Raw genomic sequence first — 121,813 nt, 5'->3', positions numbered from 1 at the left:
GAGTTTTGATCAGCAAATGAAGTTTTTTCAGCTGTCAGAGATGTCTCAAATTTTGTATGATTTATTTTGGTGTTACCTCAAACACATCAAGTTACCTTGAATACATCACACAATGTCAACTGAACTTTTTGTACAGTTGCATGCTTTTATCAGTTCATGTTTAAAAAATGCAGCATAATTATGGTGAAATTAAGTCTTTTAATAAAACTCTGTATTGATTCCTTTCCCAGATTGTTCCCAGATTTGCAATTGCTTTTCATTGTTCATTTATAGGCACATGTGAGTGTTAACTATACCAGAGTCACATGAGACAAAGTAAAAAGAGTCTGTTAACAATATGTTTGGAAATCAATTGCCTGGAAAATAACTTAACACAAATGTGAAAGCTCTATTCTTCTGACCTTAAAATGCCATTTTCAAATGCTGGAAGTGATTTCATGTAACAGTGTGTGTTATGTTGACAGGCAACAGACATACTGAAATTTATTCAGCAAAATAATCTCGAGATGGGACATCATCTTAACAAACACAGGGAGCAACAGCAGTAATACACAACAAAGGTGACACATTTAATAGTTAGAAACAAGAACTTTGAGGAATTTATTGGTATCGACGTAAAAAGGAGTTGATAAGATATTGAGCTGTTCAAAAAACTCTGTGTTTGTATATCATCTATATTTTAGTCTCTCTCTCTCTAGTCTATATTTAGTCTTTAAAACATTAGACATCAAAAAAATGCCCATCACAATATCCTAGAGGCTGAGCTTACTTCACTAAATGTCTTGTTTTATCCAACAACAGTCCAAAGCAAAAAAGTGATATTCCAGTTATTACAATGTAAGACTAGAAAAACTACAAACTCCGAAATTTGAGAAACTGGAACTATCAAATTATTTGGGGTATTTTCTTGAAAAATTACCTAAACAATTAAATAGTTATCAAATTAGTTGCAGATTTAATTTCTGACATTTGATTAATATATTAATGGACTGTCACTGCTGCTCTAAAATGATCATTTCACATACTGACCCTAATTTGAGCCCATACATTAGCTTGAAAACCGGTGGGCTGACACCAGCAAACTTGAAGTTATTGCACTGAGAGCAGATAGAGAGGAAACTGTGTCATCTTCTGTTTGACTTTAATGCCCCTTAGTGGTAGTATCCAAAAAAGACACTTATAATTCAGGCAGCTACAGCCCCATTCCCTCTTTGGATTTGGAAAACCTTTTTAAAATCCTATAAGTAGAGGCATTTGGACCTTGATTCACCACTTTTTGTGCCTCCTTGGATGCTTTTTCACTCTAAATAAATAAATCTTGTCTCTGACACAACATCAAGTTCCAAATATGTCAAGGAAAGGTGAAGAAAATGATGCACAAGACATCTAAATTATTTTCATTTAATATGATGTGCAGCCATACAAAACATAGAGTTTGGATTTAAATATTACATGTCAGTTAAGTGTTGGAACAAGAAGATACAGAACATACAATTATATATTTTATATATTATATCATTAAATATATTATTAAAAAGGTGATCATAAAGGAAGGGTTTAAAAACTTTGTGCATGCTATTGCCTTATGACAGTACTTGACTTTTTCTGCATGTGTGTGTGTTTCTTGGATGAATCCTCCTTCCTCTTTCTGCTGCCATGAGTACTCTGCTGCAGCCTGTAGGTTTTTCTAGCTTGGACTCTCTCCTTCTCCAGGACCTCAGTGTCATCCAGAATCTCCAGCCCCGGGAGCTGACTGATGACATACTGTCTATAGGGCAAATGGGAAACAATGTTAGCAAGACATGTAGTATATAGATTGATTTAGGGCAACATTACAAGTATTACAAGTGCGATTCAAAACAGCAGCTCTGCCACAAATTCAACCTTTATGCAGCTGAATGAAGAGTTTTTTCTAGGAGTCCTTTCTCATGTATGTAGATGGGGTGGACAAAACATTAAAAACACTTCTCAATATAATGCAGTCCAGTACAACACTATCACTGACTATGACCTCAGTAATATACACGTAGTTGAATTAATTAGCTTTAACAAGAACCTGAATATTATGAGCTTCATAAAGGCAAAATTTATGGCAGAGCTGTTGTATTAGATTGTTTGGGTGTTCCTAATAAAGTGGCTAAATATAGTACATAGATTTGTACAAGCCATTTAGATAAAATCAAATTTTCAGCATTGAACGGATCCCAAAAATCTTTCCAAAATCAGACTTTGAAAGAGGTTGCTGTGCCTTGCCCCTGTTCACTGCAACTCCAGTACATAAACGAATCAACACGACATGGGTGCACACATTTGCACAACACAATGGGATACAGCAGTTAATACCACAGACCTATCAAATTGCATTGCAAAGATAATATTCGGGGCTTATATTACACAGTACACATTGACTGATTGTACAGAATCATGATGTGGAGGGCACAGTGATGCACCTGCTGTAGCATTGTCCACTGGTGAAGAGACTGAAACCCTTTCATCCATTTCATCTGTTGGTGTTGTATGTTGGTTTTTGTATTGGTGGTACTGTATAATGTTATGTTTAAGTTATTATATCAGTGCTGTGTTCTCCTTTGATATGATTGCTATTCTTCTTTTTGCCTCCTTAAATTATACATTTAAAAACCTAAAACAGATTTTGGCACCACATTCTTAGACCAATGAGCCAGATGTGGGGGGCCCTGTGGTCTGATTTTGACAGTGTGTGAGATTTAGGGGGATCTATTGGCAGAAATGGAATATAATATTCATAAGTATGTTTTAATTAGTGTACAATCACCTGAAAATAAGAATTGTTGTGTCTTCGTTACGTTAGAATGAGTCCTTTATATCTACATGATAGTGAGTGGGTTCTCTTCCACGGAAGTGTTTCTACAGTAGCCCAGAACAGACAAACCAAACATTGGCTCTAGAGAGGGTCTTTGGCGTTTTTCTGTAAATTCTCCTACATGCTTGAAAGGGAGGGGTGGAGGGGAGGGGTATTCAATTGGTCGCAATCTGCAACCTCACTGCTAGATGCCACTAAATCCAACACACTGGTCCTTTAAGTAAAAGTAGCAATTCTACTAAAATAGAAGTAGCTAAGTATCAAAAACATAAAAATACTTATTATGCAGCAGAATGACTCTTGTTAGTGTTGCATTGTCATATATTATATTACTGATGCTGTAAGCAGCATATTAAATGTTTTGGTTTGGTCTGGGGGGAGCTGACTTAACTAATCTATATACTGTTGATAAGGACTGACAACCAGGCAAATCAGGCAACTGCCTCCAAAAGGCCCTAAATTAGCTCTTTAGCAATTAGTTTGTGGTAATTTCATTGATTGCACATTCATTTGGGGATATACACCACTAAGGCACAAACTAAAATTATTAGGACCTTAAAGCTATTAACTGATCCTTATTAGCTTTAATATTTCAGCTGACATTATGCTTACATTGCATAAAATGTTGTTTTAGTGTGAAAATGACTTGTATCCACAGTAGCATTTCCATATTGTTTTTATAGAGACCAAACCTTTGTTTTTGCATGTAAATTCTTAATTTGCAAAGTAAATAGTTAATTTACCTTTCAAAAATGTAGTGCAGTAGAGGTAGCCTATAAAGTTCCAGAAAATGAAAGTACACAAATAAAGTACAAGTAAAAATTTGTACCTTACAGTACAGTAATAGAATACAGCACTCTACTTAGTTACATTCAAACCACTGCGGATGGTACATTTTGTTTTTGCAATGCTCAACTTTTGAACTTAAATGCAAAATATATACTTTTCATACCTTAGAAATCTAATGATCAGGTTGTGTGTATGTCTAGTTATAAGAATAAAAAGTTATAATTCTGCTAAAAGGCATGTGACACAGCATTTTGAGAGAATATTCCGTGCAGTTAGTGAAATGTAGTGGCAAAAGTACACATTGATTTTTGATTTTGGTTCATGAGACTTCATTTTTACAGAAATGCGCAGGTAGTGATAAATAGGACCTTGTTGCTCACCTGTAGTCTTTGTACTGAGTCAGACTTCCTCCATTGAAATAGCTTGGTGCTGCCTCATTGTTCATCATACTGAGGATCCTAAATTTGAAATGTATATAGAACCGTGAGGAAGAATGAATAAAAACTAGTTATATGCATTCTACAAACAGCAACACTAACTACTCGGTGAAAAACACTCCCAGGCTCACTTTATGCTGGGGAACTTTCGTCGGATTTCTTCCACAAAGACAGGCAGATTGTTGATCTTGTTCTTGTTGATGCATACTGTGGTGACGCTGGGCATGTAGGGGAACTTGACGTGAGACGTGTAGTTGTTGCAGTCCAGGATCAGAGTGCTGAGCCTCTCCAGCTGACCCAGCAGAGCCGGGTTCCAATAAAGACTGAATGAAGGAGAACACACTGAGCTACAACTGCTGAGATTTGTCAGTTACAGCAACTCTGGTGACTCTGCAGTTCTCCTCAGTTCTACTGAACTTTCAGTGTCTTTTAGCTCATTGTTTTGGTTCTCACTGCTCTCATCAGCGTCATTTACAGCAGCTGCATGCAGCTGTTTTCAATAAATAAAGCTCTGATGAACTCACTTTACACTACCTGCCCAGCACAAAACAGCTGACGGACAAAAGAGACAAATATTTTTCTCAGGAGTTGGTGGAGACAAAAACAGAGCTAGAAGGAGAGTGAATATTGAACTTAAATCATATAGAAAGCTCTCATAGTGATAATGAAGACATATTCTGTCTCTCATGCCACTGCATTTCTATGGAACTTTACAGACCTACATGCACACCTGTCCCTTATTTCCACTAATCAACCACCCAGTATTTATACCTGCCTACTTTCACCAGTACTCTGCCAGATTGTCAGTGTTGCCAATGCCTTCCAGTTATTCAAGCCTCCCTGTTCCACATTATTCTAGCCAGCTTGTCTCCTCCTGCCTGTGACCTGATTCCTGCCTTTATCCTATTGGACTTGTTTGTCTCCTTCTTTGGACTGCCTTGTGTGTCTGAGCCTGTTTATTTGACCAACGATTTAGTGAAGTCCATTTTATTGTACCTGCTCACAACAAGCTGAAAACAAATCTGACATTATGGCCTTAGTAAGCTTAAAGATTAAGATTTTTGTTTAATGAATCTTACACAGCGCAGCAACTTTTTTGTCCACTTGAGTGCAGTGAAACATACTGTAAATACAATAATAACATATTATCACCTCATAAAGTTGTTGTGGCTGACGTTAGCAAACCATCACCTATTTACACTCTGTTTTAGCTCTGTTTTGGTCTCCAACAACTCCTGGGAAAAATATGTCTCTTTAGCTGCTAAATGCTCCACTATGTTCTGCAGCTAGTTGCTAACCTTGTCTGTCTGCTGTTTGGTGTTGTGTAGGTCCTGTACTGTGGGTTTAATCAGAGCTTTTTCACTGAAAATGGTTGCCTGCTGCTGTTGCTGTTGCTGGAAACTAGGTTGATGAGAGTGGTAGTTTGTAGGTTGGACAAACCAAAACAATGAACTAAAAGAGGCTAAAAAGCTCCATATAGCTGAGGTCAAGTGCAGAGTCGGTGATAATTCTCCGTGGGTTTGTCACCACAAGCAATATCTTTCACATTACACTCAGTTATTTCATCCATTGTTTATATAAACTATTGAATAATGCAGCTTAACTTTTTACTTCTCTTTTATGTAACCCAAGCTTTAGGAGAAGGCACAGGCTATATGTGGCATACAGCTGTTGTAGTTGCTTCTTCTGGTAGCTTCTGGTTATTTAGAAAAGGATACTCATTCAGCACATTGTAACTCAGGTCCAGCACCTCCAGGGTATCTGTCTGTGTTAGAATGGTTTCATAGGGGATTTCTGTCAGGCCCTGGTAGGCAAACGAAAGCCACTGAAAGCTTGAGGCGTGGCTGGGCTGACTGTGCTGGCCAGAGGTATGATGATCCATGACAAAAACTCCAGCACTAAAACCTCTTGAGTTTCTCCCCACTCCTAACCGTGAAGATTTGGAGGGAAGTCAGATGATTATGTCATGACCAAACCTTGAATAAACAAAAAAGCAGAAAAAGAGTAAGAGATAGTATGATGCAGAAAAGCTGATTTGAAAATGAACAAACAAGACATATTATTTTAGTTAAAGTACATACTACCTTGCTTATCTGTTTACAAGGGACACAGCAACATGGAATCTCATGTAATACTTCTGCAATACAGCACATAGTTATTTTGTCAAACTATTAAGTGCAACATCAGGAGAGATTGGTGCAGAAATGGTGGATTGCCTTTCAGTTAATCTACACTTTGCTGTGAGTAATATTAGATGTGTGCCATCAGAGATTGGAGGATTGGATTTTTTTGCAAATAATGTCCATATGTAACCACATGGAGAAAAAACTCTTTGAAATACAGTTTTATTGATGTAGATTGGTTCAGTGATTTAAGTGTAAATGTTCCAATTGGGTAAATTTCTAAATTGTTTCCCCTTTAAGGTTGTTAAAATCATCTCACTCCATACTCTCTACATCATACATATTTGTGTATCAGTTTATTCCAACTTATTGAAGCTATTTTAGATGTACACTGAAAAAATATTGAAAGCCAAGACTCTATTGTTGTTAAGGCTGCACAATGACATCAAGTGGAAATATTCTAGATGTCTTGGGGATCATTTTATACACATCTCTCCACAATTCAGACACGCCTGATATATTTGGTGTCTTTGAATAATTATAGGATCTTCACCAGACTTTAAAATATACTGCCATGGGTTTGAATGATGTTTGGCTGATCCACTGTTGGTCAGTGAGGTTTAAGGGGAACTGTACATGAAACAGAAGTTAAATGAAATGATTCAGAAATAAAGTGACAGTTTTGAGGTGCTTATACTTTACTAAAGTATTTCCATTTTATGCTACTTTATACTCCCACTCCACAACATTACAGAGAGAAATATTTTACTTTTTACTCCTCTACATTTATTTCACAGCTATAGTTACTAGTTAATTTTGGATTTTAGGAGTAAAACATATGATATTTTATAAAATATTTGTAATTAATTGAGATCACTTTGTAGATATTTGTTTTCACTTTCACATATAAGGGTCTTTTCCTGTTGACCATCATCCAAAATAAGCCACATTAAATCTCCTTTGACTTCATGTTGTAAAAAAATAAAACTTGAAAAATTCCAAGAGGGTGAATCCTTTAAACAGGCACTGTATATCTGTATACAGTACATGTAATAAATATAACACTGACTGGGGCAATTTTGCACAAGTACTTTTTACACTTTTTTGCAAATAATACTCATTAATTTACTTGAGGAAGACTTTGAATACAAGACTTTTACTTGTAAAAGTATATTTTAATACTGTTGTGATGCAACTTTTACTTAAGTAAAAGGTCTCAGTACTTCCTCCATCACTGATAATACTCAAAATACAGTTGACCTTTGTATTACAAATACAGTAAATATGTAAAATGGAAATTTAGGGTGAATTTTAGTCAGTCCGTTTCACTGTCCACGCCTGCAGATGATGCACCATTACAAGAGAGCAGCTGTTAGGTCAGTTATATTACCTACTGCTAAAGAGTACATTCCATTCAACACTGGTGGTGAATTATTAGTGAAAATCTAACCTCTTCATTTAAATAACTTGAAGGAATTTCAACCTTACTGACTGATGATGATACATTCATTCTGCTATTCTGTTAAACAGCTAAGGCATCTGCATCAATTTTTCATTTTCATTCATCCACTTTTACTGAATATATCAACTATAACAGCATGTTGGCACTGATCTTAAATGCAACAAATATTTCAAGATGTTCTGCTACACCAATATAAATCTAGATTCACCATAAACATGTGTAAGTATTGAGTTTTAGCTGAACTCACCAAGCTGACAAGGATCTGCTGTAGCTTCTCAGTGCATGAAAACCTCTGACGATTGCTTCCAGCTCAAATAAAAGGCCCTCTTTCATACCCCGGCTGTAGATCACATGATGGGGATAATCACATTGCAGCTGAACCTTGTGGTTCGCAGGACCTACTGGACCAGATCTGAATAACAGCAATAGTGTTGCATTCTCTAAAAAGAGACAACAACAACTTGACAGGGGCTTATAACCAATAAAGAAATGTCAACATTATGTCAAGTTTTCCTATACTCAAGAACAATACTACCAAATTCAGACAAAGGACATTAATTCATTGAGAACATTACTTCTATAATATGAGCTAATTTTATTGTAAATGTTTACACAGACACACAATTGGTTACAGGGCAGCTGCATCTTGATGACCACAGATTAGAGTCTTGCATGTCTGATATCAAGCTCTAAGGAATAGTTTGACATTTTGGGAATTTGATACCTCTCATGTGGTTTTACAGTGAGTTATATGCTGGACTTTTTCTTGGCAGTGAATTCCTTGAGTCTTGTTGTCACTGTGGGGTTGCCGGGTGACCAGAGGAGACTCCTTGAGGTCACTGCCCCTGGCAAGGAAGTAGTGACTTTGAATGGACAAATAAGAAAGTGGTATTGATCTTCTCATCTAACTATCAGTAAGAAGATGAATGCACATATTTTCCAATGTCAAACCATTCCTTTTAGAATATTCACAAATACTGCTTTGAGTCTTCTTGCAAATGCTATACAGATATATAAAAATGATTCCATTAGAACCTGTTGTAACCAACCCTGAATATAACTTCAGTAGCTGCACAAATAAATAACTGATCATGCAAAATATTCCATTAGAGTTTAATTTACAAATAATATAAGAGTTCATCAAATGTTCTTTAATGGCATTAATACAGTTTGAAGATGTGTTTGAAGCAATGAAGAGCTCAGACTTTGGTGAATAATTTGATAAATTGGAAATACAGTACATAGTCCATAAGTGGATTAACCTTTTATGTGGCCTGGGCAAAGATTTGCTGTTGGGCCCCCATTGGCCCCCCTCCACACTAACACCATCTCTGTCTGTGCTTTGTATATATACCCTTTCACCTCTTAATTCCCTTAAGTTCAGTGCACACAGACATAGCATTTTCATTATATTTCAGCCTGTAGACACGGAAACCAAACAGTATGCTGCTCCTCTGCTGGAAGTATTGCTGGACTCAGGTTTGCTTTGTGTCACTAGTTTGTGGGAATTCAATTAAACAACAAATTTGTTTAAGAGTATGTACAATTTTAAGCACAGTATAAATTAAAACAAAAAGGGCTTAAAACTAGATTAGACCTCAAGATATTTGCAACACTAAGGTACAATATCAGATACCATATTTGCAATTAAATTACAATTACAACCAAATGACACAGGGCTTCTGGGGGCCTTGATGGTCTGGGGCCCCAGGTCAGTTTTGCCCAGCTGGTATTGCAGTCTTGGTTCTGTCTGAAATAAGGAAGATACTAAATACTTTACATGTGTAACAATACTTTCAGTGGTTAAGCAGAATAAATGATGTGTAAACAATGTAACATTTCACGTTACTTTTTTGACACAATAATGGTCACAAAGTTCATTAAAAATGAAATGACCGATTTAACACAGTTCCCACTTATCCTTATTGGAAAGTTACTTGTTATTGTAGTTTAAATGTCCTGAGTATCAGTTCTTCCTCCCGACTCTTCTGAAACAACACAATGGTACAAAATTCAAGTTTTGACAGAACACATGTAGCGATGGCCTCTGCCGGTCTTGCAGTCCCTGATCTGCCACTTTGCCCTCTTCCACACCAGAACGCACTTTTTGCTTCCTTTCATTTTGGACCGAGGGGGTGTCTTCCTCCAGTTAGTGTAGCTGACCGGCTCACCTCCCGCCCACTCCCAACTTCCTCTGCCCTCTCTGTCATTCAGGCCTTACACAATAAGAAAAAAACAGCTTGTTTGACTGGAGTAGAGAAATTTCACTCTGCAATAGAGAAAATATATTTTCAGGCCAATAAGTGCAAAAAGTGTTCTTAATTATCAATGATGAGCCAATTGTTAATTTAAGTTGCACAGAAATGAATTTAAAAAATGAGCTTCTTTCACCCATGACATGATGATGCAATGCATTAACTGATTATTACTATGTGAATAAAGAATATGCACAGAGTTGATATTTTGCATCTAGGCTCTGACCTTGTCAATCCTACAAGAAATATACCAACCTTTGCACAGCAGGGATTGGGGAGTAATGATAATAACTTCTTCCTTAAGGGAAGGTACACCAGCCTACAGGTGGATGGTGAGCTTATGAAATACTATATCAACAGCAGCAGATATGGCAACAGCAGTAACAGCAAGTGACAGCATAGCTTTCAGGTGAATGGTGTGATAGCAGGCACGGATCCAATCCATCAGATTGATGACTCAGATACTGACCTAATTAAGCAAAGCAGGTATTGGCCAGGCATGACCAATTCACATTGAATCCTTACATATTACCGGCTCTGCTCCATTGATTTGCTGTAGTGAACTCCTGTAATTTTGATGTGTTAAGCTTCTAACTGTTCTAACTCACCTCTTCCTGCATGTGCTTCACAATAAATGCATTTCATTGTAGTCCTTTACTGTGAAAACTTCAATTGTTGACAATAACTTGGGAGTCAGCTAATGTTACCAAACATTTACTCACTGCATTGAGTAAATCTTGCAATGCAATGGACATTTGCGTGGAAGAAGTAACATTCAATTTAATTACATGTTTAACAAAGCGTGATAAAGGAAAGTGGCTAAGAAAACAAAGACTGATATTACATCTTTTTAGGCATGAACTAGGAGCTGACATAAAATTGGTGGAGTGCATCTTTAATACAACCTCTGACACTGTAACATTACACATAAAAATTACTTAGAGGTGTTTTAAATCATCTTTAAACCAGAATGTAACAAGTAATTTAAAGATACACACCTATCCAAAATGGTTTCCTTCCACTGAAGTCCCACAGCCAGTCCATATCAACTTTAGAGAAAACGCTTGCTAGACTGCCTTTATATCTGAAATCAAATCAAAAAGAAGGAAAGTAGTGTATTCATGTTAGAGGGATAATTTATGGACCATATAATTCAGATTACATAGTTTTTGTGTGTGACAGACAACTACTCAGAATCATGTATTGTTTGCCCATGTCTGCTCCCTTACAATTTCTCTCCCAAGTCTGTTTATCCTTTAAATGAGAATGAGTGAAATGTAAGAGAAATTAGTGTCTAGGAGATTACTCTTAAAGTGTACCTCTCTCTGCATGCTCTGTTAGCTGTGCTCCATGTGGCTTTGTGCTCTGTGCTGAGGATGTAGCAATGGCCACTGTGAAAGGTCCAGCCTTGAGGACATAGTTGAGTGCTCACCATCTGTGTTTTAAGAGGAAAGGGGCAGAAATGTTGACATAGGTGAACATGAATGATTTCAGATGAATACTTAGAGGTAGGATGTTTATCAACATTTTGTCAAGGGAAGAGAAAGATTACCTTCAAAGCTATTATCTACAAACATTCCATATGGGGTACCACAAGGGTCTATCCTGGGTCAACTTTTAAGTCTTAATATGTTACCAGTAAGGATCATAATGGCAGTGCTGACTTTCATTACTATGCAGATGACACCCAACTCTATATAGCAGTTTATTCCTGATGACCTGACTCCCTTAACTCAGGATAACTTAGAAGTATTTTTTATTTATTTTATGTAGTCAAAGTGAAGCTATGTTGCAAAGCTGGACGAGGACCTGGTCAGTTGGTGCCCAGGGTTTCCAGGAGACACCATTGCAGTGAAAGAGCTGATTGGTCGTCTGGTTGAAATGCAAGAGACCCATCAGTTCTGGCACACACGGCTTGGGGATGGAGTTATCAGCTGCAACCTATGGGCGATACATATTCACAGAGAAATGAACTTAGTTCTGCTTCAAATGGAATGTGATATGTTCCCTAGCATTGTATAAAGCACCTCACATTGGTATAGATGCATTTAGAGAGAGAAATTCTATGTTGATGTCACTTGAGTGGCATGGCAAGGGCCAGGACCCTGTTTTTGGTCCTAAAATTCTCAGAATGCACTCACATGTCCTTTGACCAGTCCACTTTTTCCAGGGTTTGGGAGCTTTCTCTGGGGGCCAGGCTTTGACTTAGTTAGCACTGCTGATGCCTGCAGCTGTGCCCCCCTGCTAACCACACGGATGTTTGCCTTTCTTCCCTTCCTTGACGGGGAGGTGTCATCTTCTACTTGCATTTGCATGATGCCGTGATACTGTAATTAAACAAACAACAAAAATTAAGACTTTTCCGACGTTTAGGAACACCATATAGTTAGTATTAGCTGCTGCTTACCGTGTAAACTATGTCTGTCCCATTGTGAAAAACTGATGAAGGTGCAATCTGAAAGATCAAATACAGTTTCTAAACTAACTGTTCATAGAATAAGCTGATGAAATAAAGCCACAACAAAAAGGAGAATGGCAGTTATTTAGGATGAAGTCAAATCTGTTGGTGATCTTAAAGAGCAGGTACTTACAGACTTTGGATTGCCTATAGCTCTGAGTTTCTTTTTTCGGAGGCCTACTCCAGGCCTGGAGATGCTGTCTCCACGAGTCCAAATAACTGATTCTGTGCCAAGGGGCAGTTTCTCTAGTTTAATGGATCCATGCTGGGGGTACGTCTCTGATCGAATCTCTTTTCCTCCGAGAACTGGAGCCTCCTGATCCTGGTTTAGCCTGCATTGTCCTGTGGTTTTTAAGTTTTAACTGTTAAATTGGTGGTTTGAATCAATCACGTGGAGGCAGACATACACCATCATCCATAGATGATGGTTAATAAAATGATAATGAATGAAGTGTACAGTAGGGATTAAATGTGTATATATTTATAACAAAGTTTGTAGAATATTGAGTTCTGATTTGCGCATGAAGCCTTAGGTATCTGAAACATTTTCGAGTTCTTGATCCGAATGCCATCTTGTGGCAAAAGACATTACTGCAACAGAAATACATTACAGTGATGGAAAACTTTGTTTTTTGTAAGTAAATGTGTAAAAAAGGGATAATGTACATTATTGCAAAAAAGTCTCTGGGATCCAAAAATACACAGCTGGGGCTTAATTTTACCTCTTCCTGAGTCTCTGATGGTGATTTGAGCTTTGTTGATGCTCCCAATTACTGTGCCTTCCGGAGAGACCAGCAGAACCTCAAATAGCTCCTCAGCCTCCTCAAGGTGATCCTGAATTATCTCAGTTTGCCAGCTCCTCTTTGATACTCCTACATGGACAAAAATATCACAACATTTTACACAAGCTGATGCAGGTCTGATATAATTCTTTGTGACTCTGTCTGTCTTTATTTAGCAGCACACTGTAAATTACGAAAATTAATTTTGGTTGTTTTAGCTGTAAGGCCACTCACAATAGCATTTTTACAATGTTACAGTAAATGCCAGAGTAAGCTTGAAATGAACTAGTTCGTACAACATGTTGCCTGACCACATCTCAAAACAAAAGTGTTTATTGTTGTTCTAAATGGTCACACTCAAAGGTGTAATGAAGCCTGCTGTAATAGAGAGAAGGAAGACACAAATATTGTCCAAATTTGGACAATGTCGTGGTGTCACTCTCATTTGTTCATAAAAAACAGAGGTAGTGGAATGAAGACTAAAAAAGAGGCTTGTGGGAGACAAATCTTGCCTACTTTCTCACCTTCACACACCTGGCTAATCACTGCACAAAGTGGGTGTGATGGTTTCAAAAAATTTGAAAAATAATTGGATGCAAACACCCAATTCCAACATAGGAAAGATGAGGGAGGGTTTCAGATGCAGAAATTTGGCAAGAAATTTTATTTGAAGCATACTGACAACTTTAAAGATGATGTTAACTTTCTCAGAACGTCAATGAAGCATCATGGGTGTAATAGACAATTTTTCTTGTGGTTTACTCAGTGGGGTACTCCAGTATTTTACTATGCACATCAAAGAATGAACTAAATCAGTGATATCAGAGATATCCAGATTTTTAGTCAATAGTATGGGTCAAACTCCAAAACTCCAAAAGCAATGGATCCTACACTTCCCATAACTTTCCCATAACTTTCCTGTAACTTTCTGTTACAAATTTGTCTGTCTCAAATTTGTCTGCAAAATTGGTCGAGTGTCCCTTTAATTTAAAAAGCATACGCAAAGTGTCTATACTAATGAGCATATACCTGGATCAAATTGGATAAGGGAAGAAGGGCTTATGAGGAAATCTTTTCCAGCAGTTGCAGTCAGCTCCTTTACCTATGACAAAGACACATCATGGAGAGACAGGTCTTGAAATAAAAAATAAATTATAAAAACACAGCTGAGCTATGATGACTCTGTCAAAAGTGCAGTTCAGGGCCTGTATAAATCTTACTTGAAGTATTTTATTGCACTTCTCCAGACAGATTTACATATAAACTGAATTCGTAATGACTCTTCAGTTTAAACAACAACATGGTTTGCAGACCTTGACAGTGATATATGAAGACTCTGCCATATTTCCCTTCCGAATGATGTCCATTGAGACAGTTCTCTGCTCCTCACACACAGAGTACTCAGGCTGAGACAGCTCTACGCTGGACCAGCTCAGTTCAAGTCTGCAACAACAAGGTCAACAGCGGTGAAATCCTAACTGTTAAATCAAGATGCCAAAACAATCAGTGTATCGTTGTTTTTTCTTACATGTGAGAGGGCCCAGTGTTCCCTAGAGGATCAGACACTCTGAACTCCAGGCTATCTGACAGAGACTCCCTGTCTGGATTTATGATATAGACAATAGTTCTCTTGTTCAGCTCCATCTGAGAGAAGCGCTGTGGTACAAAACCACCTGCAAGAGCAAAAATAAAGACTTATTTTTTCATTCTAAGTTAAGCTGTTATCAACAAAAAACAACATTCAATTCCTGACCTGTCGTGATGTTTTCTAGGTAACCAAAGTAGGGCTGGCGAATGATGCAGAATATCAGCTCTTCTTCTCTGCTATCGCTGTCTTGGGCTCTCAGCTCCCGAGATGACAGAAAAATCCCGTATCGTCCATCAGCTAAAAGCTCTGCCTTCCAAAGAGGGAGCAGCTTCACAACCTCAGGAGATGACTTATCCAAAGGCTTGATCTGAAATTACACACAGCTTGTAAAGGTTAACATGAATATCATAGAAAAGAGGTATTTTAGACTTGTGAAATGATGTGACATAGCCCATATGACAAATACAAATGTAACTATCTAGATTTTAAATATTCTGCATCTATTTCCTATAGAACAGTGATGCAACAGAGCACCAAGATGCTTTTTGTGTCTGCCCAACACTTAGCGGTAGCGTAGAGAGAGTCATTTCTTTTGCCACCATTTGCTGTTTTATTTAAGAAGATGTAATTGGTTGGAACTTTCAGGGGACATAACACATCCTATATTAGCAATAAATGATGGCTGTGAACAGCAAATGTTGCTAAGGAGTTGTGAAACAAAGCCAAAGTACACCGTTTATCACTTACCTGAATAGTGAAGAACACAGGTTCAGTATGTAACCGCCCATCAAGCAGGAAGCCTCGATTGGTGCTGTCAGAGGCAGTAAAAGCAAATCGGTCGATCTGCGATGGTCCCCCATCATGTTTATATGTTACCTCTAGTTCCTGTATGTCTCTCTGGGTGAAGTTTGAGCCAGTAGTCAGTGTGGTTCCACTTAAAACCAGCCTGCCATACTGTGGAGGCTGCAGAAGGACAAAGGTCAGAGCGTTGGCTGGAGTGTCTGGGTCAGACATGGCCAGGCAGTCAGGACCCAGCATCATGGAGGATCCTTGGGGAACTGTAAGGCCTTTGTTGGAGGACAAAGATGGCAGGATGCGATCCACCATTTCCACTGCAACCTCAAAACTTCCATTTCGGCTAGTCTTACCATTACTAACAACAAACCTGCCAAAACATACAAAGATTAGATTGGATAATGGAAAACCATGGCACCAGTTCATCTAAAAATGTGTGGAAGCATTTTGGATTCAAGACCATAAATGGAAAAATCATGGATAAAGTTGAGGCTGTTTGTCCCTTTTAAAAATGCAACTGCAAGAGTCTGTTGCAGCTGCCGCTTTTTCTGCCCAGATTTCATCGCTAACAATTCAGTGACCTCCTTGAGTGTCATCATGTTTATGTCGTGCAAAATCAGATCTTCTCAAGGAAGATATTCAGCCCTGTTCTGGTAGCGGTACTTTTTAGTCCTTACAGGTACATACAAACTACGCAGGCCATGCAACTAGCATGGTAGCTGCTGTCTATGCATACTCACTGGGAAAAAGTAAGTATATCACAAGCCTTGGACAAGCTCTTGAGCAAGCAAGAAAGGCCTCTAGACTCACTGAAAGGTTTCTGTGGGTGTGCTGGCTCGGTTGTCGTGCACATAAGCCACGATGTTTGCTGCTATGTCCATTTGGCTGAAGGTGGAGATGGTCAGTCCAGGATGTTTGATGTATTCTATGTGTCCGTGAGCAGGCGGGTTGGTGATGACATACAGAAGCTCCTCAGGTTTGTCTGTGCCATCTGTGGCTAACAGCACATCTGTGGTGAGAACCACACGATCGCCACGGTTGACGTTCACTGGCTTTACAAAGATGGCAATATTTCCTGAAAAAGGTGGTGGAGACATTAAAAATTGAACCATAAAACTTGGCAGAGTGAAGAGAAACACATTGGACACATGAGCTTGTGACTGACATGGAGGCAGTCACAAGGACATCACAAGAAGCCAATTTTATTCAAACCTATGTCTAATGAAGAATTTAGGACTGAATTCCAGTACCTTTTTCTAGATCTTTAACAGAGATGTAGAAGTGCTGTGGGGGTGATTGATTCTTTCCATCCAGCAAGTAGAAGACAAAGAAGTCTTGTGTTTTAGCACCGTGCTGGCCTTTGTGCATGTAGCGCAGAAGGTTCATATCAACCATTTCCTGGGTGCAGTTTGTCCCAGCTGTCAGTGTCACCCAGTCCTGACCTTCCTAAGACAGGATCAGTCACAGTTAGCAGCATTTATAACCCTTTGGGATGGAGTACAGATGTGCTGGTATACTGGTTTTACTACATACCTCAGTGAAATATTCCGATGGTAACAATTAGACAACAATTTCTATTACCGTCATTACCGTAATTATCACAGTTTTCAGAGAGCACCATGAACACAGAGTAGTGCTCCTGCCTTTACCAGTGTTTACAGTGACACCTTACTATAAAGTAGCATATCTCAAATGATGGGAATTAGGACTGTTTCTATAAACAATGGATGTTGGTTTTGTATGTTAGGATGCTAACATTTGCTAATTAGCACTAAACATAAGATACAGCTGATGGGGATCTACTGTATGGTTTGGCAGGTATTTGGTCATTAAGAATTGGCCAAAGGAAAATTTTGACCAGATGATAACTCTAGATGAAAAGTTTTTAAAATTCATCCTCTAGGGACCATAAATATCCATACCAAATTTCATGGCAATCCATCTAATAGCTGTCAAGATATTTCTATAAAAACAAAAACAGCAACCTCATGGTGGCACTAAAGGAAAAGTCAGGAATCACCAAAATCATCAGAATACATGATTTGTACAGAATTTGGTGCTGATCCATCAAGTAGATTTCACTGAAAGAGTAAAAAATCTGATCTATTGGTGGCGCAAAAGGAAAAGTCAGAGGATCATCCTCTGGGGACCAGACAGACAGACCAACATTGCCATCCCTACAGCTGCCAGCATGGTTAAAAATGTACAGCACTACACCAACCTTCAGCTGCAGTAGCCCTTGGGTAGGAACACTCTCAAATATGTACATGACCTCTGCAGAAGGAGAATCACTGTCCTGTGCAAAGAGTGTAACACTGGATATAAGCCTGGCCTCTCCTGGCTCCACCTCAAGTCCATTGTTCCTGAAGGACAGAACAATGAGACAAGTCTCACTTACTTTGCCACGATCATGTGTTGACTCAACAGGAAGTGTAATGAAGATTTTAGTCTCACCTTATGACATTAGGCTCCTCGTCATTGACTGGCAGGACTTTAACCATCACTTGTCTGTGGAGTTGGTGCCTGCCATCGGTTAACTGGATAGTAAAACTGTCGTCCATATTCTCTGAGTCATCATGCATATACATCAAAGTGTTACCTGCAAGCCAATGAAGATACAGAAAGGAATTTGTAATCTTTCTCACAGGGCACGAATGCAGCATTAGCCCTAAGAAGACCTACTCTGACCATAAACCAGTCATTTTCAGTGCTATGTGAAGTTTTAACATGCATAAAGTACCGCTTATAAGATCTGTCATTGTAAAATCGACCACTGTGGATTGAGGACTGGCCTCCCGATGCTTGTAGGCTGGCTGTCCACTGCTGTGGTGGATGATACTCCCATGCTGAGGGGGTTTAACCACACTGAAGAGCAGGACGTTCTTGGGTACATCCAGATCCATTGCATGTAACACCGACGAGTCCAGCTCCTTCATTTCTCCTTCTTGTACCTCATCACACAGGAAACTTAGTCAATAAATTTTGTGGACAAAATCTCTTGGGAATGTTTGGTCTTTAGTTGTGAGACTGAACATAACTTACTGTGATATTTCGAGCCATGAACTCTGGGATCTCGTCGTTTGTTGGGTTGATTATAATGTAGAAGGGCACATTGGCTGAGCTGTGTTTGCCGTCTGATATGCAGAGCATTAACTGGTCAGTTGTTGGCTCCATCCTCTGGTGTCTGGACTGTACGTAGTTCACATGACCATCAATGATGTCTTTGTATGAAAATGAAGCTGGAAAAAAAGAAGGTGAGAAAGAAAAACATTTAACTTTTTTTTGGTTTCATCTGTCTGATGATAAAATATATCATAATGCTTACCTATGCTTATGCCCATGTTGCTTTTCTCAAAGCCAGGACTGGGCAGGATATTTTCAATGTAGCCAAACTGGGGCGGAGAAATCAGACTGACCACCAGCTTGTCCAGGATGGTGTCCACATCAGAGGCCTTCAAGTGAGACACTGTTATCGGGGCAGTCCCCCCTTCATCTACCACAAAGATGTCTCCTACCAACAAGAAAGGTACAATCATTGTAAAATATCATGCTAAAATTCCTGTAATCAATCAAATAATTAAACATATAGCAGGTAAACTTACAGTATACTCTGTCCAAATAAAATAATTTTTCAGCTGTGTATGTATCCAGACAGGAGCAGTGAGGTTTCATATGAACTATACCATATAAAATATCTCTATATCACAGGTGTATATGAAAAAAGACTTTGCTTTTTTACTATAGGCAACACTAAAGACTGACACAACATTTAGAACAATACATTTTGATGGAATATCTTTTTTGGCCACTCTGGGGAAGTATAACTCTATTTAGTTTTTGTGGATAAGAAAAGCTAGTTATTTCCAGTGATTTTTTTGTCCTTGTAGAGCTAAATGTAAGATAATTTTACTTTGGAACAAAACAAAATGAATAACTTGAACCAAATTGTGTACTTAATTCTGTTCATACAATTTTATATTAATACCAATATTTATTTTCAACAGCAACATGACCTAGTTCAAATATGTCAGTGAAACTACTGACTACTCTTTAAATTTTGATGCAAGTTCATATACTGTATGTTACACGAATGTAATTTGTTTCATTCATTAAAAAGAACCATGATGTGTATTGTAATTGAAACGTGGGTGGTGGACACGGAGGGTGTCCATGCTAATCACTTTGAAGGGCTGGTGTGGTTTTAAAAGTTTGGCAACCACTGCTAAAATACCGCTTCCATGGCAGAAAGATAAACTTGTTGTAACAGGAAAAGCACAGGTATAGCTAATAGCATTAACGATGGCTCCCCTGTGAGTGCCCTGCTAATCAATGCCAGAGAGTAAACCGGGGGCCTGGAACAGACACACTTAGCTGCTACAATTAATTTATTAATTACACCTTTGTTTTACCTACTGTGATGTACTATGACATGTCAATATTCCTGCAGGCCTTCAACAATCATAAACATGTAAGGTGTAAAGTAACAGCAGTGCTAACAATAGAGAGTGCAAAATATCAATCAAGACGAGGTCTAATCAAGCAAAATAAGTGAAAACACCTGTGTAGGTGGAGCCTGGGGGTGTAATGGGTTTTACTATTTCATTTATTTTCTTTGATACAGCGTGGTGTTATTTACTTTTTTGCATTTGTGAGTCAAGTTTGAGCTCAAAGTAGGCTCTCTGGACACCATACAAGTGACATAGAAATGGCCCACCTGTTGTAAGTGAGGGTGGCTGGCTGTCTACTGGAAACACTGTGATGTGGAGGTCGTACACAGGAAGACTGTGATGTAGCTGCGTCATGCCTCTGGTCCTGACAGGATTTCCTCCACCACAGCATAGAGCAGAGTTTTCTGTTTCTCCATCAGAAATAACGAAGGTGATGGTGTCATGTCGAGGAGTGAGTCCGATCTCCAGTCCTAAAACAACAATCATAAACATAGTATATATACACTTTCACACACAGTGTCTAATTATTCATCTCCTACTAGATGGTCCTATGTAGGGGTCTAACCCAACCCTCCACTGCCTACCTGTATGTTTGTAGTTGATAATCCCTGCAGTGATGTCTGCCTGGATGAAGCGATCGATGACAACACCGTTTCGGAGCACCACACCGTGATACGGCTGCCGGGCAATCAGGAAGGCCAGGCTGCTGTTGTCACTGTCTGCGTCAGTAGCATAGATATACTCAGCTGTGATGACTATTTCCTCTCCCTCTGAGCAGCTGAGGACTGGTTTCAAACCAGTGACCAGCACTGGGACCTCGTCATTGATAGGGGTCACCTGGAGATAACATGCAAGGCATTGCGTTTCATACAAGTGTACGGCTTTAGTAAAACAATCCATGGTTCACTTTTCACTTTAATCTTACTGCAAACAAGTGTGTAAAGCCAAGCGTGTCAATTTCTAAAGAAATGTGTTGTTTTCTCAAATGAGAGAAATTACCTTCACTTTTAGAACAAAACTGACTGAATTGGTGCCATCTGTTGCTGTGAATTCAATGTTGTCCTCCACAGTTTCTGAATTGTCATGATTGTACCTGTAAAGAACAGACAAAATAAAGAGTCATGAATTAAAGTCTCAAAACAACGAACATGTGAATTTAAGTCTTAATAGAAATTATTTTTTGCAAACTTTGGCATATGATTACTCAGCTATCTTTAAACATTTATCCTTAAAATAATTTCAAACAGCTACCAGTGACACCTCACAAATATCAGGATTTGGCAAGAACTTTGTAAAATCATGCTCAATTAGATCATTAAATTTCACAGTATTCTTGAGAACACACAACGAGAGAGTGATGCCATGTTTTTCCACCTGGTTTATGATTATGAAAGTTCATCAGAGTTTGTTTGCCAAAAATGAGGTTGACAAGAGCTGTGAGAGTGAACCAAAACTGTAACGTTGTGGGCTGTCATCAAAAATCAAAACAATCAGCTAAAAGACATGTAAAAGTAAAACTACAGTAGCTCTCAGCTCAGAGAACCCAACTAGAGCTAAAAAGCCAGTCAATGTTGGACTTTGACATCAGTTAGGTAGAGAGACACATGACTCCAGAAGGATGCTCATGCTGTCTGCTGGATGTCTAAGTAGGCTGTTTATTGCTAGCACATTAGCCATAACAACCTGATAACTTAATGGTATATTAGAATTTTGTTTTTTCTGCCCCGTAGAGGTCAAGAATCACTTGATGCCACTTGAGCCACCATGAGTGTCCCAAGATGTGTACTAAGTTAATTAGATAGTTTATTAGATACAGTACATCTGTACAATATAAACTAGTCAAACTGTGCAGCCATGGCAGTTGTGACAGACCAAACAGAAGCACAATTCAAACATTACCCTTTGTTGTGACACTTGACATTACAGCTCAACCTTGCATCATACTAAGAGTTTCAGGCTTAGATCCTACATGACATAACGAAATGAATTAACCAGGATGTCTGACCTAACTTTAAGACTCTTCAGGTCATGCACAGTGAAGGCCTGGCCTGGTTTTAGCAGGGAGCTGCCAAGCTGCAGAGCCCCATGCTGTGGTTCCCTCTGAAGCTCCACCTGCAGGGCTTGTTCCATGGAGTCCACATCTGAAAGCAGCAAGTATTCAGGGCTCAGCCAGCACTCCCCTCCTTCATCTACTGTCAGAGGGTTGGTGATAACCTGAAACATAGACCCACATGCAATAAATGTAATTCTTTTACATAAGGTCAAATTTATAACGTTGACATTGGAGGCATAGTTGCGCGTCTATGTACTGTACCTGTGGCGGCTGGTTGTCCACTGGCACCACAGTGATGTTAAAGCAGATCCCTGTGACTGTTTTACCAAGGTGGTTGGTTACAGAGAGAACAAACTGGATATACTGGGGATAAGGGCCGATGTCCATGATTGGAGGCATATAGGCCACCTTCATGAAGTTCACGGCATGCTAGAAACAGGAAAAGAAAAAATGTAATGAGTTTTGAACAAGCCATACTCGCCTCATGTACCTACATTCTTTCTTACAGGCTCTTTTATTATTTAGGTTTATAGTGTTGATGGTGGAGACTTAGCAGTGGCTGGCATGTCAGCTGCTGTACCAGCTATGCAAGCATCCAGTTCTGTGGCTGAAAAGATTCAGATCTTCATTGCAGCAGCCAGCTCAATCTTCAGAGGCATGGAAGACAGAGTCTGATAGAGTTACTGCTCCACTGTCCTTATGTTTAATGCCTTGTTGGACCCCTGGAGTTCAACTGGATGGATATTAACTCCAGTCAACATATTTCAGCTGATTATTTTCCAAGGACAATGGCAATGGTATAACAGGATGGTATAAATAGACTTCTGATAAAGAAAGAAGAGTTGGGATAAAAACACTTCACATGCAAATAGATTATACTATAGTTTTATTTCCTGCATATATTTTTGTTTTCATGTCTTTATATGCAACGAAATAAATTTTAAAACTGAATTGTTTTGATCCTAATATTTCCACTGAGTCACATAAGCATAGATAGACTTTCAATGCAAAAGACACAGAAACACTTCAGGCACTTCAGGTTAAAATCATTTTACATATAAATACTGTATTATAAACTTAGCACAAAAAGTAAGGAAATATGTGTTTGGTAGATTATTTCTTTGTTGTAACAATGCTTCTTGGAAATAAATTTTATACTGTTGGAAAGCCTGTTTATTTACCTTTAACATGGTGCCACATTTGTAAGGAACATGCATTTGTGGGATGAGCAGCAGAGCTGAGTATGAAGGTTGCACCCATGAGCAGGCAGCACCTGTGAGCATGGGCCCTGCTACAGTGGTCAGTAGGTGTCTGCTCCAAGAATCAGCATGCCACATTTGACTGATCTGGATAGGGCCCGTGCGATAGGACAACTTCAAGCTGGTGTTACGCAAAACCAAGATGTGGCATTATTTGGAATGACCCCTAGTACCATCTCCAAAGTGAAGGCCAAGTTCCATATAACGGGGGATGTCAGAGACAGGCTGTGAAGTGGGCTTCCCAAGAAGACGACAGCCCAAGAAGACTGTTTCCTCACCCTGTCAGCACTTAGGTACCATAGGCTGTCTTCTACAGATTTGCAGTCAAGATTCTGCCTACAGCAGTTGGATCATAAGGTCAAAGTGCGGAGAAGACGCGGAGAACGCTATGCTGATTGCTGCACTGATAGAGTAACATCTTTTGGTCGAGGCAGTGTGATGGTGTGGGGCGGCATCTCCCTCACTGGAAAAACAAGACTTGTCATCATTGGAGGCAATCTCAATGCAGAGAGATATCGAGATGAGATTCTGCAACCAGTGGCAATCCCATATCTCCACAGTCTGGGACCGAACTCTATTCTCCAAGATGACAATGCTCGCCCCGTCAGAGCAGGGTTTATCAGACACTACCTCCAGAATTTGGGAGTGGAGAGGATGGAATGGCCTGCCCGCAGTCCTGACATCAACCCCATTGAACACTTGTGGGATCAGCTTGGGCGTGCTGTTCGTGCGAGAGTGACCAACACAACCTGACTGAATGGGATGCCATCCCACAGCAGTGTGTGATCAGGTTGGTGACCAGCATTAGGAGGAGGTGCCAGGCTGTTGTGGCTGTGTATGGTTCTTCCACACGCTAGTAAGGCTCCTGTTTGTTAAATGAATAAATTGTTAAATTGCCAATATGTCTTGTTTCTAATTTACCAAACACAAATTTCCTTACTTTTTGTGCTAAGTTTAGTTTTATTTCTCTCTCTGCTGTATTTGTGTGTACAGTATAAATAGTTAAATTATACTTTCTTCAACCTTGAACTGGTCAATGGTAATAAAATATTGAGTGATTATCACTAAGATTTGTAAATATTTGTGTATTTTTTTTCCTGTACTTTGGGTTTCTTGCAGCTTCATAGTTTGTGAAATTGACAAAATGAAAAGTCAGACTTATAGCTGAGTTTCTTCTGAAAAAAGGATACCATGCATGTGGAGTAAGGACAGTTGATTAAATGCTAAACAAAGATAAAATGAATGGATAGAAAATTGGCTGAACATAACCAAATGAACCTTGACTCCAAAGAGTTTTAAAAATTGAAAGAATTACCTGTGTAAAGAGCCTCAACACTGGTGCGTTGGAGTCTTTGGTAAATTTGGGTATGCTATCCACCAGGAACAACCTGCCTGCATCTGGACTGCTGCTCATCAAGACAACAACACATAGTTCAGACAGAATGCTTTTCCATTGGTCGGTGTCCAGTGTGTTTGTGACTGAAGGCGAGGACATACTAACCTGTGAGGACCGGTGAAGAAAGGTGGAGTGGTAACTGTGAATGTAAGCTCACTGTCTGGTGACTCCTGGTCGACAAAGTGAAGCTGCTGCCGTGTTATATGGACGACTTCTGTTTCTTTGATCACAAGACACCGGCTGGCTCCAAGAACCTCTTTAGGTGGTTGGTCTGGTACAGGCTCTATGTGAACAATCACCACCTGCACAACAAATAAATCGTCACTGATCATTAAATCAAATATCAAGTAATGTTTGTGATGGAATTTCATTGCAAAAATAAGTTTCTGGGCTTCTTATATCAGAAGGCTGGTTTCTTAGACAATGGATTAAGACGATTTTGGATTTCCCTGCAATTTGGTGCAGGCATTCATAGTCCCTGGAAGATGAATCCTAATGACACTGGTGATCCCGTGAGGTTGACAGTTTTTGTTTTAGTGGACTATCTCAACAACTATTGAACTACAGAATTTGGCACAGACATTGAGAGTTTCTACAGGATGAAACCTAAAGATGTTGTTGATCCTGACTTTTCATTACCACCAGCAGGTCAAAATTTTCAATTATCCAGTGAAAAAGTCAACATCTACTAGATGGATTGACACAGACTTTGGTTCAGACATTCATGGCTCCCAGATAATGAATCCTAATGACTTTGGTGATCCTCTGACTTTTCCTCTAGCCCCACCATGAGGCTGACATTTGTGGTTTTAAGTGTAATGTCTTGACATGTACAGACATTAATGTTCCCCACGGGATGAAGTGCAATAACTTTGATGATCCCTTAACTTTTCATCTAGTGTCATCATCAGGTACTTTGGTTTATGACCAAATACCTGCAAAGCTAATGACATTCTATTAGCCTCAGCTGTACTCTGTATTTAGTGCTAATTAGCAAATATTAGCATGTCAAGGTGCTAAACTAAGCTGTTGTACATGGTAAACATTATATCCCTCATTTTGTCCTGTATTAACTTACTAAATAACACTGTGTTACTGTTACCCACCTGAGGCTCTGACAGGTTGGGGGGGTCATGGAAATCAGACAGCACCACCTCAAAGGAGTCATCAAACACCTCATTTCCTAGGTGTCGATAGTAAACCATGGACTGGGACAGGTCCTTCTGCAGAAAGTGGCTGACAGGGTAACCTAGATTAAAAACCAACAGGGACAGGGACATGAAATATGTTCACAGTTAAAAACTTGCAATGCAATGCGACAATAAAGTACATGAAGTACAGTCATATGGATGTGTTGCTGATATAGGCCTTTCCGTATAAATCAGGTCTGTTGGTGTTCCTTGAGGATTTAGCATGGATTTTCTGATCTTCCAAAAATATGGCTGTTTAAAAATCAGCAAAGTCTTTTAGTGTTTGAAAGAGACAACTTTAATTAATTGAATACAGCAATTTACAGCTCTACTAATCTATATTTTTATATTAACAGTGAATCAAATAACTAAATTTTAGTTATTTAGTTTTTTAGTTATTTAGGATTATTATCAACTCTGCAGTTCCCCTTAGCTCAGTGGAGCTTTTTATCCTCTTTCAGCTCATTATGGTTTTACAGACCACAGCTTTACTGTTTTGGTTCAGTCTCACCATTCTAATCAACCTGGTTTCCAGTAGCAGGAAGCCGTTTTCAGTGGAAAAGCTGATAGACCCATTGTACACTACCGACCTAGCTAGTTAGTTAGCAACAAACTGGTGAAAGTTTGAAAGTGGAGCATCTAAAACATTAAGGACTCTTTTTGTATATGTGGTGCGTGGAGACCAAATCAAAGCTAAAATGAGACTGAATATTGGACTTACAATGATCAGGTGGCCATAAAGACAACTATAAATGAATGCTAATGAATGCTAATGTTGCTAACTGTTTACAATTGTTCACTATATCATCTTTGTCAGGTAATATGTCAATATCACCTGATAAATGTCTTCTGTTTGTTCTGCTGCCCAAAGTGACCAAAAATATTTTATTGCAGCTTTAACTTTCACAATAAAGAGCAAATATAAAGGATAAATATACAGTGCTGCTTGAAAGTTTGTGAACCCTTTAGAATTTGCTCTATTTCTGCATAGATATGACCTAAAACATGATCAGATTTCCATGCAAGTCCTAAAACTAGCTAAAAAGACATCAATTAAACAAATGAGACAAAAACCTTACACTTGTTAATTTATTTATTGAGGAAAATGATCCAATGTTACATATTTGTGTGTGGCAAAAGTATGTGAACCCCTGGGATTATCAATTCATTTGAAGGGGAAATTAGAGTCAGTTGTTTCAATCAATTGGATAACAATCAAGTGTGAGTCTTGGAGGCCCTGCTTCATTTAAACAAGAGAAATCTGGGTCTTTACTATCGAAGTCTGAGCTTTACAACACAGGTTTGTGGACATATGTCATGGCTCAAACAAAGGAGATTTCTGAGGACCTTAGAAGAAGAGTTGTTGATGCTCACCAAGCTAGAAAGGGTTACGAAACCATTTCTAAAGAGTTTGGACTCCACCAGTCAACTGTCAGACAGATTGTGTACAAATGGAAGACATCAAACACTATTGTTACCCTCCCGAGGAGTGGTTGAACATTGAGGATCACACCAAGAGCAGGCGTGTAATAGTCCAAGAGGACACAAGGGACCCCAGGGTAACGTCTAGGAAACTAAAGGCCTCTCTCGCAGTGGCTACAGTCAATGTTCATGAGTCCACTATCAGGAGAACATTGAACATCAATGGTGTTCATGGCAGAGTTGCAAGGAGAAAGCCACTTCTCTCCCAAAAGAACATTGCTGCTGTCTGTGGTTTGCTCAAGACCATGTGGATAAGCCAGAAGGTGATTGGAAAAATATTCTGTGGATGGATGAGACCAAAATCGAACTTTTTGGCTTGAATAAGAAGCGTTATGTTTGGTGATGAGCAAACACTGCATTCCAGCATAAGAACCCATAACCCATCTGTGAAACATGGTGGTGGTAGTATCATGGTTTGGGCCTGCTTTGCTGCCTCTGGACCAGAACAGCTTGCAATCATTGAAGGAGCGATGAGTTATGAGTTGTACCGGCAAATTCTATAGGAAAATGTCAAGGTATCGGTCTGTGAACTGAAACTCAACAGAAAGTGGGTCATGTAGGGTCATGTCAGGTCAGTTACACAAAGAGCCTAAAAACACAAGTCGATATACCAAAGAATGGTTAGAACAGAAGAAAGTTAATGTTTTGGAATGGCCAAGTCAAAGTCCTGACCTTAATCCTATAGAAATGCTGTGGAAGGACCTGAAGCAGGCAGTTCATGCAAAGAAGCCCACCAACATCCCTGAGTTGAGACTGTTCTGTAAGGAGGAATGGGCTAAAATTCCTCCAAGCTGATGTGCAGGGCTGATAAACGTTAACAGAAATGTTTGGTTGAAGTTATTGCTGCAATAGGGGGTCACACCAGTTATTGAAAGCAAGGGTTCACATACTTTTGCCTCACACAAATATGTAAGATTTGATAATTTTCCTCAATAAATAAATGGATAAGTTTTATTTTGTCTTGTTTGTTTATTTTGGTTCCCTTTATCTAGTTTTAGGACTTGTGTAGATATCTGATCATGTTTTAGGTCATATTTATGCAGAAATAGGGGAAATTCTAAAAGGTTCACAAACTTTCAAGCAGCACTGTATAATACAATAAAATAAAATCACTACAATAAAAAAATAACCTGTCCACATTCAGTTTGGGTTACTATGAGCAAAAAACAATTCAGCTAAAGTGTCTTGACTGGTAGTGAGCCTTTTTAGAAATGCTTTTAATGCTGATTTAACTTCCTGTGCTACTGTGTGCCTTTATTGTTTTAAGTTGTGTAAAATATAATTTTATAGTAACATTTAATACATTTAATACAATATTTTGCCACCACCAAAATGTGCTTGCATTATTATGAAAATTATAAATTGCATACACTTTATTCAAACAATCTATTTCAATTAAAATAATTTATTCAATAATTGCCATACAGGTACTTTATATGTAAATGTAAAAGGCAGCTAAGTTATGAAGCTATGAAGTTGGTCAATCTTTTTGTTTTAGAGAGCCTCATTGGAGACTTTGCTAGGGTTTCTTTTCTATTAAGGATATGTATTATTTTAAGTGCAGTATTTCCTATGCTTGAAAAACTGCTTTTAAAAACATGCTTCAGTGTTGTATAGGCCATTTATGAGTTCATTGTATGCAGGATAGTAAACTAAATGAAGTATAGTATATGTTTCTCCTGACCTGTGAGTCCTGCTCCTGGCATCTTCATCACCTCTCCTGCCTGCGGAGGGCGGGTAATGTTAAAGAGGATGTAGTCATCACTGGAGTCCATGTCTGAAGCCTGGAGGGTGGAGCCTCTCAGCAGAGCCGTCTGTCCCTCGGACACCTCCAGCAGCATGTTGGTGATGAGGAAAGGAGGGCTATCGTCCTTTGGGAGGATCTTGATGGGGAACTTGTGACGGGTCTGATGGGGGCCGTCAGTGATGCGAAAGATGATGAAGTCTGTGGTAGAGTCACTGTCATCATGGTGGTAGTGAACCACGCTGGCTTTGATGTCACTAACAGTGAACATAAAGCCCTTTCCACCTGGAGTTTGCATCACACAACATCAAATAAACATCAGCTGGTACATACAGTATATCATGTTTTACACCATTACTGACAAATTACTATGATACTTTTATAGGTTTACTGAAATAAATAAGACCATGGTGGAGATGATTGATAACCCCTACCTCACATCAGTGGTACAGCAGCGGTCTCAAAATTAAGACCGCTACAGTTTCATATAGTTAAGAATTTCACACTATGCTGGACTTGCTTAGAACAGTGGTTCCCAACCTGGAGGTACTAACCCTCAAAGAGGTCACTAGATAAGTGTCATGGGCAGACAGTGTGTTGTTAGCAGTGGTATTGATGAGCAATGACCACACCAGCATCTAACTGGGCCAAAGTGGCATTTGCAGATACAATTACATGCTGTTTGTGTGTGTGAAACTGTCTGCTCTGCCTACAATAGAATGACATTCTATTGTTTCTGTTATGCAAAGATTTGAGGTCTCCATCTATGTAGACGGATAACTAACAGTATTCCGTTGTTGTCTTAAATGCATGTGTGACTGGACCTTCAGTGTGAACAATGGCTTTAATTTTGCTGACTTCCAAAATATAGCATTAATAGGCAGGTTTCTCATTAACAATTGAATCAAAACATTAAGCCTTAGTCACTGTTGTTTTACAGTTGGATTTTAGAACCGCACGAGGTGCCCTATAACACACCAGCACATAATGGAATAACATATCTGCAATATAGACAGATAGATGTTACCATGGCATTAAAGAGTTATAGTAAATCTTAAAATGATTTCTAAAGCTGTATCCAGATAGAAGTGGATAGATGTGATTTTGTCTGTGCCCACTGGCAGCTGTTGTGTCCAGTACCTCTGACAGTCAGCCGTCCATGCTGCAGGCCATCCACAGTGATGATACGAACAGCATTCAGGTTGTCATTGTCCACAATCTGGAGCTGCTCCCACGTTATTGGACGAGACTGACCTTCTAACAGGCTGAGACCTATAAGACAAATTATTCATAGAAAAACTACACTTAGCTAGGTAGACTGAACATAGCAAGCCTCTTTCTGAAGGATATGAAAAAGACCAGAGTCATAAGCTCTAAAGCTGGAGAGTCAGGCTTTCTTGCTAACTGCTGCTACAGAGGCACTTTGAAATTCACACTCTTGTGCATGGATGATTCTGTCAAAATGAGCCTACTTGGTGTAACCCGGCTTTTGGATTTAAGCCTATAAAATGGCTAAAATGGCCTTTTTGGGTGCAGAGGAACTAATACATAGCCTGTCACATTAGCTCTGTTTTGGTATCAGTCACCTCCTGAGAAAAAAATCATGCTAGATGTTAAAACGTTAAAAATGTTAAAAGTCCTTTACCAGGTTTTTGGAACAAAGCAGTGTACAGGGGCTTATCAAAGCTTTTTTGCTGAAAACAGCTGACTGCTGCTGGAAACAAGATAGCTGAGACTGAATCCTACAGTTAATATGTCATAAAACAAAAACGAGCTAAAGGAGGCTTTAAAGCTGCAGAGTTAGGTGATATTTCTTAGTGGCTTTGTCATTTCAAGCAACCCTTTTCACATTACATGTAATCATTTGATCAAATGTTAAAATAAAAATATCAATTAGTTTCTTAGTTTTATACTACATTTACAACAAAATTATTTTAAAACAATGTGCATTTGCAGTGTGATAATGCTGACATACCCATGTTCCAGGACACTCTGGGTGCATTGGTGTCTGCATTCCTTACAGACATGTGAACAGTCATTGATGGGCTCTTCTCAAAGAAAAAGTCATGAACCTCAAGTTCCACCTGCATGAAAAGATTATAATGATTTTCAGGGTCCACTGATTGGACCAAAATGAGTGTCTTATACTAGATAATGTTCAAGAAAGTGAACACTACCTCGTAATTCCTGCGTTGGGTATGTGAGGAGTTTGGCGGTTGATACCCAATGAGCATGTCATTGAGATCTAGCCATGTGAAGGAGGAGATTGGGCGAGTGTGATCAGTTAGATGAGTAATGAAGCCCTCCGCAGGAGGTTTGGTGATGTTAAAAACCAAATGTTGTTTGGGAGTTTCCTCGTCTTCAGCATCTAGTGTAGCAGTGGAGAGTGGAGTGAGGATGAACTGGTCAACCTCCAGGATAAACATTGACATGAAGGATGGTTTGGGAGGCTGGTTGGGCATTGCACCGATGATCTGCACCGGAATCCAGGCCTGTTCAGACTACACAGCAGTATAGAAAAACAGTGTTGTTAGCAAGTTGACCATCAGCCATTTCTGAAGGATATTATTGATCTTGAAACATATACTAACACCACAGAGCTGGCACAGGCTGTGAGAAATGAAGAAATACAAAATTGTTACCATGATCAATAGTGTAAAAGTACCTTGGTTAAATGACCTGTGTACCTGATATATGCTGCCACTCCTGGTGTCCTTGAGGTCCAGTCGGATTGCAATGTAGTCTATGTCTGGAGATGGAGGGTCTATGTGTTGATATTTCAGCCCCATCACCAGGAAGTCATCACAGGGAATTTTGGTGAATTTCACGAGCTTCAGACCCTTCAGGCAGTCCTCAGATTTACACATCGCCCTGGCTTTATTGTCTAAATAATGACACAACCAGACAGATGTTACATTTTACCTCACTTTTTGGATTTTCGTTTTACCTGTTGATTCCATGCTTTCCTTACAGGGAGATGACAGACTATTATGGCTGATGGTGCTGAAACAATCTCTCTTGCCATCAGTAAGAGCATGCCACAGGCATCAATTCTCAGTTCACTACTATTAACATCATACATAAACCATATTATTCTTCCTATTCAGCTATTACTCATAGAATTTTGAAAAGTGATGACTTGGCACCCCCAATGGTGGTATGCAAAAAAGACACTGTCAAAAAGTTCTACCCCTATGAATCTAACCTGAGAATTAAGGGGTGAAAGCAACACATAGACTCCAACAATTTTCACCGTATGTCATCAGAATTGACTGAAAAATATAGTAGTCACTTAAAAATTCTACACATAGAAGCTTTAATGCTTGATTTTGTCCGTCTTTACCGGTGACCACTGAAAAAAATGTGTAGTAGGATTTGCCATCCTCAGCTGTCAGCCATGCAATTTCATAGGTTACCGAGTTGCTGACGTAAGTGGATGAAGCTCTCCGGCTCATCCCCTCTCTTGGTGGCTTTCTCTGGCTCTCCGGTGACCAGTTGGCCGTGAGCCGGCAGGTGGGTGTCATGGTTACTCAAATGGATGGTACACTCCAGGCTAGACCTCTTCTCATAGTGGAAGGACACCACATTGCCATCCACAGCATCGGAGAAGCCGTAGAATTCAGGAACCTCCAGGGATTTGGGCCCCAGCTTTATGATACTGCATTCAGGTTCCATAATGTCCACATGGAGAGAAAACACCTCCATATATGTCTCAGTCTCAGTAAACCTGGACAAAAAACATAAGATCATTTGGCCACACGAGCAGGAACAGGAAAGAAAGAAAATAAATGTATTTCCCATTTTCCTATTCATATCCAGGTGTTGTACCTGTATAGTCGAAGCTCGACTGTGTCCTCCTTTAACAATGGACAGCCATTATGGACATACTTTACTTCATCAGCCAGATAGTGGCAGTCAAATACCTGAAAAAAGAAAGAAAGAAAATTCTTATCAACTATAATTAGTGAGTTAGGACTGCAATTTGTATGAACACTTGTACATTGCTTACATCAGTTTCCTTGATTAAAAAATTAGACTATGTCACATTTACTGAAGAGCAGCCACTGTGGCATCCAGTGACAATTTCAGGATAATGGTGACTGCTTGTGTAACAGTGGCACAAGTAAAGTAAAGTCATAAAATCAGTTATGTGATTGAGCAATATCTATCAAAGGTTTGCTAACATTAGCTAAAATTAGTCAGGATAAGCTACTGGTCATACCAGACCAATTACGGCTGTAGCAGCAAAACCCCTGAGTGTATTGACTTGAGGAAAAGTGTGTTTATTGCTTATAAATGTAGTTACATTTATAAGCTATTTATTTATTTATTTATAGCATTTATTAACTTATTCGTTAAGTTATTACTTCTTTCAGAACTTACATAGTTTAAAACAAAACCAAAGGGAAACAGATTATGCACATCAGACATAAACCACACTTTAAAATAAATAAATAAATAAATCATGCATTAAAAATAACTCATAAACGCCATGTTGGCAAACTTGTAGCAAAGTGAATGTTTCAGTTTTAATTCTTAACATCTGAATGCAACTCTAAACACAATAATTTGGGACAGTCAACAGTTGACTGTATCTGTCATCACCGAGTCATTAGAGAGGAGACGAGTGGTCTACCTGGCAAACAAAGGAAGAAGTATAGAGAGGTCCCTCTGCATTCTCCTTGGCAAAATACCTCTTTACTGAACATGAAAACAAGGCTGCTCAAGACAAGGAAATGTGTAGGTGTGTTTAGGATGAAGGGCAGACAGTAAAGGCTTTTCACACTCGGCCTATGCTGTAGAGACCTAAGCCCAGTCTAATACAGTACCATGTGGTTTTTTAATTTATTAACCTCAGCTTACAGTAAAGCCCAGGTTAATGATTTATACTTGAAAATCAGAACTCAGGATTAACTTTTTCAACATTTTATGTTCACTGTATTTCGTATGTTTTTCCACTCCTGGCAACAAAAGCCTGATTAACATTTTTAGATTATTTTATCTTACCTCAAAGCACTATGTTATAAAATGTATTTTGTAGAAGACAATGTTGTCCATTCACTACTGTATTTTTTCTATCTCTTTTTCTATCTGACGTTGTTCCTTACACCTTTGAAATCATAGACTCACTGCCAATTGAATTTAATCTGACATATTTTAAATGCTGTCAATAATCAACTGAAATTTCAATCTTTCCCTAACCTTAAGTTAGCCTACCCCAAGTAGCCTAAACCTTACAACATGTAGGACAAAATATGGTACAAATAATAGAATGAAATTCAGGCATGTATCACAATAAGGCCATATGGTTACATTTAAATAATTTATTTAAAATGTAACAACAATAACTTATTTCCCCAGTCAATTGGGAACAAACTGTTAAACACAAAAACAAAAAGAAGAGACACTAGATAGCAGAAAGTACTTTACAATAGCAGCTTGAATTTCCTTTTGCAGGTTTTAGGTGAGGATGCCAAAGTGTTGCACTTTGTGGATGGTCCCTACACACTTGTCTCACAGCTGGCTGTACATAGAGACCAATGATATTTGTCCAGCTCAGAGGACAGCTCGTCTTGGTGAAAATTATAGTTAGTTGTCTACCTCACTAGGGTAGGAAAGAGGCGTCATTTGTGTTTTAACAAAGTTTCGCTTATGAGTTATTGATCCCGTAAATTCCAACTATACTTAACTGTAGTTTTTCAATTAACGACGCGTTTGTTGTTTACACAACTCACGGGGAAGACAAAATGTCATACTGGAGACTTCAGGGAAGCTGGAGGATTTTCCAGTTTTGTTTCTCCATCATCTCTGACTCTGGCAGTGGCCACGGTGTCTTGAAAAGTAATGCAGTTACTGGCTACCGTTAAGCTACGCTGTGTCATCTTTGAAATGTTGTGTGCCAGACATGCACAAGTAGGTGGGAGTGGAGAGAAAAAAAAAATAGGGAGAATCGCTGATCCTGCCTTTGATTTCAAAGGTCAAAATCTTTTTCGAATCAATTTTCGATTTAGAATTTAAATCGTAACACCCCTAGTACATACACGTATTTCGTAGGAGACAGGGTTCTCCATTCACCCCAACATTTTTCTGTTTTTCTAGCTATTGTTTTTTCATTACACCTTTTAAATTATATACTCACTGTTTCAGTGTTATCTATTTTTGACAGATTTTATATGCTTTTATAAAACAACAATTACATACATCATGCACTCTGGCATTACAACTGTAAGGACTTGAGGCCTAGAGGGAAATTGGCATTCAAGAGGGAACTAGCAGGGTGGTAGAATGGTAAAAAATGAATTGTAAGACATACTCTTTACACTGAGCACATCAATGCTGCAATACTAAAGATATATTACATGGTTTCCTACATGTTAGCTGTCAACCAGTGTTATGGAAGCGTAATGCATGCCTTCAAACTATACTACTTGGTTTTATTACAGATGGTAAACTGCCTGGAACACACAGGGGTTTTTCATTTGAGGAGGATTTTTCCATTACCTGAGGCATAAGTTTTCCCACTCGTTGAGTTATGGGCTCATTTAACACCACCTCCACCTTGCATGCATCCTTCTGACGGGGAATATGAAACTGAAGGTCACCATCCTGGAGGTAAGCTGCCTGACCCCGTTTCACCTTTAAACCCTTATTGACTTTCACAAAGGAACCATGCGATGAGCAGGTCACTGCCAACAGAAGCACCGGAAGCAACATCCAGGCCAGCGTTTGAGCCAGTGAACCCATCGCTGTCAGTCACAAGCCGACGTCCTGTAGGGTCTTTAAAGACTTCTAAGGATTTTTGGATCGCTTTCAGACACAAGCTTCAATGGGAGAGTTTATGAAACTGGAGATTGCCTTTCCTCTTGAGAAGAAGCTACATTTTCCTGTGATGATATGATGACTCTGCTGCATGTGGCTGTGAGCTTTAACCAGTTCACATGATCGGTCCAGAGCTGTGAAAGAAATGAGAAGGGTTTCAGACTGGCATTTCATATATAATAAAATGTCTATTTTATATTAATGATGTGTTTTACATATATGGTAGCCCTGAAGTGCAAAACACATTTCACAAAACAAATGAGAAAATCCAAAACACCATAACAGTATTATCAGTGACAAACAGTTACCAATTCATGAGCCGACTTCATCACCTTAAAGAGTGTGAGACAGGAAAATGTGAAAATCACAACCAAACATCAACAGTCTACCAATAGTTATTCACATGTCTATATTGGTTTAAATCAAATTAGTGATCATTTCACAAACAAACCAAAGACATTGCCATTTCACGTACATCGTTTGGTCATGGTTCAAACCTTTTGCCATAGTGTACTGCACATGATGTTTGCACTTAGCAACACATCCAGGATATAGAAGTGTTAAAATGAGGGACATGCTTCACAATGACAAGCTTGTTTTCCCCACCACATCCTTCAGTGGTGCTGGATATCCTATAGGGACAACACTGCTAGAAGCTACTCTGCAAAAATATAGGACAACTGGAGTATATTGTATTTACTGCTTATGTTAATCCGTAAGAAACTATGTCAGTTCAATATTCCTTATAACGTACTAATGGTTTAGGAATAAACTATCAGTGATACCAGAAGCAATATTTTCAACTGCTTTGCCAGCAGTGTCCCATCCACCGCTGGTATGTTTTACACAACCACAGTGCACTGGTTAGGCTAATAACATGAAAGCTGTCTGTATGTAATTTGGCAAATTCTTGTAAAATTGGCTGCTGGCTGAGACAAACCAGCCCCTCCTCTCTACCAGCAGTACCTGCAGCAGTGAATCACATCAGCAGCAGAGGGAGGAGGACAGAGGACAGGAGGAAAGACTACCTGTACAGAGAGCAGCTGTGCACACGCCACTTGAATCGGGTTGTGGTGACAGATGGGTTGAAACTGTATGTAGTGTGTGGATTGTGTGTGTAGATTGTGTTTCATAGATCTGGCAACTGATCTGGTAACATTAGACAAACATACAAAACTTATGGATCCGTGTGTATGTACGATTATTCATAATAAAGGTTGAGGGCCATGCAAATTACGGGAGTTTCCCAAGAGAAACAACATAACAGGAGCACAGCAAGAGGGGGTGAAAATATGGAAGAAACCCGGTAAATATGGGGATGGTGTGGTGGCAGGTCTGGTTCATAACTTTATATCTAATTAAGTTTCATATCTGTGAAGAAGCAGCCAAAACCACAAGAAACAATATGATTAGTCAAGACTACAAGATCTACAAGCATAAGCATGAATGAGCACCAATATAAGCACACCTTCATAAACAGGAATAGCCTGATGCTGTTGGTTTATGACAACAACCGCAAGTAAAGTTGTTGTTCATTCTTTTTGCAATTATAAGTCAGAGAACAGTTATTATAAGAGTTTTCAACCAGCTTCAGGCAGATCTCTATTTGTAGACTCTGTGACTTGTTCTATGCTCAGCTTGTCTGGAAATAGGTTCATTACAACCAAATGTTGGCCTTTCCCTGAGGCGAAACACTCTCACTCTGGTAATGACATGATGTTTTTCAGTGACCTTTGACATGTATAAAGTGTCAACCCCAACATGGACCTCTCTGCTATAGGAGACTTTTATTTTCTGTTACCCTAATTAGTATAAGCAGAGGATGATAAATATCCCATAAAACCATATTTAGCACATTCTTTAATAGAACATAAGGGTGTTTTAAATCGCTGTATATGCTTCAGTCTTCCCTTGTTTTGCAATCATAGCCTGTTTCCATTCTATTTTCTGTTTCATTGTTGGCTCCTAGTACCTAACCCCTCCTTTCTCTGCAGGGATCAATAAAGCTTCATTTTATCTCAGTGGTGGAGATGTTTTGTGTTTGAAAAGAGGCTTCAGATGTCATCCTACCACATTCCTTCCGCACTTGTCGAGGACCCCGGACCTCACACAGAAAGCACCTTGAACAGAGAAACACCTTATAATCAGCCTCTGCATTGGGGAACATGTTATAGCTTGTCCCCATGAACAATGTGTGTGTTTAGCAAGCTGTTAAGATGATGTTCAAGGAGCTCAGTGTGCAAAAACAGGATTTCAGATGGTTATAACCTCCCTGCCAACACCCTCTCAGAAACCATCCTAAGTGCTGGCAACATATTCTGTTATGTTGGGGCTGTTGGAAATCACAGACTTTAATGTTTAACTTCAATAGTAGGATTACATATTTAACTGAAAAAAGCTGTAATGTCTGTGGCAGTCATGCTGAAAACAAGACTGTTAACATAGTTCCTGGAAAGTTGACATTTAGGATGCACAGTAGAGGTAATTACTTGTACTTCAAATGACCTTTTGTGGCCTTGTCATGTGGCTGTTTTCCAAATTGTAATTTATGTTGTATAGTTAAGATTGGCAAGAATAAAACTCTAGTGTGCAGCATAACCTTGTGATCAGCCATTAAGCTATCCTTAGGATTTAAAATATCTTTACAAAAATATCTTTGCAAGTGTTATGAGGAAAAAAAAAGGATACAACATGTTTGGAAGGCCACAATGAATGTGTTTTGGTGATAAACACTGAATGTACTTCCAAATGCATTCCAGACATGTTCTATATGTGACTTTGTTAAGAAGAAACTTTCATAGCACCTTTTCAGTACAGGTATTTATTATTTGCCTTTTGACGTTGTCAGAGGACACTTTGTACAAACTACTTCATTTTAAGCATCAGCTTTTAAACTGACTTGTGGTATTTTGACTCAATGGAAATGAGCATTTAAAAAAAAACATCACTGACCTCTGTGGTGAGGATCATTGCAGTAAGCATTAAAATAGTTTTAAAAGTAGATGATTGATGATTAATTTACACTTGTTTTAAAACATAGGGAAGAGAAGGATTACTAGCAGATTCCACCACTGTCACTGCATTAACTTACAGGTGTTACTAGCAGTTGTATTTGCAACAATAGCACATACACGATACTTCCTTTGCAGCTTTGTGAGTAATGAGATGCAGAATGAGAGCAAACCAAAGTCCAACTGCATGCCAGAGCTGAGAGTAGATCACATTTTAGCAGATAACAGCCAGTCCAGCATTGTGTCAAGACTGCATGTTGCTGATATTCACTCTCTGTGAAAGACCTCGGTAATGTGTCCTGTTAAAGATTTGGACGGCCTTCTAACTGATGTGAGTCCCAGTGGGGAGGCAGCAGATGGGAGGTGGGAGTGGTGGGAAAGGTCCTAATGTTAAGCTGCCCGGAGCACTCTGAGGGTCCTTTCCCTGTTTGCAGTTGATCCTTTTCCTGTTTTGGCAAAGCTTCATGTTACAGTTGCCATACAATATCATCTCAACAAGATGCAAGCAGGGAAGGCGTCCTGTTTCCTGACATGCCTGGTTCTGTGGATTTAGATCCTGATCATATGAGCAAATACCACCACTCTCACCTTGAATTAACCTCATGTGTCAGGAGTGAACCTTTGCTGTTTTCTCTACTGACATGTCATTTAAGAAGAGGCTCAGCACCTGCTGAATGTCAAAGCCAGCAGGTCTAATGACAGGCTAGATGTGCATTCCTATAGTAAGCTCATGGGTCGGCAGTACAACATGCACTGCCTAATCCAAACAAAACCGCAGTGTTGGATGGTATATAGTACCACTCTCTCCAGTTGATTCATACCCTCTTAAAGGGGCACTCCACCTATTTTACACAGGATGTTTGCCTGTTATGAGGAGTACTTCTCAGCCCATGAAAACAGCTATTTGGCTCTGGAGGGAGCCCACCAAAGTCCTACTAAACCAGCATTTAAAACTGTGACATTTTGGAGAGAAACCAATACATTTGAATGGAGCAAAGGAAATATGTACGAATCTTTTATGCTGAGTTTAACTTTGATAAACTTGCTGTAACAGTTCTCGCCGTAAACCATCCCAACAGTGCTGACCTTTGAGGTAAAACAGAGCCAGAAAGTCTAAAACAGCTGTGTTGCACCATCCTCTTTTATATAACCCTGCTCTGCTGGAGTAAAAACCATACCACAAAAGACACATGGTTTGCACACCGTAATGAGACAGGAGTCGCACAACTATATCTCTTTAAAATAAATTAAACTGTGGAAACTTGTCTGGTTAGCAACCAAGCTACCTGGCTTGAAAAATGACAGCAAGCCTGCTAGTGGGGTCCCACATAGTTTTGGCATTAAGATGACAACCATTAACTGTGACATCTCCGGTTTGACTCTGGCCAGGGACCTTTGGTGCATCTCCTTTTCCTTCATTTCATCTCTCTACTATCTGTTAATAAAGGCTTGAAAATACCCAAAGAAATAGTATGTGACAACCTAGTGCTAGTATGTTTTCTAGCTGGCTAGCATGTTCATATTAGCTCACCAGTACTAGTAGTATGTCAACTAGCTGTATGAGTAGTCACTATGTCACCAAGCTTCTAGTAGGCTACCACATATTTTGCGAGGACAGGGAAATGAGTATTGTGCCACTTTCCGGTGTGACCAGGCCTTAAAGCCAACTGTAACTTTTGCTGAACAGCGGCAATTACAGAAAAATAGAAAATGCTCAACAGTAGCAGAAGAGTGCAGTCAGTAAACTGACTCAGTAATGTCAGCTATACAGCAATATCCATCTAAAGTTTGCTAACATTAGCCCACATAAGCTACTTGTCATACCAGACAAAACAAGGCTGGAGCTGAAAAACCTTGAGTGTGCTGAGCTGAGCAATGGTGTGTTTTATTGATTATTTGTAAGAGATTTAACACGCAACACACTTTTTTTCCAGAAAAGTGTCTGTTACAAACTGGGGACATAGAGTCTAAAAGAGGGGGTTATTTACCAGGTGATAGCAAAAGATGCTATTGAGTTGACCCATACCAAGCCTTTAAAGTTGGGATTCATTCCATGATTCATTTCCAAAATCCATGGATAAAAGAGAATTCCTCCAAATATTTCTCCACTAATCTTCTGTTTCTTGAAATAAAAACTGTTCTGTGTATGTTATGAATTCTACAGAACAGTATGTGCTCAGTACTGTTTAGGTACAATACATGTCTGAGATATTACTGTAAGCATTAAACATTTTACATATACCAGCTGGTAAAAAGATAGCATGTGCTTTCTGTCTCTTTACAGCTTTACCCCCTCCTCTCCTTGGAAAGGTAACACCACACAAGCATAAAATAATATTCAAAGGTCATACATGTCATTTAGCATCTCATAACTCTACACTCACAATGAGAAACCCTTCCATAACAGGAGAATTTTATCAATATTATCTTGCCTTTCCCAAACCACAACCTAGTGATGAACACAAAACACACGGCGGCAGGGTAATGTGATGTGTCATGTAACAAGTGGCTTCGCTCCACAGCTGGGAATGTCTGTTACATCCATTCACAGCAACGCTTCTTCTTCTAATCTTAATAATGACAGGGCCCCTAGCAGCCAGCAATTTTCAAAGAAAGACGAGCCATCGGGGAAGAAGAAGGCATTCTGCTGAAAACATGAGCGGCTAACATTTGGCTGCCATCCAGCATAGTCCAGAATGTGCAACAGAAAGCCTTAAAAAAACTCCCAAGCTGCAAGAAAGAGGAGGTAAGTGTGTGATGAAAAATGTGCCGGTGCATGTTACAGTGCTGTTGAATAACAAAAATGAGTGAGTTTGTGCAGTTTAGAAATTATTTTGCCTTTACATACAGCATCACTGATGATGGTGGATACTTGAGACTATGATTATATTAAACGTCAATAGCCATGTTAGTGAAATATCAGTATCTATGAATCCATACCTTGTACTGACAAAAGATTTCAGACATTTAAAATACAGGAGTTCAGTGAGACATCAATTAATGGGATCTTGATAAGACAAATATTTTGACCTAAAAAGAGACAGATTTGAGGCAAATTATAGTTTATGTTGAGAGAGAGGGAAGAGAAACAGATGCTGCAGAGACAGAGACAGACTTCTGGTGCAAATCAAAATAATTGAAAAGAAAAAATAACTGAAAACTGAATGAGAAGAAGAAGACTAACATCGTATTTTGTTCCCTGAACAAGAAAGGTCCCCAGAGATTTCCACACATACACAAATTTAAACATGTCCTTACCTGATCTGCTAACATCTGGCGCCTCCTCTCCTTCTTCTCGTCCTTCCGTACCTGGCTGCCTTCCTCTGCTTTCAACAGCAACTACCTCATTGACAGAATCGTACTCTGTCCTCAGAAGCAAACTCCACCCCTGAGTGAGAGAGAGAGATGAGTAGAGAAGGAGAGAGAGGGAGGGACAGAGGCTGAGGGCAGGAAGAGCTGACTGTGGACGCCTTCCTCCTCTTGTTGCTGTTGCTTAGATCAGTAATCGGAGCGGAAAAACCTAAAGACAAAGAGTGGCCTCTGAGATCAAAGTCTTGTTCAAAGTGCCTGGTGGTTTCAGCAACAGCTTTGTCATTATTGAACAGAAGTGGGAAAAAATAAAAGGTTTAACTGTGTGGTAATGTAAGGAAAAGACCTAAGGCTTCATGTAAGGATACATTTCCTGTAAAGCAAGAGAGCAGTGGTGTGAATAGTAACTCTGAAAAAAGCGACTTGGACTGTCTGATACAGACTTCTTAATATCATATCTATATTTTGGTCTTCAACTTTTAAAAAAGTTATAGTTAGTATAGTGAGTGTATTTGTCCTGGACCTTGGGGGCTTCCTTTAAGCTGCACTCATCAATATTTTTATATTAACAATGGATCAAATGAGTATTCAATGACAATTTTCTTCAGGTGATAGTCTATTATTTTTTTTGCATCTGTGCCTGTTCAATAATTTCCTGTCTAAATGAATGTATCTCTGAGGAGGAGAAGCATGTTCATGCTGATTAGAAGGCGTAGTGCAACTTTGGTGCTCATTTTCACACAAAATTGCAATTGTACTAAAACCTGCTCATTGCAAATGCTCTTATCACATCCAAATGTTTGCCTCTTACTACGAAATGCAGACGCACAGCAATTTTTGCGGCTTTACACACAAATCTCTCCAAAAACACAAAATATCATTCATTAATGTTCAGTTTTTCTTCTTTCAGTTTACTACACATTTGTTTTTGTCGTCTCCAGATTGATATGTGCACTGGACCACACATTGTAATGTGACTGAGGAAGATTTTTACCAAGAATATGATCCACAGGAGAGTAATCTGGTGACCTGCACTTCTAAAGAAATGTCATTACTGATGTTCTGTTTGATTGGTGATGAGTTCACCACAACAACTTGTAGAATGTCTGATCTTGTCCGTGCAGTTGATTAGACACTTGTAGTCATCACACAGCAGCAGGAATGAAACCTGTGTTTCATCTACAGTCATTTGAGGGAGGGGCTATGTGTAATGTTACTCACTGAATGCACAGCAGCGGATACTTCATTGATTATTTCAATCTCCCGACATGGTGACAGGAACAGTCAGGATCTGGAACATCAGGTGCTTCATATTGGTGAACTTTTTTTTTTCCCCAGAGAGACCCCAGCCTCACTTGATGCTGTTTTTAAAGGGGATGACAAGAGCTCATTTTATTGCTCGTTACTGAAGGTCAGCCTGACGACTCTGCCTGCTGATTCTGTATTCGTCTTACTAACAATGCATTCAGCCTCTATTACACGCTGTTCCCAGCTGCACCTGGTTTGTGACAACGCCTGTGGTCACCAAAATCGAAAAAATGTGCTGGTCATGCCCATCTGTGTTTTCACCTGGAGAGTTCGCTTGCATTTGTGTCTGTGTCTTGTTTCAGAAAAACAGAGCCCACTGTAAGCAAGGCATTGCATTGCTACAAGACTTACTTAGCAGGGAACAATGGAGTACAAAGGTAACTCTTAGGGAAAAAATTGAGATTTTAAAGAATGAAATCCAAATATTTGAGAGAAAGTCACAATGTTACAAGAAAAAATGTAATAAAAAGGTAAAATTACAAGAATATAGTTCTTGAAATAAAGAAACCCTATTCTGGTAATACATTGACTGAATTCATATAATAAGATGACTTTTTTCGTATTACTACAACTTTTTCTCATAGAATTACAATTTTTTTGTGTAATATTACAACTTTCCAGTAAAATTACTTTATCTTGAGATCATATGACTTTTTCTTTTTCTTTTATCATTTTTTCATAAAATGATCACATATTCTTGTAACATTACATTTTTTTTATTGTAAAATTATGAATTTATCTGAACATATTTTGACACTTTCTCTAAAATGATGACTTTACTCTCATAATATTAAAACTTTTTTCTCAAAATATTTTGAGTTTATTCTCAAAATCTCAAATTTCTGTCTCAACACAGAATTGTGTGGTTAATGAAAAGAATCATGTCCACCTCTTTGTCTTCAATGTTCAAAGATGAAGAAAACATTACTGTATTTGTGAGTTAAACATGCATCTCACAATATATTGAGACTGCAGTCATTACCCTGTGGTACCTTGTTGTTCATGTCTAATCTTCTGTTCAAGTCAAAGTAGAGTTTTTCCAGTCAGTGCATCAACCCAGTGCTTGCTTGTTGAGAGCGATGCAGGACTGTGGCTCATTACAGTCCATGGTAGAGTGTTTGTCAAAAGGAAGTAACATTCCTCAGCTTCAGTGGGACTGCTTCACTAAGTCCTGACAGCCCCTGCGGTTCCTACATACCTACTGTATTAGTGCACAGACTGTTACACGACTCTGGGTTAGGTGGAAGTTTCAGTAGCACTTTCACAGAAAAAGAAGTGCAGATACAGCGCAGGATCATATCAGACTGGCTGAAAAATAATCGAAACTCAGAATGGTCCGAGGAGTGTGTTTGGGATTTCTGGATGTAACGCTGGCCTTCGTCCTGCTGTGTTCAGTCACAGGCTTGCTGCTGATGGAGCACCGCAGAGATGCAGAGGATGACCAGGAGCTCGACAAAGCTATTTTGGAAATGCTACATATCAATAAAGTGTCTGCGAGCCATCAGGCCAAACCACATCCCTACATGAGGAGGATCTATCAGCGTCTGGACTCACTGGAGGCTCAAGACTTTGGGAGATCAGATGGAACGCTGGTGCAGAGTTTTCGGAGTGTTGATGGTACAAATTTGATATCAATGACCCTGTTTTAAAGTAATAATCAGGAATGTTAAATTTCCTACTTTCTTTCAAAAACTGGCTTTACACAGTGGTCAACCTCATCTAGATCAACGTTTACACTTGTTCTTCTATAGCTGGTGCTCAGTGTCTCTATCTTAGAATAAAATCCTCAATTATAGAAGTAATGATACGTTTTACAATACATTTTCCATGTAGCCAGATGTGCAACATGCTTAAAACTTACCAAATATGAAGACAAACAGAGTGTCCTAATTCAGTACTAGATGGTGTACTTAAAGTATACTTATGCAGTATGCAAAGAATTAATGTACTTTAAAGCTGTATTATTAATTTTTTTTGGCCTTATAGTTAATATGGTGAACATGTTAGGAAACAGTTGCCTGTTCACACAGTCAGCATTCATTTGGAGTCAGGTTTCTGTCCTCCTGACGAATACAAGTCCAACACTCACTCTCCTTTTAGCTCTGTTTTGGTCTCCGCCAACCCCTGAGAAAAATATCTGACTCTTAAGCTGCTAAGTGCTCCAGTATGTTCACTATTCACTAACTTTCTCTGTCTACTGTTTGGTGCTGGGCAAGTGGTGTTCAAATTCAAATGCAGTATTGAATCCACTTATCAAATCCTTTATCAAATTTTATTAGATTTACCTTATAATATTTGCAACTCAAAGATTGCAGTTTTTAGTGGAAGCCTAATTAACCGTTACCTGAACAGCAGAATATATTTAATATTAATAAAATGTATCTGACACATTTAATTAACAGCTGTAGTCTACTGTATATCACCAGCTATTTACTCCAGGTACTAAAAGCCTGATTCACAACTATGAAGCTGATCAGATTCAATTGTTGACAAGTCAAAGTTTAACTGGGAGAGACAACAATGGTCAGCTAAAAATGAGAAGCTGCTATATGTCTCCTATTGCTCTTTGCTAATAAAATCAGAGAGAGGAGAGATAAAAGTTTTGATAAGATATTCATTAGCGTCTGAGCGTAAAGAATCCAGGTATTTTGCTGATCAGGACCCAGATCCTGAATGCAATACAAATGCTCTGAAGAGATGAAGGAAACTGAGTTGGTGATAATTCTGTCTGTCAGTTTGGTGCGACCCCTTTCACATTACATGTAGACATTTGAGCAATTGTTAGTATAAAACTAATAGTGCAGCTTTAATATTTTCTACTACCAGGAAAGATACAAGACAAATATCAACTGCAAATTTGGAGGATTATTGCTAATTTAAAATGTATAAAATTCAGAAATAGCAAAAATGTTTTTACACAGATGTATTGATTAATATTTTTTTCTCAAGCTGAGTTAAAGTCTCTATCAGCCTCCACAGTGTTTGAAACTTTATGAACTCTCTCTTTTCCATTTTTGTCGTGTGTTACACTGTAGGACACCATTGTCAATCAAAACTCCAATAATTTATTATTACACTTCCATAAATTTGGTGGAATTGTGTGACACAGATAAAGTATGGTCAAAATTTAGGCAGCAGAGGCAGAGATATCCTGACTTTTAGTCCCTATTATGCTAAGCATGTCAGGTCGGGGAAGCAGGAGTGGACCCAAACGCAGAGGCCGGAATGCAGATTTGACGAAAATCTCCTCTAATCTTGCAATGGTCAAGAACAGAACAAGGCAAACAGAGCTGAACAGAACTAGCAGACAAAACAAATGATCCAACCAGGCCTGAACAGAAAACCAGGGCTTAAAAAGAAACTGAACTAAGGAGAAGATGAGGTGTAGGTGGGGAGATGGGTGGAGAACTCAGTAGAGGGGAGTGAACATACAGGGAGCTGATTGGCTGAGGAAACACAGGGAGCAGGACAGAGCTGATGAGGCTAACACAGGGCAGGTGTGGGGAAAACTGAGCAGGGCAGGGCTAATGAGTCCAAATGCAGAGCAGGTGTTGAGGAGGACATGAACACACAGGGGAAACACAGAACAATAGAAAACCAAAACCCAGAAAACACAATACTCTAAATACAACCCATACCAACCCGTCCAAGAACCACCATGAACCTAAACCCAAGAATACAACACGCCAGGCTAAACAACAAAAGGCAATCCAAACCCACCACCCAAATATAACAAGAAAACCCATATGACCAGAAAGACTAAACACAAATCAAACCAGGAAACTCCAAAGAACACAAAAACACAAAGAGACCAAAAAACACACAAAGTCCAGGCAGGGCGTGACAAAGCATAATAGTCCCTTGACACTGCATCCCACACCTCCCATAATGCATCTCAATAATGTCTTTTCTTAGACCCTCCCTGCCTGATAAATGCCCATGTCTCTTAAACTCCACACCTCCAGTTTGTAATGCAGGTTTTCTGTTTGCTACAAGCCCATACTGAAATAACCCTGATGGCATCATTATGACATCATCAGAGTTGTTCTCTCAGACTACTGCAAAACTTTCACAGGCTTTTTAATTAGTGGGTATGTTATACAGATAAAACTAAAGATAAAGGACCATACCAGTTTTTTTTGTTTGTTTGTTTGGTTGTTTTTTTTGCATGTTCTAGCCTGAACTGTGTATATTTGTTCTGAAATGCAAATCACCTGCACTTTATATCGCAACAAAACATTTTGCAAACTATGCTGCTTTATTTTAAATTCCATACAATCTGAATTAGCAAACACTTGAAACTCGCTTGAGTTGCCTAATGAGTTTTTGCAAATGAATGCAGATGAAATGTTTATTGTGATGGATTACAGAGCCCACCAAGTTTTGAGAGTCTGCTAATTGATTTTCATTCAATACAGACAATAATAGAAACAAACTGATGTCTGGAATGGTAGTAAAACTACATTGGACACACCTTCCCATTTACTTGAATGACAAAGTGTGTCCAAACTTTTGACTGGTACTGTATATCATTTGTAATTAAAGAGCAAAAGCTTGCCAACACACTGATCCTTAAAGGGGACCTATTATGCTTTTCCTTATTTTCAGTCATATATATAATGTTACAATGTCAAATGTTCATATTAAACTTGGCCAAAGTGTCAAATAATGAGGTAAACGTATGTAGAAGTTATCCCTGTTAGCAAAAAGCACCGGCTTCAGACTGCTCGGAATGCTTGGTTTCCAGCATTTTTTTCTACTTTCAGCCCGAGCTGACGTCAGCTCATGACGGATTTCTTTATATCTTCATCTGCTGCACGCACAGCATGAGTTCACTGCTCCGCTCTGCTAATGTTATGGTATTTTTCCATTGTTTGGGGGGCAGTCACGCCAAGCCATGACTGGAGTCGAGCTGGCACGCTGTGAGTTTTTTTCCATTACAGAGCACGGCAAAGTAAAATTAGTAGTTTACCTGTTGGTAAACATCATCATCACTGTGGCTGTTTCTGCTTTGTACTATTCCTCCCAGCATTATTTCTAACTGATCTGATCAACAAAGAGCTCCAAATATCTCCAGATGTTGTTGTGTTGACTGGTTTTTAGCACCGATAATGAAGCTCTGCTAATTCATGAGGAACACATTTAATTTTCTATATATTCTTAACAATAAAAGTCTCCCATTATTTAGTCATTTAAAAGCTTTTAATATGAAGCATTTAAGCGGCAAATGTTGGGTTTTCATCAGCAGTAACTTAACACGACTCTGATACATGCTGCCCCTCTGTAGGCTTCCAGAAAGGTGGCCAATCAGAACAGAGTGGGCTCATCAGGAGGGGTGCCTTAAAGAGACAGGAGTTAAGACTGCCTGTTAGAGACAAAGGCTGAACTGAGGGACTGAATAAAGGGCCAGTATAAGATAAATAAGGAGGGACTGTGAAACATGCAAAGCTACTCTAGTGGATGCCCAGAATAAAAATATAAGCTGAAAATGAGCACAATAGGTCCATTTTAAAGGTGTTTGTGGAGTAACTTTGACATTCTTAACTAATTATTTCCTTTTCTTTTTATTCTGTGTCTCACCCAGGTCCACATCACGCTTCTCCAGGATGGATCTGGTTCAATGTCAGCAGCCTGAACCCCTCAATGCTGGGTGCAGAGCTGGTTCTGTTCAGGAAAACCCTACACCCCCGCCCCCTCAGCGTGACTGTCACCCTGCACAGTGTCACTGCTTCACAAAGAGCTCTGAAGGAGAGTCCAGCCCTTGAGGAGAGACTACTGAGCCTGGACCAGAGACCCTCAACTGGATATGATGTGTTTGATGTGTCAGCTGTTCTGGCTGTGAAGCCTCTGGAGATGGTGGGCTTTCAGCTGCGCTATACAGACGAGAGTGGAAGTCTGGTCCTCCATGAAGCCCTAACACAGAGCCTATACTGTCTGAACAGAGGCTCTCTGAGTGAACCCTTACTGGTGCTTTACCAAGCACACCCTCTGCAGGTCTGACTCTGCCACTGGGACCACTGTACAGTGTTCATATTCTTTTTTTTAAAAAAAAGTAAAACTATCCAATCTATTCAGCATTATCCATCTCTGATATTATGGTTATTATGTTATAGCACAAAATAGTTCACGAAGTGAGGATAGAATATAATAATGGTGAGGTTGAAGTGTTGTGACTTTGAGACAGACAAAACCCTCTTGGGTTCCTTTTTAAAAACTGTATATGTTTATTTTAGGGCTCTATGAACTTGTAACAGGTGGGGATGTGTGTATTTCCCTAAGAAAAGTTATCCTTCTAAATATCACTAAAGCGAACCAGCCTTTATTTTGACAGTTGTGTTGTTGTATCTGACCTGACACTGATGGAGTTGGTGATTGTTATGACTGCTGCCCTCTAGTGGACACAATGTGTAACTACAATACAACATTAAACTGACGTGTCAGCTAATACAGACAGTTATTGTTGATATCAACGTGTAGCATTAATGTCATTATAACAACAGTTACATCAGTATTGGTAATAGCTTTATAAATATGCCGTTGCTTTAATTAGAGTCTCCATCTGGACATGTAGCCTGTTAAGAAATAATCATCAAGCCACACAGAGTGGCAGTCTGATGCTTCCTGTGAAAACATTCAAATTAAATGTTGGCAATCAATATGAAATGACCAGGTGAACAAACAAGCAGAAATGATGAGCGTTCTTGATGTTAATCATCCGAAAAAACTCACAGTGAAACATTAGGAATTAGTTTCTCCAATGGAAAGTAGTTCCAAAGGCCAACATCTGCATGGCGACAGTAGATAACAATAGAGGTGAGGAAAATATATTTTTTAATTTAGGTGAGCCAAAAATAGTCATGACTATAACTAATATTATTTCATTAACTACAAAACAATATGAAGGTCAGTATTCAGTGTTTTGCTCAAGGAGAGTAGAATTTATTTCTGGTTTTCATATACAAATTTGTTTTGTTTTTTACATACATAAACATATGAAAAAAAGAGACCGAAGGCAGCTCAAAACAGTGAAATAAACCAACTTAAAGTTCCCTTTTTTCTGCAGCCTGAAAAAAAGGTGTTGGCTGGAGCAGCAGCTTGTCATGCCTTTTAACACACTGTCCTTCTATGCCAGTCTTTCTTTCTGATCGTCCATTTCATATTTGTTTAATGTTATTTTCAAATGTTCATTTAAACTTACTTAATGTTTTACATGTTTTCAGTTCCTCACTACAGCTGTTCCATAAATGATCTGCTTCAACTACAATAAATGCTACCTTTATGACCGCTTTGTTCACCTTCATGTACATTTGGGTGGTTATTGTAGTTGATAAATTCACTTGAAAACTGCTGAGGTGATGGGATATATTGTACCTAACAACAGGTTTATGATTCCATTCATCCAAGGCTGTATTACCAGCCAGGAAAATTGGGCAACTGTTAATGGTTTGTCTCCAAAAGCCCCAGTGTATCAATAGTTTGTGATAATGTGATTGTGGAAATTTGTTTACACTGTACTTTAGAGGTTGCAAATTTCCTTAATTTTACTTATTATTACTTATCATTATTACTTAATATTGGTTCCTGGTTTCAAGCAGCCATGTGTCAAAATTGATTTCATTATTTTAATTTATAGTGGGCTGCAATTGTATACGTCCCTGCTGTCCAACTCTGATACCATTTTGATCTGCCATCGTTGGACCGCTCTCTATTATCTGTAATAAAGAGTTCTGCCCTGCATATCTATATACATGTAATCACACAGAAATGTCCTGACAGATTCAAATCCACAACCTCTTTGATGTGAGGTAACAGTGCCAACCACTGAGCTATATGCTGGCCTATAATTATTATTATTATTATCATCATTTAGGACACAAAATCATTTTAGATGTTTTAGACTAAATTTGACTGTTATTAGGCAAAAAAAAAAAAAAAAATTAAATTACGATAATAATTTAAAGTAATTTTCCACCAGAATTGCATGGGCTCCTGCTGGGGGAATTTGACTCATTCTAAAACTCTGACTGTGGCCTTGGTGATGGCAACAATTATTATCATTATTATTATTATCATTCATTACTTTTTTTAAAATCAAGGCCCATAACCACCATTGAGGACAATGAGGTCATGTCCTCAGTCATATTATTTAGACCAACTTTGACTGTTTTAGGAAAAAAACTAAATATATTAAAAGTGAAAGAAATTTTCTACAAGAATTTCTTCAGAGCATCAGAGAATAATGTAGGAATATAACATTTTCTGAAAATACAATTTAACAGTTAAATGACAGAGGGCAACTATTTTGATAGCAGACCATCAGCCATTACCATAGCTTCTACACTTTTAATAATTTTAAATAAATGTTAATATTTTTTAAACATGGACTAAATGATAAATCAAGAAAATTATCACCAGATCAATCAATAATGAAAATAATCTTTCAGTTGCAGTCTTAAACTCTTGTATACATATTTTTGAACTATATATATTTTAAATATACATACTTCTTAAATATTCTTACCTTAAATATTTTAAAATGGTTGGCAGCTTTTCAAAAGGATATCCTATTATTATTGTTGTTATTATTATTAATATTATTGTTGTAGTTTTAAAAAAAAACAATCAGTGTTTCAATGAATACAAGAATACATAGAGGAATACAAAAAAGAAATTTTTAAAAAAGGAAAATTATAGTAGTATCAGATTATTAGTATCAACAGTATCAATGTCATCCAAGACACAGGAAGTGCTTCAGTCCTTCCTCTGATCTGATTGGCTCTAGCCGCTATCTTTCAACCTGTTTTCTAGCTTATCATTGACGACCACTCTCAGCAGCGGTACCGCCTCCTGTCGGCGCAATATCGCCAGAAAATAGCGGACCATCCTAATTCTGCGCTTAGATTCATCGTCCTTGTCCTGTGTGTGTGTTTAGGAGCAGCGTGTGTGAGCGTCCTGGTCGCCTCCATCATGCTCTGGATGTGGATTTAAGCGGCAGGCTGCATATTTGAAGCGGACAAAGTGAAATGCATCCCCGGAGCGCTGAACCTGCTCCATCGCGCACACAAAGCCTGTGAAGCAGGCCGTGTTTTTCCTCCCGCTGAGCCGCCGCGCTGATGATGCTCAAACATGTCGGGGAATCATTTCAAAGGCCACGAAGTCAGCTGCTGCATCAAGTACTTTATTTTTGGATTCAACATCCTGTTTTGGGTAAGAATGTTTTTTTTTTATTTTTGGTTGTACGCAGCTGCGCCTCTCTCCAGCACAGCTCGGTTATTATCATGTCTACTGGCCAATAGGGAGGAAGGCCCGAGTCATCATCATATCTGATCATGGATCCGTTATCCTTCAAGTTCATATTCTAACTCAGATCAGTGCATTTATGTCTTGTTGTGATTATATATGTCCATTAATATGTGGATAAAAGCAGCTGCGGCTCAGTTCACAACTGAGAGCTAATCGGCTTTTTGTAGTAAAGTAATAACAGCTGAGCCTGAGCGTCCTGCAGGCTGATCACTCATATCACACACAGTCTAAACACTGCAAGGACGAGACGAGACAAGCAGATAGTTCATACTGTCAGTATTGAGACACATTTTTCACTCACACTAAAGAACTGAAGGCATGACGTAAATGCTTTAAAAGTGATGTCATTCATGTCTAATAATTAGTAGACACTGCTGCTGACGACAGTAGTCTGTATGTTCAAGATAATATCAGCTACGTAAGTCAATTAGGGCTACAACTAACTATTATTTTATCATCGATTAATCCGTTGAATCTCCTTTAATCTATTAATTATCATAAAATAGTCACACAAAAAAATCAAAAGAGCCCAAGGTCATATCTTAAAATCACTTAATTTGTCGGACAAACAGTCCAAAACTGAAAGATATTTAGTTTATTGTATTTTTTTTCATATTGATTATTCATGTTGTATTTAACTCAATAGCTTATGAGACAAAGAAAATCTTCAAATCTTCACAGTTTGTGTGTGTGTGTGTGTGTGTGTGTGTGTGTGTGTGTGTGTGTGTGTGTGTGTGTGTGAGTGATTAAACTTGAGCAATTACTTTAGTGATTAATAGATCAGAATTCTTGCCAATAACCTTTCTGTCGAATTAAAGAGCTACTGACTGATTTAGTCTTTAATTAAATGGTCAGAATCTGAGCAGCAGAACCTGAGATATTCTCAGTTTTACTTACTGTTTGAGTGACATCTCCAAAACCTTGCTCTACATTTCCCATAATGCAACTTTATAGCATCTTTCATCAGACTGTCCCTTTCTTTTATACATTTTAAATCAAGCAGAAACTGAGACAAACTTGACAAAGTTTCCTTCAGGGACACAGAAGACATTATACGACTGAGTAGTAATTCTCATGACTAGTAAACGGAAATCATGTGTAAAATTAGTGAAATTATTATCATCAATTTTCATCAGCTGTATTGTAAATACATTTTTGCCCATTTTTATGCATTATTTTGAAAGATATTTATTATGAATTATTAATTAAGTGATAACTTAATACATTTTCAAAATTCTTTTTTTTTTTTTAAAAGAATTTTGAAAATGTATTTTTAAAAGTCAATGGAACATTAATATTTCTTTCTTTTTTTTTGCAAGGTTACTCTATTTTCCAACACATGATTTAATCTCATTTGAAAACTTGATGAAAGAAAGAATGAAATATTACTGTCACATGTTAAGTGTGTGATGTAATGACACAATGTGCAAAGGATGTTCACAGTATTACAAAAAAAGTCTAGTAAGAATATTAAATTTTGTCCCATATAAGATATTTTTTCTAAGGTCAGAGAAAGACTGATCCAACATCACAGGGTCACAGTGGCTTCAGAGACGATTATTTTTAAATTTACATGTAATAACAATGTGACAGACAGCCGTCATGTCATTATGCATCAGCACATCATCCCAGTAATATGACATGACTGGTGTTTTGCAGCTGCTGGGCATGGCCTTAGTTGGAATTGGACTGTGGGCATGGAGTGAGAAAGTGAGTACAGACATTCTGAGTTACTATTATCAGTGATATTGGAAAAATGTTGTAATGTTTTTATTCCTGTATTTAATTAACACTGTTTAATTTGTTCTGTATAAGCTTTTGGACGATTTTTATCAAAGGCTAATATGATTTTTTTTCTGATTTAAGCAGCTAATTGCTGATTTAATGCTGAATATATTTTATTTTATTGATTATTTGAATGCTACAACATATTCCAACCAAAGCTGCACAAATCAATAGTTTTATACTATCAATGGATAAGCATGTGTAATTTGAAAGTTTGTGCTCATAGTGTATCACTGTACGCTATCTGCACAGCACCAAACTGCAGTTAGCAACTAACTGGTGAACAGAGTGGAGCATTTAGCATTCAGATATTTTTCTCAGGAGTTGGTGGAGACCAAAACAGAGCTAAAAGAGTGAATATTGGACTTACATTCATCAGGTGGACACAAACATGACTCTAGAGAATGCTAAGGTTACCCTGTGTCTGCTCTAAATAGGCAACTGTGGGCTAACATGCTGTCCTCAGTGGCCGAAAACAATCAATGCATCTTTAAATTCCAAGAATCCAGTGTTTATTCTTGTGAAAGTGGTTAACAAAAAGCTTAGCAGTGTCCTCACTGAGTTCATTATAGTTTTATCTTATTTTATGTCACTGCGGCCCCTTTTGGCAAATGTGTGTGTTGTCCTCAAAGAGATGCATCTGCTTGTCTCAGACTGAGCGAGTTGTTGTCCTCTGTCTCTCCCCTCCAGGGCGTTCTGTCCAACATCTCGTCCATCACAGACCTGGGGGGTCTAGACCCGGTCTGGCTCTTCATGGTGGTCGGGGGGGTCATGTTCATTCTGGGCTTCGCCGGATGCATCGGAGCGTTGCGGGAAAACACCTTTTTGCTTAAGTTTGTATGTTCCACACTAGCAATAAGTTCCTATCTCCTCTCATCAATGAGTGATTAGAAAATCAACATACTGCAGGTTACTTAAGTGTGTGTTTATCATTTTCTGTCCTGCTATTTCTTCTTCTTGCTGTAGTTCTCTGTGTTCCTGGGAATCATCTTTTTCTTGGAGTTGACGACAGGAGTCCTGGCATTTGTCTTTAAAGACTGGATTAAAGACCAGTTGAACCTGTTCATCAACAATAACATCCGGGCGTACCGGGACGACATCGATCTACAGAACCTCATCGATTTCACTCAGGAATATGTAAGTTGAGAGAGGCAACAAATATCTCCAGGCAGATTTGAACTGGGGATGTTGCTGTTCATGCTTGATTTATTAACCTCTTAGCCACAGGAGCACCCCAATGATCTTAACTCAAGGTCCACTTATTAGCCTTTTCTTGGTCTTTCAACTACATTTCATGGTCTTCTTCAGTGGATGAGTTTGTAATCCACTGAATAAGACCATGAGATGTAGTTGACACCTACAGAAAAAAAGATGGATTTTTATGTCAAATGTTCATTTACACTTAATAGTTTTCATAGATATATTAGCAACTACAGTTTTTAATTACAATCACAGCATGATATACTAAACACACTGTGATGAATTTTGGTGGTTGATCAATTAATGGGAAAAAAATTATAATTTTAATTATAATTATTATAATTTTAGAATTTAGTTTAAATATAATGTTTTGCCAGTAGATGCAGTTTGAGGAATTGTCATTGAATGAATTTGTAGTGTAATCATGTGTTCATTTGCTTGTGAGAAGGTCAAACATCTTGGACTAAAAGGTTAGCTGTTGTGTCAGAAGTCCAACAGCAGGACAAATAATGAATGTAAAACATATTCTGAACATTTCCAGGTCTATATTTATATTCCTGAATATCTTTGCATGATTTACAGTAAGAAAAGACTCCTTATTTATCTTATGCCAGCTCTTTATGCAGCCACTCAGTTCAGCCTTTGTCTGAAACAGGCTGTTTTAGCTCCTGTCTCTTTAAGGCCTGCCTCCCGATGAGCCCACTCTGTTCTGATTGGTTAGCTTCAGGAAGTTACATCACAGCCGACTTCCAGCCGTTCTGGAGGCTACGTAAACAAACCATGAAACAAACTACAGTAGTAGGATTTCACTACTTTTCCCGTTCTTTACTTGAAATGTTAACTTCTCAAATCCATCCATACATGTTTTAGATGAAATTTGATCCAAAATATGAGAGTGGACAGCGCAGAAACCCATGGAAAAACCTTAGCAACAACCTTAGCAACCAAAGCTACAAAACAGACTGCTGTTTAGGGGTACATGCGTTGAAGGTAGAAAAAAAATGTCACAAACGAAGTGTTCAGAGACGGTTGAAGCCCTGACTTTTGACTTGCAGGGAGAATTTCCACATATGTACATTAACCTCGAGTTTTGGAATTTTGACCATGTTTAATATCTGACATCATTACAGTATTTAAATAACAGAAAGCCAGAAAAAGCACAATATGTCCCCTTTAACATGCAAATTTAAATTGACCACAAACTTAAGTTTTCTCAGCACAGCAGCCTTCATATTGTACATCATTGTAACTGTTTCTCTTCTCCTGCCTTATCTTTATCCTTGCTTCCTTCTATGCTCTTGGGATTGTCCCTAAAGGAAAACCATAGTTTGCTGGGGATTTATTTATGTTGCCTCGGATGTTGGTTATATCAGTTATGATAACACTGTACAAAGTAATTGCTCATATTTTATGGGGCGGCGACATCGCTAAAAATAGGTCCAACAGTGTAGGAAACATGTGCAGTCAGACCATCAGATAGCTTGTTTGTTTAAAACCTCAATAAACAATGGCATTACATTATTTTTTCAAGATTGTATTTTTAGTCATTTGTGTAAGTATGAATGTCTGTGTGATTTTAAATGAGATTACTTACTTCTGGAACTGAAACTGGTAGTTCACATTTCACTTTAGCTACATCAGATAACTGTGAATGATTCTCATGTAGAATCTTCCTGAAGACATTTTTGCAAAACATGTTTTTAGGTTCTTACAGGCGAGAGATCAAAGCCAACAACCACAGCTAATTCATATGCTGTGTGGAGGCTTTGGACTGACAATGCTGCAAGCTGCTCTGATTGGACTTGAGTGATCCCTTAATGAATGGAGCCAATCAGGTCACCAGACCAATCATGTCCACTTGTGATTCATTTAATTCCATTAATGTCTTAAACTGCCCTTTGAAAAAGCTCTTTTATCATCTCTGTCTACAAACGGAGGGTGTTTTGAATTCCAAAAAGTGGAGTTTTTAATAATTTAACAGACACGTTTTCCTCTCTGCGTCTGTCTGACTTCAGTGGGAGTGCTGTGGTGCTTTCGGAGCAGATGATTGGAACCTCAACATCTACTTTAACTGTACTGATGGGAATCCTAGTCGAGAAAAGTGTGGAGTCCCTTTCTCCTGCTGCACCAAGGACCCAGCGGTAAGAGCCCCTCACATTGCATGCCTGGACACATTTATACACACTAAAAATCACTGGGTTAAATATTACCCAGTTTGGGTCAATACAGCACCAACACAATACTGATTTAATGTTACCCAGAAAACCACTCAAGACAAGTGGTTGCTTTGACCCAGTTTTATGTCATTTTTTTATTTTACTGTTGGGTTATTTACCTGAACCAAAGCTTGTTATAATTTTTTAAACTTACATGTCACAGTTTGTTATTGATTGTCAATAATTTGTGCATCTTTTGAATGTCATATGCACAAGAAACAATACATTTATGACAGTTTTTAACTAAAGCTGGGCTGAAATAACAGATTTATATGGGGTAAAAGTAACCCAGTGTTGTGTTGTTGTTGTTATATTGACTCAAACTGGGAAAGATTTTAACCCACTGGTTTTTAGTATGCAGAGGTGTACTTGAAAAAGATCTTTCAGGGCCAGAAATAAACAGGCCCTCAGAACAAATACAGGAAACCTGACTGAGCAATTAACGCCCTTCATAGTTATTTTTTTGTTTCCTTTGTGTATTTTTGGCAATAAACATTTGTTTGCTTGGTCATGAGCAGTGTACTATGACTGAGGGAAAAGACACAGTGCATTTGGATTGACTACAGTTCAAGTTAACTGGTCTGTTTTATGTTTTCCCTTGAGGGATTGGGAAGGCTTCCTACCTTAAAGCTGACAGGGAGCTTTAGTCCTGCTGCCAGTTGTCGCTGGTGTCAGGTGGGCCAGTTGAAAAGTGTGGGTTCTCTGGTGTGTAGTCTCTTGTTAAAACAGAGCAGAGTTCTCCCTCGTAGGCTGTGGCAGTGTTCTCCTTTGGGTTCGTCAATGATGATCTTTGGAGTATTGTGGCCATCTTGGGTGAAGGTTTGCTTGGAAGCACATCTGTGGCTTTGGATGGGTGCTCGTTCCGATAGTTGTCCCCTTGACCCATCAGGTTTCTGTAACTTTATGAGTAATTGCACAGCTCTACTGTGTGCAGATTAGCACATGTGGTGTGAAACCCAATGGGCAAAGTAAAAACTGCCATCTTGTGCAAAAAAACCTTAAATGAATCCCTCTGAACTAGAGAGAAATTAAGTTAAAAAAATGATTGATCATCAAATTTTACTAAAATATTTCTTAATATAGATCAAATATAATAAATGTGGTATATGGAAGCTTTAAACATTGAAATACATAAAAAACTTATTATTACTACCCTTAATTATGAAAACATTTTTACAAATCATTCACTTGCTGGTGTGTAAAATGTATAAAAAATATGTAAAACAAGTGTTAAAATAGGATAAAGTAATTTAAATGTAAATATTTAAAATAAAGTGTGTTTATCTGTGTGGTTTACATATATGGTACATTATCATGGGGCCTGTGATAGATTACACAGCATTTAGGAACATTTAGCAGCACCAGTGAGAAGTTGCACATAAAGACACACATTAATTATAGTTGCTCATGTTTAATGTTGCTTTTAAATATGTGAGACACTTTAAATGTTCTTTTTGCCTGTAGGAGGATGTAATAAACACTCAGTGTGGATACGACATCCGAGCTAAACCAGTAAGTAACATGTTTCTACTTTACTCACTCTTTCATTTCCTCTAAATTTTTGTTTTGTTTTATCATGAATCCATGATATTTGTATTTAACTTATATAAAATGTAATATTTCATCCCATAGCTTCTTATTGGATTGTAATAATACAGGTTTTAGTGTAATCCAATGAGCACATTGATTTTTCTCCCAGTAGGACATTTTGGAAAATTTCCTTTTGTGCCATCTTGTTCAAAATTAGAATATCAAAATAATTTCTTGGAGTTGCTGAAAAGACTTTTATTTTAGCCAAGCTAGGCTCGCAGTTTCCCCCCTGTTTTCAGTCAGACATTTCGGACCTATGTCTGTACTGGAGGAACGAAATGATATCTTGTCATATGACTCTTGGTAAGACTGAAAATGAGTTTTCATAAAAGACCAGACAGTTTTTTAAATCAGTGTTACACATTACAGTCAGTGAAAATATAAAGATGACTACAGGTGGTTGTTTTCTTGACAGGACTCAGAGCAGAAGGACTACATCAATGTAAAAGGCTGCGTGCCGCAGTTTGAGAAGTGGCTACAGGACAACCTCACCTTGGTGGCGGGGATATTCATAGGAGTTGCACTACTGCAGGTCAGTTCCATTCATGTGTTTAACCTTCAGAATGTCCTAGAAAAAAAAACAAAAACAAAAGCATCATTTTGTCCTTATCTTTCAAAATGTCTAGTGTTGCCATTTCATGTCGTCTTCTTCCATCCGCAGATTTTTGGGATTTGTTTGGCCCAAAACTTAGTGAGTGACATCGAAGCTGTGCGGGCGAGCTGGTGAGAAAATGATCTGATCAGTGTCTCATGTATCCTCATACAGACAGCGCAGTTTTCCTCCTCTCCATGCACGCTTCCTTTGGTTTCCATTCATCTGTTTTCATTTCACAACATGAGACATTCCAGCTCTTTGTCATAGTATATATGCTGATGAGTCTGGAAGAGTCTCCCAGGCCTCTCTTTTGTAGATACATGTGAAGATTTGTTAGATATTAGATTTTAGCATTTAGTAAAGCAATTATCAATTATTATCAAACTGTGGGTTAAACACAGGAAGGATATATTAGAAACACATTCACTAACAAGAAGATCCATTTCTATATCTTGTGAGAGTAAGATCCATTTCTTTATCTTGTCACAGCAAAAGATTCATATCTTTGCAAAAAACCCATATTGTCTTGTTCTCACAAGATCCATATCTTGAGTGCACTAGTTACTATGTTCACAAAATATCCATATGTCTTGTTCACATATCATGTGTGAACTTGTCATCTTGATAACACAAGATACATACAGTATATCTTGTTCTCACAAGATCAGTTTCTTATTTTGTTAACACAGGATCTCTGAATTTTCTTCACACTGGTCATTATCATGTTTTTATAAGATATGGATCTTATGTGCGCTCTAGTTACTATCTTGAAGATCCCTATCATGTGCACACAAGATAAAATTCTGTTATTAAGTCCCTGTTAATAATCTTAATAGATGCAAGATGCAATTTTGATACTAAGGTTGTAGGTACACTTGAAACATGTCTTCTTTTCCTAGAGAAGCAGAGAGAAATACCTAAAACTATCAAAAAAAGACAAAGAACAAAGCATTATCATCTTTTTGTCAAACATCTTTTTCTTCATTAAAAAAAAAAAAAGATGTTTGAATTCTGTCAGCACTCATTCCCTAACAGGCTGAGGGGGGTTAGAGGAGAGGAGGGTTACTGAGCTTTACCATCACAATGCCAAAACTCACCTCACACCTCATTCTTCCTCCTCCATGCTTCGTCAGGGTGCCCCCCCCTCTCTCCATGCGTCGACTCCCACCACACTCCAGCAAGAAAGCATCGGCTTACTACTCATGAGACACACACACATGCTGTATGTGTGTTTGTAGCCGGTGGGTGTGATGGATCCATTTGGTCGTTGTTTTGTCTTCAGCTCTGATTGGATGGATGATCTGTGTTTGGTGTTGTGTTTTGTTCCATTTAAAGTTGAAAGCTGGAAATTTGCAGCTGTTGGGTATTAATTCTGCCCTTAATGTATTTTCATGGAGGCTGGAGTGTGCAAGCAGAGTAATAATTGATTTTTTCAGTTATATTAATAAATCAATAATTTTTCAAAATGTATCAGAAAATTGTTAAACAGCATTCAATTATTTCCCCATAAATAATGATACTTCCTTATTCTGACTTTAAATAATGTAATTGCATAATGAATGTCAAGAAGACCTGAATTTCACTTTTTGGACTTCATTACTTACTATGTCTCTACCTGTATTATATCACACAATTAATTTGTTTCCTGTTTAACATTTCCATGGCTTTCATTTAAAGACATGTGCCACCTAAAAGTAATATAAGCAGCAGCAGGAGCTCTGACTGGCCAGCTGTTGAGCTCTATATCATTGAACAGCTGGCCAATCATTGTTTTGTTAACTGATTATGATTAAGCACTGAAAAAGTCTAAAATTACTGTGCTGAGACGCTCCAGACTCCGTACTATTGACTCTCCATGCAGCAGTTCCTGTTATGTTAGTATTTCTCAGTGTTAGCTAGCTAGTTAGTGGTAGGTTAGCAACTGTATGGTTTTTATATCAAATTTATATACAAAACCATTTGTCACAGGCATTGTGATGACCACAAGTGCAACACACAGGCCACATCTGTAGCACTGAGTCAAGTGACACCTGTAGCACACACCAGTAGCCTGGATGTGCCGATTTAGCTAGCGGCACATCCTAAGTTGCTACTTTTCTGGACGAAATAGGACAGATATATATCCTGACATGTCAAGATGCTGCCGTGGGTGTTGCCCTTTGAGGTCATGTAATGTTCATGTAATGTCTTTTGAGCATTAAAAGCAACGCTGTCTAGCACAGTGTATGTTGCGATGATGGCATGATGCAATATAAGAAATTCGGAAATTATTAGCTAACAAATTTTGACGTGAAACTACTGTAGCCAGAATTTCCACCACTCTGAAATGTCTGGAACACAGTGTTAGTTATCACTAGTCTCTGCAGGAGACCATTTACTTCATTACAGACATTGGTTTTCTTTCCAAATAAAGTAATCAACATCTGCTGCTGGAACCAAATACTCAGTTACAGTAGCTTGAATGTTATTTCTATGACTATGTGGCTAAACAGCAGCATCAAGAGTGAGGTCACTGTAGTGTAGAGGATGATTCACTGTTCACTCCACCATCACCTTTTACCACCACTCATCCTTTTAATTTTTCATTTAAAAAGGAAATTATTTTTGTTTAATTTATTATTCATCAGCTAAGTCTTGCAAATGAACCACACGTTAGCACAGTGGTAAAAAGCCTACATAATACTTCTGTAGCAAGCGATTACCAGCATCTTAACAGGCTGACAGGCACAAACATCTTGAGTGGCAGACTAAATGGACCAAATATGAACAGAGAAACCTCAAATATGTAGCAGAATGTAAACAGTATCGTAAGTTAGGAAGTTTTAATAAAGCTGTGTACCATATCTACTTAAAACTGTGCATCTTGAGAGACTATTATGTTAATGACAATTACGTGGTCCATCTAGAAATGCTGGATTCACTTTGCACATCAGAGTATTTATGAGTATTGTCCTGTGTGATCACTTAGAAAGATAATTACAGTTATTTTTCTTTGCTTAAAATGTACCATCACTGTCAGAGTTTTGCCACAAATTTGATTCCGTAGTTCATTTAATAGCTCAAGAAGAGACACAGCAGGACTCTATTGCTTTGGTGCACTGAATGTCTAATTCTAATGCATTCCCAGCTGTTCTCAGATTAATAATGATTGGTTGGATACAGAGGAAGTCAGTCAGTTTGCTAGTATGTTTAATGTGCTGCATTTATTGAAAGCATCAGGACCTTGGAAAAACTTTGGATAGTGTTGAAGGAGTGAATCTACTAAAATAAATCAGACTCTTCATAGGTCAGAAAGTACATGAAGAGACAAATAAATCAGAAAATAAATTGTAATATGACTGCATGTCAATGAGCCTTCTACATGTTGGGGTGGTTTGTGTTAATGTCTTGGAGTGTGACTTAGACAACAATCCTTTCTTTGTTTGTGGTCTTTTCTTCCACTCTGTTCACTATAACTTTGTCCAAGTGAAGACATTTTTCCATCTGTTGTCCGTCTCATCTTCTACTCCTCTTTTCTCTCCCTTTAGTCTAGACTGCTAATCCTTTGCACATAACTCTTTTCTACTCGTTTCCATCCTGACTTCCCTGCTTTCCTTTGTGTCCTCAACTTTTATGTCACAGTTGTTGAACCTGAACCAAGGGTGTTGGAGTCTTGTTAATAAGTAGATGATTTAGAGGCTTTCTTTTGAATTTAGCTTTCTGTCTCCTCTTTTCCAGTTTCTTTACCTAATGCTGAAGCAGCATTTGGATTCTAACAGGTAACCTTTTATTTTGATTAAATTGAATTTTATGAGCTAAATTAAGTATCATATAAAATGGAAAGTAACATTACTCATTAGATTTTTGTCTTGTGATTTTCTTTTGGTCAGCTCCAGGACTTTGAACACGCCTCCACGAACATGTCAAGGAGCACCTGCACCATTTTGTTCACTGAACCAGCACCTTTTTTCAAGGCACTAATATGTGAAAAGCTCTGTATATAACACTGTGTGTGACTACTGTAAAAATCGTCGGAGAAGATGTTTAAACATGCACTACATGCAGATCGTCACGAGCTCCAGTTTTGATAGCTACACGTAGAGGAGTAGGAGTTTTGATACATCTTTTTGATATTAGATCAGTATTTTTCACTGTGGAATTAAGGCTCCATTGCTAAACCCATCATATTATGTAGGACTGTGAAATAGTTGTATACAAGAAACTGAGGATGTGCTTGTTTTAAAGTTCAGCGCTTGCTTTTCCACCACTCAGTCACAAAACTTGCACTGGTTTTGTACTAAAGCAGGATGTCTTTTTTTCTCAAAATAATATTTTAGGATGTTTGTGTATTTCAGCAGATTGCAGGACTTTTTCATTTAATTAACCACAAGAATTGTTTCTGCTCACTGAACATTCTGCTTTATCAGCCAACTTAAAAAGAGAAGTCTCATTGTTCCACTAACAATGAATTTTAATTACCGTTGGGTGGAACATATACTCTTGACTGTCAAACAGCAGTGTGGATAAGTGTGTGTACTGTTGTGATGGAAGAGATGAGCTAAATATTCTAACTCATGCAGAGTAAAAGAGGAAATGACTACAAAGGACTTTAACTATTTAGCATAATGAGTTATTACTCAGATAATGGACTAAAAGGGATCACAGTTAATTAAGTGATGGAATATATTATTTCCTATTATTGACTGAGGAAAAATTTCACTACTTCTATGTAGCTCAACTGTGCTACAAATTCTGAGCAACACAGTTGTATGTTTACTGATTTAAATCAAACTTTTTAAAACATAGGTTTGAATGTTTTTAAGTATATCTTGAATCTGCAAAACTCATGAAATATACATTGAAAGAGTTATTGGTAGTTGTAATTGTTTCTCCTGTCCATACTGGCTGTAATGTGATACCTGTATAGAGCAACTACACTGTAAAAAAAACAAAAAAAAAAACAGGGACAAGATCTACAAACCCTCGAGCCATTATGAGGACATATCCGTAAAACTGTCTGAGAAAACCCAAAGAGGGAATTTCATACGAAAAAGACAGTAACATTGTAAAAATACTCTTGATTTAACTTCGACAGAACTGAAGAGTGTATTTTTGACCAGAATAAGGAATTGATTTTGTTCCCTTTTTTTTTTTTTTTTTTTTAACACTGGAGTTGTGCTACAAAGGCATCGCAAGGCCAGTATGAACATCAGGGACATTTGTACAGAATGTGAGTATTGTATTAAGATAGACTTGGAAGAAATCCAAACCAATTGTTTAAATATAAAATGGATTGAAGGGATGAAGAGAAACATGAATTATTTGATTTCTCAAAGTTAAAAAAGATAGATTAGTTTATTAGTAATGAAACTCTGACTTCAAATTGGCATTATTATTGAGCAAAAGTGATACACAGTTCTAATCACATTGTCTGCCTCATAAAGAGGTCATTGTAATTCTTAGTTACCATGACAGTCCTGAAGGCTTGTAAAATGATTCCCTGAATTCCCATCTTTTTAAACATTTTTAGAGAAAAAGTCTGGATAAGTGTTAAAAAAAACAAACAAAAAAAAAACTGTTCAAGTCCTGATAAACAACTACAAAATTTATCTAGCTGTACACCCAGTGTCATTTCATTTCATGTTGTGGTTATTGCCTTCACCAAGGAGGTTATATTTTAGCAGGATAACTCAAAAACTTACCAGGTTTCAGTGACGTCTGGTGGAAAGTTAGAATATAGGCCAAGGAACAAGTCATTTCGTTGGCAGGGATCCAGTAATTTTTAAGGATTTCCTCATATTGTGAGATCAGCATTTTCATACATTTTCGCTGTTGTCTCTTATTTGAATGAAAATAACCCTGGCACATATATCCTGTGACTGTCTTTCACCATGTGTATTTTGATGCAGATCTGATAGGTATACACTGGATTTCAAAACGGAAAGTGTTGGTTTTACTGTTTATTTTGAAGGTTAAAGTGATACCTGCTTAAAGCATGAATCACTCAAGTATTTGCAGTATAAGTATTGTAGTCAGTCTGCTCAGATTGATACTGCGGAGCTCAGGTGGGACATGTTTTGAAAAAAATCTATGTGTTTAGTGATTTAAAAATGGATCAACACTGTTTTTGATCATTTATACTTATGATTTGGTTCCCTGGTGCATTGCAAAAACATTCAGTACTGAAACTGCTGAAGCTGACTTGTCACTTTACACTCTACACTGTACAGTGAATGTGCCAGGTTTTGGAAGTGCTCTGGTGAAGTATTCTGCAGTCCTGCTGTATAGGCCTCTCACTCATCACTACCTGCATCACTTCCATGGATTGTTTAAATCACAGTATGTCCCACAAACATTGTAATGTAACTACCTCCTCTCATTTTCTTGTCTCCTGTCCTGTTAAAAATTGACTGGTTTTAATATCAAGTAAAATTAACTAATAAAGGTGACAAAAACATTGAATCTTTGCATTCTTGAGTCTTAAAAGTGTTATTTTTTTGTTGGCACCAAGAGCTCATGGCTGTGTTTATGCATTGCACTTCCCACACATCATCTGTCAAGTGTTTCTGGACATCTTTTGGTGTCTGTCACCACTGATACAAACTAGTCTGATTCTGTTTATTGTAGATAACCAGAAAAGATCTATGTGTCGGACAGGACATGTGTCATGAAGTGGCACACCAGATGCCTGATGAACACCAGATGGTTAAGCTAATTGCTAATAAGGCTGTCATTTTTTATTCAAAAACTACATTTCAAATGGGGTAAAAAATTTAAGATTTCAATCTGTAATCTGTCTGAATTCAATATTTGCAGTGTATAAGCAGTAAGCAAGGCAACTGTTCCCTTTGCTAACGCAAATGCTAAACAGATATAACTCCAAACCATCTGAGAAGTAAGGAAGTATTTTGGATTCGACATTTAGGGAAAACTGTGGATAGTATTTGCTTTTTTAATATTCTACTGCCTTCAGGCATGTTAGGACAAAATACTAAGTGAATTTTGGTTGCATTCCAGTCACATTCAAAGCAATTATGCGACTATGCATGTATAAAACATGAAAATTGGAAATTGATTATCTTGCCAGGCAGCAGGATTCACAAAATGGCGCAAGAATCCATCTTGTCAGGCTTCAAGTTATGCGCTTATGCTCGTGTCCAACCACTAGTGGTTCTGACCGATCAGCGTCCTAAAAGGATTCTTGCATGATCTTGTGAAGCTGCCTCGCAAGGTAAGATGGTGATAGATGGTTCATCCAATGACCAGGCCAAGTATTTTTTGAAAGTGCCTGGCCTTTTCCAAAGTTTCCAAGGACGACTTCTCAGATAGTTCTGTGTAACAAACCATCTGGTGCATCAGGTTAGCAAATAGAAGGTAAGATGTCCGAGTGAGTTGAAAAGGTTTCAACTACTAGAGGGTAAAATCCAAGCTTATCCGGCGGCTTCACAAAATACTTTTTTAACGTAGTGGAACTGGATGAAAATAACAGAAAAAACTGCTGATGGTGAGTATATTCAGACATATATTGTCTGTTTCTGGCAAATAAACACTGCGTAACTATCCAGTCGTCAAATTCACGCAAATTAGGCGAAAATTCTGCAATGTTACCACAACAAATATTTCACTTAAGTGAAGCAGTGGCGGAACTGTGAATTAACGGAATCATGTCATTTTTGCAACATAATTTAAGATTAGCCTACATGGGTTATGTTCACAGATATTTTACAATTTGATATTGATATTTATTTTGTAATAAAATGGTGATGAATTCTACAACACTGATATACTGAAGAAATAAAGACATCAGCCATCACCAGCTATCATCTTTTATTATCTGCTGTGTTACAATCCTCCAAATGTACAACTCATGACATTTACAACAAACATTTAAGTTTATAGTATTTTACGCAGTTACTATGGATACATCTCCACTGGCATGTGTCTTTAGAAGAGCACAAATCTGATAAATAACCATTCATACCTTTAAAAAAAAAGCGTGGGCCCAGACCAGGAAACACACCGTGGCATGTTAACAGGGTGTCGGTACAGTGTCGGACATGCTGAGATATGCATGTTAGCAGAAATCCCTTCGACTAGAAGAACCAACCGTCATATATAAAGAGAATCCTGTGTGGTGGTGCTGTGGTGGTGGTCAGGCAGTTCAACGACTGACTGTTCTGTTTGCCTTCAATTACTAATTCTCATAAGAATCCAGACTTTGCTCCACGCTGCCTACCCCAAGCAGTACATTCACAACACACATACATACTGTAAACACACATGTAGGAATGGTGGCTGCTTTATTTTGTACTGTTAAAATTACACTCCCTGCTCTTCTTACAGCACACATCAGTGTCCCTGGTTTTGGGATTTTTGGGGGCGTTATTGTGTGTTCTAACAGGATCAGGGAGTGAATCATGAACCTGGGTGGTGGTCTCATGCCTATATTGACTTTGTCTCTTGTTCTTGGCTGCTTTTCATTGCTTACTTCATAATTTCCTGCTGACCAGGATGTTTTTATTGGTATTTCCTTGAGTTTTGTCCACAACACTGCAAACAGAGGATTTTAAACTGTAGAAATCTGGATATGCAAAGGTTGTCAAGCATTGATTAGAACTATGGTGCATTTATTGGATCGATGTTGAGCTTTTCATACAGAGTTCTCGCCCTCATCCTAGACTGTCATATTTCACAGTTCTGCACCACTACTTCCAGGAACTTGGACATTTCAGTCATTGAGCAGCTCATACATAAGTAATGGGAGTAATGTTGAAAATTTGATCTCACTGGAAGGTAGGAAATTTTGTTGGTGAACTATAAGGCGAAAAATCTGTCAGGTGGGTGCAAAGTAAGATGTAAAAGACAAGTATGTAAAATACATCATGGACCATGTGGATTTTATTGTACAGTTTGTATTTACTTTAATGAAAGAGACCTCTCTTGGCCTGACTGAAACATGTTTTAGTTATGTTTTTTGTTACTTTTAACCTACCTGACATTGTCTTTACCCATCTTATAGGCAACTTAGAAGATTGTCTACCATCCGTTGATGTCCAAGTTTTGATGATAGTGATTCAGGACAGTTTGAGTATGGCGGTCCTAAGTCAGGGCCAACACAGCTCCTGCAAGGAGTTGAACATCTCTACTGTTCTTTTAATGTCTTATATTTCCAGTTGGAAACACTATCAATTCCAATTTGGACCTTTTCTTTATGTAAACTTGACTGCACTCAGTCTTGGAGTTAGACTTGACTACAGCTCTGTGCTTCACCAGGTTCTTACGTGATTCTCTTTCAGCGACACGGGGTGGAGACTTGTGGGGCCTTTAACTTCACTGTACAGCTGTTGGAACAGGGAGAATGTGTCTGGACAACTGTGGAATTAAAAATCTGAATAAAACCTTGAGATCCATGTCTTAAAGAACAAGTGCAAAAAAAAAAGGAGTGTACAAGACTGGAGGTGTCAGTAGAGGAGGGCAGGCTGTACTTTGGAGTTATGCGAGCAGTAGAGAGGTAAAATGAACACTGGCACACCTTCAACAGGACTAAAACATGCACAGTTTCTAGTCAATTTATACTTGAGCTACATGGGACACGACTGGGCACATCATAGATGGCGGCTTTTTCTTAAAAATGAAAGAAAAATCACGACAGGAAAGGGTTTTTTTTGTTCTTTTGTGCACATTTTTTTTACTGGTGGGTTACCGGCGGATGGTATCACAGCTATGGTCGTAAAAGAGTGTTGTCTCTTTATCTATTGCGTTAGGCTGTCTATGGCGCCTCAGCTCCAGTGGAGCTACTTGTAGCAGAAGATGCATGCACAAGTAGAGGTGGGGACCAGGGATAGACTGATGTGTCAGTTGATTTAAAAAAAGAAAAAGAAATGGCTTCTACCTCTTGAGCATTTGACTCAAAAGCATAATGGGTGTCAGTCTGTAAAGCCTGGAATGAAACCTGCCTCACCGTTCCTTAAGGACCTGCTAACCCACCTAAATAAATCTCATTATTATGGCTTTCAGAGGAGAGTTTTGGTGTCCCATGGTGGTCTAAAAACAGTTTCAGAGGCTCTTCCACCCGAACAAGTGATTAATTCTGGGTGAATTCTTATCATTCAAAATAAAAATTCAATTAGAAAATACTCAGATTTTCTGATTTGTATATCATCACAAAATATTGCCGGTCTAAAACGCACATCAGTCTAACCCCAGTGGAGGTGGGCTGGGCGGAGGGTTGGGGATAGAGACGTCACTGTATGTCTGGCTGGCAGTTAACGCGACATGGTACCTTGGCACATGACGATGGGGCACAGGGGAGAGCAGTCATGAGGTGTCGTCGGGTGATATGTGGTCAGGCAGGCATTTGGGTGGGTGGGTGTGGGGTGGGGTGAACACAGTCATTTAGCTCTGGGCAGTTAGTCGCTGCTCCGTGAGCGACGCCTGGTGTGATACGGTCTTGTTTTCGTGAGCCCTCAGCTTGGACACCACGTCGATGAACGCCAGGCTCTGGACTTCTTTGTGGAGCGGCTCTGAGAAGAGAAGAGAGTCTTTGCAGTGATAGCCCTCAAGAGCAAACTACTGTTAATGCTCAAAAAAAAAAAAAAATCTGATTCATGAATTAGTTTCAATCGCTTCAACTTTGCTGTTTTTTCGGACTGTTTGAAGTTTCTATTATTTAAACTCAACACTTCCTGCATAAATGTTCTACATTAAAGTGGCTCAAATGGGAGAACCTCCAACCTCAAGTCCATCAGGTGTGGAGGAGTTCGCAAAAGAGCTGGTCTTTAGCTTTTTCTTAAAGATAGAGAGGGACTCTGCCGATCAAATGGAGTTTGGTAACTCTTTCCTCCACCAGGGAACTACAGAAAAGAAGAGTCTGACTACCTTTCTGTTAAAAAGACAGCGGTAAGTATGACATAACTCTGATGTTGTACTGATACTGATCTTCCTATTAGTGGACGACCCGCTCTACCTCCTGAGCCACAGTCGCCCCATATGTAACATTTAGGAGACAAGTCAGTTGTGACTTGTGGACTCACCTGAGCCCATGACTGCACAGATGAGGATCATAGAGTTGTACTTGATCTCTGGTGCACTCCTCTCGTCTGACAGCAGCTTGTGGAGCACCGACACCAGACTGGCTCCAACAAAGTCCTTCTCAGCTGCAACTGAAATCCAGAAAGAGAGTCTTGGTGTGTCAATTTTCTGGTCTCTGTATTTATGAATGATCTTCTATTAAAAAAATGTCAGCATTTTTTTAATAGAAGACGTTTCCCTGAGGCTGTGTGCAGAGTAGTTGTGTGTATCCATAGTGCCGGCTGCTGTTCATGAGCAGCTGGATCATGTAATTGGTCCGGTTCTTTTTGATGCATGCTTCTAGCATTTTTAGTCATGAATCAAGCTGGATTCCTGTCAAAGTAAAGCAATTCTAAAGATCTTGTATCAGCCGGGAGAACTCTCCCTGCTTTTAACGACTCATCACTGTTTGAAGGCCCTTCATTGTTTCATAATGAAAAGTGCTGCAAGCAATTAAAAAATGCATTGGAGTAAGTGTACAAGATTTCTTTGCAAAGCACTTATTTGTATTTTTATAAAGCATATAAAAATGTTGGCTTGGTGTGCAAAGTTGCCCGAGTGTAACTTTAAAAACTGCTGTACAAAATACAAATCTGTTGTAAATGAATGAATTAGTATTCATCCATTCTTGCTCTTACCCAAATCCAGAGCTGCTATGAGACCAAGAGCCACCAGTGCTTCATTCTGCATAATCATATGCTCACTGGTTGCCATGGTAACTAAGTGCTTGACTCCTCCTCCCTGGATAACAGTTCTGACCACTTCCTGAAATCCACAAAAAAAGACTGCTGTTAACAGGCCGCTCCTAGGAATGTACCTCCATATATATTGAAAACAACAACAAATTATGGAAAATAATGAATATGTATGTTTTCCTGTATTTGTTCTGATGCAGTTTGATCCAATACAATAGCAAAAAAACAGGAATTAATCAATCACTTCATTATCTAACAACTAAAACCACTTGGGAGCTGTCAGGTCAGGAAAGGATTTTCTTTTAAGCTAAACTCTGCACTATTTTGTGTTTTATATATAACCACTTAGACTCTTGTTGGCATATTAATATAAATATTTTATAGACTTCAAGAGAGCAGCGTGGTGTCTGACCTTAGACTTGCTGTGTCGAATGAGAGCAGACAGCAGCCTGTTGGACTCGCCCATCACTCCTGCGTGATCTTTGGCTTCACACCACTCTACTAGCCTCTCCACCAGTTTCCCATTGGTCCCCAGCTGGTCCGCCGCTTCAGCTGGACCAACACAACACAACAACAACAACATTTTTTTCCAAATAATTTGTACTCAAATGCATTTGACTTGATTCAGCAGAAACTGCTTCTCAGTGTGTGAGGTGAGAGTCAACATATTGGTGCGAATAGAGAGACGATTGTAAAAAATCTCTACCTTGTGTATCGATGAGCATACGTAACGTCCCTAGGAGTTTAAACTGGACCGGAGGCATCTCTGATTGCAAAAACTTCAACACCACATCCGCTACTCCAGCTGACAGCATCTTGGATTTGTTGACCACTGGAGAAAGAGAAACAGTGCACTTTAAAACACCATTCTTTGCAATTTTCTACAATTTGGTGACTGTTCTGCTACAAAATGTTTTTATGCTTAGTTAACACTTAATAAAATATCAAGGACACATTCCTTGCTTTTACCTTTTGTGAGAACAAAATACATTTCTACACTTTTACAACAATATTTCCAAATGCCAACTCTCAAACTACAAGGCTGATGCTACTTGTATTATTGTAGGAAAATCTATTTCTTGTACTGTACAAAAGACTATTGGGTGCATTTAACTTAATGTGCCTTATTTAAATTGTAAATAAAAGAGATGTGACTCTGCAGTGATGATGATGCACCACCTGATCACAGCTGATAGCGAGTCCGCTTGGATCCATTCAGGTATCAGAGATATTGACACACAGACCTGACATCAGTACAGTGGTACTCTGACCGACCGGACCGGGGTGGTCTGAGTTTGACTGATGTTAGCAGCTCACCAGGTATGGCCAGGTTCCGCAGGGCGCTGAGAGCTGCGTGCTGAACGGTGACGTTGCCTTCCTCAACGTGCCGATCCAACAGCTCCAGAAGCTTCTGCACAATCCCGGTGTCCACCATGTGGATGCAATTCCCATCTACACACAGGAATAAACAAACCGGTAGAGGAGATACCTTAACGTTGTGTCAGACACTGCATTTTCTCAGGAAGCCTGACCAGTGCTGGCTACTGCCAACATGTTACTTTACCAAGTAATTAATAGTGTTAGAAATGATTTCCGGTGAATCATCACTTTCAAAACTGTTTTGAAAATGTCCAGCCACGATCTTTCAGTTTATTTCTGTTGTTACACATCACGCTCTCAGCTGGCGTGAGAACAGTTAAGAAGAAATTGAGATTAAACAGCAGTTGCAGTATTTGTCTTTGTTGTACTCTCCCAACAGGGAAGATAAACATTTAAGTCATTATTTAACTTCATCCCACAACAAAGTGAAGTACAGCTTACCGTTACGAGCAAAGTTAGCGATGGCCAAAGCTCCAGCCAGCTGCAGCTGATGGTTATGAGATGGTACCCAGGACAGGACCCTCTGAAAGACGCTGCCTTTTCCTCCCTCAAACAGCTTCTGCATGGACTCGTCTACACAGCAGCATGAAGACAATGTCATTCTGTGTTATGAGGCAGCAAATCTGTTTAAAAATGCAGCTAGCCCAAAAAGCCAGAGTCCACCTTCACTACCTAGAGACCTTGAACGGTTCCAGCTTCACTTTCAAACATGGGTGGAGCAGTGAAGTCAGTCCCTGCCAACTTACCAGTCACCTACAGTATGTATGTAATGTAAGTTCTGGCAAGCTGTGATTGGTTGGGGTCCAACATGTAGTCAAGAATTTATGACTCTGATTTCAGATGATCGTCTAATCTGACAGTGACCAGATTTATCACGCAGCAGCGCAATATGCCGACCAATCATTGCTAAGACTAGATGTATTAACTGTGACATAACGCTGCTGCTGCTACAGAAATGAATAGAGGACATCATTATGTAGTATCCATATCACTCTTGCTGAGTCATACAAGATTCATACTTAACATTTGACTCAGGGATGGAAGATGAAACTAGGCTTCTTGCATAGAATTAAAGGCTGTCTGTCATTTTTAAAGCATAAAATGATTGTTCAGTCAACTTGAAGGTCTGTACTGTCATTACTTCAGCAGCATTATAAACATCACTGCTCTCTGTATCACAAGGTTTACAGACCAGACGAAATGATCATCTCATGATATTCATCTATTAAGATCTACTTTTGAAGCTTCCAAACTAACATCTCTTCTCTCATTTAAATCTTGTGACTACAGCACACGCTCCAATAACTACTTAACCTTAAATATCCCTTATGTAACCACTAATTTTGGCAGAAATGGTTTCAGGTATTTTTTTTAATGCAATGAGCTGCAAAATGTTCTGGAGCTGGATTCTTCCCTTCTCCTAGGAGAATTTAAAGCTTTAATTATCTGATGTTTTTCATGACTCTTGGAACTATTTTGACTAATTTGGTTATCTGATTACAAAAGGTCTCTTGTTCTCAGGTCTCTCTTGAAAAATATATCTTCATCTCAGTGAGACTACTTGATGAAATAAAGTTTAAATGAATGTGATCTGATGGGGCTGGTAAGACTAATAGCAGGGACCGGTATGCATATTTTATGACACTATGTTCAAATCTATTCAGCTGCATTAAAATATTTACATTAAGGCTGAATTATTCATTCTTAACATCGCTGCCAGATGGAGGAGTCCGCAAACTGTTCATTATTATTTATGGTCATATATTGTATGCGTAAAGATTAGAAGATGTGGTCATTTCTGCTCAAGACTCCTCTCTGTTCTCCTTCCATTTTCAACTCAGACTGACCAGACCAGACAGGTGATGCCTTTATATACAATCTATGGATATGACTTCATAGGTTTTGTCTCAATCTTTGCAGACAAAGCAACAGAGTTGGACAATAAATATGATTCTAATAGAACACAAAGTTGTAGCCATGACAGTGGACGATGCTTCAGATATGGTTGTTGCTGCAAAAAGCCACAAATTCTAAAATGTGGATGCTTCACAGATCTAAACAATCACCACAGTTTCAAGGTGGGCACTGAGATCAGTGTCACCAATTCACTATCTGACCAAATGTGAAATATGGTCACAATCTCCCCTTCTGTTCCTGAGTTATGGTGTTGAATAATGGCCAGAAAAGTGTATTTTGCAGAACATTATGATGTCACAGTGAAGCTGACTTTTGACATTTTGGATATAAAATGTCTTTATTTTTATCCTATTAGACATTTGTGTGAAACTTTGTCATAATTAGCACATGAATTCTTGAGTTATGGCCAAAAATGTCTTTTGTGAGGTCACAGTAACCTTGAGTGCAAGTGGACATTTGTGCCAAATCTGAAGAAATTCCCTCCAGGTGTTCCTGAGATATAACCTTCATAAGAGAAGGGGACGGACAGACGGACAACCTGAAAACATCTGTCACCAGCACGGAGGCATAAAAGAGACAGCCTGCAAATAGACACTCAAGTTGGAATTGAGTTATAAAACAATAAACATATTTATTACTTCACTGGATACTGATTTATTTGGATATATACGTCATTGCTTATTTATTTATTTATTCAATTGCTAACTTATGAGTTTATTTTAGGGAGAAATATTTATATTTTACATTTGATATGTAATTTCTTTGTAATATTTCTGATCACTTATTTATTGATTGTCAATAACTTCATTAAATAACATCTATAGTTGTGTATTTGATTCATATAATTATGACCCATCTAGTGTTAGATAATTATTGGTCCCTGGTGTTTACCTCCCAGCAGCAGGAGAACCATGAGGTCAGAGGCAGTCTTGAGCTGGGCGATGTCTTCCTCCCTCTCTCCGTCCACAGTCTGAGCCACCACATCCAGGAGACACTCCACCAAACCCGCCTCCACCAGCTGCAGCTTGATCACATCTGGCAGGGAGAGAGAGGACGAGACAGTCAGAGAGGAAGACTGAAACACACTGCTGCTGCTGCTGCTGCAGTGCAGCGGTGCATCATGTGATATGCATCATATGATATACATCATGTGACGCCATTAACACATGCAGGATAACAACATATTATACTGAATGTTAGTTAAGTCTCATTGAGACACTGAGGAGAGCTCTTTTGCAAGACAGAAGGAAGAATAAATTACATATATAAACGTTCACAACTAAACAAAATCATCACACACAGACACGTTAATTAAAACTGACAAATGTTAAAAATATCAGTTTGAAGTCTCCAAGAGGAATGAGTGACTGTGATGTCAGTTTGGTTTATTCCAGCAGTAAGGTGCACAGTGACACAAACCTGTCCTCACTTTGAACTCAAGATGTGAAATAACATGGCAACGCACAGATAACACCACCTTATAAATAAAATCACAGGTATGCTGATGCCTTCTGGATGTCAGTAAAAACCTTAAACCTGTAATGCTTCATAATCCAGTGTAGATATTATAGGAGAGTCAATATTGTTTCCTCTGTTCTGTTCAGCTGTCGTATCTGTGTCAGCCACAACAAACCCACAGTTATCATCATCAGCCCTGAAAAGCCATATCACTTCATCTCTAATTTGAAGATGTCAACATGAGCTTTTTGACTATTTCCTAATATTTTATAAACCAAACAACTGATTGAGAAAATTATTATAGATTATTCATCACAGCTGTTCCTATATGAGTGTTTGCCTGCATTTTAAAGGATTTTTTTTGCAATTTTCCTTTGAAATCATTTGAATGTTAGGACAATATATGACTGTTTAGCCTCTCTAGAGATCTACTAAACAACATGCAGCGTGACAAATGAAGAGATGTTGAAAGAGAGATGGAGAGGCAGAGAGAGAGGTTTCTCTAGAGTAGAGTTAAGTAGGACGTTGTCCTGGAGACTGACAATGTGGGAGCACCCAGTGTGCCTGGAACGGTGATAACAACAGTCTGTAAGATGCTCTCTCTGTTGTTGAAACACACACACACACGGACACGTTTGAAAAAGAGCAGCTGAGCGAATGCAGGAGCTGTCTGCCATGAATGTGCAGTTAGCAACTAGCCTGGAAAGCATGACTCACACTAAGAGGATCATTTACTGTACAGTAGGTGGACATGAGTTTATCTACAGGCATGACAGGATACTGCAGTCTGTCTGTTTTGTCTTTGAATGTCCAGATTTCCCTCACAGTTCATACAGAACTAGAGAAAAGATTAAAGAAAAAAAAAAATTACCATTTTCTGCAAGAGGAGCCAAAACCTCAAAAATCATTTCCTTCTTCTCGTGCTCTGTTTGCTTCTGGAAAAGACGCACCAGCTCCTCGGCGATATTGGTGGAGGCAAACTGCTCTTTGCTGGACTCTGAAGACACAAGAGGAGTATCACAGGCATGTCATGAAAGAGATCCTCTCCTCTACAATCTGAACCAATCAAAATACAGTTAGACAATACCGTCTTGACCATTCCAAAACATCTTATGATCACTCCATTTAGATTCATGTAATTTTCAGTTTGGACAATGATTACACTTTCTGTGATCTAGTATGGCAACTGACTATCTTCTAGAACAGTGCTGATGTCATTCCCTTACGAGTAAAAGAGATGGTGACATTACCTAGCAGCAGTTCAGTATGGGTTTGGGGTTTGGTTATTTCTAAATATAACCTGACAATATGTGACAAACCCAAGTAACTAAATATCAGTAAATGAAGCTCAGGTCATCTAGGTGAAATGTGAATGTTAGAATGGTTGGCTAAACAAGTGTTAATATATACTCACCAAGCTCAGCCAAATTCCCAAAAGCAATTAGACACATTTCTGTCAGGGCTGTGTTGTGGGAATGGATGCCTAGCAGCTTCACCAGAGTGGGGATCACACCCATATTGATCAGCTGGGCTTGTAAGGAATCTGGAAAAACAGAGACAGACAGAGAGATGGGCAGTCGATCTGTTTTTTTTAAAAACTTTGTGTAGGTTTGTAGGAGACAAAGAAAAAAAATGTTCTTTTTGCTTGAAAGCTTATATCATACACTTAGACAGTGTACTTAAACAGTGAGCATTTCTATAACTGATTTTAAAGCTTCTATAACACTATGTACTGCTTCCATTGAACGTAGATGACACCATAAACAGAGCGCATTAACACTGTAATGAATTCCTGCCTGATTTATGTTTAGGAAATCACAATAAAATCTTACAAAAATACTCATCACACACTGACACAGGATTACGTATATAAACAGATACAATATGCACCACGGTTCTCTTTATGACGGTTGGGTGAGTTAGAAAAAGGCAAGTACATTTTAGATCCCCAAAACCTAAAAGGAAATGTGTAGAAGCATTTGCCATTTGATGGTAAGACATGGTAGAGCTATTAGAAGCACCTGGAGAGCAAAAAGAAAAGCATTTAGATGTAGTTTTTATTTAAAAACCCAGAGCTGATGAATCAGTGGTGGAGGGACACAAGAGAGGGTAAGAGGAGCACGACAGAAGAGAGAAGGAGAATCTTCAGATCTGTATGGAAGGTCAACCAGGACAATCTCATCACTAAGCAAATTTGGATTTGGAACCAACAGATCGTCTGTGTTTAACCGTCTGTAGAATCTATTGAGACACTGTGTGTGATATTGCTCTACAGTATACAAATTAACTTGACTTGAGGAGAATCCAAAAACAGAAAGGGCAAGAAGCATTGCTGGAAGAATTGTCCCAAAAATACCACCAGTAAAAAACACCACTTCATCAACTCACCCATGGTCTCATCGACAGCGTTTACAATATTTGCACCAACGTGTCGCGATTAATTTGCCAGTTTTACATTAATGTTTACAAAGTATAAAACGAAGCACCTTCAAATATTACACTGTAACTATCTTATTCATTACAGCACATGGTGCGTGCACTCATCTGGAATTATAATGCATTCACTTGCATTAAATGCGATGATTCACTGTTAGTAAATGCGCATTAGCTAGACATGAGAAGTCAGCTAGATGCTGAAAGCTGCTGAAAGCCACAAAAACTCATCTCTTCTTTTAATGTAACCCCAAACCTCACACCACCCACTCCGAGAGATCCAACCGTCATTGCCAAAAGGCACCTTGGCAGGAGCTGCAAGTCTGTCAGATCACATACTTGCTGCTCTCAACAAGCCTTGTTATCACAAAGATGCAAATTGTAGGATAGTCCAGAAATACATGTATGCAGGGATACAGTCGATGACAATTAATCATTTTTTCCACCTTTTCTAAGCTGGTCTAATCTGTTAATTTAACCTAGGAGTAAATATAATGATAAAAGGGATTGAGAGGCGCCTTAGTACGTAGTAGTTATGGTGGCAAGTGTGCATCTGAACGTCTCCCGTTTGTGTCCAGCTGGGGACCTTTGCTGCCTGTCATTCCCCATCTCTCCTTCCCCAAATTTCCTGCCATCTGTCTACTGTCGGCTATCTATTAAGGAATAAAATGCCAAAAAAATGTATTAAAAGATAAAATTGGAGTAAAAATGTTGACTGAAAGTAATTTTGTAAGGATAGAAACTTAAAAATAAAAATGGATCGCTTAAAAAAACTATATATTAGGCCTTATGTTGTTAACATCCCTTTAAAAAAAAAAAAAAAAAAGGTATCTGGAATCTTTAATTTGATTTTCAGAAAACTTCTACATAATAAATCAATACAGATCTATAAATAATAGAATATTCTTTTCCTGGTTGCCTCAAGAGATTCTGCAGGTTATTCAGCAGCTCTTTTGCATTTTTCTCATCACCTTCCATTATTAAAGAATACTGCAAGCTGTCATTACCTCCTCATTTACCATAAATTGTGGATTTTTTTTTTTTTAATTTGGCTAAATCTTTTAATGAAAATCTGTAAAAAGCAAAAAAAAGAAAAGATGGCACTTTTTACTTACCACTAAATCACTGGATAAATGCATTTGTAAAACATTTTACACACATTATCAGACTTTCCCTACAGCTTAAAGAATAGTTCAGGATTGTAGGAAATGTGTTTATTTGCTTTCTCTTCACCTTTCCAGTCTTCATGCTAAGCTAGGCTAACCACACCCTGATTCCAGCTCTGTACCCAACACACAGACATGAGATTTATCTTCTCATCTTATTCTCAGAAAGAAAGTTTACTAAGCACACTTCCCAAAATGTTGAACTACACCTTTAACTAATCTATCTACAGTATGCTACTGCTCACATTTACCTCATTACAGTCAATATAATGGATCTACACAGTATACAGGCCTAACAGCAGCACCATAACAGAGTGTAGACAGTGTTATTCTGGAATTTTTTTAATTTTATTTCCATCATTCCAAGATAATAATATTATGAGCTGTTTGGTGCTGCATTTATGCCAAACAGAAAGGAGGATTCAGCAGTTTGATACAGGCTAGTGCGAGGCCTTTCATCTGTTAAGAAGCAAGGAGAGGAACTAGCTGATGAATGTATTCTACCTGCTGACTCTATTAACAACGCACACTTACAGGGGCGAGGTAGAGGAGGGAGAGGTACCGCTACTATGCCTCTCAGCAAATATTAATAACTGCAGATTACCTCAGAAGTAGAGTTGGAAAAAGCAACAGAGAGCATGGTAGAAAGATCAAGAGAATGGTCAGTCCAAAAACAATTCAACCCTCCTGTCTGTAAAATAACGTGACATCGTCTGTGTATAAGAAAGAGAAGATTCCGCTGATTAGTTCAGATTATTTAACAGTTGTTCTTGGGGGAAGATGGTCATTACCATTATCATTGCTATAGTTCATCAGCATGCCACAAAAGACAGTCAAGAGCTTCTCATTTTCCGGCTCAGTATTTTGGAAGAGGGATTTAATGTGTTCAGCTACTATCTGAGCCCCTCCTGCCAGGTCAACTGCACTCCTGCCCTCATCTGCAAAACAAAGAGGCCAGGACACAAATCAACCACAAAGGAAAGAAAAAAATAAAAAAATAAAAAAAATAATAATAACCACAACCTGAAAAAATACACATGAAAGCAACGTTAAATAAGCAGGACAGAACATACAAATCAATGCTAACTAAGGCTATAAAAACTGTCACAAAGCTGCATAAAATAAGTAAAGAATTATGACCACGACTGTTTTGACATAAAGCAAATCCAAGTCTAGCTCCTGTGTGGTGATTCAGGATTAATGTGATGCTGGTTCCTAGATCCCTCTAACAAAAGCTTTTTATTATTCAAATCCATACAAGAGTTGGATTTTTAATGCCACATGTGACATTGGTGGCCATAATTCTTTTTTGTTTTTAATACAATTTCTTTCTGTGTGTGGCAACAGAATGAAAAATTCTCTTATTAAATACAGTCATTCTGCTGCAGCCAAGAAGTCAACACAATCAACAACAGCAAAATCAAAGGCTTGAAATCTTAGAAAACAACAAGAAGAAAAAAAAAAAAGCTTGAATAAACTGACCATTGACAGTGGATATATTTGGCATAATGGAGCCTTTGTGTGCTGTCCATTTCCAGATCCTGCTCCTTTGATGACCAGCGGTTTATCTTTGATACTGTTATTTATTAGAGACTTCGTCTGTGTTGTTCAGAGAAACAATAAATGCACAGTAGTCTCTCTGGGAGGGCTTTGTCTGGTAGGACAGCTGCCAAAGGAAGCGTTACATGAGTCAGCCCTCTCGGTGCGACTGTGTCGGCTACTTCCAGTCGCACCTGGCGGCCCGTGTCGCCTCACCTCTCGGCGCCACTGCAATGCCAGGTGCTTAATATCACCCGTTTCTCTTCTCTTCACGTGATGCTTTAATGTGAAGGGCGTCTGGGTACTTGAAGCTACCCAAAAGCATCAAATCACACATAGAAGCTGTCTGGGCTCACACTTCAGGTCTCAGTATGCTTCAATCTAAATGCTAAATGCATCTGTAACCTCCTTTCTGATGATGGGAAGGGAGACGCTGCGTTTGACAATTTTAGTAATTTTCCAAAACACACAAACGGACAATCACAATTGGTCAAGAGTGCAGAGATGTGAAGGTAGCAAGCTTTGAACTAGTCTCAAGCTCTTTTCCTGTATACGACTATAATACCAGTCAGAAGCTGGGACACACCCACTCATTCAGGGGTTTCTCTTTATTTTTACTATTTTTCTACATTGTAGAACAATACTGAAGAGAGCAAAACTATAAAATAACACATGTGGAATTATGTAGCAAACAAAAAAGTCACATTCATATTTTAGATTCCTAAAAGTAGCAACTGTTTGCCTTGATGAAAGTTTTGCACACTATTGGCGATACATCTGTAAGCCTCTGTAAGGACTATCTGACATAGAAGCAGAGTGATGACCTGACCTCCACAATCACCAGACCTAACACCAAAACTGAAAAGGTTTGGGATGAGTTGGAGCACAGAGTGAAGGAAAATCAGCGCTCAAGTGTTCAGCATGTGGGAACAAGACTGTTGGAAAACCATTTCCTCATGAAGCTGCTTGAGAGAAAGCCAATAGTGTGCAAAGCTGTCATCAAGGCAAACAGTGGCTATTTGGAGGAAATCTAAAAATGTGCAACGTTTGTACTGTTCCTCGCACACAAAGACGCTGGATTGTTGGAGAGAGATCAGGAGGCAGTGTGGGCTATTAGGAACAGGTGGGAACACTTTTGCCTTCAGACGGTTGTTTGAAGCATACTGAAACCTTTTGGGGAACGGGGTGTTGAGCTCGCACATCTGGAACGAGCTTGGAGCGAAACCACTGGAAAGAAGTCACCTGGAGAGGTTCAGACATCTGATCATACCCTCATTACCTTTACCATCACTAATATAGATGTAAAACTGCTAAATATTTCACAATTCTTCACTTCAAAAGCACATTGCTAAAAATGAACATTAATATACTTTGATTCACTTGTTTCAATATTTTCAAATGTATAATTAAAGAGTCTTATTACTTTCTATTTATATTGTGACTGTATGAAATGTAACAGCTTTTTTAACTTCATAATGATTATGCCCCACTTGTGTACACCACATGTTTAGTGAGCGTGCACACTGGTTATTCACTAAAGCGACCGAGGCGACGTCTTCCATATCACAGCGTGTTTCTTTAAGGTAGCGAGCAGCTGCTTCTCCACACTCTCCCAGTGTTGTCTGTCATAAAGCAGTGCCAGCTCACTGAGACCCCCCTCCACTCAAACAAATGTCACATCCCACCAGATTCCACGGATACCCAGCTTTTCAACAAGAGGAGGAACTATACGCCAGAACTGACAGCTGTGATTAAAGCTTCTAAAGCTGTCTGCAAAATCAGGCTTAAAATCTGCTGCTCCTCCCTGAGGTCAAATACTCTGCTGGAACATTCACTAATCAAAAAGGTCTGAAAGCGAGACGGTTCAAAAAAGGTGCCGCGTGTTAGCGTCGTTGTCAAATGAACTGTGATACCTTTGTTTTATTTCCTATCACGTAACGTGGTTTTGTCGTCACGTGTGGTTCTATCATGCGTGTCCAATTACATCATAACTTCAGGATATGTACAATCTGAAGCCTTTCAGCTGTTGATGAGCATGTGCTTGATGGTTTAGAATGAATAATGCTGAAAGCACGAGTTCACGCTGTCAGATTAACAAACACTTGAAGTTGGTTGTTTTTTCAACTATGAAAAGTTTTTTACTTGTGCTGTTAGTGATGATTATAATATAAACCTGCCATGTTTTTTCAGCTGTATCATTATCAGAGGGCTTTGCTGCTCATAATCACATAAATATGTGACTTTTGCCACTGTAGGACAATTTGACTCATGACAAGCTAGACAAACAAGCTTTGCATTTTGGTCACAGTGAGTGTCAGCTGTTGGGTCAGCGAGGAGGGAATACCCAGATTCAGCGAGGATTAAACTTTTTTTTCTGCGGCTTTGTGGCGGGTGCTCTGCTGCCGTCTTCCAGTAGCGGGGATTTCATCGACAAAAACCATCTGACAAAACAGCAGAGCGGTGTAATACATTTAGAAATATCTGATCTGTAATGAAGTCGTCTACGGTGTTAGCAGTCACAGGGTTTAAGAAGCTACAGTCTAGCGGGTATGTGAAGCACCTGGAGTCTAAGTGTGAGTCATGTTTAAACTGTCATGTTAACATCACTTTATGCTGCTAGAAGTGTAACATCAATCACCACAAAACATCCTTTCTCTTCTGGAACCTGCAGCTCCTTCAAGGTGAATCCTCCCAAAATGAGAATGTTATCAAACTACCTTCAATGTCAGAGAAAATTCAATTTAAGTGTTCACGACTAACAAACAGCGAGGCAGCAAATAGAGGACACGCTCTGCGACAGCAGTGAGCTGGGTTATTTGGAGCTCAACAAAAGAAATAAATGGCAATCACATGTCCCTGCGTGTAATCCTGTAAACCTGTTAAAGGCTGTGTAGCTGCTTAAACATCAGTTTTGTCTCCTGTAGTCCAAAAGCAGAATCATTTTTATTACTTATGTGCTGTTGGCTCTGTGATGGTGATGACCGGGCTCAATGTTCCTTAAGCAAAGCAAACTCCTACTTACGGCTGTCATAACAGATGTTGCCAAGAGCTCGGCCGGTCTGCAGTAAAACCTCCTGGTCGGTGGAGCTTAACAGCTGAATTAGAGGAGGGATGAGGCCGGCTTCGACGCAGGGACTTCGCATGAACTCTAGAGAGAGGCAAGCAGAACAGGTCAGCGTAAATTGGAGTATAATTGCATTAAAACAGTCCTGCTTGAACTGCAACGCTGCCCACAAAAAACCCCCCAATAAACCTGGAGAAATAAAAGAGATAGAGAGAGAACAGTAGAAACCAGCGGTCACCAACCCATCAGTCGCCATCGACCAGTTGATCCTGCCTCTTACAGCCATATTTATTGCTAATTCTAAGCCATCGCTTCCTGCTGCTCATGTTTCACATTAACAGCTTTTCATTAGTGAAGCACCCACAGGCTTTTACTTGGAAGCAGTAACAGGAAATGCGACGTATTCATTACCGAGGTTAGTAGCAGCTGCTACCGTTTGCTATAACCTCGCGTACACACGGAGATACGGACGTTGTCGGTGTTTTTTCTTCAGCTGTTTTGTTTGAAATATTGCAGAGAAGAATGTTCAAAGAAGCAGCAGCCACAGTGAGCAAACTGGATGAACAGTTGCTTAACGGCAGACTCTTTACTACATCCTGGTGTATAGAAACGGTACAAAGGAACAGATGTATTGTCTGTATGTGATAGGCTGAATCTATGGAGGATGCAAATAATGCACAGACAAATAAACATATTGCCTATCACTGGCCAATAGAAAAGCTTTGCCTTGATGCCTAAAACTCAAGGTAACGAAAGAAATGAAAAAGAAGCTATCTGTGGATGGAGTGATCACTCACTGCTATCTAAGACACAGTTTCCATTTCTCACTTCCAGTAATCTCTGAGTCACTATGTTCTGTACGTGGAGAGGACGTCTCACCGGCGACCCTGCTCTAATCAGATTTTCATCTGGACAAACGAGGCGAGGGGATGATACACTCTCTCCTCTGTCGTGGTGGTGTTTTAGACTAACAAGTCAAATATGGTAACATTAAATCTTACCCGGTGCAAGCTCTAAACAATCAAATTGTCAGATAGAAAGGGAGTTGTCTTTAGCCCAGCAGTCACTTGGCTGCTTGCAGACATTTCCTGAAGCGGAGACAGATAAATGCCAGCGGGTTGTTGCCAAGCTTGGCAAACTGCTGCGGAGTGATCATTAGCTGCAGTCTTGCAAGCTGCTAAAAACCCATTCATTATCCTAACCTTTTCTTGCCCCGAATTCTTTTCACTTCTGCTTTTTTTCTACTTTAAAAGCTTTTTTCCCGTGCTCACGCAGAGGCATTATGGAAAGTGGAATCTCTCTGACAATGCGGTTATGCAAGGTTTGAGTCCTTACACAATAACCTCAGAGTCAGTGACAGCTTAGCTCTGAAATGCCAAAAGTGCAGCTAAAACTGACCTGTCCATCAAACTGACTCTTGATATCTTTATCGATAGAGAAAGATCGATGGTTGCTCCGTTTCACACAAAATCATGTGTTCATGAGGAAAACATGGAGAAACAAATGAAAAAAAAAAGGAGGAGAGCAAGAGAAAGTGTAAAAAAATGAATACTGACAAATGAACAGAAAGTCAGGATGTTCCTGGGGTTGGATGGGCTTGGAAACCGAACCTCACCGTTTTTGGCCACCTCAGCTATGATGTTGGCTACTTTAGGGGTGCAGGAAGACTGGGGGTTTAGCAGGGTGGGGAGCAGCGGAAGAACACCCATCTCCTGGATCTTCATACTGGCCTCTGTGTCTGCGGGAGAAAGAGACACAATTAATTAATGGATGCTTTCAAAAGTACAAGGTACCTACTAATGCAAGTATCATCACTATCTGACTTTCACTTATGGGATGTCCACCAGGTTTTGTGAGCCAATATTTATTTTAATTTGATTTTTTCACCCTTCATTTTACTAATTACTGTGCTCACTTAGCCTACAGTAGACCTGAAGTTATTACAGCAATCTGAATATGATTTAAAGCTGAATTGCTCTGCGTCAAAAATATAATCTGTAATATTTTGTCTCTGTTCAAGCTCAACATTCACAAAATACTTTTCAACCAAAAGCAGCACTTAAAGATGTGATTCACCTGCAAAATGTCACTGAAATAGAGATGAAATGACCATTTTTGGAACCCAGTGCGGCTCTGCTTGCATGGCTTACTGCTGCTGGCTTTCTTATGAGTCACTGAAACAGCTGGCTGTAGCTACAGTAGCTGTGTGGCTTTGTTGTTAACTTGCTGTGCAGTGCTTGTTTTAACAAGGCTGTTTTGATAATGCTTATTCACAGAGCAAACATCTGGCTTTACAGCTGATACCCTAAAGATTAATAAAACTGTTATCTGTCAACTAAGTGCGATGACGAGGAGCTGAGATGAGGACATGAGGGTCTGTCTGATCCGGCCCAGCAGGTACCTGATCGATCACATCGTACGTCGCTTTGTATCAGAGCAGCACGACGTTTCTTACAGGCTGGGAAAAGTAGCTGATAGAATCCTAAGCAACTGCCTCGCTTGATTAGGCCGAAAAAATCCCCATTCACAGCAGAATGTCATCACATTTTCTGATAACAGATATTTGCATATATGCAACGTTGTAATAAATGGTAGATGTAGAACAAGCTTTTCAAAGAGCCAATGTTCTGCTTTGATTGACTCTTGGTGAGAGAGATTGATAAGAAGAGACCATATTAGAGAAGAAGCAACAATCAAAACTCTATTTGCAACCACAGCATTCAAATTTTCTGAAGAGCTAGAGGTTCATGTGAAGAGGTATTATCCACTTATGGATCTCTCGATTAAAGATTTCACCATGACTAATGATTATATTCATTATTTTCTTGATTAATCGATGTCTAATTCAGAAAGATGAAAAACGTCTTGTTTTGTCCAATCAACAGTCACCCAAAGATATTCAACTTACTGTCATGTATGACAAATAAAAATCCTCACAGACGCCGAGTCCAACAAATGTTTGGCATGTTTGCTTAAAAAAAAATGACAAAACAATTATTGGATTACTGATGAACTGACTAATAGTGGCGGCTCTACACCATGACATACAACAATAAATGAAGGAACCAAAGCAGAGCCACTGTTCTCTGTGAAATGATCCAGATTATCACACTGGTTTGGCTCCACAGGTTTAGAAATTGCAATGATGATCTGCTAAACAGCCAGGGGAAGAATTGCTCATTCAAACAGCAAGATGTCATTACTCAACCCGTCTGACAAACACTGTCAAACTGCCCAAAAATGTGGTTGAACACACTGCGACCGCTTTTATTTAGATTTGAGTCATGTGCGCCAAATGTTACAGGGTACAAAGCAGGCGGATTGCCAGAGTGACATTTAAGGAGAAAACTAGAGCAAGAGACTTTAAATCCTACTAGCTGTGAATCAGGTTATACTCACTGTTGTTAGCGAGCGCTTTCAGCAGGCAGTCCAGACAGCTCTCCACGCTGTCCGTGGCGCTGTCTGTGGACGCTAGCTTCAGCTTCTCCAGGGCTTCACTCAGGTTGTCTGAAAACAGAAACACACATCATTTAGCAGAAAGATAGGCTGAGTGGAACGCAGGAAGACAGAGGGAGTGAGTCAGAGTATTTAGACTTGAACCTGGATACATGCTAATTTATTCAGCTGTTTGGGAATAGGAAACATTACAGGTTTGTTTTCCCCAACAGAAGAATCCTTCCAAAATGTGGAGCTCGCTGAAAGCCAACAGCAGCACAAATGTTTAAAAAAAAGGACCACACTTCAGCAAATATACCAAAAGCTCTCCAACTGACCCAGATGACAGAACTTTTCTATCTACGTCAACACACACTTGGCTATAAAGTCACATTTTCTCTCTCTTCTTAAATCTCTTTAACATCGCCGGGCTCACTACTGGAGTTGGGTCTTGTAAATTACCATTTTCTCTGGCAGTGAGAAGATGAATGCATACGGTTTTATATTGCTGTCACACAGGCAACAAGCTTTTAAAACCACCATGCACTGCATCTACATAAAAATACAGCCAAGTCCAACTCAAAGTGTTATTTAAGCATTGGAGTAATTACTGCAGGTGCTGAATGTATTTCACCGCAAGACAGCTGCAAGCACACACTGCACTCAGGGATTTCCAGCATCTGACTAACGGCTAATTTATAGCATTAAAAGAATTTTATATAAATCTGAACTTGTACAATTCCATCTTTGAATCCTCTAGAAACTCCACAGCTCAGACAAAATGGAGCGTATCAGAAAACAGAAGTGTTAGATTCATCGTTTGTTTTCTGATATGCTTCATTTAGTAATAACAGGACCACAGAAACACAAAAAACAGAATTAAACATAGAAATATGGACACTGTATCATCTTAGAAGCATGGTATTTGTATTTTCTCTCCCCCAAAAAATCAGTTTCTACATGAGAAACCTGCAGAAAAATCCAAATATGTTTAGCTTTCAGCATTTGAGAGCAACTCAACTCATAAATAATGAAATAACGGTCTACTGTAAAGCTTGTTGTAGTAATATACTATGTAAATGTTTACAAGCTGTAACTGCCATCTAAAGCAGATATGAAATATATATCTGACACACTAGAATAACAGGTGTAGCTGGTTTTACACACGTTTTCATTCCATAATATGCGTACCAGTTGAACTGGGAGGTTCAGCTAGTGTTTCATTAGAGGAGACACACCACTCTGTTGGTCTGGCTGAACTGCTGAAACGCAATAATGTGTCGACCCACAATAAGCCTTTTTTTCACAGCAGACATTTCGACTTGTCATTAGTGAGACCACATAATGATGACAGTGTGACAGTGAGCCAGCATGTGCAGTACCAGGAGCCTGAGACTGAAGCGGCTGAATGGATTTTTAGCCATCGTTCATTTTATTATTTAAACCTGAGCTTTTCCTGCTGTGACATGTCGAGATGTCCTCTGTACAGTGGTGTTACCGAGTGGCACGATACAGACAGCTTGATATTTTGACGTGCCATCTAGTTACTTAAGACGATAACACATCATCTGTCTGTGAAAACTCAAACATTAGAAGCGTGCATGTTTTCTACATCAGTGAATACAAAAGACTGAGGAGTGATAAAAGATTTGACATGAGATTTGTTTAGCATAGCAGAGATTAGCAAATCTGATTATTTTGCTGACCTGGAAACAGATCCAAAATGGAAGCTGCTACTGGAACTCAACCCTACTGGAAGAAAGCATCTGTTTTCTTCTGTTGTCCAGAGTTTCATTTATTTCAATTATCTGCTACAAGATTAAACATTTCGCCTGCTCTACAAGCTAACAGTGTGACGGCTACCTACCAGAGCCCGACTGATATTAACTCATTGCAGATATGTTGGTATCAGCATGTATATCAGCTGATAAATGACAAAAAATTAAAAGTATAGAAGTGAGATAGACTGTCGTGCTCACATGAGCCCACTCGTGATAATGTGCGAGAGGAACAGAAGTGACTCTACAGCTGACGCATCGCTCTGGATTCCGCCATATTTCTCTTTTGGTCGTTGCCTTGGCAATGTACGAATTTGGGGGGGCGGAGCTTCTGACGCAGCAGGTGTATTTAATTGGGTGTTTAGTTCAAATGTCAACAATCTTTCTCCAGAATTATTGACTCTACCTTTAATAGTCGATTCATTGATTAGATGATCGACAGAAAATTAATCTAGTCATTAGTCATTTATTAAAATATCAAAATAGCAAAACATTTGCTTGTTGCAGTTTCTCAAATGTGCTCATTTGAGGATTTTCTGCATCATACATGACTGTTTTTGACTGTTCAGACAAAACAAGGCATCTGAAGACATCACAATGGGCTCTAAGAAATGATAACAGGCATTTTTCACTTTTTTATGACATTGTATAGACAAACGAATAATCAAGGAAATAATCGACAGATTCATTGTTAATGGAAATAATTGTTAGCTGCAGCCACTGGAGAGTAGTACGTTTAATTTTCAACCGTTAAACGCCCTGCCCAGTACATTTCTTGCTGGTAATTGCTAAAAACGAGAAAACGTAAGGGAACTCATATGATGGAGCTACTAAGCCGACCTCCTGTCAGCCAACAATGTGAAGCCAATTGTAGTTGCGACGCCTATCTCACTGACTTTGTGAACGGCTCTTCTATATTTCAGGACAAACCAACAGACAGCTTCAATGCTCTTCTTTCTACTTCTCTTTAGTCCATAACACAGACTAGAGTCATCAATCTGCTACACTGCCAGCTATGTTAACCACAGAAACTGAATCATTGATTCAGCCGCACAGCTGCGCATCCATCACATGCTACGACAAAAATCAGGTTATCATTCCTATTCGTCTTACTAATCGGTGAAAGAACCGGATTACAGACAGGATATCTATTCATAACATAAGTACATGCAGTACATAATTGAGCATTTTGTGATATTTGACAGCTCCACAATTCCAGTGAAGAGTGGTACCTCACTGGATTTATAATCTATAAAGAGCTTTTTACAGTCTGATGAAAAAGACTGATATTCATGTACAACTAGGCTACATAAAGGCTGCTGAATGCCTATTACGCAAGTAGCTTTCATACAGTATATGTGTTGTATGAGACAAAGTGATGCTTTTTCATTGGCTCTATACAGCTGTTTTTGACTGCATTTTGACTCACAGCACAGCCTTCAGTTCAGTCTGTACTGTCTACACTCTCAGCAAAATCTGATTAGGACTGACCTGTCAGGTTCAGTCCAGAAAGCACTCTAATTACCTCTGAGGCTGACACTCTACTTCCCCATAGATTAAAAAAAAAAAAGAAAGAAAGAAATTAATTCCAAAACGCTAAGAATTGCTTGAACTGGAAATGTTCTCAAATGTTAGTCCAGCATTTTGCCCACAAACCAGGTGATGGTAGGTTGCGTAAGGATTTCAGACACCGTTGCAGTGACCTGGTTGTTGCTGTCAGTTGCTAATGCACTGCACAACCCACACATCCATCCATTCCTCCGTCCCTGAGTGCCTTATATCAATGGAAAGGAGTGATCCTGCCTGGGATTGTGAAATACCTCATAAACTGATGCCATTCAGGGATGCAACTATCGCACTGGTTTTAGATGAAGGAGCAATAATTAGGGAATCTACAGCAAGTTTTAAATGGCATTTGGCAGTAAATTCAATGCTGATATAATACTAGGCCTGAGCTCATTTTAGTAAGCAATGTGTGAACACCACTAACCTGCAGAAACAGTAACAGTGTAGAGAGCAGTGCAGTATAAACAGCAACACACAGTAGGCTGCTGGATCCCATTGCATAACAGCTGTGGAGATGGAGGAGTGCCATCTACACCATCAACAGCACTGCCATTTCAGGGGATGTACATTCATTTAGCAACTCAGACCTTCAAGCCATTTCAAATCCCGGCTCAGTTACATCGGGTAATGCAATCGGAATAAACAATATTTACACAGGAAAAACATGACGAGCAGTAACAGCAGACAGTGGATGGAGAGAGAGAGGGAAGCTACCCCACCCGAGTACTGAGACACTACACACGATTTAGCTAAAGTCAGCTTTTCATATGACTGACATTCATGCCTAATAAAATAGAAAACAGTGAAGATAAACGTAAATGTCATGCAGCCATTAATGTATGATAAATAATGTCGACCATACGGCGCTGCTTGCAGGCGTTTTCTTAACGACCATTTTATGGTTTAACTAGCCGAAATGGTGAAAACAGTTCGTGTTAGCTAGCTGTCTACTCACCCATCTCAGCAGGATGTTGCTCCGGGAAATAAACCGAGGTGTTCAGTTCTCCAGAGCAGCCGTAGACCAAGTCGTAGTAGCCGGAGGCCCCGCTTTCCCCGCACTGCTCGTTCCTTACGCCGCTTTAAACTGGTGAAGTTAGCGGGATGAGGTTAGCCAGCTAGCTAGACAGTTAGGTAACTTAGCGACGGCAGCCTCCGGGCCGGTCGGGCGGTCCTGCTGTACAGCGGCCTGTACACCGGGGAGACGACCAGGTTAACACATCTGACTTCCTCTCATAGCCACACACACACAGTCCTTCTGGCTGCCGCTCCCCTGGACGACTGGCTCACTGCTGACATGCCACCGTCAAGTCAGCCGGAAGAGATGAAAAGCAGGACTTCCGGTGACAACCTTCAAAATAAAGGCCAGATGCCAAACCTACTTGATTTTACACCTGCTGTTCATGTTTACAGGCTGTTTGCAGGCAGGTTTATAGGCCTTGCATCCCCTAGAGCCCCCAAAAGTCTAACAATATTACCTCTAGCCCAAGAACTTCAAATATGGAAACTGACCAACCAGTAAGGATTAATACACTAGATGAAACCCTGGCAAATCAATGAGGGACAGAGAGAAAAAATGTTACGAAGGGTCCAGGTTGAAAAATAAGTTTCCCTTTAAGTAAGAGCATCAATACAGCAATGTAAAAATACTCAATTACAAGAAAAAGTCCTGCATGAAAAATCCTACTACAGTTAAACGCACAATATGTAATTTCAGCCACTAGGGGTCTCTCAATCAAAACAGTAACAAAAGACGGTATGTGATGACGTTGTGAAGTAGCGTGGGATCATGGGAGTTGTCGTCTTTATTGTCAAACAACCAGCTTTTTCGGGATAGGATTAGTTCAGTGTTCATCGTTCAGGATGTTTTTACAAGGAGACGAATTATCCGCAGAGGTCTCCTCCTCTCCAAGACAAATGGACCTGGTGATTAAAACTGGTAAAAACACTGAATAAAGCTGTTTCACGTAAAAAAAATAAGTGTTTCTCTGACGCTGTTCGGGTGGCACAGGATGTCCGGTAAGGGCTGCTAGCTGAGCTGCTGCTAAGGTTTGCTCAGCTTGTTTCTCTGATAACTTAAGATCCATACATTCAGCAGGTTTTTACCAGGAGCCGAAATATCTGCAGAGGCCTCTTCCTCTCCAGAACAAACAGACCCTGTGAATAAACAGGTACAAGCACTGAATAAAACAGTTTCACTTAAAAAATCAGTGTTTCTCTGATGCTGTTCAGCTGGCACCGGACGTGCGGTAGGGGCTGTTAGCTGAGCTGCTGCTAACGTTTGCTCAGCTTGTTTCTCTGATAACTTAACATCCAGACATTCAGCAGGTTTCTACCAGGAGCTGAATCATCCGCAGAGGTCTCCTCCTCTCCAAAACAAACATACACAGGGATTAAAACCGGTAAAAATACTTTAAAAAGCTGTTTCCATAAAAAATCAACATCTCTCCGATGATGGCGAGCACTGGACTTCCGGGAGGGGCTGCTAGCCGGATTGCTGCTAACGTTTGCCCAGCTTTTTTCTCTGATAACTTAAGATCCAGATGTCTGATGACTAAAATCCTTAAAAATGACCAAAATCTAAAAAGTTTACCATAAAAATGTGGCTTAAAACTGAATAACAGTCAATTTATAACAGTTTCTGTCGAACAAACACAACGCTGATGTATTATCTTGTATGTGTATACTCTTTGGTAGACGCCATTGTGGCAAACAGCCACAAAGCCAGTGTATTATCTTGTAGGTGTATACTCTTTGGTAGAGGGGTATGACGCCATTTACAGGTGACCAAATAAAACGGACCGTTACATGAATTAAAATGACAGATTTCTCTGGGTGTGAAAATTGTTGGAAACATTTGGGATAATGTACACAACTCAAGAATATACAGTACTGTGCAAAAGTTTTAGGCACTAAAAGTAAAGTGAGAATGCTTACAAAAATATTGCTATAAATTGTTTTAATTTATCAATTAACTTCATACAGTTGAGTAAACAGCAGAAACTTAAATGAAATCAATATTTGCTGTGAGCAGCTTTGCCTTTAAAACAGCAGCAGTTCTCCTCGGTTCACTTTAACACAGTTTTTCATGGCAACTTGCAAGTAGGTTGTTGTAACCATCCTGGAGAAAGAATGTTCTTCTGTGGATTTATTATTTAGGCCATCTCAGGTGCTTCTTCACGTAATCCCAGACTGACTCCATGATGTTGAGATCAGGGCTCTGTGGGGACCAAACCATACCATCTGTTGCAGGACTCATCATTCTTCTTGTTGCTGAAAATAGTTCTTTATGACTCTAGCTGTATGCTTGGGGTCATTGTCATGTCATGAATAAATTTGGGACCAATCAGACACCTCCCTGATGGTATTGCATAATTGATAAGAATCTAAACATCTAGGGTGCCTAAAACCTTTGCACAGGACTGTATATAACACAGGTCTAGTTGTTTCTCTATTATCACTGACTATTTAAAGGATAGGTTCACAATTTTTCAAGTGTGTCTTAAAACAACAGTCAGGTTTATATAATATATATATTATATATTAACTTCAGATAAACTTTTAAATACATTTTTGGCCCCATCATTTACATTGTAAGTGCATTATGAAGTGATATTCTAATGGTCAGTATGAACAGGAGGAATGATTACAGCAAGAAAAACCTGTTTCGGTATTTTGGGGACCCAACTATTGTGTTAAAGGTGCAATATGTAAGAATTATGTAAGAATTTTAATTTTAATTCATTTTTGAATGTTTTAAACTATCAGCAGAATGTGAAGCGCCGCTTGCTCTCTTCGTTCACTTTCTAGTTTGCTCAACCACTGCGCTCTCTCTCTCTCTCTCTCTCTCTCTCTCTCTCTCTCTCTCTCTCTTTCACTGTAGGCGGCCAAAAAGTACTGCATGTACCTGAACGCCTGAAAGAATTTAACTTTGGCACTGATTTGTAATCCTGAGTTAGATTTTATGACTGTATTGTCAGAATTGTGAAACCCAGAAAATACACAGTACATGAACATGAACACCAAAAACAGGAGGATCATTTGGTAATTTTGGTAGTTTCTTGTATTACAAAAAGTTTCTGTTCATATGCCCATTTTCAAGTCTCAAAGTTTTGTGAACTTTACAAACAGGAAGACATTTCAAGAGACTTATAACAGCACAGCAAGGACAACAGACAAAGCATTTCCTCTAAAATCAGAGCTACTGTAAGTCTATGAAACACATCTGTGACATCTCAGTCTGCCACAGTTTTATCCCATAAACGGTCTGGTTTCTATGGTATCGACCTCTGATGAAATAGGCTGTTTGTATATTAAAACAGTAAAAAAAAACAAAAAAACATTGTGATAATCCAAATCGGAAACCAGTACATGTAATGAATTTGTTCTGGAGTATGTGTCAGCACAACAAAAGAAAAATGAAAAAACGATTAAGGTGTTGAAAGAAACTACAACACATACTACGGAATCAATAAAACATTACTTATAGTCACATAGCAAATTGTAAATGCAATCATATTGTGCACAGAGTAGTAGAAAAGGTACGGAGATCATCCTGACCTTCCAATCCTTGAAAGTATGAGTGATGCAAACAGTTATTCTTTAGGGATAGGCAGAGAGAGTAGCGTCAGGTACACCATTGTACGGGAATGTAGATAGTGGTTCCATGGTAAGAGGGCGTGACACCAAGAGTCAGGTAATTTCCGAGCAACGGCTGTAATGAAGTACAAGCTGTGTCTTAGAATAAGACCAATCAGATAGCCCTGAGTATGGACACTGACTAATTGGTGACAACCCATCCCTCTAGGTAGAGCATCTGTATCTTTGTTCATATCTGTTTGTCTGTGTCTTTGTTTTGGTTCCCACTAACCTAGTAGTGGATGCTTAGTAAAAGTTATTGAAGACTGAACAAAGGGTTCCAAAAAGCTTTCAGTTTTTAAATCATATTTGTAATAACAGACATATTTGTTGCATGTGTTATGTGATGATTCATATGACTTTTTACAGTTTATTCCCCATTAGTGAAGTTTGTGTTTTGCTTCCTGCTCAAGTTCCAAAACCACAGCTCTGGCGTTCAGAGGTAGAGCGACCAGGTTTGAGTTCTCATTCAGGATTTTGAAATATATTCAAGAGTGCAAATAAAATTAACCTGTAGAAGCTGAAATCTTCATTACAGCACACATTATGAAAGTGCTGAATGGAATGAATAATTTACTATTGTTAGATCCTTACAAGAATTACGGCTAAAAAACACCCCCCATAATCTGTCTGACTGCCCCTATAATTGTCTGGCACAACTGACTTCACATACACACACATACTGCACTATGCTGCCATGTAAGCTGTACAGCACACAGGGGTCCACTCTCATCTATTCTGTATTACTGTCTGGATATCATGTCCAATATCTGTATCTACAACACAGTAACAGCTGCTGTAATTAATAACCTCAGTGTACAGGGACTAATACATTCAGCCACAGTGTTTTATGAAGACACTATATGTACATTTCAATGCTGTTTTGGTTTTGGTGCTGCATTGCACACCTGAGCTGCTTGCACTGTTTAATACTGCCAGACACTGTTTATACTGTTATATACTGTACACACTGTTTAGACTGTTACTAAATTGATACTTTTCTGTACTCTATGAGTTCTGTTGCTGCAACACACATCTGAGTTGTTGTACTACTTACTACTGCCGGTTACTGTTCATACTATTTGTCACTTGATTGCCACTTGATGACAATGACAATAAAGATATTCTATATTGTATTGTATTGTATTGTATTGTATTCTATTCCAAAAATGTCAAGTTTATCCTAAGGGTAGTTTTAAGGAAAGGTCATGTGGTCATCTCTCTATATAAAGCGAGGAATTTCTGTCTGTCTGTCCGTATGTTTGTCCTTTGCATATCTTGTTTACTGTCTACTGCTGGGGACCCAAGGACATCCAGTGTCAAATTTGGTCCAATTTCGATATGTGAAACGTTTAATATTAATAAGCTTTGAATAAACAAGCGGACAGCGAGCTGCTCAGCTTCATGTCTGAGTGCAGCGGGGACTGTTTGATATAAACACCATCAACATCACAGCAGGGTGGGGCTTCTGGGTTCTGACTTGCTGATCAGGATAAACGCACGCGCCCTGCTCAGTTAAACTGCCCAAGAGCAAAGAATGAGCATACAGAGGAGAAAAAACAGAGGCGGAGGCAGTAAAACTAGCTAAAAGGAGCACAGACATGTTTGATTGGCAGCAGAATCAACCAATGGAAGGCCATAAATGGCTTCAACGGTTCAACCTCAGTTTAGTCTCACTGGTGAAGTTTCTGTTGGGATTTAAACCATTTAATTTATTAACTCATTATTGTTTTAATTGATACGTTTGTCAATTGATACATACATAGGCAGTTCTCAAGAAATAATAAGCAATCAGCCCGTTCCGAACAGGCACGTTTTGAACGGGCACTGCACCAGTCTATCTACTAAAGGGAGGAATCTTTGTCTGTATGTATGTCCTTTGCATATCTCTTGAACCATTCATCTGATCAACTCCACACTTGGTGGGTGTATGGCTGGAGACCCAAGGGAGTGGCAGTGTCGAATTTGGTGCAATTTGGACATGTGATACGTTTAATATTAATAAACTTTGAATAAACTAGCAATCAATGAGCTGCTCCGCTCTGTGTAGGGGCAGGGCAGAGCTTCAGGGCTCTGCCGACTGACCCCAGCATATCAGAGAGAGCATAGACAAGGTGTGACACGAGTAAGAGATAAGTGCTCTAAAAAGAGAAAAGTAGACAGCAAAAACAGAGTTTTTAATCAAGACACTCTTACCCTGTGTCTAGACGGAAAGTGTAGCATTGACAGCACATTTAGCAGAACATCATCAGCAGTGAGTGACTACACAGGCACAGAAAAAAGGAACAATCTAAGAGCCCAATATGATCAATCCACTTTATTTTAGGATGCACATTATTTTATTTTTAAATGCAGCCCTTATTTTAGGATACTTGAAATGAGAAAAGCACATTTATTTACTATTAGAGTACTTATTATTTATAACATCTGTGTATAATAGAATTTTAGTTTCTTTCATATCATGTGTGTATATACTCATTCACACCTAACATCAATTTTATTCATGTTTCTATGTGTTGAAGTAGCGGCCGGGGGCCAAGCAATAGGCTATTCTGAACAGGCACGTTTTGTACGGGCACTGCACTAGTTAAAAACTAAAACTTTCATTCTCCAGGGTGCATGAATGTGCTCGGCAGGTTTCACAGCAATATGTGTGTTTGATTATGAGATCTCTTGTGTGCAAGGGTACCATTCTGTCCTGAGTGTGGTGCCGGAGGAACACAAAATGGAAAAGGTTCATCCTCTGGGGAATATGAATGACTCAATTACTTGTGCACAACTGTTAATGTAAACCCAATGGTGGAGCCGATGAAAGGTCATCGGGATCACTGAAAGCTTTAGGATTCACCATCTAGGGACTATGAATACACACAGCAAATGTCATGGTATAATAAGAAAAAAAGTCTAACTATCTCCAAATATCTATGGTATTTTTAGTCATGCCAATTTAGTTTAGCCATTTTGTGATAATAAATTCACGAATAATTGACTTTTTTAAGCTAAGGCAAGGCCATTCATGCATTTGTACAGCACCTTTCAAACAATTCCAGACAATTCCATGCTTTACATAAGGCCAATAAATGCATTAGAACAAATTTTAAAAAGATAGTGAAAAGGAGAATAAAATCAATCAAAATAGAATAAATTTGATAAAAATAAATAAATAAAAGCAGACAAGAAATATTGCAGTAATAAGTTGCCAGAAAATTTAATGAAGGAAATAAAAGTGTTGTAAAGAAATTACTCAATAAAAGGCACAATGTTTTTATTTAGATACTTACATTTACTCTCTAATTTGATTTAATATACAATATATACTCTATGACATTTCTGGGACAAAATGAACTAAACTCAAGGTCCACTTATTAGGTTTTTCAGAGCTTTGAATCATATCTCAGCATCTCAAATAGAACTTGAGTATCATCAAAAACAAGTGTTTGTACATAGGTGGAGATGATAAACCTCTGTCTCTGTTCAAAGATGATCTTTGACTCCTTCCCAGTCGACTGGTTCTGGACTGCTGTTCACAGACCACTTGTTCACACAGTGACTCACACAGGATTTCTGGAAAAGGTCATAAGTCTAAATTCCCAGCAATAACTACTCCCCCACAACTCTTTCACAAGCCACAAACCAACCCTGTGGAATTTTTTGTAGGTATTTAAAAAAAAAGAAAAAGTATTCATATCATATGATATGATATGTGCCTTAACCATTAGGCCACCAGGACATCCATCTATGAGCTGTTAACAGTTTCAACAAAAAGTGATTTATTTTTCCCTCTTAACTTCTCACATGATTTCATTCCAATAAATGTTCAAATGATCCAATATTTCACCAAAAATCAAAGATTAGAGAAAAAGTCCAAAAACTGAAAACAGATTTGTGTATCAGAACTTTGTTTTTTCTTCTTTCCTCTCCCTTTAATCATCTCACGACCCCTCAGAATTATCTGCTGACCCTTTGGAGGGGCCCGACCCCTAGGTTGGGAACCACTGGACTAAACTAGCTAACTGTATATAAAGAAGTTGAAACTAGCTCCACCTCCAGCAGCTACAACAGTAACATGCTGCTCTAACACTGATGCTTCACTATCAATAATCTAATGATGTCATATATAATAATATATCAGTCAGAGGGACCAAACCACTACTTTTACTGCAATACTTTAACTACATCAAGCTCATAATACTTATGTACTTTTACTATAGTAGGATTTTTCATGCAGGACTTTTACTTGTAATGGAGTATTTTTCCATTGCTTCATTGGTACTTTTAAAGGGTCTGAGTACTTCTTCCACCACTGGTGACATAATGAGAAAGCTGTCAGGGACACAGCAGATGGCAGCATTGTCACATATCAGAATTGTAGATACCTGTAAGACCAGTGTACTGAGTGAGGCAATAATAGAAGATCAGCTGGAGTCATAAGATAAAAAATAAAACCAGATTTGTCGTTATTTTTCATGCAGCAGCAGCTGCTCTCTGTCCGCATAAAATGACAAGATAAACCTAGACCTTGACTTGAACAGTTTTAGTCAGTGGTAGTGTTCTAGGTTAAGTTAAGACTTTATCATGGAAAGTCCTGGAATCATACTTGAATTCAAATCAGTTTCCACAAGGTGAAAAATCTGTATTTCCTGTCCTGTATTCCTCTTCCTGCATCACAAGCTGCAATTGCAGGCATGAAAAGGAGAAAATGTCAGACACCTTGTGAGGGGGGAAGGGTGGTGGAGGGAGAAGGCGACTGTCTCCCTCCCTCCTTCCCTCTCTGCTATACACACACACGTACACACACTCCCTCCCTCACACCAACACTGGCCATCAGCAGCGTCTGACGGCTGCATCCTTTGCTGTAGCAACACGGAAACTCCATCCTCCTCTGCCTCTCGTCTGCATCTGACATCCCGGCCGCAGGAGCCTTTTGTGTTTCCACGGGAACCATTGTGTTTCTCCCTTTTGGAGAGAAAGCAACACCATGGACATGATGGGCAACAAAGAGCGACGAGGCGTGAATTTCAAAGGCTTGCTGAAGAGGAATTGGCTTCTGATCGCCACGGTTTTATCAGTGCTGCTTGGTATGTGAAAGCCCCCCAATGTCTGCTCATGTATGCTGAGACGCTTTCACCTTTTATGCTGAGACGCTTTCACCTTTCTTGATGTCGTTTTTTATTTCCACGTCCATTCCTTCCTTATTGTCTTTGTTTTACCATTCAATCTTTTTTTCTGCTGCTGTCAGTGTTGAAATAAATCAGCCTCTTTTGCATCAGCTGGCCACTGCTTGACTAAACAGCCACAGTAAATGCTTATGTGTGTAAAGGAGCACATGCAGTGTATTTCATATTCATATATAATATAGAATGGAGGATGAGTACTCTGTGTGGTGCTGTAGGAGACATAGCCTCTGTCCTCCAGAGGCAAAGAGCAGATTTCTCCCCCAGTGTCTGGATGTGCCTCAGTCAAACGTGACCAGACTGAAGTGACAGCTGATGCTGGGTCAGTGTGGAGTCCTATAGCACAGTGTACAGTACACTATCTGTGGTTGCTTAGAACATATGGGCTTAGGAAGCATTACAATGTCTGAATTGTGGTTATCGGATGTCTTTTTATATTTTTTGACAGGTTACCTTGAGCTGCATGTCCTCTGTTAGATGGATCAGACAGTTAGTAGTACCTGCTTTCATTATTAAACACATTCAGATTTTAAAAAATAGTTCAACATTTCATAATATAAGCTTGTTTGTTCTCTTTTTGAGAAAGAGAAAACTCAAAACTGATACCATGGATTTCCAGACTATAAAGACTGAACACGGGGGAATCAGGTAGCCCGGGACTGTCCAAAGTTGTATGTCATTTGTTGAATATGTACACAAACACAAGTGTAAAAACTATAATTTGTGGTGTCAGGGGGACTTATATGCTGGAACTCTTTCTTTCAAACAACAGTTCCATTCATTTTACCCATTTTATCCATTCACCCAAGACATTTGTGCAGCATCTCTCAGTATAACTTGAACCTTGAACTTATGAACAGGTTGCTAGATACTTCCTATGAGCATGGGTTTTAGAATATTCTGTGTACAGACTGTACTGTGTAGTGACTAGACTTAATAAGTTTCTGCATTTGACCATTGTACATCAAGAAAAGTACCTCCTCTTAAAATCACAATTTTACAGTTTTGTTTGTGTACAGATTTATCGGACAAAATCAAATGTGTAAATTACAGACTTAACACAAAGCAAATTTTAGAGGTGGAGCAATTGCATTAAAAGAACAATGGAAAAAATGTGATTAGATGCGAATTCTCAAAATTGCGTGTATCCCGGGGCTTTATGAATTTTCCTCATAAATGTACAGAGATGAGACATAAAAAGAGAGACTTGAGGGAAATAACAGAAATAACTGATGTTTTCTGAGTTTAGTCAGAGGTTGAGCTGGACACAAATACCTGGCACACATCATCATGGTTGGTACATCTGGTGCTAGCATAACATACAGCTAATGTTCAACTGGTTCATTGGCTGTTTAAACACACACCTTTAAAGGTCTTGGTAGGTGTTTTTCTGCCACACACATACTCCAAGAAAGTAGAAGCAATTAAAGAGGCAACTGTTACTTTCTTTGCCTGTACTTTACATGGTAACATTAAAATGCCTACACTCTAGGTCGAAACAAAGTGCTTGACATCAACAAATACCAAATTGCAAAGTGAATGGAGCTGCTGGTTGCCAAAAGCATTTTTCCTCATTCTGTATTCCCATTTCAAGTTTTTCTTCAATAGATATCCTCAATGTTTCTTCACATAGAAACATGGTACTCTCCCGGATGAGGTAACAATAAAGGTTTATGTTATGGCCATTAGTTTTAATTAATTCAGCTCTCCCAGTGAGCATTTTCCCATTTCAAAAGATATTTAAGGAATGGCTGTGGTCACTAGTGAAAAGACATTCAAAACTGGTTCAGGAGTGAAAGTTTTTTCACCTACTATTTGAAGACGTTGATTAAACATTCATATTTAGACTATATTTCACTGGCAATACTGGCTTATCAGAGAACTTTGGTTTCTTAGTCAGGCTCCAAAATGACAATAGGCTATTATATGCACATTGTAGAGGATGAAAAATTTCACCAATGCAAATCCCAGTGAAGTATGATCTAGCAAAAGATGATTCCCACACCGGGTCTCATACCCCAGTCTCCCAAAACACAGACAACTGCACTGACCACTCAGCCAAAGCTCAGCTCCACCAGACACACAGACCTGCAGCTATTTATACATCCGTGACACAGGGACAGACAGCAGAACAGAGCAGAGGAGAGAGATGGAGAGAGTGCTACGAGTCCCAACCTGCGCTCTGTTATTGGATTTATTTGTTTTTCTTTTCTGCCCCAAAACAAATATTCCACTATTACTATATATTTCCATATTTATGAAACATTAAATACAGTGGAATTACATCTCTCGCTGTACATGCTGCCACTTGGTGACATCATCAGAGAACACAATGTATGTTTCCATAGTTATGCAGATGACACACAACTGTACATCTCTGCTGAACCAAATGATGCTGCAGCTATTAACTCCATCACCAACTGTCAAATAGCAATAAATAAATGGATGAGCAATAACTTCTGCAAATTAAATGAGGATAAAACTGAAATCCTTCTAGTCGGGCCCCAAAACCAAAAGAGAATAACTCCCTGGATTAAATCTGAGGTTACAAATCTTGGTGTTATCTTAGATTCAGATCTAAACTTCAGTTCACACATCAACAAGGTGATGAAAACATCATTTTTTCACCTCAGAAATGTAACAAAAGCACGATCATTTATAAATCAAAAAGATGCTGAGAAAGTAACTCATGCCTTCATCTCAAGCGGGCTAGACTACTGTAATGCACTTTTTACTGGACTCCCGCAAAAAGCCACTGAGAGACTTCAGCTCATCCAAAACTCTGCAGCTCCACTATTAACCAGAACCAAGAGGAGAGATCACATTGCGTCTACTTTTAGCTGCTCTGCACTCCCTTCCTTTAACATTTACGACCTCACAATTATGACCTCAAACTATGGAATACACTGCCCATAGATATCAGGGAAGCCAGATCGCTAGATACTTTCAAAAGAAAGCTTAAAACCTATCTCTTTACCCAAGCATTTAAATAGCTTCGCACTTGCTCTCTGCTGCACTTTTAAAATGTTATATTTTAATTTATTTTATACATTCTATGTTCTTTTCATATTTTATTCTTTGATTATTATGCATTCTATGTATTTTAGTTTCACCTTATCAAGTGGGTTTTACTTTAATTTTATTTTCCATCTTATGTTACATCAATGTTTTGTTTTGGGGTTTTTTTCTACATGCTTTTATGTTCTTTTATGTCCTTGTCATGTAATTTTTGTTGTAAAGCACTTTGAGCTGCATTTCTTGTATGAAAGGTGCTATAAGCTACAACTGAACAAATTCTCAAAATGATTTAACACGTTTGTGTTTTGTGACACATTGATGTTGTAGCTGCATTTCAGCTGGTTGAGAAGAGGGTGAAAAGAGGTCTTAGACATTCAGACTGAATATTTCCCAGTTTTCAACTAGAAATCAATGTTGACATCCCGGTTGGTGCTAACTGGGTTGTTTCTGAGAAACTGGGTTTTGTCTGTTATTTTGGCACGGTGGATGGGGTTAAATATTACACACCCAAATCAGGGGCCTGTTTCACCAAATTTGCAACATGCAAGCTGTGACTTGCAACATTATATAATGTCATCTTCCATTCATTTTGACACATGTAACTAATCAAAACAGATATGAACATATACTTGTGGCCCATGCATGAGCATGCAAGAAGACTGTATGTGCAATTTGCGAGAGACAATAATTTGAGAAACCGGATGCTGGCACCATTAGCAATCTGCATATAAGCAGTGTAATCTTTAGCTTCCACTGTTAGTGGCGTACATTACAGAAATTTAAAGCGGTGTGATTGAAAGTTTCTTCCCAAAATGCATCTTTGGAGTCATAGTTAACTTCTCCCCCAAAGCCTTTCTGTATACAAGGCTTGTACCTTCAACTTTGTATCAAGGAACCAGCACAACACAATTGTCCCTCTTTGATTAATGATCAACCAGGAAATCTTTATATCTAAGTGGTGCAAGTGTCATTCATCTAACACTGTTTATGGGAAAAATTAACTAGACCTTTACTTCAGAACCATCTGAAATAGCTCCCCCCTTCAAAACTCAATAGGTCATGTCTTAATAGATCACTGTTTGCTGTGTCATCCCAGTCTTTTACAAGCACCTTTAATGGTGGTCTGTTATGGGTGATAACGCACTTGGACATTTGGAGTGCATTACTAAAATCACTGAGTGGGATACATGTGAAGTTTATAGCTGGAAAATATACACCAGTGTGCACTGCGCCACATGAATTCCATATGGATTAAACCTCACTGACCTGTGAAATAATGTGATTGTAACAGTAGCTAATGCAGAGCTAATTCTGCATTCATTGAAGAGATATAATACATTTTAAATGTTGGAAATGTGCAGTGTTGTGTCTTTCTATGTCTGTATTCCATCCTATGTTGCCAACACCAACCAGACTAATCTGGTAACTGGATTATGACTCTATTTCACCTTTAGGTTGCATTGTGCTTGTTGATCTTGCTTCCACACGTTTATATTCAGCCATAATGATTGTCTGCTCTGTGATTCAAGCACTCTGACAAGCTGTGTTTCTTTGGTTTTCTTTTCAGCTGAAACCAAGTAGTCTTTATTATTTGACTGTGCCTCTCTCCTGATCTTGCAGGGATCAGTTTGGGCATTGTAGTTAGAGAGTATGCATCCCTCTCTCAACTCCACAAGCAATATTTTGGCTTCCCAGGAGAGATCCTCATGCGAATGCTCAAGCTGGTCATCCTTCCACTCATCATTTCAAGCATGATAACAGGTAACTTAAATGTGACTACTTTGAATCGCACCCTTAGTCCTACAATTTGTGATAGAGGGGTGCATTACAATGTGAAGATCAGTAATGAATGAATAAAGGTCAGTGTACTTTTAAATAATGAGGTTGTGAGAATGTGAGAATTTGCTGCTTTTATTTGTCTTACATGGTAACAAACTAAGTATTTTTGGCTGTTAACTGTTGTTTGGACAAACGATAACATTTTTATATGTCACCTTGGGTTCATCTGGGGTTCTGTGAACTTGTGATAGACATCACAAGTTGATGCCCAAAAAAATGCATGAATTGATTGTCAAATTGAACTTATTTAGTGCTTGGTAGAAAGCAATGTCAATGAAATGACGTTGGAAGACAAAACCAAATGCATTGCACATAGCTGCAAACTAATGAGATGCAACCAGAGCGTATCAGACTGCATAGTTTCAGCTGCTTGTGGTCTGAATGCAGCAAAGCTACAGTAAGACAAACATCTATCTGGTTATGTCAGTTCAGCTGTCTAAAGAAATTAAGTAACATTCACAAATACACAAGACAAGCATAGGGTATCTGATACTCCAGCTGACTGTTGAAGAATGTCAGTTAGGAGCTGCATTACATCTTCTCAAGCTAATCCCCTCACCTCATTCACAGCAGCATATGAAGGCCCCCTGCTGGAATGGAAATAAGCCTAGAAGCAGTTCATTCTTATATACGCAAAATGAAGAAATTACATAGCATATTTCACAGAAGCCTCAAATTGATCTTGCTCATGTAATGTGACAGTGATAGGGAGGAAATCTTCCACAAGCAGAATATGGGCAGGACTTTGAAAGCAAGATAGCATAGTGGCAGATTTTTTTTTTCTTTCTTTTGTTACCTTCAGCTTGAGCTAAAGCTGACTGATCAATGAGTACAAATGACAAATTATGTTTGGGAAAGAACTTTTACATCCTGGCATTTTGTTCCATTATTAGTCCATGATGCCAGTTTCCGCATCAGTAGATGTTGATTACTAAAATTTGTTTTTCCCACCTGCAATTCCCTTGAGTTTCACCACCTGTGCGCCATTATTTCTTACTGTGTATTATATGAATCTAAGCAGTGCCTGCAGTTGCACAGTGTAGTAACAGGAGTTCTCCTGATAACTCCTTTTTTCTGTATACATGTGTAAAAAGAGAAGTAAATGTATTGTTGCTCTCTATCCTGCTCAGGGAGGAAGTAGATGGTAAACGTATTGATTGCAGATTATTCAGTTTTGACATCAATTCAAGCTGTCTTGGATGTTGTTACTTGTTATGGTTTCCAATAGTTATAGACTTGGTATCTACCTATGTTTTAGGCCAAAAAATAAGGATTCAATCATTCCCACTCAGAAATATACTCCTATGGAAGTATTTAAAACTGCTTTGACTAAATAATTTTGACTAATGACATTTTATGCAATTCTCAACATTTAGGCCTTTTTACAAAATGTAAACATTTTTACAATTATTACTGATGTAAACTGTGCCTTTTATAGCCCCAGAAAACATGAATAACTTAGATTTAGCCATTGTCTAGTATAAATCTTGGTATGAAAGACCTTTAAACCAATTTAGAAGTTGTGTTGTATCAAATTGTTGCAGAAAAATGCACCAGAGCAAAAAACTTTCTCTTGAAAATAAAAGGGAGTCAGAGGTCCAAGCAGCAAAGTGTTCTTTTATTGCCGGCAAAAAAAGGGGAGCAAGTAGCACTTTTACAAAGAACCAAATCGCTTCAAAGGTTTTTTCTTTGGGGGATTGTTTTTATGTCCTTGGGTCGGCTTAGGTCACACCTTATCATCCACCCTTCCTAATTTTTGACCAATTATTATGTTACTTTTATCTCCGTCACTCGTTGTTGGTCAAAACTCTGTTTGAGAATATGTACTGGCATATTCAATTCTACCTGATTATATCCAATTTTTATATATAAGTATTGGAAATCATTTTACACCATTATTGCCAAGTTGTCTTCTGGCCTCTTATTTTTTTATAAGTTATTCTAGTCATTTTACACCCTTATTTCTTGATCTCCTCCAGAGAGTATTTTTTTTTAGAAGGTGAAGACTTTAATGCAGACCCAAGCAAAGTGACATGTAATACAAACACACTCAAATTTCTCCAGTGTATGATTATGATTCTTCTATTGTGCCTCTATACGTACATTGTGATTAAATATGGTTCATGAGATTATAACTACACCAATACAAATTGTATCACATTAGCCCTTATTGCTTATAAACTTATAAAATCAATCTGCATAGCTTAATATTGTCTTTAAGCACACCAATGACATTTAATGAAAATACACCACAGTTGCAATTGTGTTTTGATATTTGGCGGGTGGGCAAGCCTTTGGTTTAGATTTGGACTACATATTGTGTTTCTTGTCCTCAGGTGTTGCAGCCCTGGACTCTGAGGTATCAGGAAGGATAGGTCTGCGAGCTGTTGTATATTACTTCTCAACAACCATCATTGCAGTTATTCTCGGTGAGTTTATATTTTCCTTCTCTCAAGCCTCTCTTCACTTCGCTCGTACTGACGTGGTCAGCTAGCAGCTGGCTTAACAGCTAGCCTGGCTCTGCCTACTGACACCTTTAGATTTTACTAATTAACACATATCTTGTCAGTTTAATCAGTTTAATCAGTGCACGAATGGAAATGTAACAACAGTTCAAACCTCAGTGAGGTTGCCAAGTTTGGTGCCATTATGCCTGTACAGTGACCAAAACCTGTGCTACTTGACCACATCTGGCAACCTGAGCTACAGGGATAGATGGATAAACTGTAAAGAAATAGTTCCAGCATGTAACTCCACCTAAAACCACAAATTATAGTTTTTACATTTCTGTTTGAGTACAGATTTTAAAAACTCGATACAATATATAAACTAGTGCACTTTAGAGGTGTTTTTGAACTTTGGATTGAGCCAATAAGCTAGCCATTGCCCCCTGTTTCAAGTCTTTAAGTTATGCAAGGCTAAATCACGTCCTGACTCCAACAGTTCCTTTAAATTCTGCTATCTTTTGGATGACTTTAAAGTTCAGTCACCCAGATGGTGTGTGTAAAAGTGGTGGTTGATAATGTTATTGAGTTGTGGTCATCCTTTGCAGGCATTGTTTTAGTGATGACTATCAAACCAGGAGTCTCTCAGACAGCTGACCACATTGACAGAACTGGGACCACGCCCAACGTCACAACAGTTGACACACTCCTGGACCTCCTCAGGTGACCTAACAGCCATGTGAAAGAAACTGCATATGCTCTCATGAACATGATGAAAGTTTTTATGTTCAGAGTGCTCAGTTTGAATTTAAAGAATCTGCGGGCTTATGTCTTTCCCTGATGCTCTAAAATTGAAATACTTGACCCTTGGTGATCAGTCAACAGCAATTTGCCACCTCCTATTCTGTCTTTTAGCTTCTAACAAATTAAGTTGTACAATACATGTTGTTCAACACCAAAGGTAAAATTGTTTATATTTGTTCAGAATAGCCACAGTTGAGGGTAGGTCAAAACTATTGCCACAGCCTCTTCCTTGCCGCATTCCAGCGCCTCCCCATCTCTCTGTGTCTCAATGCGATAAATCATAGAAATGAGGCACACATTTTCGGACAGTCCATAAAAGCATTCATAGTGTTGTACTCGGTTGTACACACCAGAAGGGAAAGAAGTTGTCTAGTTCTGTGAAGAATGAAAAAAGAGCTTGAATGAGTTGTATGTACCTTCCCTTACTTTCATACATCCACACACCTGGCTGATCACTTTGAAAAAGTGATTGTGATTCTGGTATTTTCTGTTTTGGAAAATTACGGCATCTTAAAAAATTACGTTGATTTGGCCATCAGAAAGGGGTTTTCAGGCGCTGTTAGATGATCTGACAAGCACTTCGTTTGAAGCAAATTGAGACCTTTAATGCCAGGTTTAGATTAGACTTTACGACTAATCAGTTTCTTGAATTAAAGGCAATAGCCTTTAATGAAATCAATGTGCAGTACTAAACATCAGATTTCCCCGCAACTTTCTATTGACAAAATCTTGGTATCCCTGGAGAAAGCTATCTGCAAACACTGATTTCAGTATTTTAGCACTATTGCCTCAAAAGACACATACAGCAGACAGATGCAATGCCCCATCTGTTACTGAATGATTGTAGTACACATCATTATCCTCTGTGTCCTTCATCCACCCCCGATCTTGTCTTTTCACATCAACAGAAACATGTTTCCAGAAAATCTGGTGCAGGCTTGTTTTCAACAGGTAAGATGCTTTTGCACATCCATCATTCATTTCTGTGCCACTGTTTAAAGTGTGATTCAGACCTGCAGTACATCAGGCTCTGGTGATAATACAGTATGCAGCCATGTGAAGGTATCACTAGTGTTGTGAAATGTGACCTATTACACTCTAGTACAAGACCAAGCGCAAAGAGTTGGAGCCTCCAAAAGTGTCAGCCGACACCACCACAATTCCACCTCTGACAACTACTATCATGGCAGCAGTGGAGGTAGGTGTGAACAATACTCTATTCTGATAATGTAGAGCAGTCAGTACATAAATGCTATCAATGTCATTGCCTTTCCTGATTCCCAAATTTCTGGGAATTGAAAGAGGTTTACCTCTCACTGCCACATGGTGCAGCCGATGTGTAGATTTGCATTTCAAGGTTAGACTTGCATGAGTCCACCAGTGTCCTCTGTAGGAAACATTCTTCTACAGGATTGTTTGAGTTTTGATCTTAACACGACAACAGTGTGTCCTTGTTGATCCATCTGCTTCACGTTAAGTTTCATGTTTCTGCACCTGGCAACCAGCGTCTGATTTAAATGCATCAGAAGGCCCAATAATGAGTTATAAGTAGCTATGGGTCAGTGGGCTGTGATCCCATAGAAAACATTTGCACAGCTCATCAATGGCTCTTTAGAGTCAGCTAATGTGCTTGTGAAAGCAGCTTCCTGGCCTGGTCTTGGCTAACTGAATGAATCACCTCTTTGTTTTCTCTGTCAGCAGAATATCACCAAGGACTATAAAATCATTGGGACATATTCTGATGGAATCAACGTATTGGGTCTTATCGTATTCTGTGTTGCTTTTGGACTTGTCATTGGGAAGATGGGTGAAAAGGGACGCATCCTCCTGGAATTTTTTGATGCCCTGAATGAAGCAACCATGAAACTGGTGCAGATAATTATGTGGTATGTATAAAAGACTGGTCTACAGGCATGGGCTTCCAAAGGTACACAAAGTTAAAACCTACGTACATGGTGAACTCAGGAGCATCCTTTCAGTTGTTAAAACTTGGATAACTATGTACATGTGACTTTTTGTGTACTTTTTAAGAATGGATCCATAATGTTTGAATGGACCTAAAACTGAGACCCGAACTTAGCCAGTACCCATTCTTCAAGGCCTAGCCCCTTTGAATCCGACTAGTACTGAAAATCTTGAGACTTGAATCGCTATCTTGCTCTTCACCTTTTAAACGGTGGTTAACAAAAAAATCTTAACTCAGGGTTTTCTTAGTATTTTTCTCGAGCTTTCAATCACATCTCATGGTTTTCCTCACCAGATGGAATTATTTGGATAGGGTTGCAAACTTGGTTGTGAAATGGAGCTCATAGTATTAGAAAAAGCAAATAATTGGACCTTGTGTAAAGTTTTTAAACATATTAGACCAACACAGAATGTGGCCCATTAGCTATTCCAGCTATACCCAACTAATCCTCTTAGGCCAACCTATGACATCTCATAACATTTTATTATTGTACCTGTTGGTCCATCCCAAGATACATTTAACCTTTTCCAAATATTTGCCAGATGAGCACTACTGGTAAACTCAGACCATCTTTCCCAACTGAACTTGACAGTTCAATCAGTCACAGTCCAGAACAGAACAATATACAGGCCCAATCAAGTTATTGAGGTGCCAGTTTTTAGCTACTGTATGTATGTGTATGCATGCAGTATTGGAATCTCAACACTGTTGTCATAACAATATTTCCAGAATGCATGTGCCTTCCTCCTAATTATATTTATTTAAGAAGCCCCCCTCTGGCTGCGTTTTGCTTTGCAAGCAGCACCTCCCACTGGGACTTTTGTAGCACAACACATATGGGCGTAGAGAACTTGGGACAATCTGAGAGAGAAAGAGAAAAACTTAACGAATTAGGTTTGAAAATGACTAAACTGGAGTTCGAAGCTACATAAAATAAAGTGGCCTTGAACCAAACCAGGTTGGGTAGCAGAAGTCTTTGGATCCTTGGTAGATACAATGATCAAAACCATTTCTACACTCAAAATTAGGTCCAGATTAGATAAATCACTTGGTCTATAAAATAGTGGAAAATGCCCACCACAATTATCCCAAAAACTCAAGTTGACATATTCAAATTTCTTTATTTGTCCCACCAACAGTTCAAAACAGAAAGATATTTTTAAATTATCATAGAAGACTAAGAAAACCAGCAAATATTTCCATTCGGGAAGCAAAAATTATTTGAACATTAATCGATCATTAGAATGGTTGCTGATTATTTTCTGTCAATTGATTAATAAACTCATCATTTCATCTGTTGTCCAAATTCACAATATTTGATATAATCGCAGATTCTATACCCCAAATGACTCAAACTATTTGTGTTTTTTCAGCTACATGCCAATAGGGATCCTGTTCCTAATCGCTGCTAAGATCATTGAGGTGGAAGACTGGGAGATCTTCAGGAAGATGGGTCTTTATATGGTGACGGTGCTGAGTGGGTAAGCTGTCCCGTTACTCTGTATCCGCCTGTTCCAGACACTGGGATTTATGGTTGACATTTGGGCCGATTCTCCCCTCAGTGATACAGTAAAAGCTGAGCTCTGTGTGGGCACTGATAAGGGCCAAGGACATTTAAAACTGCTCAACCTGCAGATGCAGTAATGAAAGCTTCCTCATGCCTCTAAATCTAAGTGACACCATTAAAGACTGTACTGTAAATCCCCTCCAGTTAGGTCAGAGGGTTAGTCCAAGGCTCAGAGCGCTCCTGTGACGACATCTGTGCGCACAGTGCTCACACTTTTTTGTAATGTTCTGAATGCAGCAAAAAATGCTTATAAAAAACTTTTTCATTATTGCTTCCTCTTACATGAAAATGCATTACTTGCATTGTGAAGTTGAAATTTTCACTTTGCGGTGTTAAATCTTTACATGTGATAACTTCAGCTGTCACACCTCACTTAATTTTATGCGTTTGTCGTGAAAAATCATTATTATTAAATAGCCTTTTTCCAACAATTACTATAACGATGCTTTGTACAACCGCACCAATTCCAACAGTATTCAGATTAAGCCTTTTAGGAGTCCATTGTTTTTTTTTTCAAGGATTTAACAGTTGCCTCATTGAACTGTGTTTAGGCCCAGTGAAAAGATGCAGCAGAGAGTACATTAACTCAAGTACTGTACCATTTATGGCACTATACATGAATATTTCCTTTATGTCTTACCCTTATACATCTACATTTCAGAAGAAAATTTTGTACTACATTTATCCGACAGCTGTAGTTATTATTTTTTAGAAGAAGATTGTAAATACATGGTTGCCATTGTTATTGATTAAGCTGCGAAACAATAAATGATGTAGTTACAATTATCTCTACTTTGACCAACTATAACAATAAAATACTGCTATGTTAACATTACCACATCAGTTATACAATTATATAATACATACAATATAATATAACACTCTGGAAGGGGACATTCTGCATAAAGAGTACTTTTATGAGTCCTTTAAGTACATATTGCACCCAATAATACAGTACTTTTGTGTTCTGTATTCAGTGCAGTACTTTTACCTGTAATGGAGTATATTTTACATGGTTGTAATTCTACTTTTAAAAAGTAAAAGTAAGTAAGTAAGTAAGTAAGTAAAAAAGTATAAGCACAGTGTGAGTGCATGATATTGATTCTAGTAATATCTTGACATGACAGCGTGCAAAACATTTTAGGGACTTTATTTTTTCATGGGGCAACTGAATAGTTAATAACATGATATTAACTTACAAGCACTTTTCTTTTGTCTGATGATTATAGATATGAAGTGTACGTATTTCTCTAAAAGCCTTATATTGTGCTAGTAATACAGAACCAGTATGAAGTAATTCTTTTCAAGTACATTGTTGTATAATAAGCTCTGTTTTATTCCTCAGTCTAGCCATCCATGCCACCATCTGTCTGCCACTGATCTTCTTTGTCATTGTGAGGAAGAACCCATATACATTCACACTGGGTATGGCTCAGGCCCTGGTGACAGCACTCATGATCTCCTCCAGGTCAGAATCCTCTTTGTGCTTGTACTCATTCATAAATTGCCATTATTTTTATATATTTCATTTCAGGGCAGCAAGGAAAAACACATTTTTCATATTAATGACTCAAAACCACTGTGCACAATAAGGTCACAGTAACAAAGCAACCACTGAGTTTAATAAATGTCTTCCAGCTCTGCAACCCTGCCTGTCACCTTCCGATGTGCTGAGGAAAACAATCGCATCGACAAGCGAATCACCCGCTTCGTCCTCCCAGTGGGTGCCACCATTAACATGGACGGCACAGCACTCTATGAGGCAGTGGCTGCTATCTTCATCGCCCAGCTGAATGACTATGCTCTGGATGTGGGCCAGATTGTTACCATCAGGTACAGCTTAGTCACTCAGGGCATTTCTAACTGCAAGTTATGATACAATACAGTACAATACAATGCAGTTTTATTACTGACCAGGATGGAACCACACCTTGTCCATAAAAATTATAAAAACATAAAACACTGAAGAAAACATGTAAAATGCTTTCTACAGCATGTCTACCAAGAAAGTTATCACTGACACCATGGACATTAAGGCACAATAACTGCTTGTTTTGTTCGTCCTTGAGAGTTTCAAAGTTCATTCTTGACCTTAGAAACAGAAATTGAAAAATCAATCTCACCATAAGGTCCCTTTAACAGATGTTCTAGCTGTTTTAGTTCTTTCAAGTGTACACAATTTTCCACAGAAAAAGAGAAGCAGATTTGCCAAGTTTATATGGAACTGAATTTTTTTTATTTTTCTGAGCTGTTTAAGGACTTCTTGTCCCCTGCTGGCTCAAACATTAAAATTGAAAGTTCATTCTTGATCTTGGGAACAAAGAGAAGTCCTTAATGTGACTAGAAAAATGGAAATTTGAACATCTACAATTGCATGACAACTGGACAATTTGTGGTGAGACTGTCAACTACTTGGTTAGGGTTCAGGAAAGATTGTGGTTGTAGCTTCAAGGGGACATAACATGTTTTTTTGTGATTTTATATATATATATATATATATATATATATATATACACATACATACATATACACACACACACACACACACACACACACAAGTATGTATGTATGTATGTATGTATATACGTTCACATTCTCAGTAAAGAACAAGAAAAAGACATGAAATCTGACTATTTATGTAGCCTCCTGCTAACTCTGGTGCAGTACATCAAATGTTAACATTTATGTTAAACACTGTACATGGTCTCAAGAAATACAATACAACAAAATGTAGTATCATATTTCAAGGCATACCATCTAATAGTTGAGACATTTAACTCAAGAGGAGGAGTGCAAGAGGAAAAGTCAGGGGTTCAACTAAGTCAGCAGGATTCATTGCCTGGGAACCATGAATGTCAGAACAAAATTTCATGGCAATTCATCCATTTTGAGTTATTTCACTGAACAAGTGAGAAGTTTGACTGGCTGGCGGTGCAAGAGGTAAAGTCAGGGGAAAAGTCAGGGGATCACTATTGGGTTCACTGTTGGGGCACCATGGATATTTGTACTACATTGAATGTCAATTTGCCATTTGGACCAGAATCTTTTGGTATAGGAGTAACATTTCCTTTCTGCATGTTTTTTCTCTTTGTTTCAGTATAACAGCAACAGTTGCCAGTATTGGAGCAGCAGGAGTTCCTAACGCTGGGCTTGTCACCATGGTGATAGTCTTAACAGCTGTAGGATTACCTGCAAGTGACGTCACTCTGATAGTCGCTGTGGATTGGCTGCTGTAAGTTTTTGTCCGTCAGATTGTTTTTCCTTCTTCTCGGATGAAAAAGTTAAGATTATAACATAAAAGAGATGCTGTAGAATTCATTTGATGGTTTGTTTTAGGGATCGGTTCCGTACTATGATCAACGTGCTTGGTGATGCTTATGGAGCCAGCATTGTCCAGAAACTATCCAAGAGGGAACTGGAGAGGATGGATCTGACATCAGACGTGGACGTTGCCAACCCCTTCGCCCTGGAAGCCACTTTGGATGACGAAGAGTGCGAGAAGAAATCCTATGTCAATGGAGGCTTCACTGTTGACAAGACAGATGCAATCTCCTTTACTGAAACCTCCCAGTTTTAGCTTCTGGCTGGCTCAGAGGAGCAAAGAAAGTGCCATGCTGCTATGGATGTAAAGCAGAACAACCTTCCATCATGTATCTGCACCATGACGAGTGAGCATCCATCCAAGCTCAAACATCAGCAATAGCAGCCTCCATTAAGCTTATCCAAGATGATCACCCTTCATGTCGGACATTTACAACCACGACTAGATTAAAGTGCTTCCCTCTTACACTGATATTGTGCCAAGATTGAGAAAAGTCTGTTTTCTTTTGAATTAGAGTGATTTCTTTCTTGCAAAGATACACTCAAAAGAAGAGCTGTTTGTGTGAGTTGTGCATGAGGACATTCTTTTTGGATGTATGTGAGGTGTGTGTATGTATTCTGAAAATATCAATTCAACACCGGTACAACAAAACAATAATCTGTATTTCACACTTCAATCCGACTTTATTTGCTCGTTGATTAGACAATAACTCTTTAAAATGTTTGAATGATCTTTTTTGTGTGGCTGTTGTTGAATGTTGGTGTCCATAATGCACTGCTTGTATATCTATCTGTATATTTAAACTGTGCCAAACATATAAAGAGGTTTTTCACCGAGTTGCATGAAGCAATATGTTAAAGAAATGCTGATCGCTGGCTGCAGACAGACTTCTTTTATGGAGACTTCACAAAGACTAGATATGATTAAAGAAGGTTTATGAAGTCATTGAACACTGTGAAATTTGAGGACATTTTTTCAAAACCAAATCACTAACATTCATTGATTGATTGCAAAGTATATTAATCATAAATAGTGTCTGTGTTTAGGCAGTGTGGGGAAATAATACAGTATATTAGATACCCCAAATTGTACCTTCTAAAACAAGACCGTTTCAATTGTATAATGGATTTATGTGTCAATAATTCAATAATCAGTGTGTCTTTTTAAGTGCTTTTTTTAAACAAATCTGCTACTTTACTTTCACTGTGGTGTAGAAATATGTTCAAATGCTCTTAAACTAATGGTAATCAAGCTACTGTAGGACATATATAAATCTAGCTCGTTACAGGCATTTTTGTTGAAACAACCATTTGCACATTTGGTCAGCTATTAAAGGAATAGTTTGACATTTTGGTAAATACACTTATTCTCCTTTCCAAGAGAAGATCGATGTCAATCCCATGATTAAGTGCTGTGTATGGAGCTGGATCCAAAAGACAGTTAGCCTAACTTAGCATAAAGACTGGCAATATGGAGAAACAGCTATCCAGGCTCAGACATATGCCTACAACACTTCTAAATCCCAACAATTAATGCACTGTATTCTGTTTGATAAATCTGTACACAAACAGATACATAAAAAAGTGTAGACAACCATCCACCCAGCATTTCTGTCCTGGCAAACTCAGCGTCATGACAAGACTCCTGGGAATCACTCCGCCAAGAAATAGTTACAGAAAAGAACTCCTAAAACCCCAGATTACGAATGACATATGATTTATTTGGAGTTTTTAGAAGTGTTGGTAGGTGTATTTTTAAGCTTTGGACAGGCTAGCAGTTTGAGCCTCCTTTGAATCATAATGCTAAGCTAAGCTAATTGCCTCCTGACTTATGCTGTGTATTTAACACACAGACATGAGTTTTTTAATCTTCTCATCAACATCTCAGTTAAAAAGTGGATAAGCATATAATCCAAAATCAAATACAAGCTACAGAAACACAGGCTCAGCACATAGTACATATGTACATCACCTCAACAGTTAGCTATGACAGCTTTTTCTTTGACAGTTTCACTTCCCATGGCAAATGCTACAGTAAGAACCAAATGGGTTACAGTTGCAACATTCAGAACAGTTGTGTCATTTGTAACACCTCAGAATGCGTTTGATCTGGTTTGTAGCCATTGTCATATGACTGTAAAGCTGGACCACACCTTGCAACATTTGCTATACGGCAACAAAGAAATACCCACACCAACAGGACACAACATACATCAACTACTTCAGTACACAAGGTAATCAGTCAGTCATCACTCACTTAACTTCATAATCTAAATGTGCCAGGTTTCTGTTACTGTTGCAACTAACTAAAAAGAAAAAAAAGTTTGGGAGAGCTTGAGAGATATTTGGAGGAGGCATTATTCCGATCGTGACACCACCCTCCAGCCCTGTTAGACAGTTTGAAGCAAAGTTGTCAATATACTGTATATATCTATGGTCCATTGTGCCAAAAAGGTTGAGAACACCTGCTATAGAAAATGTCAAACTGTCAGAGAAACCATAGCTGGCAAACAAGCTTATGAGAGTGTCACGGTACTTTACATTTTTTTCTTCTACACTCCTATCTATCCCACCCATTTTTGATTTGATGTTATGTTTTTGTTATTTCCAGCCTTATGGCTAGTTAGCTAGCTAGTTAGCTAAATGTGGGTGACTGACAATTGTGGCTGAAACGCACTGCAAAAAAGCAAGTCACAGTTTTATTGGAAATTTTAAAAAATAACATAGACTTTTGTTTTACATCTGGCTGTGATTGGCTAGCCGCACTTCCACAACACAAACATAAACAGGACTATAAGTATGAAACTAGGCTAACGGCCCCTAGAGGCAACAATGTCACACCCCACAATACTAGCGTGTTGGACAGAATGAATAACATATCTACCGCTTTGCTATTCTTAGAGCGTTATTAGTGTCAGAGCTAAAACTATAATGCAAGAGGAAAAACCACTGGATCATTAAAATAATGCTAGGAACATGAATCTGCTCTTGTATTGAACCAATTAGCGAATTGATCAATTTGTTTGTTGACAGAACAAATTTTAATTAAGTCACTTCCCAAGCAAAACACCAAAAGTTTGCTGATTCCAGCTTCTGAAATGTGACGATTTCCAGCTTTTCTTTGTCAGTGGTCAGACTAAACAAGAAGTGAAGATGTCAGTTTGGTTTTTGGGAAAATGTGTTGGGCATGGTTTCATTATTTCTTGATATTACATAATTTAAAAGATTAATAGTGAAAATTATCAGTAGTTGCAGCATAAATGTAATTATGTCATATCTTTTGTACAAAAATGACCTTTAGCTCGAGGTTGGTGAAAGAGGAAAGGTAAAACAGCAACGACATTAGAAAGGGTTCATCTTCTGGTGAGCATTTTGATAGTTCTTGTGTTCAGGTGGAAATGTGGGCTTGATGGTGGCAATAATCTTGCCTTTTGAAATCTGGACAAAAGTGTTGGACAGATAGACTGACAGGCCTCATCATCATCACAGAATGTCAATGACAGTTGATGCTTTGATGCAAATGCCACAAGTGTCTGCACTTCTGTTAATGCTCCTATCTAATTGTGGTCTTGCACTCTTTTATACATATGTATTTCCATTTCTGTAACTGAGATGTACATTATATATTTGACTCCATGCAGCAGCTGCACACTAAGATGCTTGCACACACAGTACTTAAGCTTGGAATAAGGGGTGTGACCTTTTTTAGCCAGCTTAAAAAATAAATTACATGGGACCAACAGTGGTATCACTGGGTTTTCTGTTGTTGTATCTATGCTATTAATTTACAGTATGTTTGAATACATCCATTAAATGGTCCCAGTGTTGGTCCCATGACCACTGTTCCCAGCATGATAATCATTTTTTTTAGTTTAAGTAAGTGTGAGAGTAAGTAAGAGTGGTCCTGTTTTGTTTGGTTTCTTTTCCAACATCACAATAAATATGGTCATACCTGTCCGAATTCTTAGAAGAATATACAATATTTCCACCTTCTACACAGTAGTGGTCAAATTGAAACTGCCAGCATAGTTTACAGCACAATATCATATTCTACTACATGTTATATTCATAGTGGGAAGTCGGAAATTTCCCACGGGTTTGACATGCTAATTTTAATGGTCTAGCTTGGGAAAAATCACATAAGAAACACCTGTGACATTTTCTTTGGTTTGTGTAAAATATTGTTCCCAAAACAACAGCTAATGTGTCAGTATTTAACAATGTTAGTAGCTAGGCTAGCATAGAAAACAGCAATCTACTACTTTATTTTTAAAATTCCTTGCTAGATTAACATTCTAATTTCAGTCATAGTGCTTGGAAAAATCACATAAGAAACAAATGAGATTTTCTTTGTTTAGTGTAAAATACTGTTTCCAAAGCAGTATTTTTCTACTTATTAGCTACTTAGCGTAGCAAAAAGTAGAAACTGCAAATGCTAACATTACTTTCTTTCAGCTTTATACTAAACCAAGTATCATGTAGATATTTAGATAGATTTTTGGTCATGCAGTGATGAAAACTTAACTTTGTCACATTATATGTTCATTAAAGTAATATTGTTTACCATGTGCGGTTGAAATTTCTTATGTGAGCAAAAGCCTATAAGGGCCTTCCATTTTTTTTCTCCAAGAGGACAAAATTTCTGAATCTATTGAGTGTCGAATACAGTCTTAGCAAGCCTCCAGGAAGTATGCCGGGCTTTGAAGCCAATTTGACATAGTGGCATAGACTTTTTCCTATAGACTTACATTGTGAAAGACATGTCTGTAAATCAGTTTTTTTGAGCATCACAACCCCCACAAAATGACTCGTTTCACTATCAGAATTTGGTCCATTCGGTCCGATAACATTTGGAAAGTCTAGAAGAGCCGCAGAATTGAATTATTTTATCCCCATTCAAGTTAACGGAGGGCTAAACCAAGTTAGCCAACTTGGCTGGTGGAAGTCTCTGGTGAGCATGCTCCACAGGCCCAATAATTAGGAAGCATGAGCAACATCTGGGTAATTTGTTTACAGTGGGAACTGGCTTTTTTGGCTTCATGTGCCACTGACTGACTTTCATAGGAATGAATGGGGGCCTCCCTCCAACGTTGTATCCAGTTCTCTTTATGCATCCATGAGTCTTAGTCTCAGTGTCTCCATTTTAGTTGTCCCTACACTGCCAAAAGGGCCATACATATTTGAAATGAAACATGAGTGAATGAAGGTGCTTGTTTGTATTTCTATATTAATCAGAGATGACAGAAGATAACCTTTTGCAAATCAGTCAATCAAAAGCACACTATGATGGCGTCAACCAACCCACTTTCTGTACAGACAACTACTT

At 38.7% G+C, this 121,813-nt stretch overlaps 6 protein-coding genes across 11 annotated transcripts; 3 read left to right on the top strand and 3 right to left on the bottom strand.

Annotated features, from left to right (window-relative positions):
* Positions 1-1,387: 1,387 nt before the first annotated feature.
* Positions 1,388-8,648, bottom strand: LOC121888955 (leucine-rich repeat-containing protein 72). 2 transcript variants are annotated; one of them, XM_042400590.1, is made up of 5 exons: positions 7,901-8,648; positions 5,796-6,044; positions 4,200-4,391; positions 4,012-4,089; positions 1,388-1,768 (listed from the first exon to the last, which is right to left on the bottom strand). In XM_042400590.1, the coding sequence occupies exons 2-5, from the start codon at positions 5,948-5,950 to the stop codon at positions 1,576-1,578; spliced, it is 618 nt and encodes a 205-aa protein (XP_042256524.1). In that variant the 5' UTR covers positions 5,951-6,044; positions 7,901-8,648; the 3' UTR covers positions 1,388-1,575. The 2 variants fall into 2 exon arrangements, with proteins under 2 accessions (XP_042256524.1, XP_042256523.1); XM_042400589.1 differs by lacking the exons at positions 5,796-6,044; positions 7,901-8,648 and adding an exon at positions 3,586-3,615 and having other exon boundaries at positions 4,200-4,811.
* Positions 8,649-8,752: 104 nt separating this feature from the next.
* frem1a (Fras1 related extracellular matrix 1a) lies at positions 8,753-52,133 on the bottom strand. Its single transcript, XM_042400586.1, has 38 exons — positions 52,072-52,133; positions 42,192-42,321; positions 35,605-36,056; positions 32,932-33,026; positions 32,520-32,830; positions 31,791-31,987; positions 31,281-31,604; positions 31,079-31,187; positions 30,244-30,375; positions 29,044-29,388; positions 25,794-25,936; positions 24,793-24,989; positions 24,607-24,697; positions 22,294-22,461; positions 21,985-22,193; positions 20,979-21,072; positions 20,564-20,816; positions 20,246-20,449; positions 18,857-19,042; positions 18,574-18,770; positions 18,272-18,482; positions 17,986-18,130; positions 17,753-17,894; positions 16,782-16,977; positions 16,342-16,606; positions 15,484-15,901; positions 14,902-15,103; positions 14,677-14,821; positions 14,462-14,591; positions 14,178-14,250; positions 13,089-13,238; positions 12,500-12,708; positions 12,316-12,363; positions 12,050-12,235; positions 11,718-11,849; positions 11,228-11,343; positions 10,907-10,992; positions 8,753-9,869 (listed from the first exon to the last, which is right to left on the bottom strand). The coding sequence occupies exons 3-38, from the start codon at positions 35,845-35,847 to the stop codon at positions 9,667-9,669; spliced, it is 6,555 nt and encodes a 2,184-aa protein (XP_042256520.1). The 5' UTR covers positions 35,848-36,056; positions 42,192-42,321; positions 52,072-52,133; the 3' UTR covers positions 8,753-9,666.
* Positions 44,882-49,550, top strand: LOC121889869. Its single transcript, XM_042402092.1, has 2 exons — positions 44,882-45,167; positions 49,135-49,550. The coding sequence occupies exons 1-2, from the start codon at positions 44,882-44,884 to the stop codon at positions 49,548-49,550; spliced, it is 702 nt and encodes a 233-aa protein (XP_042258026.1).
* Positions 52,134-52,236: 103 nt separating the features above from the next.
* On the top strand, positions 52,237-66,680 carry tspan5a (tetraspanin 5a). Of its 2 annotated transcripts, XM_042400587.1 has the most exons (11): positions 52,237-52,757; positions 54,513-54,563; positions 55,329-55,475; positions 55,605-55,775; positions 57,854-57,979; positions 59,519-59,566; positions 60,060-60,176; positions 60,306-60,367; positions 61,373-61,480; positions 63,957-63,997; positions 64,109-66,680. In XM_042400587.1, exons 1-9 carry the CDS (start codon positions 52,677-52,679, stop codon positions 61,443-61,445), a joined length of 876 nt encoding a protein of 291 aa, XP_042256521.1. In that variant the 5' UTR covers positions 52,237-52,676; the 3' UTR covers positions 61,446-61,480; positions 63,957-63,997; positions 64,109-66,680. The 2 variants fall into 2 exon arrangements, with proteins under 2 accessions (XP_042256521.1, XP_042256522.1); XM_042400588.1 differs by lacking the exon at positions 61,373-61,480 and having other exon boundaries at positions 52,239-52,757.
* A 1,348-nt stretch (positions 66,681-68,028) lies between these two features.
* Positions 68,029-93,180, bottom strand: rap1gds1 (RAP1, GTP-GDP dissociation stimulator 1). Of its 3 annotated transcripts, XR_006093444.1 has the most exons (16): positions 92,675-93,179; positions 88,340-88,447; positions 86,556-86,678; positions 84,899-85,024; positions 81,129-81,275; positions 78,153-78,281; positions 77,610-77,735; positions 76,172-76,315; positions 73,805-73,936; positions 73,301-73,435; positions 72,690-72,815; positions 72,396-72,535; positions 71,927-72,053; positions 71,252-71,380; positions 70,501-70,741; positions 68,029-69,590 (listed from the first exon to the last, which is right to left on the bottom strand). XR_006093444.1 is itself a non-coding variant. In XM_042400832.1 (15 exons), exons 1-15 carry the CDS (start codon positions 92,676-92,678, stop codon positions 70,614-70,616), a joined length of 1,824 nt encoding a protein of 607 aa, XP_042256766.1. In that variant the 5' UTR covers positions 92,679-93,179; the 3' UTR covers positions 68,029-70,613. The 3 variants fall into 3 exon arrangements, 2 of the variants coding, with proteins under 2 accessions (XP_042256766.1, XP_042256767.1); XM_042400832.1 differs by having other exon boundaries at positions 68,029-70,741; XM_042400833.1 differs by lacking the exon at positions 81,129-81,275 and having other exon boundaries at positions 68,029-70,741; positions 92,675-93,180.
* A 7,429-nt stretch (positions 93,181-100,609) lies between these two features.
* slc1a1 (solute carrier family 1 member 1) lies at positions 100,610-121,055 on the top strand. 2 transcript variants are annotated; one of them, XM_042401085.1, is made up of 12 exons: positions 100,610-101,432; positions 106,167-106,307; positions 108,722-108,814; positions 109,438-109,552; positions 110,542-110,584; positions 110,736-110,831; positions 111,332-111,519; positions 112,973-113,080; positions 114,512-114,634; positions 114,805-114,999; positions 116,264-116,398; positions 116,503-121,055. In XM_042401085.1, the coding sequence occupies exons 1-12, from the start codon at positions 101,333-101,335 to the stop codon at positions 116,741-116,743; spliced, it is 1,578 nt and encodes a 525-aa protein (XP_042257019.1). In that variant the 5' UTR covers positions 100,610-101,332; the 3' UTR covers positions 116,744-121,055. The 2 variants fall into 2 exon arrangements, with proteins under 2 accessions (XP_042257019.1, XP_042257020.1); XM_042401086.1 differs by having other exon boundaries at positions 100,614-101,432; positions 111,335-111,519.
* Positions 121,056-121,813: the final 758 nt, after the last annotated feature.

This window comes from Thunnus maccoyii, chromosome 22 (assembly GCF_910596095.1).
Source record: "Thunnus maccoyii chromosome 22, fThuMac1.1, whole genome shotgun sequence".
Classification (NCBI taxonomy): domain Eukaryota; kingdom Metazoa; phylum Chordata; class Actinopteri; order Scombriformes; family Scombridae; genus Thunnus; species Thunnus maccoyii.
This window is presented reverse-complemented; position numbering and strand designations above follow the sequence as displayed.

Bases quoted from the DNA above. Each gene is read 5' to 3' on its own strand.
- rap1gds1 (XM_042400832.1), bottom strand. The intron at 78,282-81,128 runs GTAATGACCATC...CTGTTTTTCCAG, and splicing joins GAACTATAGCAATGATAATG to ATTCCTTACAAGCCCAGCTG. The intron at 72,536-72,689 runs GTAGAGATTTTT...GTGTTGGTCCAG, and splicing joins TATGCTCATCGATACACAAG to CTGAAGCGGCGGACCAGCTG.
- tspan5a (XM_042400587.1), top strand. From the start codon at position 52,677: ATGTCGGGGAATCATTTCAAAGGCCACGAAGTCAGCTGCTGCATCAAG. The intron at 54,564-55,328 runs GTGAGTACAGAC...TCTCCCCTCCAG, and splicing joins TGTGGGCATGGAGTGAGAAA to GGCGTTCTGTCCAACATCTC. The intron at 55,476-55,604 runs GTATGTTCCACA...TTCTTGCTGTAG, and splicing joins ACACCTTTTTGCTTAAGTTT to TTCTCTGTGTTCCTGGGAAT.
- LOC121888955 (XM_042400590.1), bottom strand. From the start codon at position 5,950: ATGGATCATCATACCTCTGGCCAGCACAGTCAGCCCAGCCACGCCTCA. The intron at 4,392-5,795 runs GCTGAATGAGTA...TCCTTCATTCAG, and splicing joins CTGGACCTGAGTTACAATGT to TCTTTATTGGAACCCGGCTC. The intron at 1,769-4,011 runs GTGAGCAACAAG...TTTGCCCTATAG, and splicing joins ACTCAGTACAAAGACTACAG to ACAGTATGTCATCAGTCAGC.
- frem1a (XM_042400586.1), bottom strand. From the start codon at position 35,847: ATGGGTTCACTGGCTCAAACGCTGGCCTGGATGTTGCTTCCGGTGCTT. The intron at 20,817-20,978 runs GTAATTTCTCTC...TGTTATCTCCAG, and splicing joins GTTTTGTTCTAAAAGTGAAG to GTGACCCCTATCAATGACGA. The intron at 18,483-18,573 runs GTAAGTTATGTT...CTGTGTGATGAG, and splicing joins TCATGGCTCGAAATATCACA to GTACAAGAAGGAGAAATGAA.
- LOC121889869 (XM_042402092.1), top strand. From the start codon at position 44,882: ATGGTCCGAGGAGTGTGTTTGGGATTTCTGGATGTAACGCTGGCCTTC. The intron at 45,168-49,134 runs GTACAAATTTGA...TGTCTCACCCAG, and splicing joins GAGTTTTCGGAGTGTTGATG to GTCCACATCACGCTTCTCCA.
- slc1a1 (XM_042401085.1), top strand. From the start codon at position 101,333: ATGGACATGATGGGCAACAAAGAGCGACGAGGCGTGAATTTCAAAGGC. The intron at 109,553-110,541 runs GTGACCTAACAG...TCACATCAACAG, and splicing joins ACACTCCTGGACCTCCTCAG to AAACATGTTTCCAGAAAATC. The intron at 110,585-110,735 runs GTAAGATGCTTT...ATTACACTCTAG, and splicing joins TGCAGGCTTGTTTTCAACAG to TACAAGACCAAGCGCAAAGA.